General features: G+C 42.1%; 1 protein-coding gene across 3 annotated transcripts; it reads right to left on the reverse strand.

The window, feature by feature from the left end:
* Nucleotides 1-10,309: 10,309 nt before the first annotated feature.
* On the reverse strand, nt 10,310-91,861 carry E2F3 (E2F transcription factor 3). Of its 3 annotated transcripts, XM_023758089.1 has the most exons (8): nt 91,648-91,861; nt 23,353-23,464; nt 22,642-22,644; nt 21,929-22,130; nt 20,741-20,899; nt 17,246-17,360; nt 15,845-15,980; nt 10,310-13,871 (listed from the first exon to the last, which is right to left on the reverse strand). In XM_023758089.1, exons 1-8 carry the CDS (start codon nt 91,663-91,665, stop codon nt 13,609-13,611), a joined length of 1,008 nt encoding a protein of 335 aa, XP_023613857.1. In that variant the 5' UTR covers nt 91,666-91,861; the 3' UTR covers nt 10,310-13,608. The 3 variants fall into 3 exon arrangements, with proteins under 3 accessions (XP_023613857.1, XP_014315514.1, XP_014315513.1); XM_014460028.2 differs by lacking the exon at nt 22,642-22,644; XM_014460027.2 differs by lacking the exon at nt 22,642-22,644 and having other exon boundaries at nt 21,929-22,148.
* Between the last annotated feature and the right edge of the window lie 52,318 nt (nt 91,862-144,179).

The following is a 144,179-nucleotide window of genomic DNA, read 5'->3' on the forward strand; positions in this document are numbered from 1 at the left end:
TAGATATATTTTTTTAATCCTCACCCAAGGATATGCTTATTGATTTTAGAGAAAGGGGAAAAGAGGCAAGGAAGAAGAGAGAGAGAGAGAGAGAGAGAGAGAGAGAGAGAGAAAGAGAAGAGAGAAGAGAGAAGAGAGAAGAGAGAAGAGAGAAGAGAGAAGAGAGAAGAAGAGAGAAGAGAGAAGAGAGAAGAGAGAAGAGAGAAGAAGAGAGAAGAGAGAAGAGAGAAGAGAGAAGAGAGAAGAGAGAAGAGAGAAGAGAGAAGAGAGAAACATCGATTGGTTGCCTCCAGGATGAACATCAAATGGGGATTGAACCCACAACCTAGGTATGTGCCCTGACCAGGAATCAATCCCACAACCTTTCTGTGTATTGGGTTGACACTCTAACCAACTGAACCACACCGGCCAGGTCCCTAGGTGTAGCTGTTTTTATATTTATCCTTTTTGGTGTCCTGTGAGCTTCCTGGACCCGTTTGCCATTACTTTAGGAAAATTCTCAACCATCATTACTTAAAAATATATGTTTTTGGTTTCATGCTTTCTTTTCCTTCTGGTATTCACATTAAGCTCATGTTAAACCTTTTGTAATTTCCCTACTGTTCTAGGATACTCTGTTTCTTTTTTTTCTCTCTCTCTCTCTCTCTTTTCTGATTATTTTTCAGTTTGGGAAGTTTCTATTTATATATCTTCAAGCTCACTGATTCTTCCCTCATCCATGTCAAGTCTACTGGTGCATCCATTAAAGGCATCCTTCAATTCTGTTTCTATGTTTTTAATTTCTAGCATTTCCATTCAATCCTTTCTGAGAGTTTCATCTTTCTGCTTACATTGCCCATCTGTTTTTGCATGAAGTCCCCTTTACCCATAAGAGCCCTTAGCAGCTAATCACAGCTGAGATTCCCAGTCTCATCATTCTCAAACCCCTAAATTTGGTTCTGATGCTTGCTTTGTCTCTTCAAACTTTGCTTTTGTATTTTATCATGCTTGCAATTTGTTTTTTAGAAGAAGTCAGACATTATGCATAAGGTAAAAAAGAAATGAGGTAGACAGGCATTTAGTGTGAAGTTTTAGGTTTATCTGGCTAGGAGTTCATCTGTGTGTACTGACTCCTAGCAGTGTAGCTGTGGTATCCTTGGCTAAAATTTCTTATTGTGTGGCCCTGGCTGGTGTGCCTCAGTTGGTTGAGTGTCATCCCATACACCAGGAGTGGCGGGTATGACACCCATGTTTCAGGCTTGATCCCTGGCAAATGTTTCTCTCTCACACATCGATCTTTTTCTCTCTCCCTCTCCCTTCCTCTCTCTCCAAAAAAAATCAATAAAACTTATTTTTAAAATTTTCCTATAGTGTATTGCCTTTGGGTTTTCCTACCGACTCCCTTTTAAAGAAAGTCTGAGGCTTGCAGGTTTTCCCACTGTAGCCCCCTATTAGTATGCACAGCCTATTGATGTGGTGCTAAGATATGGGAGAAGGAAAGCATGTATAATCCTATGATTAGCACTCAGCCCTTTAGTGTTGCTGGGCTGTGAACTTCACACGCTTCTCGGTTTGGTTTGGTTGTCTTTTGCCCCTTAGGCAGGACAGGAAGGCTAGAAAGGGCTGGAACTGGGTATTTCCTTTTCCCCACAGCATTTAGGCTCTGACAAAATCCACTGTTGATTAGGCTCTGGTAAAACAGTTTTCCTTGAGGGCAGACATTTGTTAAAGAGAACAGAATGCTCTGGGTATATTTCAAAACAGTCATCTCTCCCATCCCCCTGCCCAAAGCATGAGGGAAATTTTCCCAGATCTTCACTCTGAGCACCTGGTGGGAATCCCGGAGGAAAAACTAGCGACAGTGTGAAGGCCTCTCCTGAGACTGGGGCCTCGGGAGATTTTCTCTCTCAAGCTCGTCCAGGTACAGACCCCAACAGTTAGTCAACTACCCTTGAGGTCTCCTACATGGTGCTGCTGCCACTTGCTGTTTCTGCTCTGGGTAAGCTCTGATTCCCTGTATTTGCCTTTCTCTCCAGTTTTCAGGGCAGTGTTTTGTCCTGGCCCTCAGTTCTCTGACGGATCTAAGGAGAGTTGTTGATTTCCACATTGTTCAGGGTTTTTCTTGCTGTGAGGACAGGAGTGACAACTTCCTCAGACCTTACACGTTGGTTCTAAAACCACCCACCACCTTTTCTTGTACAACTCTGAACTAAAAGCAATTTTTGCATTTTTAAAATGGTTGGAAAAAATCAAAAGAAGAATATTATTTTATGGCTAGTAAAAGTTACATGAATAACAAATTTTAAAATTCATATTTAAGTTTTATTGGAATACAGCCGTGCTCATTTATTTACATACTATTTACGGCGTTTATGGCTACTTTTGTGCTACAGAGGCAAGTTGGGAGGGTTTGGCAGATAATTTAAGGCCCACAATGCCTAAAATATTTACTGTCTGGCCCTTTGCATAAAACATTTACAATTCCTCTTCCTTTTCTCTTAATTTTTCTTTATATTTCCTTTTGCTTTTTCTCTCTGTGTTGAATTTTGGGTAATTTTGTCAGATTTACGTTCCAGTTTATTGTGATTCTTTTTTAGCTGTATCTAATCTGCTGATTTTCTGTCATTATGTTTTCTTCAGCAACTATGCTTTTAATTTTCAAAATTTTATTTTTTTAAATCTATGTGGCAGGTTTTGATCATCCCTGGTTGCTCATTTTTTGTGATACCACTTTTATTTTTTTTAAGCATTTCATACATATTTGTTATATACTGTATCTGATAATTCCATTATTTGAATCCTTTGCGATCTACATCTGATGTTTGCTGCTTCTGCTATTAATGCTGGTTTGTTTCCTTATGTATCTTATGATCGCGGGTTGTGAGCAGACCCAGTCTGTGGTCCTATACCAAGGATGCCTTGTTCAGAGAAGACTTTGCTCTTCTGAAAGCCAGGGAGATGACGACCACCTGGAGCACTAGAGCCTTCTTCCAATTTCTCTGACTTCATCTGGGACTTCAATCTTTCTCTATTGGCCCAAGACTATATTTTTTTCTCAGTTGCAGCTACAACTCTGGAAGTGAAATTGGTAGCTGTTCTTTGGTAGCCTGTCTTTTCCCATGTGCATGCTCTTCAGCTTTGGTTTCAGCTCAGTTTTCTTTTTTACTCTTCTGGCCCTTTGGAATTTTCTAAAATGTTAGCAACACAGTAAAATTATTTCTTTCTGATCAGTCTAGATGTTTTGTAAGGAGGGTCTCCTGGCTATCTAATCTGCCATACTGACAGAGCAGGAGTCTGAGCCAATCTTTCTTCTGCACTTGCAACTAATTTTGGCTGCTCCATTTGCTGTTTTAACTCCTTCCTGAGACCAGGTATGGGAATTATTTCTATACTTTCTACCTTCTCCTTTCCTTCATTACACTCCTTTTCCTGTTCTTGTCTGTAGCACCCACTTCATTCCCTTAATTACAGCGGTTCTCAACCTGTGGGTCGCGACCCCTTTGGGGGTCGAACGACCCTTTCACAGGGGTCACCTAAGACCATCGGAAAACACATATATAATTACATATTGTTTTTGTGATTAATCACTATGCTTTAATTATGTTCAATTTGTAACAATGAAATTGGGGGTCACCACAACATGAGGAACTGTATTAAAGGGTCGAGGCATTAGGAAGGTTGAGAACCACTGCCTTAATAGCTACCCAAACTGTGAGTCAATGGTGATGGCACCTTCTCTTTGGCGAAAGGAACACCCATTCTTTGGACTCATCAATGATAGAATTTGGCTTGTGGCTCTTTTGGAGTATCTTGGGTCTCCTGTCTCCTCCCATTTCTAAGTATACACAACCTCTATTCTTATGCCTAACCCATTTAAACAAGCTCTTTTTGTTGACATGATTTAATTTTTATTTACTGATTATATTATTTCAGGTCTCTTCTGTGGAATTGTTCCTTGGGTCTCCTGAGTATGGTTTAACACTAACTGCTTTTCTTCCTCTGTTTACATCACTGCCCCCATGCTGTTCTGTCATTTTTAGATTGATTAGTTACTTCTGCAGCTGTTGCATCAGTTACAAATGGCTTTAAATGGAGAAACAAGGGATATGAAAATACTTTGTCAACTGTAAAGCCCTATATAATGCCAAGGACTAGTCAAGGATGAGATACACAGGGTCTGAAAAGGCTTCTGAGGCTGAAGAGTGGTCTATACAGGAAGAGAACTCTGAGTCTTTTATAGGGGGAAATGGAACTTCCTATTTGGAAGCTGTTGCCAATTTGATTCTTCCCCTATTTAAATAGAGCAAATCTATTTTTAGCCAAGACTGAGAACAAAAGAATCACTGAGAAGTTCTCCAGACTTACATTTCCAACAGCTTCCATCTCTCCCAATTTGTTGTGTACAACACAGGCACAGAGGATGAGAGCATGCACCCATGAAACGTGGTATGGAAGAGTGGAAGGAATTACAGTGCTAGGAGACAATATGATCTTTCAGAAGATATGCCAATTCAAAATGATGAATTACCATAGCCAGGTTATGGTTCTTGGGCCATGACTGAGAAGAGGCAGGTTTCTGGTGTGCATATCTGAGCAGGGGAACTAAGAAACCTTACGGATACAGCAGAAAGAGTGTTGGGCTAGGATTCTGGAGACTGTTCTCTTGAAAAAAAAAATGATAACTGAATTGTCACCTGATGAAACCAGCTCCTTGTTGAATATGAGGTTGCCTTCCAACTCAAATTTAGTGACCCTGTGATCAGTACCAGGAAATGGCTTAGGCTGAGTTGAAAAACTAGGCTTTGATTAATGTTTTGGTTTGTCTACTAGTATTTTAATTCCGGGGTTTTAATCCTATATTTCTGTGTTCCTGACTTGTGTGTACTTAGCCACTGAAATTGATGTAGGTGAGAGAAGTACATACATCCTCCTTTTTCCTAGGAACTCGCTATCTATTGTGTTCTAGAGTATACACCCAAGTTCTAAAACATCCCAACAGAAGCACTGCCAGCATTTTGTGTTGTTTTTGAGGCACATCCCTGATAACACAGGACTTTGTCCCTCCAGTTTCCCAGCACTTCCCAGACACTGCAGCACAAGGAACTCTGCAACTTTTTCATAATATTCTTCACACACAGGAAAAGCATGATAGTAATTTCTAGTCTTATAAGCATTTCAGAATATTTTAATAAATTGTTCTGTTTGTCTTTCAGTCTTCAAGTCCCAGATTTAAGGGCACGACGAAAAGTTTGCTTTTGCATTCCACTTCCTGCTATGAATGTTACTTCTTTTAACTTCTGATTGATTCCTGGCTGATGAATTCTAAGTAGCCAGTGCAGGAATTCTCATTAACACCCCAATGGATGATCAGGGTGGTAGGCTAGACCTAGAGTGAGGCTCCCAGCTCCCTAGGTCCTAGAACATGCATTGTTGATTTACGCTGGAGTTGTGCCTACTCAGCAGGCTTCTGCAAGCACGCGTGCATCCAGCTGCACAGGTCCCCAGCTGCACCCCACCCCAGTCTCTCCTGCCTTCAAAGGCTTCATCCTCCCTTCACTTCCATGTCTGCCTCTAACTGTCCTTCCAAGTCCTAAACCCATGGCTTCAGGAAGAAAAGTCACTTATTCAATATCCGGCCCTCAGTATTTACTTCTCCTAGCTAAACTTGTTTCTCCCCACTAGACTGTAAGCTTCCTCTTGCTGACAGGAACTATGACTCTATTTAGACTGCAGCACTTACAACAGTCCCTAGTATATCGTAATCACTTCATGCTTGTTCAAAGAGTAACTGAATAAATAAGTAAACATGTTTCTCTCTCTCTCTCTCTCTCTCTCTCTCTCTCTCTCTCTCTCTCTCTCTCTGCTTTTACTTTTATTCATTTTTATTTCATGCTGAAGTTACTCTCAGGCCATAAGTTTTTGTTTCTTCAGTTTCTGCTGGGATATCCTTTTCTTCTGTGCAGCTTCCTCTTCTGGTTTAGGAACCACCTGCTCTTTCTCAGGAAGGATCCTCAGTGTGGCAGGGGGAGCTCCTGTAAGGGGTAACCCGCCCATGAGCTCTGTAAGTTCTGCGCTGCATCTTGGGAGCTTTGTTCACCTGGATGTGCTCAAGGACCAGAGAGTCTACATCTAAACCCTTAAGTTCAGCATTGCTCTCTGCATTTTTAAGCATGTGCAGCAAAAATTCAGCATGCTTTTTGGGCCACAATCCTGTGTCCAGCCCCACTGTTAGGCCTGGGCAAACCTACCGACTTCACCATTGTAACGACGGAATGGCACGCACTGCTGCTTTAAAGTGACATCTTTCAGGTGGTGGTGACTTTTCGAATCTGCATCCCCTTGATGGCCAGGGCAGTTTCACGAGTGTTCTTAAAGTGAACACGAAGATTTGAACCTCTTGATTTGCATGATTATGTGGGGTTTTCTGGGTCAAGTGAATAGCAAACCATTTTCAGAGGTCACCTCTGGCTGCTTTGGGGAAGAGCTCTCTCCTTTTTAAGGAGTTAAAGGGAACATTTATGGAGTGCTTACAGTGTACCATATTTTCTTTTTTTTTTGTTAAATTTATTATAGTGACATTAATTAATTGGATCATATAAGTTTCAGGTATAGATTTCTATGATGTAAGATCTGTATATTGCATTGTGGGCCCACCACCCAAAGTTAATTCTTATTCTGTCACCATATATTAGGTCCCCTCCACCCTTCACCCCCTTCCTCTGGCAAGCACCACACTGCTGTTTGTGTCCATGAGTTTCATTTTTTACTTCACATGAGTGAAATCATATGGTTCTTAGCTTTTTCTGACTGACTTATTTCACTTAGCATAATATTCTCAGGGTCCATCCATGTTGGTGCAAATGGCAGTATTTTGTCCTTTCTTATGGCTGAGCAGTATCCATTGTGTATATGTACCACATCTTCTTTATCCAGTCCTCTATCGTAGGACACCTTGGTTGTCTCCATGTCTTGGCCACCGTGAATAATGCTGCAATGAACATAGGGATGCATATGTTCATGCAAATTCATTGGGTTTTTCAGGTAGATATCCAGGAGAGGAATTGCTGGGTTATATGGTAACTTTATTCTTAATTTTTTCTTGATTTATGCTGGAGCTGTGCCTACTCAGCAGGCTTCTGCAAGCACGTGTGCATCCAGCTGCACAGGTCCCCCGCTGCACCCCACCCCAGTCTGTTTCGCCAGACTGTTTTCCATGGTGGCTGTACCAGTCTACATTCCCACCAGCAGCGAACGAGGTGAACATGTTTCCCTTAATGGACATTGTATGAGTGAATACAATTAACTTTTCTATAATGGTTTTCTTTTCTGTCTCAATAATATTATTTCCAGAATAGAATTCTTCCCAGAATAGAATGAGCCCATTTCTGAAATAATACTCAAGTAAGGTTCTGAATTATAAAATATTTACACAGCTTAGTCATATATTCACCTCTTTAAAGGATGCAGCCCTACATGATTCACGTTTATCTTGCCTGCATTTTTCAACTGCTTTTGTATATGGGCAATTCTTGTTTTATTTACTAGCTCCCACCATCCACTGCCTTCGGTAGTCTTAACTGGAAGAAGGAATACATCTTTGTATCATTTCGTTCAGATTTTATCACTGGCTTAACTATTGACTACCTGCTGACCAAAGGTACAGATCCCTGTGCAGATAGTAGTTATGTTTGATGACAGAATTCAGGTCCCCCAATTCTGGGAAAATGGGACTCCTAGGCAGAACTAAGGGTGAAAGCAAAAATGCAAAATAATAGTAATAAAAATTTCAGTACAAGGTACAAAATGAGGAAGGTGACAGTAAAGGTGAAAAAGCTTTGAGCTCATTATAGCACTGTTGCCTTTGGGCTTTAAAAAAAGATTCTTAAACCTCAGCCTCTTCGTCTGCAAAATAGGAATAATTCATTCAAATATGTATTAGGTATTAGGAGTATTCTAAGAACTGGGGATACAGTAGTGAACAATACAAAGCACCTCTCCTCACTGAGCTTACATTCTGGGAGAGGCGATAACATGTAGCTAGTGATGTATGCTTTGAAAAGTCAGAGCGCTCAACAAAGCACTTACACTAGTACCTGGCATTTCTATAGCCAAAAGGTGGAAACAACCCAACTGTCCATCCACTGATAAATGGATAAAAATGTAGTAGTACCATACAGTGGCTATTAGCTATATATATAAAAGGCTGATATGCAAAGTGTCCCCGAGGGAATTTGACTGGGAGACTGGGAGTTCTATCGCCCTCTATGACGTGCGCTGGCAGGGGGCGGGGCGGAACGAAGATAGGCCCTGGCCAGCAGCTGGAAGGCTCTGATTGGCCCTGATTGCCAGTCGGGCCTAGGGACCCTACCCATGCATGAATTTCATGCATTGGGCCCCTAGTTCAGGTATAAGAAGGAATGAAGTACAGACACATGCTATAACTTGGATGAACCTTGAGGACATTATGCTAAGTAAAACAGACACAAAAGTTCACATCTTGTCTGATTCTTTATAGTGAATATCCAGAACAGGCAAATCCATAGGGACAGAAAGCAGATTAGTGGTTGCCAGGGGCTGGGAATAGGAGATGGGGTGATGGCTCAATGGGTATGGGGTTTTCTTTTGGGATGAAAATGTCCTAAAATAGTAGTGATCTTACACAATACTGTGAATGTATTAAATGTCATCAATGGTTCATTTTATTATATATAATTTACCTGACATAATATCAATAGTACCTGGCACTCAATGTTATATTATTTCATAGCAAAACAAAATCACTCAAGCCCTGGCCAGTGTGGCTCAGTTGGGTGAGCATTGTCCTATACACCTAAAGATCACTGGTTAGGGACACAGACACTGGGGTGATGAAGGCCTGGAGCGGGTAATGAGGGTAAAAGGGGGACATATGTAATACTTTTAACAATAAAGAATTATTAAAAAAATAAAAACATTAAAAAAAAAGATCATGGGTTCGATTCCCAGTCAGGGCATGTACCCCCTAGGTTGCAGGTTAGATCCCCCGTTGTCATGCGTGTGGGAGGCAGTTGATCAATGTGTCACTCTTGAGTGGATGTTTCTCTCTCTCTCCCCCTATCCCTTCCTCTCTCTACATATCAATAAAAGCATGTCCTACGGTGAAGATTTTTTTAAAAAATCGCCCAAATAGGAAATTACCTATGTTAATAAATTATTAAATATATTTTTAATTATTGGAATGCTATGCAGCCTTTGAAGAGAATGAACATGATCTAGAAGTACAAATATGTAAAGATGTCCAAGATATAGTTGGTAAAAAAAATAAATAAGTAAAAGCTAAAGATCAGCATATACTTGGTATTTGTTAAAATACACATGCACAGCTCCACCGGTAGTGGTTGACTGGCGACCTATGAACCAGGAGGTCATGGTTCGATTCCTGGTCAGGGCACATGCCCGGGTTGCGGGCTCAATCCCGTGTGGGGCGTGCAGGAGGCAGCCAATCAGTGATTCTCTCTCATCATTGATGTTTCTGTATCTCTTCCTCATCCTTCCTCTGAGATCAATAAAAATATATTTTAAAAAATTCACAAGCACACACATGTTTATATATGCCTAGGAAACAACGGGATGTGAATATGAAAACAGTGGTTACTTCTGAGGTAAATAGACTGGTCGTGAGTGGGAATTTTTTTGGTACACATTTTGAAGTTTTTAGGTGAGCTTAGAGTTGAGTGTGACATAGCAGTCAAAAAAGCATTAATATGGCATTATAAGAAATACAGAATCTTGAAGGAGGGAGGTCATTACTAAAATTGAGAAAGAAAATGTATTGGCTTCATACACCTTATAGAACTCCACTTGTCACATTCTCAGTGTAAAAATCCTTCTTTAATACCCGAGAGCAGTCTCTGCAGGTGGTCAGAGACACGGCAAGTTCTTGTGCTTCCCAAAGTGGGGAGTCTACCACAAGTGCTCCACAGATATTTGCTCAGTGTTCCTGAGGTCCCAAATAGCCCAGCTGGTGTGGCTCAGTGGTTGAGTGTCGACCCATGAACCAGGAGGTCATGGTTCAATTCCCGGTCAGGGCACATGCCTGGGTTATAGGCTCGATCCCCAGTGTGGAATATGCAGGAGGCGGCCGATCAATGATTCTCTCTCATCACTGATGTTTCTATTTCTCCCTCTCCCAAACCAATAAAAAAAATTTTTTTTAAAGGGTAAGGCATATAGTATCTTAAGCTTTTGTGCAAACTTTCCCCTTAACTTGTTAAAGCATGTCTTTAAGAATGAGATCAATATACAAGCTTCAGACCACGGTAAGAAAATCCAGCCACAAATCTCAACTCTTAAAAAAAAAAAAATCATTTTATTGATCCGATACCATACAAAATTTATTCAAATTACACCCAGTTGAAGTGGTAAGATCACAGCTAGAGAACAGGTTACCCTGTAACAAATCTATTTACAAAATCCATCATAAAAGCTTTTTTTTTTTACACTATATTACACATTTTCTTTTTTAAACTAGCATACAACACAAAGCTAAACTGATTAGTAGTTTGCCTTCTCCCAATTTTGGGAGAAATATTTCCCTTTGACAAAATCGTGTACCCCATAGGAAAAGAAACTCCCACAATCTGACAAGTGCCGCCTGACTGACTCGACAAGGCCTCTTCCTTCAAACCTCTCACGCGCCCGAGTTGCCGTGCACACGCTGAGTCCTTACTTCTTTTTCCTGAAAGCTAAAGCTTTAAATACTGCAATTCTATTTACAGATCTACACTTGAAACAAAAATGAAAACAAGACCACAACAAAAAACAAAAACAAAATATAACACTCTTAAAAAATTACAAACCAGCTAGAAAATATTCTGGCAGTGTTTACAAATTAATTGCTATCTTTGTACAAAATTGCTAGATAATGAAAATGTGAGTAGACTACATATCAACTTAAATAAAACAATTGCTATGCACAAGTCTGTACATATAAACACACACCTTAACACTGTTTGACAGCTCATGTGTTGCCCTTTATACAGTTTATTTTCTAAGGCTCACGCAGTCATAATTCGCACACTTGTAACTTTTAGCCATTTCATGTGTGAGCTTTAATAGCAGCAACTCAATGGTACCAGGAAACCGGCATACTTTGAACTTAAAGTAACACAAATACTGGAGAACTAACCCACTTTGTGTGCCGGATACTATGTTAAAAAAAAAAAAAAAAAAGACGAATGCAAACAACAAAGTATGGACATTTCATTAATGGACCCCAGTTAAGCCCATTAACTGGAGAAATCTTATGCATGAAGGAACTTTTAAGACTTATTAGTATTCCTTTCATTTTAAAACAATAAATACGGCATAACATTACGAAAGGTTTAAGGAGAAATTCAACAAAACACACAACAACCTAGCCAGGTGAGCTCAGTCGTTAGACTTTGGAAAAAAAATTAGCTTTGTGCAGCTGGCAGAGAATTACACAAAGCTGGAAGCAGAGGCAGCTAACCAGATGAGATAAATATGGGACATGGGGAAAAGCTTGGCATAAATGGTTTCCTATCCAGGAAAACACCCCACAGTGCATTTCCAGTAGGCACTTGACACAAAGCGCTCCTCCCCTCCCCCACCCCAAAGCTTCATCTCGGACCACATATTTGTACCAAGTCCAGTGTGTGAGGGGAGGAGGCTGGGGATGGAGGCTGAAGAAAAAGGAGGGTAATCTGCACCTTTGTTTTTCTTCCCAAACACACATCCACGCATACCTACACAAATCGTTTAAAGTGCTGGTGTCATGGTTTTGACCCCCACCACCACTTTGCATATTGTGGAACTCTACCTAGAGTAAACTGGCTGGGGTGTTCGTAGTTGACCGTTTTGTATTTTTCCTAAGGGATATTTTCAATTCAATTACACACGTGAATAGAGTGCCTACTATGTGCCTACCAGTGAGCCAGGCACATAGCATTTCAGTTTCTCTGTTCCTGTTGAGGTTGTTTTTTTTGTTTTGTTTTGTTTTGAAATAAGACTCCCTCATCCCCGTGGTCTTTAGCATCCAAGGAATGGATTTGAGGTACTAAGTCACATTCCCGGTGGGAAATGGCCACCTCCCCTGGCCAATGGGAAAGCCACTCTTGGACATAACTGGTAGGATTTGCAACTGACACGAAGCCTCCCACCTGGGACACCATTCCTGAAGAGGAAAGTGGGAAAACACCCCGGCATTCTATCGCTTCATTTTCTACGCCCGCACTTCCCTGGGTCCAGCTTACTCCTTCATAGGGGAAGGGGGACAGGTTGTGGCCAGGGGCATTGCAGCCCTCCACAAAGCGGGAGCTCCCTGGGCTCACCAGCCTGAGTAAACGCCACTGGTAGAATGCCACTCACACAATGGGATGCCTTTCTCCCTGTAGGCCTCTCCATCTGACCGCATCCTGAGAAGTGGTCTCCCTGAGTGCAGTGTAAGAGAGCCCTTTCCCCGGTCACGGGGCCCCGGGAAGCCCAAGGACGGAGGGACCCACACCCGCTGTTCCTTGGGACGGCTGTATCACCTGACCTGGCCCTCCTTTCAAAGGGGCCACCAATGTCAGCGAGGACAGACTCGCTCCCAGCTCCCCTCCTGGGAAAGGAAGCCAAATGGGGCAATGCTTCTGCAGAGGCTGTTAAACCTTAGGTCACACTCGTTCAGATGCTCGGATCAGAGAGATTCTCTATCTCTGCTTAAATAATTTGAATGAGCAAAAACCGCTTCAAAGTAAACAGTTAAACTGTAATGGTGATGGGTGCCACAGGAATGCTTAAATGGCAGCTAAAAAAAAAATTAAAAAGTCTAAAACAATCCACAAAGAACTCCTCAGTAGGCATTTGCTACAAATCAACTTTAAACTCACAAACATGTTGGGGGCAGGGCAGTGGGAGTGGTTTATGGAGACAGGAAAATCCACAACAGCTTAACAGTGGCAGATCTCAACTATTCTTCTGTATCTGCAACAAGTCTTCTGTATCTGCAACAAGTATTCGAAAACAGGTTCTTCATCCGAAGGCTGTTGGAGGTTCTCTTGACCTCCAAGTTGGACCCATGGCCCATAGCTTACACTGAATCATGACAGTAATTTAAATATTCCTAAGAAGAGCTGAAGACATCCGTTTCATACTTTTGCATGACTTCAAGTTTACAGTTCCTGCAGTTCCATTCCATATTAGCAGACCCCAAAGACATGCATTCTGCAGAGAAGGCACGGCTTGAAATGCTATTAAGGAAGATTGCTGTATTCCAGTGGCCCAGGTGGCCAGACCCCATTCTACAGCCCATCCGTCAGGCACAGCAAGCCAATCCGGGAGGGAGGGAGGGAGGAAAGTATGGGTGAGAGACACCTGATTGCACATTTTCTCACTTGCTGACTCATCCAGGAGATTTTGGAGCCTGGGGCAAAGCAGGGTTTTCCCAAGGGAGCCTGCAACTGTGCGTTTAGACAATTTATATATATATAAAAAAATTCGTTAAAATGTCAGCTTTGTTCTGAAGTCTGTAGTTTACTTCATGATACTATCTTGGAGGAAGAAGGTAGGAAGGGACAACACTGCATGACAGATGTTCTGGTTCCATAATAAAAAAATATTGGTTTATAAGGAGTTCACAAAGCATAATCAACTACACATGAAGTCTTCCACCAGCGGGAGCTTTTCCAAATCATAAGCGTCAAAGAGATCGCTGATGCCTTCTTCCTCCCCGAGGCTTAGGAGATAGTCTTCTTGGAGCAGGGGAGGCAGTAAGTTCACAAACGGTCCTTCTAGGTTGGAAGGAATTTGGTCCTCAGTCTGCTGTAAAAGGTTGGCTGGGGAGGCCAAAGGAGAAAGGCTTGCCATAGAAACTGAGCAATCACTATGTCCTGAGTTGGTTGAAACCAAGTCTGAAAGGAAAAAAATTGGTGGAAACACAAAAGTAAGTTAGAATATACAAGTTGCTGTTCTGAAAGCTCTCACCCCCTGCTAATGACAATTAGACAGCATTGTGATACAGATCACCTGTCGGCAGTCTCTAGTCGCTCACTCATCTTTTAGGACCTACTATTAGCAAAAAGAATTTAATTAGCTCCAAAGATTAGAGGTTAACAAGTTAAAAAAAACTTCTCTCTGATTATCAACTGGTCATTATTTAAGGAAAAACAAAACAAAATATAAGGTAAAGACTATAAAGTTGGCTCCCTAGTAGAAATTCACTGATTTTTAACTTAGTCCAGCGGTTCTCACCTGTGGGTCGCGACCCCTTTGGGGGTCAAACAACCCTTTCACAGGGGTCGCCTAAGACCATCGGAAAACACATATATAATTACATATTGTTTTTGTGATTAATCACTATGCTTTAATTATGTTCAATTTGTAACAATGAAATTTGGGGTCACCACAACATGAGGAACTGTATTAAAGGGTTGCGGCATTAGGAAGGTTGAGAACCACCGCAGTAGTTCCACCTTATCTGTGGTTTTGCTTCCCCCGGCTTCAGAATTACCCAGAGACAACTGCGGTCTGAAAATTTCAGAAATAAACAATTCCTAAGTTTTAAATTGCCACAGTTCTGGTAGGGTGCTGTCCTGCTCCATGCTGCCTAGGATGTGAATCATCCCTTTGTCCAGCATCTCCTCACCTTAGACACTCCCTGCCTGTTAGCCACCTAGGAGCCTTATCAGTTACCAGATGGACTGCTGTGCTGCCGCAGTGTGACGCTACCTCCCAATGCCTATGTCATTCTCCTCACTTCATCTCATCATGTAGGCGTTGTATCATTTCACATCATCACAAGAAAGCTGAGCACAGTATTCAGTAAACGATAGTTTGAGAGAGACCACATTCACATAACTTTTATTACAGTATATTGTTATAATTGTTCTATTTTATTTGTTATTGTGGTGAATATCATACTGGGCCTAATTTATTAATTAAGCTTTTCTATAGATACCTATGTATAGGAAAATACAATCTATGCAGTTGAGCCTTGAACAACATGGGTCCACTCATACTCAGATTTTAAAAAAATACTCGTACTTTCTTCAATCCACAGCTGGGAGTCCATGAGGTCCTGCAACCAACCCTCCGCATACTGAGGGACAATTTAAGATTTGGGGGCATCAAAAGTTATAGGTGGATTTTCGACTTTGTGAGGGGGTCAGAGCCCCTGACCCTATCATTGTTCAAGGATCAACTGTATAGGGTTCAGTACTATCCCAGTTTCAGACATCTATATTTTTTTGCTCAGTATTAAGTCAGACCTGTTCACTTAAATCACTGCTATTCTTGCTGCTATATTGGGAGGTGGGGGAAAAATGAAACACACATACTGAAAAAAACCCCCACGAAGAGCTTCCTTTGCTCCAGCGACAGTGCAGGAAGAAGTCAGATTTGTTTGGTTGGGGGTTTCCTTCCATATCCTCACCACAATACACTGGGGGGGAGGAAGGGGAAATTAAGACAAAACTTCTTTGATAGAAGGCTTTTCTCTCCAAACACTTCTCTCTCTAAGGATCTCTGTAGCATCATGGAAAGGTGTGTGGCCAAGGATCGCTGATGATTCACTCAGCTTCACTCCCCACTTCGGTTGGGTTTCCAAACACGGTAAGGAAATGGTTTCTGCCAATAGCCAAATCCTGAGGGACTCCATTCGTGGGTGGAGGAGTCATTAACCCAAGGTCATTATTTGATTCTGCAAACTAGTGAGAATGCCTTTAAAAGAAAGTTCCCCTCATAACAATAATAACAGAAGATTTTGTGTCTTGCCTAGACTTGTAGTTCTGATACAGAATTCTTCTAGCCTGGCCGGCATAGCTCAGTGATATGGTCACCTTCATTTTTAACATAGTTTTCAAATGACAAATACAAGAATTGTTACCTTTGGAAGTGGGTTTAGAGATATTCCCATTGTGGTCTTGGTTGTTTGTTTTCATTGGACTGTGTGTTTCAGTCTCTTCTGGACACAAGTAAACCTCAATGGGCCCTTGGGTACTTGCCAAGTGTATTTGCAGGCTCTATGAACAGAAACGAGTGAGGAAGGTTCAAAATGAAAGTTCTTTTGGAAATGAAAACAATAGTAATTTTCATCTAAAAATGTGAAATAAGGGTAGTTTTCTTAGTTCATTTTGCTTTGTCACAGCTAGTCTACCTGTACCAATGACTGCCATCCCCTAGAGGACAGGTCAGCAAACTATAGCCCAAGGCCCAATCCAGTCCACAACTGATTTTGTGAAGAGTTTTATTGGCACAGAGTCACGCTTACTCCCATTATTGATGCATGGCCTCTGGCTAGGTGTTTTTTTTTTTCTCACGCAGAGTTGGGCAGTGAGCAGTCCCAACAGAGACTGTACGGCTCACAAAGCCAAAAATATTTACTGTCTGGCCCTTTAAAGAAAAATTTGCTGACCCCTGCCCCGGAGAAGGTGAATTATGCTCTCTAAATATATTAAAAAAACAAAAAAGCAACACACAAACTATTAAAGGGTGCTTTTAGTGTTCCAAATACAATATTTCCATGTTGTTATTCCTTTACGGTAGGGCTTTTTTAGTGTTGAACTTTAATAACCACTGGAACGGAGTTTAATAAGAGAATGCAGCACACTAATATTTAAAATTCCTCTTCATCTAGGTCATAGAGCTATTATTATCACTTAAGGTGAGAACTCTACCCTAGATGAGAGCTTGCAAATTTCATTCTCTTTTTACTTTCTATGCATATTCTTTTTACTACATTTCTTTAACTTAGAGTTATAGTCTGGGCCTCTTATTAAACTACATCTGAAACCAATCACAAAAATACGCACCCTACTTTCTTACAACATGCTAGCCTATGAAACAAACCAAAGTCCCATTTCATCTCTTAAAAGTAAACATGATATAAATGATAAATTCTGAAATGTGCTAAGTTAGGGAGATACTTTACAGCAATTCTGTCTCTTTTGTAGTGGGAATTATATTTAGAGTAATCAACATAAATTCTCCAAAATTTCAAATTGATTGGAACCAACAAATTATGAAAAAAAGAAAGTACAAGAGGAACAGGCCATTGCATACCACCTTGAGCTGAGTGCCCTGCTTTGTTAAAATTAGATCTTTTGGACACACAATATATATTGATCGGTTGAAATGTTTTTAAAGTTAGCATTAAGTAAAATAGAAAAAGAACTAAAAAGAACTTTCTAGTTTACAGGAGGATATGAACTTTAACCATGAATCAATGATTCTTCAACTTCAGGCATTCCAGAAAGATCTCTGCAGATGAACAAAGACATCTCCTTACCTCTATTGGGTCAGGCACTTCAAGTCTTGTTTCTGGAGGGGCTTTCACAACTATAACAGTTTGGTCTTTAAGGCCACTAATTTTTCGAATATCTTGATATGTAGCATAAGCTAACGTAACAAGTGTTAAGGAAATCTTCCAACTAATTGCCTCAGATAACCATTATGAGATTAACAAAATAGACGCATGGAAAAATTTTGAAGTATTTTATGATTTATAAGATTATATCTGTTTTGCCTTCTAGATCTTTAAATATATGGGATCTTCCACGAATCTTGTTTTCTGGGTGATATTCTAAACAACAAAAGAAATGCATACCTTTTTCCTGCCCGTTTTTAAAAAGTCCATAGCTTAAAATATTAAAATAAACACAGAAACAGCAAAGTTAATTTAACAAAAGAAAACCAAGGCCCGGCTGCGGTGGCTCAGTGGTTGAGCATCAAACTATGAAACCAGGAGGTCATGGTTCGATTCCCACTCAGAGCACATGCCCAGGCTACAGACTCAATCTCCAGTAGGAGGTGTGGAGGAGGCAGCTAATCAATGATTCTCTCTCATCATTGATGTTTCTATCTCTCTCTCCCTCTTCCTTCCTCACCGAAATCAATAAAAACATTTAAAAAAATAAAAATATTTTTAAAAAAATAAAAGAAAGAAAACCAAGACCCATTTGGTCCAGGATTTTCAAACCAGGTTCCTCTGGAATGCAGATATTCCCTGAGTTCCCATGAAGTATGCTATTCAAATCGAATGATGGCAGAACCCAATTTACAGGAAAATAATTTTAAGCTCTATTAAACATAGTTTTTGTAACTTCCAAAAACTTCTATCTTCTACTTGACTACTAGCAAGTGTCAGCAGTCACCCAAATGCATGAATGAATGAATTAGTAGCAAATAGATATATTAGTGGAAGAACTCAGAATACTGTGGAGGCAGGCAATATATTTTCTTAAGTGTACATGGGCTGGTTGTGATTATATATTAAGAGTGTCAGTCCTTCTTGGTTAGAAAAATTATCCTTTCTATGATATTATTAACTCTATCAATATTTCAGTGTTCACGAGGAAGAAAGTGGCTTCCAGATGGTCTGCAACCTGAATGAATATGAGAAACACTGATTTAGGAAAAGAGAGTAAAATAATATTCAGTACTCCTAGTTGTTACTTCTGAGCACTGAACAGTTCCTTTAAGGGCCTGGGCAGCCAAACCTACAAGGATGCCATGAAGAATATGGTACTTATTATATGATAAAAGTATCCATGCAAGCTTGCCTAGATAGACAAGCTTTTTACTTGGCACTAAGAGAGAACATGCCGCATGGCTTTCTTATAAGGGACATGGAGTAACATAATGTACAATGTCCTTACCCAGCAGTTAAAAAATGGTAATCCACCAAAAAAAATGCACATAACAAAACAGCACATCACAATTCAATGAAGGCATTGCTATGGGTAATATAATGTAGCTAACAGAGTCTATGATCTAACATGTTTAACACAGAAACAGGACTTAGTGAACCTAGAGAAAATAATATCCCTCAGAACAGTAGCTTTTTACTAGAAGTTGAAGGAAGCTATGAGCCCATTCATCGGGGGGAAAAGCACATCCACCCCAATCTGCACATACATTTATCACGACGACCTTCTTTAAATCTCAATAATTGAGACAACAGCCAATTAACTGGACAGCTCAAGCAGGATTCCAGGTTTTAGGTCACCATTTATCTCATCAAGAAAGACCACTGATACCGTTATAAAAGTGTTGACATGCCCTGGCTGGATGGCTCAGTTGATTGGAGCATTGTCCAGTATACCAAAAGGTTGCGGGTTTGATTCCTGGTCAGGGCGTGTGAGGGAGGCAACCGGTCCCTGTTTCTCACATCAATGTCTCTCTCTCTCTCTCTCTCTCAACAGAAACATATCCTCAGGAGAGGATTAAGAAAAAAGAAAAAGTCTTAGAACAGCTTTGAATTTTTACTGAGAACACTGGGAAAACGGATAACCAGGTACTTACACCATAGCCCACTGTCAAAAAACTATGTGACAAGAACTCAGTAAAATAAAAACTCATCTACAATTACTCAACATGCTGCAGGAAAGAAAATTTCAACACATTTGTGAACAAGCTGTACCAAATTTGGAACTGAATGGGAAATGGAAATAAATGGTGCAAACATATTCTCTAATCTTATAAACTTAAAAGTGCTTCCACGGTGGCTCCCTCCTGAATTTGCTTCTTGGGTTAGCAGCCCCCTGCAAGGTAGCTTTCATTCCCTGCAACAAAGGCTGCAGAGAAAGCTAATGTAGGTGACAATGCCATAAGCTACAAGCTGCTAGTCATTTGTAACTGCCACATCTCCTCGCTGGGGCTCCCAGCTAAACAATGAGTGAAAGAGCCCGACAGCCATTCTTGCTTCTTCCCCTGTCAGCCCACTCTGGCCACCATTAGGGGTTCATATCAGCACAACTCTTTCTCCATCTCACTAATCATCAGCTGACAAGGTTAATCTTTTGGTCAAAAAGAAATAAACAATTGCTGTTTCAAAAAAATTACCTGAATTGGAAAGTAAATGTCCCCGCACCCTCTAAGGGAAAGCCTATTGGAGAGGAGACACGAGAAGAAGGTGGGCAGGACACATTTTATTTCCTGTCTCACAAAGGTAAATGTGGAATAATCGAAGTCTGGAACTAAAATTAGAGATGGGGTAATTTAAAATATTGCATTTGTCTTCTACTAATAAGTGAGAACACTGAAAAATCTTCTTGCCGAAACAATGAAGCAATCTCCCTGATCTTTTGTCTGACGTGAGATGAACAGTAAGCTGTACTGAGATGGTCACCAGACTGTTAGCCTACAGAGAACAGGAATTGGCTTTCTGTATTTTTATTTCCAAGAACTACTGTTTGCAGATGAACAAATATATTGAGATTTCTTGGGCCTTGTGGTTCTTCTGAAATCAATTTCTGGTGTTGTGAATCAGCCTAATGCTCTCTAAAACTTATAGAATAATTTTTTATACTCAATTTCTTCAGCTATATAGCTCAATCAGACAGATTCAACAAATTCAATTGCTCCAATAGCTGATGAAAAGAAAGTAGAATGTGAGAACCCCAACAGTGACAGCTAACACCCACCCAAAATCTGGGAAGCCAAAGATGAATCTGTGGAATGTTGTCATTAATATTAATAATGGCACCATTCGTATCCTATAATAGTGTTGCCTTACGCAATGAGTGTACCATATGTATCAACCACACATGAATTTAAAAAGTTCCCTCCTTGCTGTAAAATAGACATAATAGATGATTATCTTTCCATAACTACTGACTTCTAATACAAAGTGGGTTCACACACACACACACACACACACACACCCCACGCATGTGCATAAAACCAAAGTAAAAGTCTACCTTGTGCATAAAAGTCAGATTGTTGACTCTGGAAATAGTCTAGAAAGCACTAACCCCCAATGACCAGGTGGCACAAAGGATATCTTTGATTCTCTGAATCCTCGGTTAACAGTTTGAGGTCCAGGGTGCAGCTTTGGATCAGTTCATCTAATTTCTTCTCTTCCTGACTGAGCTCGGTCACTTCCTTTGACAGGCCTTGACACTGGGCCAGCATGCCCCCATCCTCAGACAGACTGCAGCCCCTAGAAACCCAAACACAGACTCTTCATGGCTACTGGAGAGGCCAGCGGGAGGAGGGGAATGAACAAGCAAGGGCGGGCAGGGAGAAATGATCCTTTCGGGGAGTGTCCCTTTCTTGACATAGGAGGTCCCAGTGCTTGTTTGCCAAGTGTTAAAATTAGAACATTTATACATATATATTTTTTATACATATAGTCCTTCACTTTTCATACCATAGAAATTAAGTGAAAAAACACTACTATTTTAGCTTTCTTTCCTACAGAGGAGGCCCTGTGTCTGCAGAAGGCTCAAATTCATAGGGCAGAGAGGCAGCTCCTTCCTGCCACATGCCTCCCAGGGGTGGGGGTGGGGTGGGAGGTGGAAAGCAGGTAGGAAAACACAGAAAGATAGAACAATTTGCAAGAAAAGATAGAATGATTCAAAATTCAACAAAACATCATCCAACAAGCACGAAAGGCCTTGGTAATTTCTGCGGGTCTTATGCCAACATATGAAAAGGAAAAGCAGGTTAAGGAAACAGATACAGGAACTGAGACATTTGACACTTGCCTTAATTTATTCAGAAAGTGAGTTAATCTGCTGTGAGAACCATGGATAAAGATAGTTGGTGACTGTGTGTATACCGAGATATGTTAATACACAGCCATAGTTAATTTCCAAATTCCTGTTGGAGTTAGGACATGTGCAAGCATTTATGAGATTACACACATGGACTTCACCGTATCAAATGAACAGCATTCTACTTTACACCTACAGGACCCTAATTAATTCCAGGACCCCCCTGCTTGTAGCTAATGAAATAGAAACTCTTTTTTATCTCGGACAGTATCTAAATAGGTCTCTTCCTAAAGAGACTTTGAACTTGTGGCTAAGGAGTTGAGGAAGGAGAGAGAGGTGAGAGAAGAGAGTAGGAGAAGAAAAAAAATGAAGTGTGGGCATGAATGTGAAAGTTAGGATGGAGAGGAAGCTCAATGTTTGAATGGACCCCCATCAGAGCCAGGGAATGGGGTGGGGGTGCGACTCATACTCACATCCATTGCACGTTGTTTTTAGACTTCTTCTTAATGAGGTGGATGCCTTCCAGTACATTGGTGATATCATAAATCCTTCTCTTTTGCACTTTCAGCACCTCTGCTGCCTTGTTCAAATCCAAGACCCCATCAGGTGACTGGCTCAGGAGCTGAATGAACTTCTTGGTGAGCAGACCAAGTGATGTATCATACCGTGTTTTTTCTGAGGGAGATTTTGGAGCTTAAAGAAAAACAAAAACCGAGCGGGTGGGGGGGTAGGGGGAAAGGTAAAGAAATGAGGGGTTTCTTTGCAGTTGAGCAAGCCCCATCTCCCACTGCAGCCCAAGTATTAGTATCAGAAGCAAAGCCATTTCTGTCAAGTTACGTAGAAAGCTATGAAATTGCTTTATTAGAAAAGGAAGGGACAGTTAAAATTCCTGTTTGTGAATTTCTCAGTGGTTTCTACTTCGGTTCATCCTATTCCCTGGAGCTAGTAAAGTATCCCACACACAGTAGGTGCTCAAAAATGTCTGATGAACGAATGAGAAAGTGCTGTAGCCCCATGGGATCAGCACACGTGGAGTCTAACCCCATGGGGACAGGTGAGGAATCTCCCCAGCATTTCGTGCCGGGCTCAGACAGACCCACTTCAGCTGGCCTTTCAGGCTCCCGGGTTGTGTGTGTCTGTAACTTGTTCACCAGTGTATCCGATGATGCTTCATTTGGATGAAGACTTTCTGGACCCTGGAAGTGTCTTTCAATCGTCTCCCTATCCCACTTGAATAAAATTTCTTATTTAATATTGTGCCTATTCTCTTACAGGTCACAGGTCAAGGATTTAATGTAGCAGTACACACAATCTGTGGATTTTCTAATACGAAAACTACAGGAAAGGTGAGAACAAAGTCTAACGAGGCCAGAGACATAAAGGACTGGCTAGCCATCTCCGACCTACTTTCCTCTCTCCCAGAAGAAACAATGATCATATCAACGGAAAGGAAAACTAGCAGCAATTCATCGGGCTCAACCAATTCTTATGCTGCTTTATGTTGAGCTAGAGATTTAGACCGACACAGACATTTGCGACTCTGGCACAGTTCGTCTACACCCACTTAGCCTCAGTCTCTGAAATAATGTCCGTTAAAGAAGGTTAAAATTAAATGTGATTATAGAACGGAACAAGGAGCTTATATTCCGAGTTGAAAAATGAAACTGCACACATTTCAAGAGGCCTCCCCTTAGGTCAGTATTTAGGCACTGGAGTGACTCTGTGAACCTTTCACTGGGTGTCTGCAGACACTGTATTTACTTTTTGGATAGGCACAGAAAGAAATGACAAAGAACAAAACATGCCAAAGTTTCTCACACCTTGGCACCCTTCCAGCCGCAAGCTTTGAAAGTTGGGAGCCCACACCACAGAGAATCAGAGATGAAAGAATCCTTACTTTTGGGACTGTCTGGACTTCGCAGTGCAGCTCTCCCTTTGCCCTTTGGGGTTTTTAAACCATCTGAGAGGTACTGATGACCGCTTTCTCCTAGCTCCAGCCTTCGCTTGGCCTGGAATAAGAAAGTACAATCATTCGTCCCGGTCACATGGACAATCACAAGTGAGGCTGTGTGGGATCTGGCCCCTGCCCAGGGCTGCAGCCTCGTGCCTGCTCTCACACCTTGGCTCCGCTCGCTCAGGGTCTCGCCACTCCCCAAGCTCTCTCTTCATCTGCAAGGATCATCCGTACACACTCAGACGGACAAATCCGGCAGTCCTTTAGGATTAGATCCAGGCGCCATGCTGTTCATTTATTCACTGATCCAACACATGTGCCAGGCACGGGGCTAGATACTGAGAATCCAGCAGGCACCAAGGAACTGAAATAACTTTCCCCCAGTGAGCCTTTACTGCCTCTCCATCTCTGACCTGGGTTGGACCCCTTCGTTGTGCTTCCCCAAACACCCTGTGTTTATGTGCATCATAACACTTATGAGATATAAGAGTTATTTTACTAATCTGTTTCTCATTTCCTTTCAGGCAGGGACTGTTTCCCATTTATCTTTGTATATACCTAGTGCTCAGCACAGAGCCTGGGTTTCTATAGGTCTTCAATCTCTAAGTGATTGTGGTAACACAACTGGTCACAGACTACAGATGGTCATTCATCACAATAACAAATATTGCAAATACTCAATCTTGGGCTTCAAGTGGTATTATTTCCGCCATTTAGTCACTAAACCTGGCATTTAAATGAGAAGTCCTCATAAAAGTTTTAAATTTATATTCATTTCACTTTAAAATTCTCCACTTAGTGTCTTCTATGTACTGGGCACTGGATTTAGAGAACAGAGGTAAGGAAGATACTCTACCTAAGGCATAGAGTCCACAAGAGCAGAGAATTAAAGAAATCATTGTTGAGTATTAACTGTATGGGTGTGATGTGTGTTTCAGACAGATGGCCCCAACAAGACACTACACACAGCAATGTGTATTTAGGTTTATTTTAGGACAGGTTCTTCTAATGAGGGATTCACAATTTCAAAATAACTTCCCATGACACAGAAACGGAAGTAATAATTTATCGGCTGATGATAAATATTCAGCTTCTCTATGAATGTTGTCAGCAGTTTGTCTTGTTCACTACAGTAAGCAACTAGCCACACATGGCTCACTTGGTTGAGCGTTGTCCCATGCACCAAAAGGTCACTGGTTCAATTCCCAGTCAGGGTGCATGCCTGGATTGCAGGTTTGATCCCCAGTAGCAGGAAGTAGCTGATCAGTGTTTCTCCCTCTCCCTCTAAAAAAAAATCAATAAAAACATATCTTTAAAAAAAGATACGTCTTTGGAGAAATAAAATGCACATTGGATTTTGAAGACAGTACAAATAAAGGGTAAAATATCTTAATTTTAAAATTGATGACTTTAAATTGATAGTATTTTGGTTTTATAAAATAAGATAGAATTAAAGTTATTATTTCACCTCTTTCCTCTCTATTTACTGTGTGGCTTAGTTTAGTGGCACAGATTACCTTTCTATTGGCTAAACATTACTCTAAAGTCCTAAGAATGACAATTCACAAATTTGTTTTTTCAAACTGATTTCCCCCTCCCAAATACTGTCCAATCCTTGTGTGGGCCTGTTGTTATGTTTGGCCCAGGAAAATTCCCTCTTCACCAGGCAAATGCCCCCTGATTGTTCTTTGGGGAGTACCCCCCTACCCAGCCTAAGTGCACACAGGTCTGGTCAGTCACTGTGGTCCGTTCTCCCTTCCCTCTTCCCTTTACCCACAGTGGCTGGTTAGGGTGGCACATGACCAAAGCTGGGTGAGCCAAGGCCAACTCTAGGCCTTTTTCTGGAGCTGCTGGCAAGAAGGGGGGTATCTTCCCGGTAAAGCTGATAAGCTGGAAGCCAGAAGCTACCCGAGAATGGAGGCCCCGCAGGGGAGAGCAGTGGAGAGATGGAGGGAAAGGGGCCCCAGACTCTTCAGTTACATTAGTCAATAAAATTTCCTTTTTGCTTAAAGCACTTTGAGTTGAGAACCTGAAAGGGTGGTGTAAGCAACAGCCTGTGGGATTAGCTGAGTCTGGTGGGGCTGGCAAAACTGCTGGAGTGGCAGTTGTGTCGGTCACTTCACTCGAGGCTGGCTTACCTAAAAGTAGAGAAGAGCGTTGCCATGGAGGCCATTTTTCTCTGTAGAAACTAATCCAAGATAGAGAGCTATGTCCTCTGCCCATGCTAAAGTCCACAGAAGGAAGGCAAGTGGGAAAAGCATTTGGGGCCTGGAACTCGTGTGCCCCTAAGGCTGTATTCTCCCGAATCCACCACTGGCCAGCAGCCTGGGGAATATTACTTTTGCCAAAGGCCTATGGAAGCAGTAAACTGTGGGCTAGAAACTGAGATGGAACTTTATGAACCAGGACTACTCGTGATGTGTCCTGGTCACCAAGCACCGAATGTCAGAGTTCACCAAATCTAAATACTAGACAGAAAAATCTCCATTTTAAAGGCACTTGTATGGCCAGAGAATCTCTACATCTAGAAAGCAAAGGCCTATGAGGTCTCAGCCTCCAAGACAATCAACCACTGAAGCGTATAAATCTACACCAACAAGACCCAAGCTTTGTTTGAGAGGGTAGAAATCGAGGTGACCGTATTGACCCCACAAGCAAGCCACGTCTCCACCAAGTCTCCAAGTGCCAGCATTCCTGCTGAGGACATGATGTGCTACAGGAGGCAACCACTACGTATTCCTTTCCTTTTCCAAATGGATGTTTCTGTTGGGCTTCCCTGCTAGCCCTCCCCCACTGTTCAGTGAGCGGGAGTTGAACTGGACTTGCGAGGACACAGTACTTGCAGGTCCTAGATCAGAGGATGGGCGTAATAACTGGACTCTTTGGGGAAAGGCTAATAATTTCTACACATGCTGGAGTGGCATTACTTTAACTTATCAAACTCAAGCATACACGCTTGGTAAGACAAACAAAAAAACAAACCAAAAACTAGAAAGGAGGATTTAAACAGTCCAGGTAGTCTCTGCCTATACCCCCTGGCTCTGGGCTGAGCACCAGGGCAGATTAAAATCTATTCTCTTGGTCATCTTATTAAAAAAAAAAAAAAAAAAAAAAAAAGCTTATTGATTTTAGAGAGAGGGGGAGGGAGAGAGAAACATCGATGTGAGAGAATCATAGATTGGTTGCCTCCCCCAGACCAGGGGTCAAACCAACAACCTAGGTATGTGCCCTGACCGGGAATTGAATCAGCAACCTTTTGGTGCATGGGATGACACTCCAACCAACTGAGCTACACCAGCCAGGGCTCATCACAAGTTTTGGTTGCTCTTAGTGTGAACATCTTGCTGAAATGAGAGTTACCCTGTTTATAAACAGATTTTCATATTACATGCCCCCTACTAGTCAAGCAACTAATCTTTCTGGTGCTCAACAGAAGGCCCAGCCATTTGGTCTTAAGCAGGAGTCAAAGTTGGACATGAGAGATGCTGTGCAGACCACCCACATGGCACCTGCCTGGGATCTCAGCTCCAACTAAGATCACATTCCTCAGTAACGAACAGTGGCACCGTTAAGCCTTTCTGAAAACACATATATGAAAATAACAGGACTAATGGTCAGGCAGCCAAGCAGTGGGCTGTGGGGAACATCCAGTTTCTATCTGCCCCGCATTTATTGCCCCTATTGTTGTTGCTGGGGAAGGTTTCTATGTCTCCAAGCCTGAAAACAAAAGGTCTACTATTGCTCAACATCTTAAACTGACCCTTGCCATGCAGGTTACAAAGGTGAGGACTGTCATCTGGGCCTGCCAATCAGTGCATTCCATTCCCTTAACTAAGGTGACTAGTTTGGGGATGGGCCCATGAACAAAGAGGATGAATCAGTCAATCCTGGGATTTTTGTTGAAAAGTAGGGGGTTCTTTTCACTGGGAGTTATTAGGCAGTAGGGTGTAAGCCTGGAACTACTTGGCAACTGAGCCAACAGAGAAGAAAGCAGAGTTAAGACCTGGAAAGAGGCTGAGTCCCAACACCTTTGAGGGAGGTGCTAGATACAACCATGCTGAAAAGCAGTCCTACTGTAGGCTTTCACTTCTGTGAGCCAACAAACTCCCTTTTTTGTTAGAGGACAACTGAGTCAGATCACTACCACTGGCAACCAAGAGTCCACATAGACATGGCTCTTTAGTATTAACTATAACACAATTAACATTTGAGTGCTTATAGTATTTCATGCACTATGTTAATTGCTTTCCAAATGATTGTGTTATCTCATTTTCACACAACCTCATAAGGTAGTTTCTATTATCTCCTATTTTACAGGAGAAAAGTAAGGTTTAGAGTGTTTAAATAACTTTTCTAAGATCCCACAGCCAGTAAGTATGCCTACACCAAAGTCCATGCTTATAGCCACTTTATAAAAATGATTGTAAAAAATATTTGAGCCCAGCCTGTGTGGCTCAGTGGTTGAGAGTCAGCCCATGAACCAGGTCTCAGTTCAATTCCCAGTCAGGGCACATGCCCAGGGTTGTGTGCTTGATCCCCAGTAGGAGGCGTACATGAGGCAGCCAATCAATGATTCTCTCTCATCACTGAAGTTTCTAGTTCTCTCCCTCCCTTTAAAATCAATAAAAACATATTAAAAATATTTGAAGAATTTATTATATTGATACCATCTTACTTTATGATTGTATTTTAAAAAACTTTTCATTATTTAAAAAAACCCTCTCCTTTATTAATAAATGCACATTGTAACTCAAACAACACAACTGGGTATACACAGAAAGCATATTTAAAAATATATATATTTTATTGATTTTTTACAGAGAGGAAGGGAGAGGAATAGAGAGTTAGAAACATCGATGAGAGAGAAAAATCGATCAGCTGCCTCCTGCACACCTCCCACTGGGGAAGTGCCCACAACCAAGGTACATGCCCTTGACTGGAATCGAACCTGGGACCCTTGAGTCCCCAGGCTGATGCTCTATCCACTGAGCCAAACTGGTTAAGGCAGAAAGCATATTTTTCTCCTAATCTTAATCCCGAATTCCCTTCCTTAAAGACAAGCACTATTAAGTTACTTTGGCATTTGTTTAAGATAGTCTATGTAAATACACATACCACGCCTTAACAATTTTTTTTTAAATATACACAACCACACCTTTAGAAAATTTTTACACAAATGGTAGCAAACCACATACTATTCTTACAACGCATCTTAGGGTTTGATTCCTATCAGTATACTTAAAATGACCTTGTTTTTCATAGCTGCATAATATTGTATTACTATACAATGACTTGTTTACTTAATGAGAATCCTACTAATGGATGTTCAACACTCTTCTATAATTTTCCCAATTAATATTCATGTTGGCATAGTGGGGTAGTTACTACTAGTATATACCCATCTTGCACTGAGGCAGTTAAGTTAAAGATTACCGATAGCCTCCGTTAATAAGTCACACATACCAAGATTTGAATCCAGGTCTGTTCAAATAATTTGTTAGTGAGCACTTCCCTAGTCTGATTGAGATGCCCCTCCTCTGCTGTCATAGCAACTTCTGGGCTGCCAATCATAACACATGCTCCAATTTTTCTCCCTGGACCAAAAGCTCAGGACTTTAGCAGCTAAATTTCCCCAGAGCCTTGAATATGGCATGCACTCATTCAAATTAACTTATTTATTTTGAATGAACCAAGAAATAAATTCCCAAAGTCTCTTGGCAGGTAAATCACAAAACTCCAACGTTACCAACATGTAAAGGGAATACTAAAAAAAAAAAAAAAAAAAAAAAAAAAATTATACACACACACACTAAAGGCCTGGTGCCTGGCCTGCGCCCTCTTGCAATCCGGGACCCCTCAGGGGATGTCAGAAACCCCGTGCACAGATTTGGCCCGATCCCTGCAGGCCAGGCCAGGCTGAGGGATCCCACCAGTGCACAAATCAGTACACCAGGCCTCTAGTATGCATATAAGATCTTTGGTTAATCTCTTCCCACCCTCCCTCTGAGATTCATTAGTCTGTTCCATGTTTCCATGCCTGTGCGTTGAGTGTCTGCCCCCTGGTGGTCACTGCGTGTCATAGCTACCAGTCGAATGGTTGGACACAGCATATTAGCCTTTCATATATATAGATGTGTGTGTGTGTGTGTGTGTGTGTGTATGTATATATGGGTAGGTATATGTATTTATATATCCTGGAGATTAATTTCTATAGAGAGTGGGGTACAAGTAGGTTTACAATTGTATGTGAAACACAGTTTATTCTTGTATTATTATTTATTAATTATTGTATTATTTTCCATATGAACAACTGTAAACCTACTTTTGCCCCACCTTGTATTTGGAAATATTCTCAAAAACTATAAAGGGGAAAAGTTAAAATTGTATAAAGATATGTATAATATGATCTCACAGGGGTAAACAATTTTAAAACTATAGCTCTCCTGCCCTGGCTGGTTTGGCTCAGTGGATAGAGCATCAGTCTGTGGATTGAAAGGTCCCAGGTTCGATTCTGGTAGGGGGCACATGCCCGGGTTGCGGGCTCAATCCCCAGTGGGGGGTGTGCAGGAGGCAGCCGATCAATGATTCTCTCTCATCATTGATGTTTCTATCTCTCTCTCCCTCTCCCTTCCTCTCTGAAATCAATAAAAAGTATTTTTTAAAAATTAAAAACAAAAAAGTATAGACCTCACTACAAAATTTTCTGTATCTAGAAGAAAGGTCTGGAAAGATCCACATCAATTGTTAGAGGAGATAATCTCTAAGAACTAAAGTACGGGTGTTGATTTCATGTTTATAGTTCCGTAGTGTCTGTATTTTTAAAAGTAATGTGACTATACACATGTTACATTTATCCCTTGCATCCTGGCAATTCCACTTCTTGAAGTATATTCTGGGAACATTAATGTTGTTGCTAGCGTTTATCTATCAAAAAAACAACACAGCCAGTGTTTTGAATATTTACATTTTTCCACATGTGTCCAAAAATCTCAGAATAACAATTCAGTAAGTCATTGTACATTTATATAATAGAGTGTTATGCAATGAATACTGATGTAAAGCTATATGTAAGTTTTTTAAAAAGCAGGTATGAGTAGTAAAACTATATTTTTGTAGGGAAATTATATACATAGAAATAGGTATTAAGAATACATACCAAATAGTTTGAGTATTAATCTTTGGGTAGGATTATGGTTTTATTTTCTTCTTAGCTTTTTATATTTCTAAATTATTTTAAGGTGCACATGGGTTATTTGGCTTACGAAACAAAACAAAACAAAAAAACACAAAATCATTTCCATTTGAGGTTAAACAAAACAAGTCTGGTGATTTACTTTTAGACTTGAAAATCTTATGTACCATTTAATGTGTTCAACAGAAATGGGCTGTGCTCCAGAAAGAGCATCCCAGCCTCACAGAGGGAAGGCAAGTGGTGTTCTTACCTACCATTCAACGGAGCCACCGGAAAATTAAGTCAAGAAAAAGGCCCGGCCTGCTGTAGGTTAACAAACTGTGAACACTAAAATAAACTCCCTTCACCTCAGTTAATAGGAGATCTGGGCAAGGGAAAGAGCTAGATATATGATACCTTTCTGTCCCAAAGCCAAACATGAGACAGGCATTTTGAACACAGGAAAAAGGGAAATAGAAGAAAATGAAAATTAAATAAAAGGAATGAAGACCAGGTTAAGCACATTAGTGAAATAACCCAAAGAAATTTCCAGCAGGAGCCCAGGCCACAGCTGGATCTTTCTTGGATTCTGGCCATTGGCTCAGCAGGTTAGGGCACAAGCAGTTTTTAAAGAAAAGAATACCTGGCTTCCAGTTGTGACTATATACTACAAGAGGCACAGTGCATGGATTTGTGCACCGGTGGGGTCCTTCAGCCTGGCCTGCACCCTCTCGCAATCTGGGACCCCTCGGGGGGTGTCGGACTGTGGGTTTCCACCTGATACCCACAGGCTAGGCCGAGGGACCCCACCGATGCATGAATCCGTGCACTGGGCCTCTAGTCTATCTATATATATAAAAGCCTAAGCGACCCTTACGACCGGCCGACTGGTTGCTATGACACGCACTGAACACTGGGGGCAGACACTCAATGCAGGAGCTGCCCCCTTGTGGTCAGTGCACTCCCACAGCGGGAGCGCCGCTCAGCCAGAAGCCAGGCTTACAGTTGGCAAGCACAGCTGCAGCGGTGGGAGCCTCTCCCGCCTCCATGGCAGTGCTACCGAGCAGCGAGTGGCGGTGGCGGAGGCAGGCACAGTGGGGGCCGGGATGAGCAGGAGTGGCACAGCAACCGACCCCAGCCCCTCCCCCGCCGCCTGCTGCTTTACACACTGCTGCATCCCCCAAGAGGTCCCAGATTGCAAGAGGGTGCAGGCCAGGCTGAGGGACCCCACCAGTGCACGAATCTGTGCACCAGGCCTCTAGTATATATATAAAAGCCTAAGCAACCGTCTGCCCCCTGGTGGTCAGTGCGCATCATAGCTACTGGTCAAACAGTCACTTAGGCCTTTTATCTATATCTATATCTATATCTATATCTATATCTATATCTATATCTATACCTATATAACCGTATATCTATATCTAGATAGATAGATAGATAGATAGATATAGATATATTAACTCAATGTGGCTAACCATTTTTTTAAAATATATTTTTATTGATTTCAGAGACGAAGGGAGAGGGAGATGGAAATATCAATGAAGTGAGAGAATCATTGATGGGCTGCCTCCTGCACGCTCCGAGCTCACAACCTGGGCATGTGCCCTTGATGGGAATTGAACCTGGGACCTTTCCATCTGCAGGGCAATGCTCTATCCATTGAGCCAAACTGACTAGGGCACTAACCATTTTTAATCCATCCAATTATTTATTAAGTATCTGCTGTGTACCAGGCCCTGCAAAGGTGACGACTGCAAAGGCGATACAGTAGTCCCCGCTATATAAGAGGCAAACAAATAACAGGAAATGCATGACCAATACTGAACGAGCCCACAGTTGGGTACAGGAGGGCAGGAAGACAGACTGGGCAGAGAAGTGGGTGGGGATCTGGAGAGAGCAGTTAGAGGTGGCGGTGCTTGCACCAAGTCCTGGAAGGACAATGGGCTCTGTCCTGAGGAGAAGTGAGTGGAGTTGGGGGACTTGAGAGGCTGGCCAAGCACAAGCTGAGGCACTGAGACTTGGAGGAGCCCTGGTTCAGAAGTCTTGGCGGTAGGAGGGGCCTGCTGCACAGGATAAAGAATGGCCAGACCATGGTTCCTTACTCACCATACTAATAACCACACCCCAACGTCAATCTTTCTCCAAGATGGGTTACCTAAGATGAAGAGCTCTAAGGTCATATCCGGCTCTTTAGGCGAGAGGTCAATTCATAATCTAACATGAACGGTGTCTCTATGAGCTAGTAGGTGAGAAGCCTAATCAGAAACCCAATTTCAGAGAACTGGTGAAGTGAACAGACAAGCAGAAAGCTCCGACAGAGGCATGTGGCGACAGGAATAGCAAACATGCATTTTATCTTGGTAGAGATTTCCCTTAAATCTCACACCACACCCGCTGGTGAGCAGTCTCTCTTCTCTCTCCGATGTGTCCCTGCGCATGACCGGCTCACTGCCCCAGCTAAATTGCCCCATCGTTTCTCACTGGATTACTAGAATGGCCCCCAAACTTGGCCATCTTTCTTCTTTTGATTTTTAAACTACAGATCTAGGGTATTTTAACTTCAGTATAACCTGTATTTATTTTTAGAAATCTAACCACATATATATGAATGTTTCTAAAGGAAAAGGAATATCAAACTGCTTCACAACTTTGGAATAGAAGCCATTTACTGATGAACTGGTGACTGCCTTCCTTTCTATGTACATTTATTGTTTTCTAAAATAATTTCAGACAATTTAAAAATAAATATATGCACATGATTTTTTAAAACCCACTAGCATGGGGAGCTTATAATGATTACCTCCCCAGGGTCACACCTTGTAATAAGCATACACAGCTATTTCTTGGTTTAGCCATTTTCGTTATTTATGCAGACTTCCTTCTTGATACTTTTACCCAATAGTTGCATAGCAGTGCTGTGCATTTTGACTATACAAATAGCATTCACTGCAGCGTCAAATAGTATACTGAGATCATATTTTCTTTCTTGTAAAGCTCGTTTGTTAGGAGTTTCTGATTGTCTTTCCTGCTTTTTGGCACCATTTGCCTTCATATCAACTTTCCAATTCTCCTTCCTACTGGATATTCAATTTTTCCTCTGCCTGAAGCTCCTGGACCTCCTGCAGTCTGGACACTAGACTGACTGTTCTACAAGCCTGCTGCACGGTGGTCTTCTGCAGTTCTCTCAAAGCATGCAGTATTGAAGTCTGAGGTGGATACCTGACATTTTATTTGACTGCCCAGCCTCTAAACCTACCCCCCATCACTAGAAGTTTACATCACTAGAAGTTTACCAGTTTGTCTGTATTGGTGGGAGGCACAGCCACCTTTCTACCACAGAAGCTGAAGACCCAGTGCCCTTTCTCAGCTTCCCTGAACCTTAGGCCAGAGCTGTTACCTAGGCTGGCATAGGCAGGCACACCACCCTGGACTTGGAGTCTAGAGTCACTCCTGCAAGGAAGCAGACCGGTGGTGACAGCTGAGGAGCCTGGGAGGAGAGACTAGTGATGCTGGACTGGTTTCTGTGGTTTGTTGTTTTGACTGTGGTTCTAGTTATTGATCCTTCCTTGTTCCTGCCTATTCTCCAAGTTTGATTCTCTAATCGAATATCCTCTCAATAAATTCCTTTTTCTGTTCAAGTCAGCCAGAGTTGATTGCATTATCATCAACTGTTTTCCTGGAACACATCTGAACAGTAGTACAGAAGAGAAAACTCACATCCTTATACACCTGCAATGTGTATTGCACCCTCACACTGGATAGTTTGGCTAGGTAAAGAATTGAAGGCTGAACACCACTTGTCTCAGAACTGAAGGCACTGCTCCAGTGATGACAAACCTGCAGCTACTGCTTCTCACGCCTTAGAAGCTATTCAATTCTTAACCTCTCTGAAACTTTCCAGGCCTGCCTTACCTTACAGTAAAATCTCTTATGTATTCAGGTGTACATCTTTTCTCACTCACAGTGTGAGAAACTCGTGGGCTCCTAAACACTACATTTGGACTTCAGCTATAAGAAATACTTATGTTGTAAATCATTCCTTCACTGTCTGTCTAATCTTTCTAAAATTCCCATTCTTTTTGGATTGATACTCTAAAAGTTCTTAGCTTCTATTTTTTTGTTTGTTTGTTTTTTGGTTCTATTTACTTGTGTCCTTACATCAAATTTAGCTTCCACTTCACTATTTTTTTTTTTAATTTGGGCAACTCTATTTTTAGTTTCCAAGAACATTTGTTTTACCTTCTGCTGCATCTATTTTATTGCATCTTGCTCTTATTTTATGAATAGGACAGCCTCTCTGATACCCCTGATTATTTCCTTTAAAGTTTTCTTTTGTTTCCTGTTTAATCTGTTTTCTTTATAGTCATCTTTTCCTACCCATTAAACCAAAAAAATAAAAAATAAAAAAAATTCTTGATCCCACTGTAGAACGTTGTAGTCTTTTCTCAAACATCTAGTCAAGCTTTGTGTCTGTTCATATTTTAGAATAAAGCAAGACACTGACACGTGGGAGCTGCATGATTCTAGTTGAGGTGATACAATGCCAGAATGGTGCTAACTCAGCTATTCTGAGACTTCTCAAAAATTATTTGTCTCCCGGATTTTGGACATTTATCCTGTACATGAATCCTTCACATGAATCCCTCTTGTACTCCTGGTTTTGCCACACGAGCTTCTGTGGTTTTCCAGAACAGACTAACACTCTCTTTGGCCACAGCTTCTTCTGTTCTGCTAGACTGCTTGTCACTCCCCCATGCATTCTCTGTATTCCAGAAATCTATTGAATTACCTTGTCCACTAAAGTCCCCACTCTCATTTTTAATGACTGAAACAAAACAAAAGTGTTTACTGTTATTTTCATAGGGTTTCAAGGGGAAGGAGATAAATAAGCATGACAATCTGCCTTTCTGAACCAGAATTGGCCCCCTATGTATTTAATTCTCATTTTTCAGCAAGTGGTACTGACTACTAACTATGTGTAAGGCACTGTGCTAGGCACTTTATATTAGTAAATAAAGTAGGCAATGATTTCTTTTGCAAGTAGAAGCTGAAGCCCTAATATTTTTCCTTCCGAAATCTCTACCCCAATAATGGAATGTTGATCTTAAAAAGCAAAAACCTCTGAAAACCTTTTAATATATATATTTTTGACTTCAGAGAGGAAGGGAGAGAGAGAAAGAAACATCAATGATGAGAGAGAATCATTGATTGGCTGCCTCCTGCACGCCCCCCACTGGGGAATGAACCAGGGACCCTTCAGTACACAGGCTGATGCTCCATCCACTGAGCCAAACCAGCTAGGGCCCTCTGAAAACCTTTTATAAGTTAATTCTCTATCTATCTATCTATCTATCTATCTATCTAATCTTTACATATAATCTATACCAAATTAAGAGTGAAGAAGCATATGAGAAAGGCCTGATTAATAAATTAAATAGACCTATTGTTACTCAGGTCAAGTAAGAGAAAATGAGTGATATTTTTAATAAGAGAAATGCTATGATGACTTTATATCTGTGAGTCAGAGTGGTCTCTAAATCTAAGTGGGCAAAAGTTTTTATCACCCATACAATGTTTAAGCTTTATTATTCCCTTTGAACTTTAAATTTAATATTCTTTTACAGAAAAGTAAAGAGCAGGGAAAACTGCAATTAAACCACTATTTAAAAGAGGGTTTTTAATTTATTTATATTACCAAATTCATAATGTTTCTTTCATTTCAATTATTGCTAACCTTAAATATGTAGTTATTGACCATAAAATGGAATTTAAGAATTATTCCCTTGAGACATCTGAATTTCCAATTTGGAGGTTGGCAAAAGTATTTCAAATATATTTAGTGATGGGCGGTTATGAAGCTTAGGCTCTAATTCTGCTGCTCAGATGCCTCCCACAATAGTATGCTTGAATCTCCCAACAGATTACTGTTTAGTTTATCTCTACTTCCCTTTCCATTTCCTAGTTGTTGGTCTTAATATTGTCTTTTAAATCTGCACGTAAGGACATGCTTAGAGAGAGGAAGACAGTGGGGAGAGGAGAGATGGGGGTGGGGGGAGAGAGAGAGAGAAAGACACACACAAAGGGACATCTAAAAGTTGCCTTTTGTATGCCCCCAACCAGGGAAACCCGCATCTGCGACTCAGGCATGTGCCCTGATCAGGAATCAACCGGCAACCTTTTGGTGCACAGGATGACGCTCAACCAACTGAGCCACTGTGGCCGGGTTTGTTCTTAGGCTTTTACCTCACTTCAAAACCAATGGAATACGCAAGAGGTTGACAAACATTTTCTATAAAAGGCCACAGAGTAAATATTTTAGACCTTGTGGGACACACTTCTGTTGTAGTTACTCAACTCGTGCTATTGTAGCAAGAATACACCAGTGAATGGACTTTGCTGTATTCCAATAAAACTTTATTTACAAAATAGGCAGTGGACCAGATTTGACCAGCAGGTCATTTGTGGACTCATAGGATAAACCATTACCCTCTTGCAATTACTACTGTTTTAATTTAGGATATCTATATTGCTCATACCAAACACTAAAAATTGTATGAAGAAAGCCAGTCATCTTTTTGGATAATGGAATTACGTCTCTGACATACTTTGTGTTAAATGTAAGGACTAGAAACAAGCACTAAAAATAAAGCCACTTTTAAACTATCCATTTGAATAGGTGGACCTCATCCCAGACATAGAAAACAATGATAATTAAACACATGGAGATACTACTTTCTATGTCAATGATTCACAGCTAAAAAATAATTTATAGATGCAATGAAGGGCTATAAAGAAATTCTTACTATAGGTTCATCAATTTAGAGAGGAGTAATTAAATTGCTTCATTACTAGTACATCCCCCCCCCCCAAAAAATCTGCCAGTAAATGTTCTCCCATTGAGGTATTAGTGCATTTACTTTAGAACCCAGTTGCTAAAATGGCTTGCAGCACAGTGCTAGTACCTTAGGTCTCAGAAAAAGCATGTATGTAATTATTACTCTGGTTACAAGGGACAGGGCACTTGGTCCTGGTGGACGTAGTTTCACAAACTATCTGCTGGAGCAGGAGCATGATAAATGAAGTAAGAATACTCTTGACAGACATATGAACATAAGAACTAATATGTGAGATCCCCCCTTCCCTTACATTTAAATCTCTTTAAAAGATAATTGACTACCTAAACCAAAACAGTAAATTGTATTGTGGAGTTTATAACAAGAGTATAAAATACAAGACAGTAATAACATAATGTCCAGAGGTGAGAAATAAAAGCATATTATTGTAAGATAAGTGGTATAATTTAAGCATAAATAGGTTAAGTGCAAAGAGCCAAGAATAACCAAGACAATTTTGAAGAAAAAAAAAATGACATGTTAGAGAGACTTGCCCTACCAGATATCCAGACGTTAACTGTAAAACTGTATTAATTAGTGAAATGTGTACTGGCCAGGATTAGGCAAGTAGACCAAAAGACTAGAATAGAAAACCCAGAAACAAATCCACACATACATGTTTAATGTCAGATATTACAAATGGGACACTGCAGATCACTAGAAAGGATGAACTAGCTAATACTAGTAAATGGTGCTAGGACAATTGTTTATCTGAGAATAAAATATATAATTGTACCCCTACCTCAACCCACACAAAATTCAACTCCAGACCTATATAAAGTTTTGCTCCAAACTTTAAAACTAAAGTTATGAAACAAAGAAGAAAATACTCCACTTCATGGAAGAGAAGGTTTTCTTAAAACAGAAATGCACAAATCATACATGCAGAAAACTATTAAAATTAATTATGGTCATCAAAAGACCATAATAAAATAATGCAGTCAAGCCACATATTTGGAGAAAATATATACAATGCAGATAACTTCCCTGGATTTATTATCCAAAATAGATAAGGAATTAGTAGAAATCAACAAGAAAAGGGCATAGAACCCAAAAAGTAGGCAAAAGATGGGAATTAGGCAGTTCCCAGAAGATGGTACTAAAGAGGCAGAATATTAAGATATGTATTCTGGGAAATGTAAATTAAAATGAAATAACTTTTTCATACTCATCAGAATGGCAAAAATTGCAAAGTCTAAAAAGAACAAGTGTTGAAAACATGCAAAATTGCTACATCCTGCTAATGGGGTGGTGGTGGAGCCCCTTTGGAGAAACATTTCATCAATATTTAGTGAAACTATGTAGCAAAAGAACACATGCACAATACATATACAGAAAAAAGGGACCATACAATTGGGCAAGGAAACAGTCTTCAACTGTACTGTTAATGTCATTGCGCAGTGCTATTCTATGGAAATACATGATGATGGAATAGCCTCCATTTTTCTAATTACCAAAGAAGCATTCTGTTTCTGGAAAACAGATTTAAAAATGCACTACACACAAACACACACACAAGATTAACCCCGTTGTAATGAAGATTTTACCAAGAGGCCTACCTATTTTTGAGAAATCTTCTAGGGTTTAAAGGATAGAATGGAATCCTTAAAAAATGAGTCAAGTAATACTGATAAGACATGCACTGGTTCTCAGATGAGAAGTGAACACACAAATACCACATAGACACCCCCCCTGCCCCCCCCCCACACACATTTTAAATTGGCTTTAGAGAGAGAGAGAGCAAGGGAGAAGTAGAAACATCCATGTGAGAGAGAAACATTGATCAGTTGCCTTCTGTACAGGCCCTGACCTGGCACCGAACCTGCAACCCAGGTATGTGCTCTGGCCAGGAAATGAACCGGCAATCTTTTGTCATGCACAGTGTGACGGTCAACCAACGGAGCCACTCTGGTGGGCAGAACACTAGTGAGCTTCCTAAGTCTGAGGAAATGGATAAGTGGTCTAGAGAGCAGCCACACGGGGTGAGCAGGTGGCACTGACAGCCGGTTGTGTAGCTGCAGTGATTCCACTAGTAGGTTCTGCTTGACCCAGGATGTAAAGACCCCTCAATCTGAACAGCATGAAGTATGCATCCTCTCAATTTAGATCTTCAGGGCAAAACAATACAGCCACCGACATAGAAAAGGCACAACTCCTTGAAAGGAATCAAATTCCTCCACTCTCATTCTGCAGTTTTATGACTCCCCAGGTTCTGGCACACAAATTGGACTTGAACTCCCTGTTATACTCACGTGGGCCATTTTGATAGAGATCATGATTCAGAAGCCTCTCACCCACTAAAGATTCACAACAAGGTCTTAGCTTTTTTCTACTTCCTAATGAGCTACTGCCTCTGAGGCACACACATGCGCACGCATGTGTACACACACACACACACACACACACACACACACACTAAAACAGAAAGGCCTATGGCAGTGATTGCTAATGAATATGAAATTGTTTCATTTTCAAGTGCACATAAAAAGAACTTGGAAACATACTAGGAATAAATGCTATGAAGATGTGGAATGGAATAGTGGTGATACAATCACTCTGAAAATATACAAACTTGATGATACTGAACTCAATGAACAAAGAAAAACGTTCTTTACCTAAATGAGTTCTGGGAAAAAAAAAGCTAATATGTTGTATAGGAAAGGGATGATGATAATGCTAACTTTTATTAAGGATAAAAATCAATAACAAGCAATAAGGTTTATCAAGGACCTAGCTTGATTCAGCAGCTCAATAATTAGAGGAAGAGCGACAGTTGATTTGAACAGGACTTTCCCTCATGTGGAGCGAATGAGGCTCTCTTAAGGGGCAATGGTGAGTGGCAGTTACCGCTAAGTCGCTACACTGACAGCTTGTTTCCTTTTCTTACCACTGGGTTTTTTTTTCTAACCATTTATCTCTTCACTACCTCTAGCCTATATACCTTAAAACACTTCTAGGCACCAGCTGTTACCTCAATAGATATTTGTTAATGGGAGACTAAATACTCTAGTTCAGTGGTTCTCAACCTTGAATCACCTGGGAATCTTTTTTAAATCCTGATTTCTGGGCCTTATCCTCCGGGAATTCTGTTTCTTTGTTATGGGGTGAGGCCACAACATTAGTAACAAAGAAACAGAATTTCCGGAGGATGAGGCCCAGAAATCAGGATTTTAAAAAGATTCCCAGGTGATTCTAATGTGCAGCCAAGGTTGAGAACCACTGACCTAGAGGATCCCATTACCAGAGTCAAGGTTTTTGCAATTAATCATTACAAATGCAAAATAAGTACCTGGTAATTAAAAATAAAAAACAAATATTTATCTGTGTGATAAACAAAACATCATGATCTCTACAATTAGTTAAAATTTACAGATATGATAATGTAGTGCTTTATAAAATAATTAACCAATCCAAAATCCCTTTTGTTTTATTAAACAAATGATTAATGATTTTGGGAATTACTTTGGTACTTTTTTCAACTAATAGACTGACATTATCTTTTTACAAAATCTATTTCTATTTGTATTCATACACTGCATTGCTCACTAAAATATGTGTGTTTGCAGCTAATCCTATCTAATAAAGAGGGAATTTGCAAATTGACCATCACACTGTCACAAATATGGCAGCGCCCACAGCGGAGACGGAGTTTCTATAACACAAGATGGCTGCACCCACAGCGGAGGCCGAGTTCCCGTAATGAGCCTTAACGAGCAATCAGCAGGGACCTAAGGCTGCATGGCGCTGGGCCGGGGCAGGGTACCTGAGGCCATGCCCCCCGGCCCGGCTGGGCTTGACAGGGGACCTCAAGGTGTGCCCCCCCGCCCCCCACCTGGGTGCCAGGCCAGGGGACCTCAGGCTGCGCCACTCATACTGGCGACGGGCCAAAGGACCTGAGGGTACGCTGGGGGACTGGAGGCTGCGCCCCCAACCCGGCGGGCCTTGACAGGAGACCTGAGGCAGCACCCCCTGGCCCAGCGGGGCTTGACAAGGGTGGGGCCGGCTGGGTCTGGATCTTGCCCAATGGGGCTGGGGCTGGCTGGGTCTGGGTCTCACGCGATTTTCAGGTGGGTGGGGACTTGACTCTGGGTCCTGCGGCGCGCCCCAGACTCTGACAGGAGGAAGATTTTCATATACATTTTACTAATTTCTTTCATCTCTGACACTTCTATTATAGAGAAAGGGCAAATAGCAATATTAAAATATTTCCTCTAATTAATCCCCTTTTAATGTGCACGAATTTCGTGCACTGGGCCACTAGTTACTTCATAAAAAGCAAGGAGGAAAACAGACAGGGACCATTTGAACCACAATTTAGGAGAATTGTCTTTAAGATGTTCTCAGAGTGGTAATTCTTTTTCTCACTTCGCAAAATATATCTAAAATATATATATATATATTTTTAAACTGTGAGATTGTGGGGAATGGCAAGAAAAGTTGGGCAAGTTACAGAGCCTTCCTGGGTCTCGGTTTCCTCACTTGTACAAAGTGAACAGAACTAGGAAAATCCCCAGAATACTTTCTAGGACCCACACGCCTATGGGGGTCTCTGAAGCCTCACCTGCTAACCAAGTTTCCCACTTTTGTCCACTCACACAACCGTCTCTGAGCAACATTCCCTGCCTGACCAACACCTGACAAACACTGAATTCCCCAGAAAATTTTATTAGATTACAGTTAATAACACAGGTAAGGTAAATACACTTCAAAAACCATTATAGAACCTTAAGCAAAAGTTTAATACCAAAAGATTCTTGGCTTATGATTTTGCCAAACACATAAGCTCTGTCCCCAGCCCCTTTAATTGTTAAACTGGTTCTAGGGTTGCCTGGAGTTATAAAAGGGATAACAGAAATTCTTTCTGTCCCCACCCTATTACCACACTGTTTATGACCAACTGGCACCCCTGTCAAAGCATTTGGGACACCCTGCCCCAGGGCCAATGCAAAAGAATGTTCCCTTTATGATGAGCAGGGCCCTGTCTCCTTCAGAAAGGTTTGAACTCAATCCTCATCTCCCCTTTCAGCCAGCTGTGATTTGCTACAGGGAAAATTGTACAGCAGGGTCAACGAATAAAATGATGGACTTCGAAGGGGGGGTTGTCAACTACTGCTGTGGACAAAGCAATTATCTGATGGACCGGAAGGCGGGAAAGGGTCTTACACATGCTACAACATGGGTTCCCCACACGATGACAAAGTCATGCAAAAAGGAGGCAATCTAAGTTTCAAGCAAGCTGCTAGTTAATAAGTTTATTGTTCTGATTGTATTGGACATCTTCAGAACCACAATCTTGCATGTTGTAGTCCTCTTCTATAGTGCTTTTTGTTAGAACTAACATCACTCTCAAACAAAAATGCACACGTCCTGGTTCTCAAATGTAGATACACACTGCAATGGAGTGGCACACATCCTGGTTCTCAAATGTAGATACACACTGCAATGGAGTGGGAAATTTAGAAACTTCTGATGCCTGGGCCCTAGCCATGAGATATTTACTTAGTATAAGAGTGTGGTCTGGGTGGCAGGATTTAAAGAAGCTACTTGGCTGATTCAAAGACCCGGCAAAGTTTCAGAAGCACTACTCTAAGCTGGCTGGCAAATAGACTCAGAAGATACTACTATTTATGGGAAGTCTGCCGTATCCTGCCAAGCACACACGCAATTATGGTGTGGCTAGCAATCATCAGAGGTAAATATGATTCTGTTCTGATATCAAATTATTTTCAAAGGCAGAGGGGCAAGTGACAAGAAGGAACAATGACACTTTTGTAGGGTAAGAGAAGTTTTCAATGCTAAAAAACTTCCTAGCTTATCATAGAAACCAGTTTTGCTGGTTTTTTATTATATGATAAAGGGAAGCACTGACCCAATCGGCAGAATTTTGGAGGTATGATGTACTAGTCCAAAGCACCAGTGAGATATCTTTGTGACTCCTGGAAAAATCCAAAGGAGTTTTCTACTCTAAGAATACTGCCACCAAAGAACAGACATTGTCATTTCCTGAGAGTCGTTACATGTTTCCATATCAAGAAGATAGGACCAAACCTATCCAGCTAGAGGGCAGCACTCTAAAATTGTAATTTTCCATTAAGAGAATAAATATAACTTGCAACGTCATGACCTCAAGCTTCAGCATGCTCAGAATCACCTGCAGGGCCCGTTAAATGCAGGTTGTTGGACTCCACCACACATGGTCTGATTCTGTAGGTCAAGGATGGGAGTTTCTGCCACGTTCCCAGGTAATGCTGCTGCTGGTGTGGGGACCACCCTGAGAACTTCTAAGGCCTCACAAACGGCATTCTCTGAGTTACTAGAATGGTTTCTATCCTGCTTTAGGGTTTGTGATAAAGAGGCAAATTACTTTGAGTGAAATGAGACATTGTCTTAAGATAAATCTTAAGATTTATGTCACGAGGAAAAATTTTATCATTACTCTAGAGAGGAGCAGAAGGGTTCAGTTAACTTCATTCATTCACTCATGAGTAAACATTACCCCTGGAGGAGAAAGTGCAAGAGCTGTCTAAGTTAAAAAAGAAGGACCTAAACACCCCCCCCCCCCCAACCTTGACCTATGGTTTCTTGTTTCCCAAGGAAACAGTGGGTATTTTTCATTTATAAAATGTTTAAATGGGGGTAAAGTTGGACTGTATAGCTAAGTAGTTAGGTCAACTGAGTAACATCTGGAAAAAAATAAAGTTGAACCTGTACTTTACAGAAGAACAGTATATGTCTCAAATGCAGCAAAATTTAAATGTAAAATAATACAGAAATCCTACCCCCAAAAAGGGTTGTTTGTGTCAATTTCTGCATGTAAGGGGGATAGTGGAGGATGCTTTCTATGATTCAAAATCTAAAAGCCATAAAGAGAGAATGGAAAAAACATGCTCTGTAAAAATAAACTTCTGTATGGGGCAAACAAAAAAACTTCAAAGGTTGAAAAGAATGCTAACCTGCCCGGCTAGCATGGCTCAATGATTGAGTGCTGACCTATGAACCAGGAGGTTATGGTTTGACTCTGGTCAGGGAACATGCCCGAGTTGTGGGCTCACTTCCCAGTGGGGGTGTGTGTGCAGGAGGCAACCGATCAATGATTCTCTCGTATCATTGATATTTCTATCTCTCCTTCTCCCTTCCTCTCTGAAATCAAATATATTTAGGGGGGGGGGGGAGGAAGAAAGAATGCTAACCTGAGAAAAATATTTGGAGATCATACCATAGACTTAGTTAATCACACTATAAATAAAGAGCCCTACACATCAGTAAGAAAAAGACCAACAATCCAATAGAAAAGCAAGTTAAGTACAAGAACATAGTTTGAAGAAAAGAAAAGAAAGAAATACAAATGGCCTTAAAAGTATGAAATGTCTGACCTAACAATTTTTTTAAAAAGGCACGCAAATTTAAAACATATCGAGATATTATATTTTGCATATCAGATTGGCAAAAATCCAAAAAGTGTGATACCCACTCTGCTGAAGTTCTCATAACTTGTTGGTAGGAGTATAAAATGAAACAAGCCCTAATAAGACAATAGATAATATCACAAGTGCATATGGTCAAATTCGAATCCTCCCTGTAGGAAGCTACCCTGCAGATACACCTAGACATGTATGAAGTAATATATGCGCAATTTTGTTTGTAATAGCAGAAGACTGAAAGAATCTAAGGGCCTATTCATAAAAAATTGGCTTAATAAACATTGACCCACCCATATGATGGAATATTATACAGCTTGGAGATATACAAGGCAGTACTGTATGTTCTGACATACAAAGCTTATTAAAGTATATCATTAAATGTAAGAACAAGGTAAAGAATAGCACACATCTGTCATCTTTTCTAAGGAAAAGAAAAAGATTTAATTTTTGAATTTGCATAAAGTGAAAAAACTCAAAAGAAATTAATGGAAATAATGACGTATAAAAAGCATAGGAGGGTGGGGTGGATGGGAACTGGCCTGAGAGCAAGATTGTCAAGTATACCTTCTTATAAAACTTCCTTGGTAATTGTTATTGAGATCAAATTGCAGAACTATATAAAAATATGAAGACAGTGGCATAGGTAAACCTGGTGCTCACTGCCTCCCACAACCACATCAAATTACAACTAACGTACAGAACAACTATCATTCAGAACCACCTGAAATCTAGCTGAATGAAAGTCCTACACCTAGGGAATTAAAGAAAAAGCACATCGAGACTCATAGGAGGGGCAGAGATGCAGAACAGAATCGCTGAATCTGCTTGTCCCATACCCATGTGTGGCGGTTTAAAAGCAAGAGGGATATCTTGGCTGTGGAGGTTTCCCTGAGGAGTGAGGAGTCCCAGCCCCACCCCAGATCCCAAGGCCCAGGGTTCCAGTACTAGGAAGAGAAGTCTCCACAACTTTTGGCTGTAAAAGCCAGTTGGGATTGTGGCTGAGTGACACAGAGGCTGCTGGACCCAGGCAGTTCCTCTTAAAGGGCCCACATGAGCTTACTCGGACTCATTCTCTGTGAGCTCCAGTGCTGGGGCAGCAGCTTGAAAGGAACCAGGGACATTCGGGGAGGCACTAACTTGCCTGGAATCAGGGCAAGGGCTGGAGGGGCAACTTTCTGCCAGACAGAAGTGCTGGCAGAGGCCACTGTTCCTTTGCTGAGCCCTCCCTGCCACAGAGCCGGCAGGTGGAGCACCATGTCTCCATCAACTTGGCTCACACTTTTCGCCCTGCCCTGGTGATTCCGAGACCCGGCTTCTCCCTATTAGCAGGCTCATCCAAGCCATTTCCAATGGCTTTTCCTTACTACTAGCCTCTCTTGCCTCATACTTCGGACTTTCCTAAAATCTCTCAAACAGGCAGCAGCTGGCCTGAGCATGTCCTTTCAATAAGTGGCCGAGGTCTGGCACTACCAGCAGGCTGACTTGGTTCATAGCTTGGCCTCTCCTGGCAACCTCCAAGCCCAACACAAGTAGAGGCCATTTGCAGATTGCTTTGTAGCTCATGCTGGGTGGCCCCGGGCAGGGCACAGGCAGTGTGGTTAACTTTGTACCTCCAGGAAGGCTCCAGAGCCAGTGTACCGGTGGTCAGTTTCAACCACACCGGATTACAACCCTATCACCACCACCATGAGTGACACACTCAATGCGCAGACTCAGTGAGCACCAAAGCCCCACTGAAGTAAGCCCTACTCCATAGGATCTGTTCCGTTGTAGTTGCAGCTGATCCTCACAACTGATTGGCCCGGGGGGTCAATCCTTCTCTGTGACACCAACATCAACCAAGGCTCAACTACAATAGGACAGTGTACAGAGCTCACACAGGGGTGCATCTGAAGTGCCCAATTCAGGTGACTGGGGAGGCTGTGCCACTGGGCACTACAGAACACCTACTATACAAGGCCACTCTACCAAACCTGTGAGATATAGCAGACCTACCTAATACATAGAAACAAACACAGGAAAGCAGCCAAAATGTGGAGACAAAGAAACATGTCACAAATGAAAAAACAAGATAAATATCCAGAAAAAGAACTAAATGAAATGGAAGCAAGAAAAGTGCCAGATACAGAGTTCAAAACAACGGTTATAAGGATGCTTAAGGAACTTGTTGAGAACTTCATAAAAATTAGTGAGATCTTCAAGGAACTTACATCAACAACATAAAAAAGGACCAGTCAGAAATTAAGCGTACACTAACTGAAATAAAGGATAATTTATAGGAATCAACAGTAGAGGACACCAAGAATCAAGTCAAGAATTTGGAATATGAAGAAACAAAAAACATCCAACAGAACAACAAAAAGAAAAAAGAATCCAAAAATATGAAGATAGTGTAAGGAGCCTCTGGGACAACTTCAAGCGTACCAACATTCGCATCATGGGGAAGCTAGAAGAAGAGAGACAGCAAGAAATTGAAAACCTAGTTGAAGAAATAATGACAGAAAACTTCCCCAACCTGGTAAAAGACATAGACATATAAGTCCAGGAAGTACAGAGAATCCCAAACAAGGGGAACCCAAAAAGGCATATAATAATTAAAATGCCAAAGGTTAAAGACAAAGAGAATCTTAAAAGCAGCAAGAGAAAAGCATTTAGTTACCTATGAGGGAGCCCCCATACAACTGTCAGGTGATTTCTCAACAGAAACTTTGCAGGCCAAAGTGAGTGGCAAGAAATACACAACGTGATGAAAAGAAAGGACCTACAACCAAGATTACCCTACCCAGCAAAGCTATCATTTAGAATTCAAGATCAGATAACGAGCTTCACAGACAAGAAAAAGCTAAAGGAATTAATTACCACCAAAGCAGTATTACATGAAATGTTAAAGGGAAGAAGAAAGAAGGAGAAGCAGGAGAAGTAGAACAAGAAGAATAGGAACAATAAAATGGCAATAAATACATATCTATCAATACTTGAATCTAAAAATCAAAATTAACAAACAAGCAGAACAGAAATGGACTCATAGATACAGAGAACATTTTGATGTTGCCAGATGGGAGGGGATTGTGGAGATGGGTGAAAAAGGTGAAGGGATTTAGAAGTACAAATTAGTCATAGCCCATAGACCAGTGGTTCTCAACCTTCCTAATGCCGCGACCCTTTAATACAGTTCCTCATGTTGTGGTGACCCCCAATTTCATTGTTACAAATTGAACATAATTAAAGCACAGTGATTAATCACAAAAACAATATGTAATTATATATGTGTTTTCCGATGGTCTTAGGTGACCCCTGTGAAAGGGTTGTTCGACCCCCAAAGGGGTCGCAACCCACAGGTTGAGAACCGCTGCCACAGACAAAGACAACAGACAGGTGAAGGCCTAGGATGGGGTGGGAGATGGGTAGAGGAGGGTAAAGGGGGGAAATGGGGGACATCTGTAATACTCTCAACAAGAAAGTAAAATTTAAAAAAATAAGAAAAATGTGGTATGTATGAACATTTTTCCTTTGATTTTTTTTTTTAAAGCACAATTCAAAACCAAATTTTTAAAAAAGTACTTAGTAAACACGAGTCAAGTAGAGCGAGGCTAAAGGTATTGACCTCCAGGGGGCCAGACATCAGATGGCAAAGTCCACTTTGGAGGCCAGGGCTTTTCAGAACATTTACTACAGCCGGTCTCTGAAGATGAAAGAAGCCAGGCTTTAGTTTCACTGGATCATTCAATTTCTATAAATACCCTCTTCCAATTAAAGCCAATGAATTTACATTTCTTTGCAGCCCATGCTTTTAAGAGAAGCTCGCATGTTTGCCATAGAGCAGTGATGGCGAACCTTTTGAGCTCGGCGTGTCAGCATTTTGAAAAACCCTAACTTAACTCTGGTGCTGTGTCACATATAGAAATTTTTTGATATTTGCAACCATAGTAAAACAAAGACTTATATTTTTGATATTTATTTTATATATTTAAATGTCATTTAACAAAGAAAAATCAACCAAAAAAATGAGTTCGTGTGTCACTTCTGACATGCGTGTCATAGGTTCGCCATCACTGCCATAGAATGTGTTTCACTCTGTAGCAATCTCTCCCACCTTTAATAAATAAACTATAAACATAAGCACCTAAATATAGACTTCAGGAATATAAAATTTCCTGGACACAAGACATACAATCTGTCTTTCCCCCCACCGCTCAAACTTGGATTTTATCTAACTCAAAATGAGGAAACAACTTTAGGTGCTGCACAAAGTAGACCAATGGAGTATACAAAATAAGTCATAGTACCCATCGGGTTTTAGTACCTCTAAGTCTACCTGCAGAGATGCCAGTCTTTACATGTTTCCTGAAATATCATACTTTAAAATCATCGCTTGTGGTCAGACTGTTATATAAAATTTATGAAAACTTAATATAAACTTTATATAAATGTTATATACTTAAAAAAATAAAGAGGAGTGCATTTAACTTTCTCTGGGTACATGCCAAGGCCCCAGAGTTACATTTCTCTGATTGTCTATCAATTGTCAATGAAAGAAAACCAGTCTGCTGACCTCTCCTGTACCGACTCTCGTTGCCAGGAACTTAGAGAAGGCTATTTACCAGCAAGCACAGGGACATACCGGTCGGACTCACGCTCCTTGGAGAGCTGATTATCATTTCTCTGGAGATGTTTCTAAGCTATGCATGGAGAGCACTCATGACAACCAAACCAAAAAAAGCCCAGTGCACAAATGAGATTTTCAGCATCCCTGGCTCCGTTTCTGAAGTACCACCTGTAATCTACTTCGGAAAAAAGAATGGCTTGGGCAATTGAAACACCTTTCATATCAACCCTCAGGAATGAAACTTGAGTAAAAGCCCATCCATGGGTCACCAAGAAATGGAGTTGAAAGACCCAGGGGCAAGGGTATCAAGAATCACTGGTTTTCTAGTCCTCGTTATGCCCCTAACTCATTGTGTGGCCCTGGGCAAGTCACTTCCCTGCTCTGGGCCTCCATTTGCTCGTCTCCAAAATGTGGTGGTGGCACCTGAGGTCTCACAAAGATCTTTCCAAGCACTCATGAACGGAGCCTGGAACTTTAGCCTACTTAATTCCAGTAGCTTATTCTGTCTCTTGAAAACCCAATTTACTGGCAAAAATAAATTATGGCAATGACTGTGGGGTTCTTCTGAGGGTGAGTGCTTATAATGAATGAATGTGTTGTAACCCAACTCATGGACAAAATGACTTCACGGCCTAATGCTTTAGAGTTTCTGACTCTTGATTATATAGCAGTCTCTGTACAAGATGACATGACTTAAAAACAAATTATCTTATTTCATTTGCTCCCCTGTTCTTAGAGGCTGGATCAGTGCAATCACTGACATTCAGAAAAACAGAATTGCCAAAGACAGCCATGGGTCTCAGTCTGCTGCACTGGTGAACTGACTCCAAGTTCTGCTCTAGTTTAGGGGCCCAAGCAGAGAAAGCAGTGGTGTGGGTTTATGATAATGTTCCTGTGCTGAGGGCTGGCTATCGGACAGAAAGTAAAATAGCAAAACGTGTGTGTGTGTGTGTACCTGTTCCTCTCTGTCTTGCGTACACACACACACACACACACACGACTAATGATGCAGTATTGCGTAGCTCATTTGTCCTTTGGGTGAGAAACCTCAGGAGAGGCATGCGCTTCCCCTGTCTGTCAAAAGCTGCAGAAAACCAGGCCCTGGCGGGTCCTAGCCTTTTCAAAATGTCATTAAACAGGATAACCAAGTTCCTCGCTCCTCTGTGCTCTGAGGACCTATCTATTTTCCTGACAAGAAGACAAGCTAATACGTTAATCTAACTTATTATACTGCAGCCTGATATTACCCAAGAAATATGATTTAAAAAACTATCATCTTCTGGGTCCAAGGTGGCTGTATTTCTTTATAAAGATGCAGGATAACAGCGACATTTTATGAAACTGCTTTTGTTACTGAGATTTATTTTTTACTTTTCACTTCCTAGGTTCCCTCTAAATGTATGAGTTGTCTATCCTGTCAAAAGTAATACAGAGGGTGGATTACAAATCTCACTTTTCATATCCTAGTCCAGGAACAGATATTTTACATCAGGGGTCAGCAATGCTTCCCGCCAGGAGTGCCGCTGTGGCCGTTACACAGCACCTATATATGAAGTAGGGCCTCCTAATGCCTTCAAGCATAAAGTGCCTAACCTTGTGGTGAAATAATTATACTTAATAGGTATTAAGTCTCTACTGAAAGTCAAATTGCTGTGCTAAGCAATATCATTTCATCTTCCCTCAACTTCTGTGTTACAGATGAGGAAATTTGATGTCAACTAGAAAGTGGCAAAGTGGAGACTTGAAAATAATCTTTCTAATACCAATTTACCTCCAGGAGTGATGAGAAAAATTCCTTGGCTCTAACAAGGTACTGATTACAAGATGTAATAACAATGATGTGCCACCATTTTATAAATAAACTAGAGGTCCGGTGTATGAAATTCGTGCACTCTGGGGGAGGGGGGCCCTCAGCCTGGATTGCAAGAGGACACAGGCCAGGTCGAGGGACCCCCACCGGTGCAGGATCGGGGCAAAGGAGGGACGTGGGAGGTTGGCCAGCCAGGGAGGGACCACAGGAAGGCTCCAGGGCGTGTCCAGCCCATCTCGCTCAGTCCTAATCGCTCAGTCCCAATCGGCTGAACCCCAGCAGCAAGCTAACCTACTAGTCAAAGTATCTGCCCCCTGGTGGTCTGTGCATGTCATAGCGAACGGTTGAGTGGCCTTAGCATATCATTAGCATATTACACTTTCATTGGCTGAATGGCCAACCGGACACTTAACATATTAGGCTTTTATTATATAGGATGTAGAGGCAGATCAATGGTAAGATGCATATGAATGTATGAAAAAAAGCATGTCTTAGAATATGGAGAAATACATTCATTCTTACACAAAAGGAACAATTCATCATGACCTGCTCCCTGCTTCCCACCCTGACTGAGGAGGAACGTGAGGCCAAGTTGTAGAGGGGCCAAGGCAGTTCAGTTCAAAAGATGGCACTGAGCACCTGCCAGGTGACAGGAACAGTGCTGGGTCTGGGTCCTCAGAATAACCCCCACCCTAGGGAAACTCAGCATCAGAGCAGAAGCCTGGAGGCCCTAATGCTAGAGGCCTACGCCTCATCCTCCCACCCTGTCCATGACTCAGGGGGGACTTCCTAAGACCTTTGGGCTGACTTGCAACATGTCTCAATGCTTAGTAATAAAGCCTTGAATCGAATGGCTGAGAAAATGTGTTTTCTCTGTTTTTTTTATTGTTTTTTGATTTTGAAATAACATTTCATTTCCAAGGACAATGCTTTTGGATGAGAATGTGAACACTTGTGCAGAACGGCAAGGACAGCATTCACCCTGCTTCCCTGCGTTTTCTCCCAGGTATATTAGGTGTACCAGATTAATAATGGCAGATTTTATAATCAAAGGAAACAAAACACGATAATTTCAAGAGAAACATCAAAAGTGCTTTATTCAAAGTAATGTGATCGCTAGCTACACATTTCCCCCATCTTTTGAGTAATTTGTGGATACCGTCCCAATAGAACTTTTCTTGTTTTGAGGCAAACCATTCAGAGACTCAATTTTCCACTTCTTCGTATGTTTTGAAGTGCTGCTCAGAAAGTGCGTGTGCCATCGATTGGAACAAGTGGTAACCTGAAGGAGCAAGGTCTGGTGAATACAGTGGGTGGGTTAATACTTCCCAGGCAAGATCTTTCAACATGTCTTTAACTGGTTTTGAAGTGTGTGATGGTGCGTCATTATGAGGCAAAATTACTTTGCCGGGTCTTCTGGCCCATTCTGGTTGTTTCACAATCAAAGTGTGGTTCAAATTGATTATTTGTTGTTGGTAGCAATCAGTATTAACGGTTTCACCTGGTTTTAGAAGCTCATAATACAACACACCTTCCTGATCCCACCAAATGCAGAGCATTGTCTTCTTTCTGAAGTGATTTGGCCTTGCAGTCGATGTTGATGGTTGACCTGGATCAACCCATGATTTTGTGCATTTGGGATTTTCAAAATAAATCCACTTTTCATGACCAGTCACAAATCGATACAAAAAAGACTTTCTTTCATGCCGTTGAAGCAACATTTTACTGATGACTTTTTCAGTTTTCCATTTGTCTTTCGTTCAGTTGATGTGGCACCCATTTTCCTTCCTTTAAAATCTTTCCCATTGCTTGTAAACGATCAGAAATTGTTTGCTGAGCAACGTTTAATCTTTCTGCAAGTTGTTTTTGAGTTTGACACACATCTTCATCCAATAATGCTTGTAATTGTTGGTCTTCAACTTTTTCGGTTGACCTAGACGTTCTTTGTCTTTCACATCAAAATCATCACTTTTAAAGTGTTTAAAACAGCGTTCACAAGTATCTTGAGATGGAGCATGTTCACCATAAGCTTCCCGAAGTATTCAGCAGCACTTTTCTTCAAAATAAAGTAATGAATTAAAACTTCCCTCAAATGCTCTTTTTTTGGCACGAAATTCGACATTTTTAAGTGTAAAAATATCTATGATGTTAACACCTTCAACAAATTTGCATTATGAAGTTTTGAAGCTTACTGTCAATACAACAAAATAGCATACATATCAAATCGCATATATATCAACATATGTGTAACTCCATCTATTGAAAAAATCCGCATTATTTACTGGTCCACCTAGTAGCTATGATAGGGAACTCACAGACCCACAACTTGACTTGAGGTGGAAACTATTATTTTTTGAGAGTCTGCTAGGGATCGTACTAGATATTAGGTGCTATGAGAAGGAACGAACTCAGAAACAGACAAACTTTTAGTTTGTAAAAAGTGCCGACTAAATTGCTCTACTGAAAAATGGACATCTCCAGGATTTAAATAAAGTTTATTTCACGAATACTGAATTTGTTATGACTCACAAGTAGCTAGTAAAAAACCTCCTTAACTAAAAGCAATGTATCCAAATATACGGTGTGTATACCTACAGGGACACGAATACGTAACTTATTTCTCTGAAAATCTTACAATCTAGCTGCGAAGAGCATTCTATGACTAAAAGCTGACCAATAATAAAATACCTGATAGAAACGTAAAATAAAATAAATAAAAATAGAACAATTAATTTCAATTTGATGGAAGATATGCAGTATAAGTAAACACAATTAACTGTCAAATAATTTCTATAGGCAATAAAGCTACTGGAATCCACACAGGCCACAACAGAATATGAAGCATGGCAGTTTTCAAAAAATGTTATTTATAACTCTACATGTTATAACCCCACATGGGATATTGGATTAAGAAAGTGTGTATTTTAAAAAAAAATGGTATGGGGAAATTATGAGTTGGTACGCTGGATAGGTATATACACACCCAACACAATAACTTCATTAAGAGAAAAAGAATGAGGATCTGTGAAAGCACATTTATGGGGAGAATCACAGAAATGAAAGCAGACATCTCTGCCCTAACCCATGTCCCCCTATCGGGCAGCAGTGCACCCCCACACTGGCCACTGAGCCACTGTACCCAAAGGGGACTTTGTGGGCAGGCCCAGCTTTCCTTGTTGACACAGACATGTTCATTTCCTTATTTGACAAAAGAAGATAATGGTACTCATGAACCACCTACTTCACACAACTGTTAAAAGGTTTAAAAAAATGGATTTGAGCTTTTTATAAAAATGATTATTCAAGAAATCTAAATGTTCACTAAAGGTTGTCTACATTGGTCAATGAAAAGAATCATGTCCAGATATAAACACACACACACACACACACACACACACACAATTAAAGGTGTGAGAGCAATTCAAATACTAAACTTTGCTTAACTTTCTGTTACTATCTATATATATAAAAGGCTAATATGCTAAGTGTCCGTCCAACCGGTTGCTATGACATGCACTAACCACCAGGGGGGCAGACCCTCAACGCAGGAGCTGCTGTGATGCACACTGGCCATGTACAGAGAATGGCAACGTGGACCTGACACCCACAAATCAACACTCAGCTTTCCCCAAGTGGGACACAGGCCCCACCACCATCCTGGAGCGAAAGCCCACCAAATCGCAGCCAACTCTGCTGAGACCCCATGGTGCAAAATGCAGTCCACAGCCCAGGCCAGCCCAGAAACGGTCGCTGTGGGCGCCGGGTAATGATGCCAGGTAGCAACACCTGGCTCCCTCTCCCTAGTGACGACTAGCCTCCTTGCAGTTTCTTCAGCCCAGGAATACAACTTGCTTTAAAGGCAGGTGCAAACATTTCACACTTTAACCAAATGTCTATGAAGCGTTTTCCCATGCCTTATCTTATTTGATCCTCACAGAAGTCCTGGAGTAGGTAGGTAGGAGACTCAGTGGAACTCTATTTTCTTTTCATTAGCCGGAAAACAAAGATTTAGAAAGTTTAGAAAGTTGACCCTACTGAAAAGAAGAAATGGTGGACCTTGAAAATGACTTCAGGTTTTCTCACTGTGCAGAATATAGTCAAACACTGCTGTAGTTAAATATTTTACCCTTTATTCTCCCTGTATGATCTACAATAATAATCTGCTTCATGTTGATATTTACTTCTGTGTTGCTGACAATTACCTGAAAGAGGAGTTGGGGTGTTTCACTGGGATGGAAAAAGTTTAGCTACATCAGAAAGAGGGTCTAATTAAGCAAGTTTATTCTATATATATAAAAGGCTAAGTTGACTAGCCCATGCGTGATACATATAAAGCTCTCACTGGCACCAATCTCACACGTGTATTTCGATCTGTCATTGTCGATCGTGAATTTGGTTGACACTTCTATTATAGAGAAAGGGTGAATATTAAAATATTTCTTCTAATTAATTTCCTTTCAATGTGCACAAATTTGCGCACCAGGCCACTAGTATAATGATAAAAAGGGTTTTAAAAAGTTGGATGTAAAGAATTTACATTTTTTTAAAAAGTTGAATGTTATAGAAACTCAAATAATTCTAAACTCTGCTTTAAAAAAAACACGGAAGTTACCAAGATAATTGGTAAAACAATATCTGACATGTGAGTAGCTCTTCCTTTGGGTAGGCAACACAGATAAATTTTTCATTTAGATGAACCTGCAGCTATTAAGATGGTTACCAGGAGAATGAAAAGCCTCCAAGGCAGACTTGCTGGACGAGGCAGGGTGAGCACACTTCCCCATGTTGGCTCCCTTTACAGCGTGTAACACAAAGTGGCCCAGCGCTGAACACCACGGCCACAGGGAGCCTTCCTGTACCTCATAAAGAGGCTGGCACAGCCAACCAGTAACAACTAAAGAAAAAGGCTCCTTCCCCAACCAAAGTGAACTCACCAAGCAGCAAAAACAGTCACTCATGGAAGACCCAGTGATGAATGACGCCACGGTGAACAAATTAAGAGTTAGGTGACATTTGGAGGGGTCAACACCAGGGTTTCTGCCTTACGCACGGCTAGTTCGGGAATGTAAAATGGTGCAGCTGCTGTGGAAATGTTTGGCACTTCCTCAAAAAGTTAAACACACATTTAAAAAAAGTTAAACATGGAATTACCCTATGATCCAGTAATCCACTTCTGGGTATATACCCAAAGGAATTGAAAGCAGGAACTCAAACAATACCTCTACACCAATGTTCAGAACAGCATTATTCACAATTGTCCAAAGATGGAAACAACCCCAGAGTCCATCAACAGATAAATGAATAAATAACCTGGGGTATAAATACAAAGGAATGAAGTTTTGATATATGCAACAACATCGATGGACCACACAGATATGCTAAGTGAAAAAGGGACAGATTCTCCTTATACGAATCAACAAATTCATGGAGACAGTAAGTAAAATAGTGGTTACTAGGAACTGGCAGAGCAGAGGCATAGAGTTTCTGATAGGGATGGATGGTGACAAAATAAAGAGTGGTGATGGTTGCACAACATTATAAATGTACTTAATGTTGCTGATTACCTACCTAAAAATGCTAAATTTTGTTACATACATTTTATCACAATAAAACAAACAAAACAAGGATTCCCAAAGGATGCCTTCACACTGGATAGCAGGGTCTTCCCATTTCTACCTCTGACCCCTTTCCCTCTCCTTGACCGTCTGTATATTTCCCCCCTTAAGATGTCCACTGAAATTACTCCTGGCTGAAGTAGATTCAAGTAAATATGGGAACCAGAGTTAAAGCAAGGTTTATGAACCTTACTCTTGATGTTCTACTGTTAGCTCCCCATCCAAAGGAAAATAATTCTTAATGAGTTTTCACAGAGACAGTAACTAACATTTAAGAACATTATGAAAAGAAATCTTCAGTTTCTCCAGTGGGTTCCAGAGAGCAAACCAAATCTCAAGGAAAATGGGCTTTTTCTACTGACTTCCTACCAAGAAACCCAAGAGAGAGAAAAGAGACAGCACATAATCATATCAATAGATGCAGAAAAAACATGTGACAAAATCCAACACCCATTTCTGATAAAAACTCTCAGCAAAATGGGAATAGAGAGATCATACCTTAACATAATAAAAGCACATATGACAAACCTATAGCCAACATCATACTCAATGACAAAAACTAAAATCATTTCCCCTAAGAACAAGAACACAATAGGGATATCCACTGTCACCACTCTTAGTCAACACTAGGGGCCCAGTGTGCGAATTTGTGCACCTTGAAAGGAACTGTGGGCTGCGAGGCTGTGTTGGGCACGTGGGTAGGTCTCGGCCCATCCTCTGTGCCCCCAACCCCCATCTGCCATGGGCCCCGCTAGCGCCACCGCCTTTCCCACACGCTGACGGCGCCAGCCCCACTCGCACCCGCTGATGGCATGGAGCGATTGGGACTGGTGTCAGCAGAGGGTGCAAGCGGGGCTGGCATCGTCAGTGGGTGCGAGTGCCAGGTGGGACCATGGCCTCAATCACCCCTCAGGAACAGGGGGAGGTGGAGAAGTCCTGAGGGGTGATTGGGTCTGGCAGCTGCCGTTCACATCCTCTGATGGCACCGAGCAATAGGGGTCAGCACCGGCAGCAGTGCGAGTGCCTGGCAGGACCGAGGCACGCAGAAGCAAAGAATTTTCAGTAACCACCAGAGGCTCGCCCTGATGACAGCAACCAGTGCCCCGATGACAGCAACCAGCGCCCCGCCTTGGTCTGGCGCACCTGCTCACCTGCTCCACCATCCCACCGTGGCCAACGCCTGCCATGTTCCGTGTGCGCACTCCCTGATGGTCAGCGCATGTCATAGCGACCGGCTGTTCTGCTGTTCGGTCTATTTGCATATTAGGGTTTTATATATATAGATAGTACTGGAAGTCTAGCCACATTGGTAAGACAAGAACATCCAAATTGTAAAGAAGGAAGTAAAATTCTCATTATTCGCAACTGTAAGCAGAGAACCCTAAAGATTTTATAAAAAAAAAACTACTAGATTTAATAAATGAATTCGGCAATGTAGCAGGATACAAATTTACACCCAGGAATCGATGGCATTTTTACACACCAATAATGAATTCTCAGAAAGAGAAACTAAACAAACCCATTTACCATTGCCACAAAAATATTAAGATACTTAGGAATAAACTTAACCAAGGAGGTAAAAGACTTGTACTTGGAAAACTACAGGACATTGAAAAAAGAGATAGAGGAAGATATAAACAAGTGGAAGAATATACCGTGTTCATGGAATGGTAGAATCAGCATCATTAAAATGTCCAAACTACCCAAAGCAATCTATTGATTCAGTGCAATCCCTATTAAATTACCAATGGCATATTTCACAGATCTAGAACAACTACTCCAAAAATTTATATGGAACCAAAAAGACCCCGTATAGCCACAGCATTCTTGAGAAAGAAGAATAAAGTTGGAGGGATCACAATACTAGATAACAAGTTATACTACAAAGCCACTGTAATTAAAATAGCCTGGTACCGGCATAAGAATAGACATATAGATAAATGGAACAGAGAATCCATAAATCGACCCAAGCCATTAAGCTCAATTAATATTTGACAAAGGAGGCAAGAACATACAATGGATTCAAGACAGTCTCTTCAATAAATGGTGTTGGGAAAATTGGACAGACACATGCAAAAAAATGAAACTAATCGAAAAAATTACACCACACAAAAGAGTAAACTCAAAATGGGAAAATACTTACATGTAAGGCGTGAAACCATAAAAATCCTAGAAGAAACTATAGGCAGCAAAATCTCAGCCATATCTCGTAACAATATGTTTATGGATATATTTCCTAGGACAAAGGATACTAAAGAGAAAATAAACAAATGGGACTATCTATGATAATAAAAGCATAATATGCTAATTAGACCTGACGTCCTTCCAGACAACCTTTTGGACGAAGCTGGGGCTGTGAGGGAAGCCCGGGTCCCGGGTGCCAGAGGGAAGCTGGTGCCAGTAGCCAGGGGAGGGAAGGCCTACTCTTGCACAAATTTCATGCATCGGACCTCTAGTATCAAAATAAAAAGCTTCTGTACAGCAAAAGAAACAATCAACAAAAGGAAAAGAGAGCCCACTGTGTGGGAGAACATATTTGGCAATGATACATCTGATAAAGGGTTAACATCCGAAATATATAAGGAACTCATACAACTTAACAAAAGGAAGACAAGCAAATCCAATTAAAAAATGGGCAAAGGACCTAAATAGACCTTCTCCAAAGGGAACATACAGATGGCCAAGAGACATATGAAAAAAATGCTCAAAGTCACTGATCATCAGAGAGATGCAAATTAAAACGACAATGAGATATCACCTCACGCATGTCAGAATAGCTACCATCAACAAATCAACAAATGACAAGTGCTGGTGAGGATGTGGAAAAAAGGGAACCCTAGTACACTGCTGGTGGGAATACAGACTGATGCAGCCATTAGGGAAAGAGGATGAAGTTTCCTCAAAAAATTGAATGTGGAACTGCCATTTGAGCCAATGATCCCACTTCTAGGAATATACCCTCCTGAAGCACCAATCAGAAAGAATGTATGGACGGACTCCTATGTTCATAGCAGCACAATTTACAATAGCTAGATCTGGAAATAGCCCAAGTGCCCATCAGTAGATTGGGGGGGGGGGGGGGGGCGAGCAGTGGTACATATGCACCAAGGAATATGATGCAGCAGTAAAAAAGGTTTTGAGACAGCGTGGAGGGGCCTGGAGAGTATTATGCTAAGTGAAATAAGCCAGTCAGAGAAAGACATGTATCACATGTTCTCACTTATATGTGGAATCTAGTGAACAAAATAAAGTGATGAACAAAACAGATCCAGAGACAGAGAAGCATGGAACAGACTGTCCAATCTGAGAGGGAAGGAGGTGGTGGGTGGGAAGAGAACTTGTATGCATATATGCATAATCCATGGACACAGACAATAGGGTGGTGAAGGCCTGCGGTGGGGGGCAAGGGAGAGCTAGACGGATTCAATGGGGGAAAAGGGGGGACTTATGTAATACTTTTAACAATAAAGATAATGAATGAATGAAAAGAGACAAAAAATAAGGGCCAAGGCTCCATGTGCACATGGGTGAATCATTTGCGGTCAAATTTTCCTTTCTGTTCTTTGGGCTGATGGATACAATTCTCCAATTATAATTGCCTGGATAAGAAGCAGGCTGGGGCTCAGGTAAAAATCCACAGTAGCTTGCCCGGCAGGTGTTGCTCAGTGGTTGAGCGCCAGCCTATGAACCTGGAAGTCACTGTTTGATTCTGGTCAGGGCACATGCCAGTAGGGGGCGTGCAAGAAGCATCTGATCAATGATTCTATCATTGACATTTCTCTCTCGCCTTCCTTTCTCTTTGAAATCAATAAAAATGTATTTTAAAAAAATCCACAGCAGCTATTTGTTTCCAATGAGTAATTTTGGAAAATGTTCAATGTAAGATACTGTGAACACTATTAATCTAAGTTACAATTTTCCTGGATTACCAAGTTAAATTACTATGATTTCTTTGGTAGTAATGTGCCTGTCCCAAAATATGCATTAGCTAGGTATTCAGTGGCATGAGGAATGCAATAAAATCAATTCCCTCAAGCAAATGATGAGTTCAAAATATGTGATGAAGCTCAAAGTTCAATAGCACGAGTAAATCCTGATACATAGTAATGGGAGTTCGAGAAACTGTGACGGGCCAGATAGCATGTAACGTGTTGATAAGGAGAATTCATGACTGGCAATGAAGAAGCACTGGCTGGGCTGATGTGCTACTGCTTTCTCCATTACAGTTGATCAACAGAACACAAACATACAGAGAGAAAAGTATCAGTATTGGTCACAAAAATGTAAGTATTTTATTTATATTATATATGCTTAAGTAGGATGACATTTGTGAGGTAGTGAAATGTGAATTCACCTTTCTCTCTCTTTCTTTCTTTTTTTTTTTTTTTAAGAAAAAACAGGAGGAGCCCTGGCCGGAGTGGCTCAGTTGGTTGAATGTTGCCCTATGCACCAAACGTCACCCACCGGTTTGATCCCACCAGGGCTCGATCCCCAGTAGGGAGCATGCTGGAGGCAGTCTATAGATGTTTCTCCTACATCAATGTTTTTCCTCTCTCTAAAAAAAAATCAATAGAAACATATTTTTAAAAAATGAAAAAATAGGGCGGAAAAATTAGATGGTTGCAGAGGGACATGTCACTGCAGTTGAGAGTACATGGAAAAACTACAATATTAAAATTGGAGAAATGGGCAAATAAATTAAGTAGAATAAAGTCACAAACAAAAAGAAACATCCGAGTATGCTTCCTCCTCCTCCCCAAAGGGCAGCTTGCTTCATCAACCAGGCTAAAGGGTGGTCTCTACATTCTAGCACTCGGTTTAGAATTTGAGCAATTCTGCATTCTGCCTCATACCGACAAAGTAGTTCTTTGCTGCTACTTATTTATAATTTAATTCCCCTGATAGTTCTAAAAACAAGGGATGAAATATTTTCAAACAAAATCATTATTTATACAGCTGGCGTTTCCATTTAGTTAGGAAAATTAGTAGAGAAATGTTTGGTCAGAATTTAAGATAAGTTTTGAATGTTTCACAAAACCTCATACTATCCACTCCCAAATTTCTTTTACTATGTTTAAGTCTTTCCCAAAGCCAACAAGGGAAGCCCCCAAATCAACTAAATTAGTGGGTTCTGAACTAGGCAACTCCTTTAGCAAGAGGTGGAGGACCTTTGAATCAGCAGCAAAAATAGTTCAATTAAAATATCCTTCTAATATGTAGTTCGTTTTTGTTTGAAAATGGAAACCAGCAACTGGCTTGCATGAGTAAACAGAAGACAGTTATTCAGGCTGGGGTCTACAGAGCAAGAGCAAAGGAGACAGATGGCAATTATCTGGCTAACTTAACCCGATAATTCATGCCTAAGTATCCACTCTGGTGCCCAAATTGGCTATATTCATAGAAGAACTAAAGAGTGTAATTACCAAATCTCCTTCCAATCTGTGCTGCCAAGGCCGTGTGCCTAGGTGGGCTGTTTTGAGGTGATGATCGTATCACAAACTGTCCTCGATCCTCTACTGGCCCAGTGAAGAGTATGCTAGGATTTTCACAACATAAATTTGGATATTTGCTTAAGTGTCCTATGGCCCTAAAGGATGCAATTATCATATACTGAATAAAGTATCAAAAATTTCATGCTATCATTCCTAGCACAAAGAAATTCTAAAGGGAAAAAATAGCGTAAAAACAGAAAATTTTAAAGAATATGCAAATTGGAGAAACCAAAATTTAAATGTCTTTTTAGCCTATCATCAAAGATGTGAGATTAACACCCTGATGTTTATTCAGCACTTTATACTTTTACAAAATCCTTCACAATTTAGCCTCACAATTGTGTAAGATAAATTGAGTGAGATTATTATTCCCATGTTATGGATTAACAAAATAGGGCCCTCAGATTTGCTGAAGCCAAGCTAACCTCAAAGCTGCAACTTGAACCCAAGCCTTCTGGATCCAAGTCGAGTGCCCTTTCCATCGCACCATGCTAAAAGCTAAGGTTAACTAAAAGCTAATAGAAAGGATCACATTACGCAGTCAAATTTTGTGGTATTCACCATCACAAACAGTCTTAGTGTCAACACATGACATTAAATAAATCTGATAACCAAGCTTGGCCTGAGAATAGACTGCACGGGAAGGTGGTGCTGATGAAAAGGCTGCTTCCCCCTGGCTCTGTGTGAGCTTGGGCAAGGATTTCTCGTAGACTTGATTTCCTAATCAGTAAAGTGAAAGGACTAACTAGAGAACCTCTAAAGTCCCTTCAACACCAAGCTGATTAGGAAACTAAGTGGCTTCAGTTTTTTCTGTTCACGCCTACTCAGAATTCAAAGGGTCAACTTTCTTCCCCCTCCGATAGCAGATGCTTCCTCAAGTGTCTCCACTCTCCCCAACTGAATGAAGACAGGGTTCCAATATGCATTTTACCAATGTCTGCCCAGCTTAAGTAAAACAATATATAGACACTTTAGAACAAACATGTTTAGAATTATTTACTGTTTTCTGTAGGTTACAACACCGCTTAGTTCCATTTCCAAATGTGGTTTACATCAGCCAATCTTTCTACTCTCTAGATTGATCAAGGGTATTAGTAGACAGAAAAAGAAATAATCTTGCCCTAGAGACAAAAACGACTCCGCTGAAACTGATGATAAATTCATTTCAAGTGCTGATTAATTCTATTCAGAATTTTCAATCACCTATAGTTGGCAATTACCGATATTTTACTTTCCATATAAGCTAGGTCCAACCAAGAGACTTCTATTTCTCACTGGGAAATAGTGATTTTTGATGTGTTAGAAGGTATGAAAGACTTCCCCACTCCCTAACTGGCCTTAATTGTTACACTTTCATAGAAGTCTGTAAGTGGACACACCACTAAACTACTTCAAAGAGCTATTGCTGGGAAGAACAAATAAAAAAACACCCTGAAATATTCTGAAATAATCCAGCAGGACCTCACTCATGCGAAGCCACACCCATTTACACATGGGTGCTGTGCAGAGCACCTGGGGCAAGTGCCAACTATTCTGGCTCTGTCACCATATTGCTGTGCCCTCCTCTTCAAGCCTATGCCTGGAACTGGTCACTCCAGATTCCCACCCCCTCTCCATCTGTCAAGCTGATTATATATGCATGTGCCTGTGCTAATTTATTTTTTTTAAGAATAGTTTATTGATTTTTAGAAAGAAAGGGAGAGAAACATCGATGTGAGATATAGTGCAGGCCCCCTACCCAGGATCAAGCCCACAACCCTGGCATGTGCCCTGGTTGCACATTGGCAACCCTTTGGGGTAACCAACTGAGCCTCATCGGCCAGGGCTGCCTTTGCTAATTTTGAAAAGCAGAAGTCATTGGTCCTGCTCAGTGAGTGTTGCCCAAGGTGCAGTCCCCCACTCATACGAAGGGTGACCACAAGCATTATAAAGCTTGCAGCAGTGGGTGAGCTGTCTGGGCAAGGAAGGCATGTTCAGCTACCTGGTCCCCCTCTGGTCCTAAATGAAATAAAGACATGAACCTCCAAGGTGCAACAAACATAACAAAGGCATTGGAAGAAACCTGTGTTCCTCTATCCCAGTGGTTCACAACCTTCCTAATGCCGCGACCCTTTAATAGTTCCTCAATGTTGTGGTGACCCCCAACCATAAAATTATTTTCGTTGCTACTTCATAACTGTAATTTTGCTAGTTATGAATCGTAATGTAAATATCTGATATGCAGGAGGTATTTTCATTGTTACAAATTGAACATAATTAAAGCATAGTGATTAATCACAAAAACAATATGTAATTATACATATGTTTTCCGATGGTCTTAGGCGACCCCTGTGAAAGGGTCGTTCGACCCCCAAAGGGGTCGAGACCCACAGGTTGAGAACCACTGCACTAGAGTGTTCCTTTCTTTATATCACAACAGGGATTTGCTCATGATTTTTTAATAAATTCTTGCCATAAGTGAATTTAGGCTGTTTTTAATTAAGGTCTTAACCAGGATATCACTTGGAAAGCTCTGGCTCACCCACAAAGCAGGACACGCTTGTTTTGACCAGCTGTCCTAAGATTTTTCTGCTCAATCATCAGAGCTTGCAATATCTTCTTACAGTCCTGACAAGGTGAGTACCTCTTCCAACCAAACTGAAAAAAAGAATCTCTAGAAAAAGGTACATCCTGAAATTTACAAAAGATCCAGGGGCGCAGATTCAACAGAATCAATGAGGCCAGAGCAGGGGGGTGGGACCATTTTTTATAGGAATCTTTACTCATACAATTTAAGCTAAGGTGATAGGACCTCTCTTTTTACATAATTCTACCAGAGGTCTTAACCTTTTTTGTGCCACAACTCGGGGCCCCTGGTGAAGCCTATAGACCCCCTTCTCAGACTAATGTTTTTATATACCCGATGTTTGCACATACTAACGCTTTTATTGCTTTTGTAATGAAGGAAAGAAAGGAAACACTTTATTAAAATTTAGCTATTCAAAATGTTAAAAAATAAATCTATGAAACAGTAAGCACTCTATGTGTTTTAAATAAAAAGATCCAATGAAGAAAATAGATTCAGAGACATAGAACAGACTGCAGAACCTCAGAGGGAAGGCGGGGGAGGGTGGGTTGGTGGGGAGAGATCAAAGAACTTGTATGCATGACCCATGGACACAGACAATAGGGTGGTGGAAGCTGGAATGGGGGGTGGGGACAGGCTGAAGAGGGCCAATGGGGAAAAATGGGACATACGAAAATACTTTCAACAATAAAGATTTAATTTAAACAAAAAGATCTAGTAGTGGGTTAAAAAATTACTGTAATTTCAAAGTCGTGATGAACATACACAATATTTCAATATATCTGCAATGTGTAACGTGATATGAAAATATCTAGAATTTCTGTGGGTGACAAAGTTATAGGTACTGCAAACACTACTGTGGTTTATTGCCTATCCTCATAATGGGAGGAAGTTCTAAATTTCAGTTAGAGGGTGGTAAAAATAAAAAAGTAATATCTAGAACTCTAATCAGGGACCCAGGTTCAGAACCATATACTGATCTCCTTAAGGCCTTTAGTCATCTTCGATTCTCTGAGATCTAATCAGTATCAAGCAAGGCACAAAATAAGCACTCAATCAAGTGAATTGAGTCAATCAATAGAGATCTTGACTTACAAAGCCATCAGGAAGGAGCTGAAGAAGCCTACTGTGACATCCCAAGCTCCCAAATCTCAGCCAGTCCACTAGTACCAGCCTACTTGGAGCTCTTCATTCATTTAGCAAATATTCACAGAGTACCTAATAAGTGTCAGGTAACATTCTGGGTACTGGGTGAACACAGATCCTAACTTCAGATAGTAATAATGTTAAGAAAATAAAACATGAAAATAGGATAAAGAGTGACTGGTGGAGGATGGGGCATTTTAGACTGGATGGTGGTAAAGAACTTTCTGAAGTTTCAGCTGAGTCAGTGATGATAAGGAGCCAAGGGAAGCATGGGAAGGCCTGTGACTGGGCCATTCTAGACAGAAGGAACCACATGTGCAAAGGCTCAGAGGCAAGAAGAAGCTGGGCACAGGTCTCTCTTACCTCCGAACTTATCGTACTCTCAAGAGCTGCTGTCCTCCCTAGCCCTGTCTTCCCTCCAGCACAACACTGTCCAATAGATCTTCCTTAAACACTTTTGTATTGTGGGGCCCTTGCTGAGACATATAAAATGTTCCCTATTCCTCAGTACACCTGACCATACCACACCTTGTTCAACATTTCCTCCCAGTCCTTCACATAAGCCCTCTGTGAAGACTCTGGAAGTGCCAGGCCTATGTGGTTCAGTGGTTGAGCATCAACCTGTGAATCAAGTGGTCACTGGTTCAATTCCTGGTCAGGGCACATGCCTGGGTTGCAGGCTCAATCCCCAGTAGGGTATGTGTAGGAGCCAGCCAATCAATGTTTCTCTCTCATCAGTGCTTCTATTTCACTATCACTCTCCCTTCCTCTCTCTCTCTAAAAATAATAATAATAAATGAATAAAAACATGACTTAAAAAAAAAAAAAGACCCTGAAAGAGGTTCTATTCATTTCTCTTATACCATTCCCTTCTTTCCTCCATCTATCACATTTTCAAATACTTCAGACCACACTGATCTCTCAGTAAACTTCAGGGCAGAGATTCCATAAATTATCTAGTTTTTCCACACCCATAATAATCTGACCATTCTTTCAGTGATAAGCAACTCAACCCCACTGAAGCAGTATGTCTCCTCTAAACTTATGGTTTGTGCCATATAGCTTATCTCAAACAAACCTAAACTGTTCTCTGCTCATAAATGTCTAATGGTCTCGGCTTATTTAGACTTTAAGCTCCTTTGAGCTAGCAGTAACCTTGCCTTGTGTTATCTTCAGAACGTACAGAGCAGAAGTGGACAGAGGCTGCTCCATAAATTTATCCCCCTTTAAATTCACAGACCCATCTCCCCAAGGCCCTATAGTAGACAAGATGGAAATGTTTTGTAAAAACAGTTACAAACTTAAGACTAAATAATGATGTTGGGGTAGTTTGTATTCCAGATGAAGTTTTTCTTCTTCACAGGTATTGTCAGCTGAATTGTGTCCACCTCAACATTCCTATGTTGGAGCTCTAACCTCTACTTCCTCAGAATGTGACTGCATTTGGAGATGGGGGCCTTGAAAGAGTGATTAAGTTGAAATGAGGCTCTTAGGGCAGGTCCTAATCCAATTTGACTGGTGTCCTTACAAAAACAGGAGATTTGAACACACGGAGGCAGACACATGCACAGATACCATGTGAAGAGACAGCAAGAGGGTGGCCATCTGCAAGCCAAGGAGAGAGACCTCGGAGGAAACCACCTTGTTGGCCTTGATAGGACCCAACCTTAATCTGGGACTGCCCAGCCTTCAGAGCTGTGGAAAACACATTTCTGTTGTTGAAGGGCCCGTCAGTAGTATTTTGTTATGGCTGCCCCAGAAAACTAATACCACACGTGTTTAAATTTCAATATTTCCAAAAAAGGAGATGAAGATAAGGACTTGGGTGCAGGTAGTTTATTTGGAAGTGTCCCGAGCAAGCAAAGTGAGGGAGCAGGAAGAACGAGGCAGGTGAGTTATTTAAGGGCACGTGAACCAGGTCATGGCTATAGGTAACGGGTGCTTAATTCTGCTGGGGCCTCCCTGGAAGCACCGAGAATGTCCCTTAAGTTATTCTAAGACAGGGATATTTATCCCCTCACTGGCTTCTCCTATTCCCAAAGGGTGGTGGATGCCCCCAGGCGATAACTTCCTAGCCGGGCGGCTGCAGTGTGGGGGCAGTGGCACTAGAAGAGCTCCTGGGAGAAAGCAGGAAGGCAGTGCCGCCTGCACCTGGGGCAAGGTAATGCCAGCATGCGGCAAGTGGGGGCAGTCTGAGCTCCAAGGACACTGACTGACACAGCCAGGGAGGTGGGCCGCAAGGATTTGGTGTGGGCCAGAGGGATGTGTGGTTAGCTGCCCACAGTTGACAGAGCTGGTTCTTTCTCTGGAGGCAAAACATTGTTAAGGCAGCCAAAGGCAGCAAGATTCTCTGATAGACCATTTGATGGCACAAAGATGTATAGATGCTGGCGTCCTATGACATGCTTTCCTCCCAAAGGTAAATACGGGCGTCATGAGATAATGAAGAGGAATGTTGAAGAACACTCACTCAGGCATGCTCACTTTCAGCCGACTCTTGCAAATGCTGTATTTCAAATAAGACTTTTGGTTGAGCTTTTCTGCTATTTCCCCCAGGTAATTGAATTCTTTCACAATCAACCTGTTCCAGTTGTAACTGGCCTTTCAGCTGTAAAATGAATTCTACTGCTTATGAACAGCAGAAAGAGTTTAGATACTGTATAATCACCTAATTTAAGTTGTAGGTAATTCCTAAAAGCCCAACCATTGAAAACACTCTCCCCCCGCCATGCAAGTTTTAACTCTAGAATTGAGTTTTTAGGTTGAATATATGGTACTTCTGAACCTCAGGTAAGAGATTTCTAATTCCAGTTGATTCAAGCTATTCAAAGATCAATGAATGTGATTAGAGAACAAATTTTCTAAATTACCTTCAGAAAAATGATTTCCTTCTTTTAGGCAAACAAATGTTTGAGATTTATTATTTAACACTTTTTGTGAAACACAACATCCGAGATGAAGTTATGCAGGAAGATGTCAGACTGAGTGGTATTTCCTGGTATTTTCCAATTACCCAAGTCCTATCTTTAGGGTTGCCAGATTTAGCAAATTAAAACACAGAATACTCAGTGGAATTATAATTTCAAACAAACAATTTTTACTGTAAGTATATCCCAGATATTGTATGGGATATGCTTAACTAAATATCAATGTGTTATCTGAAATTCAAATTGAATCTGGCATCCTATTATCTTAATATTCCAGAATGGAAAATTAGCAAAATTAGAATTTAAAAGCATAATTTCTATTTAAAGTAGAAACTTCCTGTTTTTACTACAATAAACCACAGCAGAATGCTCAAAGCATGCTTAGTTAGAACAAGCTGCTATTCTGACAGGATTCATTTTAGAACTGATGGTTCATTCTAACAATTAGGATAGCTTAATTTGAAAGAAACAAGAGAGTTTAAAAACAAATATTAAATTTCCCCTAGAAATCAATGCATAAAAATAAAAGCCAAGTATTATTTGTATAAAAAGAGCAATTAACATGTAGCAAAAATACATTTTGTTTGCAAAGCTTGCTACTGTTTACTCAGTGCTTATAAAAACTAAAACAGCAATGTGGATTATGTGATACTGGGGGGGAAAAACCCACACACAAAAAAAGCTGTTATGAAAATTTCTGATTGGATCTGAAAGCTTTATATACCTCAAGCTATATGGAAAGAAATAGTCCTAGACTTTCAGGATTTTGAAGGTTTTTCATATGGAAACCCAATATACCTTAGAAAATGAATACACCTTGTTTGAAAAGACTTAACTGACTTTGCAATAATGGGAGAAAGCCTGCTAGCAATAGGAACAGAATTACCCGACAGCACAGCTTCTAAACCTCAGTACTATTGACATTTTGGGCCCAAAAATTCTTTGTTGTGAGGGGGACTCTGCCCAGTAGATGTCAGTAGCATTCCCCCCGCCCCCGCTCCCCCTTCCACCCCTCCCCCCAGTTATGACAACCAAAAATGTCCTGGGGGAGGGGTGGCAGGGGGGGGGGGGGGTAGAACTGTGCCCAGTTGAGAACCACTGGCTTAGGAAAACTTTAGTGTCTTGGCCCTCCCTGGCAATTACACTCTGGAGTTCCCAGCAATTTTTTTTTTTTTTAAATATTTGTATTGATTTCAGAGAGGAAGGGAGAGGAAGTGGGAGATAGAAACATCAATGGTGAAAGAGAATCGTCAATCGGCTGCTCCTGCACGCCCCCTATTGGGGATTGAGCCCACAACCTGGGCATGGGCCCTTGACTGGAACGGAACCTGGAACCCTTCAATCTGCAGGCCGACGCTCCATCCACTGAGCCAAACCAGCTAGGGCCCCAGCAATTTTTAAAAATATTATTACAGGGCAGCTTAGAATAACAAAAGAGGGGGGGGGAAGCTATAGCAAAGTCTCCATCAAACCTATGTTGATTGAAATTGTTCTAAATATATTTGAATACAATGAAAATAAATAGATCTATTTATCTAAAGATGCTTCCAAATCTCTTTATGGACAGGAAGTTGTGTGCTAATACAGGAATTACAGCAGAGAACTGGTTTTAGTCCCAGCTCTCCACTTGCTCAATATACATATATATAGGGTGGGCAAAAGTATGTTAAAAGTAAGTTTACAGTCACGAGTACACAGAACAGAGTTAATAAAGTTATTGTAATTAACATAACCTGTATGTCTTTTACCATAAAAACAACCCTAAACCTATTTTGCCCACCCTTGTAGACGATAACCTTTCTGAATACTTTCCATGTTCCATTTATTCTCATTCAGTGTATCCCTCCATCAACCCTGAGAGGTAGGTCATTGTCATTAATTGTCCCATGTCATGGATGAGGAAACTCAGGTCTAACAAAGTGAAATAACTTGCCCGAGATCCCACCGGGTGAGGCTGTAAACCCAAGTAATTTCAAAGTCTAACCCTTTAACCAGCTCTCTCATCATGGGGGCGGGAGGAAGGAGGGGACAGGAGATGGGGAGGAGAGGAGAAAGCCACTCAATGTCTCTGACTTCATTGTTTCCTCACCTGTAACCGGAAATAACGTTTCTCAGTATTTCTCAGATTCACTGCAAGAACTAAGGCAGTAAAGTGAGTTGCTGGAGGGTAAGAACCAAAGTCCTGGCAACCTGCAGGCAGTGATATTCAGATTCTGAAGGGCTGCAACATCCTCCAACAGCAGGAGAACCACTCCCAGACTCTGAGGTCTACTTAGACCTGAAAATGAACTGGTGCCAACTCCCTTTGAAAGAGCACTATCAGGAAGGCAAATGTAAACAGTAAACATCATAATTAACCCTTAGGACTTTGAAAAGAGAGGAGAGAGACATCAAGTCTGGATGGGAAGGGTATAGCAAGTAGCAGGAGGCCACTCCCAGTGACACTCCCTTCCTTGTACAAGTTCTGAGTCACCCCCAAAGACACTCCCTTTCCTGGTGCATGGCATGGCATGGCGGCAGAATGAGCAGCCATCGAGAGCTGCAAAACCTTCCCTGGGGCTTGGAGGGAGTCATGGAAGGCCTGAGTGGAAGGGGGGTCATAAAGATGACTCACATTTGACAGATAAGAAACTGGAGCTGAGAGGTGAAAGAATTGATCCACCTCATCCAGGCTGTGACCCGTGCCAGGTTCCATGTCCCCGAGTCTGACTTACACAGCAAACCCCACTGCTACCCAGGCCCCGCCAAGCCCTCTCCTAAGCAGCCTCCAGTTCCAGGTAAGTAATCCCCATATAGCCTGGCCTGCCTCCAGCAGGAAGAGAGTCACCTTTGCCATGTATCTATTTTGCAGGAGTAGTTTCAGGGCCCAATTATTGTTTTTCTATGAGCAAAAGGACCAAATACAAAGTGTGTGTGTAGCTCAGTCCAAGAAACATAAATGAAATGGTTAATCTTTGGGTTACAAAGTCTCATCGTTAAGGTAAGAAGTAGCTGTAGGAGTGAGCACAGGGAGGGTTCCTGATTTCTGTTACATGATAAGAAATGCAATTAGGTTGAAGTCTATTCAATCTGCTTGGGGAAGGCAGGCAGCAATGGTGGTGAACATCTCTACTTGATTATAGATGCAAAGAAACAGCCAACACCACCCCTCATACAGAACTTTTTCATTCTAAGTCACTTTCAGACACATATTACACACATCACCCATTTCCCCTCCCAACAGCACGTGAAGAAAAAAGGTACAGATAGGTGATTGGGGATGCCAGCACACCACAGACTATTTGAAGAGAAAAATGTCTCACCCATCGTTTCATGAAGCCACATTTAGATTCTAGGTCTAATTTCAACAGATATCAGCATAGCGGAGCTACAGTTACAGTGGACAGATCATTTGTCAAGAATGGAAAAAGCCAGAATGCCAGGGCAGTTGCATGGGGGGGGAGGGGGGGGGCAGGAAGAAGCGAAAGTCTGTTTTAAAGGAAATATGGAGAAAACTGCTAACAGAGCGGGCAGATGAAAGCTGAAGCCTGGGAGTGAGAGAAAGCCCAGGTCAGCTGAGGCAAAGCCATGGACAGCAGGGTTACCAGCACCCGCAGTCACCACCAGCACAGCCCTGCAGGCCCACCTGTGATCGTAATCCCCGAGCGACACTAGGTGGTGATCAGAGAGATACCAGGAACGGGAAGGCTGGGAATGAAGTAGATGTACCAGCCATAACTACAGACGTAAAAATCAAGGTCAGGCATCATGTGCTAAATAAATTAACAAAATAATTATACATTTACCTTTCAACCTGGAAGGAAACCTTGTCAGCTTTCACAAAATGAAGAGTGCAGTCATGCAGTAAAAAGGAGAATTCTTTGATGAGGTGCCTTCTATTTTATAATAATAGATGGGGCAATGTGGGCTGATTAAACAAATAAGTGAACAAAGCACAACTATATATTATAAAGGTCTATAAGATTTAATAGCCATTCCTCCATGCTTACACCAGTGATTCTTAAAGAAAAGGTAAATTAAAGGATTTAGGATATGAAAACAAATTTGACCTACTTATTGCCAATTTAATTACATGCATTCGAGAAATTCACTAAGCATCTAATCATTTATATTCTGGGGTTGTATTTCTGCACAGCTATTCTGTTAGATATTTTAAATTATAATTTCAAATACACTCATTGTCACAGGCCTCTGAGTCCATTTTCACACACAAAATCAATATACTACTACTAATAAATAGGATTACTTTTCCAAGGCTCCCAGTGGGAACTCAGCTGGACTTCTGTTTGAGAGGCAGTTTCAAAGTTCTCCAAAGAAAATGACTTTCACCCTTAAGAATCAACAGAAAGCACCTGAGAGAAACCGACTCTAAAGGCAATCCATCACCTGCGGGATGGGAAGGTTTAGGCTGGTAGGTGCATTGACGGAGACACAGAGGAAAGATGCTCCAAACCCACTGCAGAGCTGGGTTCCTCCACTAGGGAGCTAATACGTGTTGCCTTTTCTTTGAAAAGGCACAAACTCCTGGGTTGGGTATGGCTTTTGCCACCAGAATGCCTGGCCCTTTAATGTCCAGGGCTGTGTCTTCCTCACCTTTGTGTTCCGAACCACGGCCAGACCCAGGCTCTCCGAGCTGAGGGAGGGGCTAAACAAGTGTGGGGCCTAAGGAGAAGCATCTGCTAAATGACTTCCCTCCCCTCTCACTTATGCATATTTTATTCTGTGGTCCCACCCGGACCCATGTCCTAAGTTAGAACAAATTCCCTTGGCAAAGTTGACTCTTTCAACTCTTGCTGCCCCAATATGTGAGTCCTCAGGAGAAATTGTGTTAGGTCTTCTATCTCACACAATGAACACTGCAATTGCCAGTCACTGGCTGCCCACAGAACACAAAGACACCTAATCACCATCCTAGACAAAGGCCTATAAACAACTGGTGAGGAGTCGCCAAGTGTCCGGGTAGCATCAGAGTTAAAAGAGAGGTTTGAAATCGCTTGGTCTGGCTCTCTCATTGTCAAGAACAGAAGCTTGGAATACAGGGCTTACCTGCTGAGCCTCACTTTCCTCATCTACAGATGAGAAAGGGTTGCGGTATTAGATGAAATAATATATGCAAAAAACTCATTACCATTCCCAGTGCACACATCGCCAATGAGGTAGGCCATTATCCTCTTTCTTATTACTCTAAGTTCACAGTGGGTGGGAGAATCTGTAAATCTTCAATAAAGTATAAGAAAATAAAAGCATAATGATAAACACTATAATCCTAATGAAAAAAAAAAGTATAAGATGGCCGTAACCGGTTTGGCTCAGTGGATGGAGCGTCGGCCTGTGGACTGAAGGGTCCCAGGTTCCATTCCGGTCAAGAGCATGTACCTTGGTTGTGGGCACATCCCCAGTAGGGGGTGTGCAGGAGGCAGCTGATCGATGCTTCTCTCTCATTGATGTTTCTAACTCTCTATCCCTCTTCCTTCCTCTCTGTAAAAAAAATCAATAAAATATATTTTAAAAAAAGTATAAGATGAAAGGGGGCAGGATTTTCCCTATTTATAGCAAAACACACCACAAAGCTACTGTATTTAAAGCAGTGTGCTGTTTCCTTAGAAAGAGGCAAAGATATCAACGGAGTGGAGTAGAAGGTCCAGACACAGACCAACACAGATCCCTGCACACACATGCGTCCAAGTGCTTGCTTCAATATGATACAAGTGGCATTTCTGATTCTTGGGGAAAGGCTGACCCATTCAATAAACGGTACTAGTATAACTGGCTATCCATTTGGGAAAAATATAAAATCAGATCTTTAAAACACAAACACCTTTCTGCCTGACCACTGTGGCTCAGTGGTTGAGCACTGACCTATGAACTGGGAATCAAACCAGGAAGCCACGGTTTGATTCCTAGTCAGGGCACATGCCCAGGTTGCAGGCTCGATCCCTAGTAGGGTCCGTGCAGCAGGCAGCTGATCAATGATTCTCTCCCTCTTTCTTTGAAATCTATAAAAATATACAAAATAAAATTTAAAACACAAACACCCTTCCAAAGACATTAAGTCAAAATATTAAAATTATGAAGTCAAAAGAAAATATGGAATATTGTTATAATTTGGGGACTAGCAAAGGCTTTCCCAAAACAAGTCACCAAACCCAAAGTTTATAGTTTTATATTTTTTAAAAATGAGTAAAACTTCTATAGAGAGATATACATCTCACAGATAAAATGAAAAGAAAAATGACAAACAGGGGAAATACTTACTATACTACACATACACACATACACGCGAGAAAGTCCAATATCTGTAACTCATTAAAAGTTCCAATAATTCAATAAGAAAATTCTAAACAGCCTTGTAAAACCAATACAGGAATAAATGTACTAATCCATTTCTCATTCTGCAAAACGAGCACAATAATCATACCAAATTCACAGGATGTTGAAGTTTAAATTTCACACAACGCGCTTAAAACAATCCTGGCACATAAAAACTGTCAATAAATATTAGCCAGCAGCAGTAATAGTAGTACAAGGGGTGGTGGTAATAGTAGTAATTGTGAAAGAAGCACAAAATAAAAATAAGGAGGTACCATGCCATCATTAGCAAAAGTGCAGAGACTAATGTTATCCGGTACTGGAAAGAGGACGAGAAAGCAGACCTGTCTCCTGGTGATAGGAAGAATTGGTTCAGCCTTTTTGGAGGACAAGTTGGCCTACCAGCATTTTACTATATGTGCCCCATGGCAGAAATTCAATATGTAGAAATCCAGCCTACAGAAATACACACGTGCTCAAAAATATACGTACAAGGATATGCAATGTGGCACTGTGTGTGATATCGAGAGTTAAAGAGAAACAACAGTCAGACGGGAAGAGCTAACCACACTTGGGCACATCCATATCACGGGTGGGAGTGCAGCTATTACCAAGAAGAATGACATCCTATGAAAATATGTGTAACTCCTTGCTAAATACAAACTGCAAGCCACGATTTTTATATAAAATAGTATATTTGCGAATGGATATAAAAGGGAAAGGCCAAGCTGTTATTGTGGTTACCTCTAGGAAGGAAAGCAGGGGTATTTTAAATGTTACCCCATTGACATATATTCTTTGATTTCTTTAAATAGCAAGCATGAAAAAAAACCAAAACGTATTTTCTTTGAAAGAAAAAAAAAAGGTCAACAAAATCAGGGTTTCCTAAGTCAGCGCTGGACCTCTGACTAAATGCCAGTGTCCACTCCGTACCGTAAGCGGCCAGCAGGACCCCGCCTCCGCAGGTAGGATCCAGAGCAGCTGTCGCAGCTGGAGGACACTAACAGTCACTCAGCTCCTTTATTCTGACTCAGCTAATAATCTCCTGATCGGGAACACAAAGCAATACCAATTTCTGCAACTGTCCACTTGTCGGGTATTATTGCTCCAGGTGAATTAATAAGTTCGCATTCTAGTTCATCAGTCTTCAGAACTCTGATGAACACAAAGGAGCCCCCCCTGAGCAATACAGCGGAGTTCCTAATCATGCAAAGTTGGGGCCTATATCGATTCCTATTGAGATCTCTTCTCTAAGGTGCAAAAATAGCAGGAGACCTACCTTATCTAAAAGGGGTAGCCAACGAGCGGGCCATTTGAACAACATTATTCTTACATGTTGTTAAAGGAAAAGCAAGACTCAGAAGAGTCTCAACACTTGGCAAGTTGTTACCATCAAATGTGACAATCCATGTCTAGAGCCATCTTAACAAATATTTACATAACTCAACTATGTGGACAGCATGGCTCTATTCCAATTTCTTTGACTCCACAGGGCAGAGGGAAGGCTCACACTCTGGTCCACAAACCTTATTTTGAAAAGGATGGCGGTAGCTGAGTCACGCTGGAAAGTTCAGAGGTGATGCACATTTAAGGGCCACACCTTGGCCACCTTGCTATATAGAGCAGCAAACTTTGAAACTCAAGAGCTGAGAAGTGCTGATCCTCACCCTCTCAAGCAAGGCAGGAAGCAAGAAATGAGTACGCTGGCCTTACTTTCCCAACCTCTATATTATAAACAGCCACAGAGAGCAGACCTAAAACTGTCCCTGTGACCAGAAGTTGTTTTGGCTGAAAGTGGATGGAAAGGGAAATGAAATGCCCACCAGTGGACAGAGGGCCATTTTTAGAAGAGAACCACCAAGACAAACCTAGGTCATAAGCCTTATAATCCTTCACATGCATTTTCAAGAAACAGCTTTTTATCAAGGAACTAGCCATCCATCCCACACACCCCTTCGAACACGGCAGTAATTAATTAGCATTTGTAAACTGAAGATGGCCTTTACATCGACAAGTTACCTATTAGCAGACCCAGGTTTGGGCTGATGCAGAAGTAAAGAATCTCTGCCAATCTAATTAAAGTGTTTCCCCCCATCCATCTTTATGAAAACAAGTCAGGTGACATCTATTGAGTGTTTTAAGTTTATGTAATTACATATAAATTTAGTAAAAGTTTTAAATAATCAAAACTTGTGATTCCATGATTTTGGTTATAATTTATACGATGGTTATTCACACCCATTCAAACGGTGGGTAGTCAAGAACAGTAGTGTTTATTCTGCCCTTATTGGTTTTATTTTAAAAAAATATATTTTATTGATTTCTTACAGAGAGGAAGGGAGAGGGATAGAGAGTTAGAAACATCGATGAGAGAGAAACATTGATCAGCTGCCTCCTGCACACTCCCTACTGGGTATGTGCCCACAACCAAGGTACATGCCCTTGACCGGAATCGCACCTGGGGCCCTTGAGTCCGCAGGCCGACGCTCTATCCACTGAGCCAAACCGGTTAGGGCTGCCCTTCTTGGTTTTAATGAATTGGGGGTAGGGGCAGGAATTGCACCATGTCTGTCGAGTGGCCAGCCACTCCGTACGCAGCTCCAGGCTGGATGCTTTCCATGGTCTCTCATTTCATTTACTCCTTACCATATCTTCAAATGCCCAAGTTACCTAAAGAGATCGACCATTTCATTTGTACACATCTGGTTGGCGATTTGATTATAGGTATAAAGATTTTTTTTAATATATTTTATTGATTTTTTACAAAGAGGAAGGGAGAGAGATAGAGAGTTAGAAACATCGATGAGAGAGAAACATCGATCAGCTGCCTCCTGCACACCCCCCACTGGGGATGTGCCCGCAACCCAGGCACATGCCCCTGACTGGAATCGAACCCGGGACCCCTCAGTCCGCAGGCCGATGCTCTAGCCACCGAGCCAAACCAGCCCTGGCAGGTATAAAGATTTTTTATGGTGCTAGATAAGAGGATGACTAAGAGAGAAGAAATTAAAAGAAGGAAAATAATTGTCAAAGAAACATGTCAACGTCTCTAGAGAAAAGGGGGGAAGGAAGCTCCCTGTCCATTGGATGATGAAAGCCCAAGGGTGGCCAAGCCTTTCTGTTATGAGTTCTGTGCTGTGGCACGCAGGCCCTTCCACCTCATGGGAGGGGGTGAGGGGGTAGGGGACGAGGACTGCAGCCCCAGGGAGAGATCCCAGGGCACGGTGTAAAACTATCTTCACACGCCGAAGACTAGCTTTCCTAAGCTCCGCTGTTACTAGAATTGCACTATGTGAACAACACCGCCCACTGAAGGCCACGGGCTTCCCCAGTCCTTGTTGAAAAGTATCTTTCCCCAGATAGTGGCCCTCAAACTTGGTGCATCAGAATGGCCTGGGGCGCCTGTTAAACCCTACACTGCTGGCTCCACCTCAGAGTTCCTGACTGAGTAGGTCTGGGGAATAACCTGAAATTTTGCATTTCTAACAAGCTCCCAAGTGCTGCGGGTCCAAGCCCACCATGTAATAACCACTGTTCTAAACACACAGACCAGAATAACTTATATGCATATATGCATAACCCATGGACACAGACAAGTTTGGTAGGCGGGGGGTGGGGGGTACGGGGTGGAAAAGCTCAATGGGCGGGGGGAGGGGGGACATCTGTAATATTTTCAACAATAAAGACAAATTAATCTATAACAATAAAAGTGTAATATGCTAATTAGACCGGACGTCCTTCCGGATGACCTTCCGGACAAAAGCCAGGGCTGCGAGGGAAGCCCGGATCCTGGGTGCCTTGTGCCAGAGGGAAGCCGGTGCCAGCAGCCGGAGGAAGGAAGGCCTACTCTAACACGAATTTCGTGCAACAGGCCTCTAGTAAGTAAATAACACAACCAGAAGCCAAAGACAGGAACAGGGTACTTACTATGTGGCAAAATCTTCATCAATTATGACACAAGCCACCACACAAAGGCAGGGGATTTTCTGTGCCGACCCTGTTTCCCCAGCACCTACAACAGGGGCTGGCACACACTAGGTGCCTCACACACACATGCTAAATCAGCAAACGTCAAGTGAGTCAGGATGCCCCGCGGCAGTGGCAGAGACTGGCCAGCATGGGGCGGGATGAGCAAGGGAAAAAGTGGTTGCAGGGGCATCAGCAACAAAGGAAATGGCTGCTAACAGTTGCAACAACAGCAGCAATAATACAACGACAACAAGCATTTGGATGTGTCTAGCACTGACCAGCCCTGCAGCCAACATGTCACAGGCACTGTGGCATTCCATTTTCACAACAACCCTATGAGATGGGAACCCTAATTACCCTCATTTAACAGGTCAGAAAACAGGTTAGAGGGGCAGTGATGTGCCCACACCATCAACTAGCCATGGTGAAGCTGGGATCAACAGCCATGCCGAGATGTTAGTCCTGAGCAGAACGTCTCCCTTAATTACCCAGCTGAGTAAATGATAAATGCGAAACTTCCTTGGCCTGCCCTGAACTGCAGACTTTGATCCTTGCTTCCCCAACTTACAGAAAAGCTCCCAGTGGCCTATTTGTAGAACGCATGACCATGAAACAGACATGGAGGGCTTCGGCTGGCTACCCAGAGCAGCCGTACCAGGTAGGAAGAGTGGGATCAGTGAGGCACAGCTGTGGGGTTCCATGGTTAGGCATGCCAGAGGAAAAGGTCTGGGTCAGTAGGTCTGAGAACCAATGGGAGGAGGGTTGATTTTGCCTCCAGGGGACACTTGGCAATGTCCACAGACAATTCTGATTGTCATACGTGGGGTGCTACTGGCATCTAATGAGTGGAGGCCAGGAATGCTGCTCAACATCCCACAAGGCACAGGACAGCCCCCACCACAAAGAAGTATCTGGTCAAAATGTCAAAGGTGCCAAAACCCTTCACTAGCTTTCTCTGTCTCCCTCCCCGGCTTGGATGCCTAAGACTTCATCAATATTTTCTTATGACCATCACTGTCTTTCATCTTAAGTTCCTGAAGAACCCGTTTCATCTCTCATCTGCTGATAAACTCCTTGCGGGCCAGAGCATCCTAGTCCCCTTGGTAACCCCTGGAATTCTGGGAGCTGCATTCTGCACGAAGCAGGTGTTCAATAAGCGTTTGTCCAAATTTGTTTTCCCTGAAGCGGGTAAAAATGCTGAGAATTTAGATTCAACCAACACTTCAGAGTTCTTACCATGGTAGGTGGCACATGCTAGTTAGGAACAGAGTACATTTCCTATAAACACTATCTCACTTAATCCTTGCAACCATTGGAGGAAACAGGGACACTATTTTAGGTAACTACAGCTCATAAGATATATAATTTGTAAAAGGTCACAGGCTGGGCTGGTTAAGTGACAGCATGTTTCTGGAGCCAGATATTCCAGTCCTAAGCTCCTTCCATACCCACCACCACATCCCGGGGCTGAAAACCTCCTCCTCAAGTCTAGTCCCAGAGTGAGGGTGTCTGAGATGCAAACAAGGAAAACAGCAACAGGAAAGGTTGGAAACTTCACCACCTTAGGGTGATCGTCACAAGTGTTGCTAGCAACAAAAATTAGTCAATTCAAGGTGTGCTGCAAGCAGGGTTAGACACAAGTTAAATGTCCAAAAATCAATTACAAAGATACTTAGAACTTCCATAGTTCTTTCCTCGGGGACAGTACTCAAAGACTCTCATTTTTAAACTTTAATACGCTAACAACTCAAGATTTTCTTTAATCAGCAAAGTCAGAGAGCGTAGGACATAATGGTTGAAAGAGCCATCTTCGTTCAAGACAACTGTGACCTTTCTTTACACACAGCACTCTGCAGCTGGCTCTCTACTTTGAGAGGCTGCAAACTGTGGGCTTTCTCAGAGCACACAGGAGCCAGCCCAGACCTGCTAACGCACCTAATCAATAACATCCCATGGCTCATCTCTGGGAGTCCTGACAATATTGATCCCCCAAAATCAACCTGATGAATCTGTCTCGTTTTCATATCATAGAGGGAGAAGTGAAGATGATGAGAGGTTTTTGTGGCACCTCAATTTTTTTTCTTAAGCTAGGGAGACCAGTTCTTGGCTTGTGATTGCTTTCAGACTTCCACTGAAACCTGTATGCCAAAGCCCCATCTGCAGTGCTCAGCCCTAGCCTCTGAGAAAGCCCGATGGCCTCTGAGGTCACTCACAACCAACTCAGACCGAACTAACCATTCCCTCCACACAGCGTACACCCTGGCATCAGAAAAGCTCAACCTCATCCATTCTTTCAGCCCCAGGAATTAAAAGGCGTCAAAGGTTTTCTTTCTTTTCTCCCTCAGCCTGTCCCTCACTTCCATCCTGCTTTTTCCCACGGTCACTATAGCTGTTCTGCTTTCAGACCTGTCCAATCCATACCTCCCATACTCTAATGGGATGCCCTGGTTCTCTTCCCAGGGAAATTCCTGGCCTTTTGATCACTTGGTAACCTGTTTCAGGCAGGCCCAGACCTGACAGAATGAAAAGCCTTCCTACAATAGGGTCAGGTACACCCTTTGAGAGCAGGTGTCCAGAATTTTTCGCCCAGGTTCGCAGCTGGTGTTGGCACCTGTTCGTAGCAATAGTGCTCACTCGAACCTCCTGAGCTAAGACTCTCAACCCTTGGGGAACCCCTTCTTGTTTTATCTCCTTTGGGTTTGGGGTGACCCATCTCTGGATGGCTTGCTCAGCAAGGACCTGGAAATCCAGACACTGGTACCACAAGGGTGGGTGTGGAGTACCCAGGCACCCACCCAGGTCCCTGGGATCTGCAGAGCTGTTCTCTCCACTGAGGAAGCAGTTGAGATGAACAAACTGTGCGCTGATTCTGGCAGGCGGTTCCAGCATCACCTGGTCATTCCAGCTTCAAGAAACCTTTGCTTGAGCTCAACTACCGACAGCGGTGTTTCCCAAGCGCTCCCTGAAGAAGACCTTGGTGCTGCTCTGATGGAGGGTAGAGGTGGGTGGAGCCTGGAAATGGGCTACAGGCAATTGATATTATCAGGTAGGCTTGGAAAAGCATTGGATTATTTTCTGGGGACAGGCATCCTGGGTCCCTACTATGTAATTAATACAATACCAGAGAACAGAGGATAAAAACCAGGAATAAGCTGCAACTTTGGAGCCAGCCCCTCAGCCCCCCAGGGCCTGTTTCCTCCTGTGCAGAACAAGCGTGGTCATAATGCCCACTTCACAGGTTGTTACGTGGCTAATGTGCTAATGTGTGTAAAGTGCTCAGTTCAGTGCCCTCCATACACACAGGCACTTGATAAACATTAGCTATTATTATCCGAGAGACCAGGGACTGCTGAGTGGCAGCCCTGAAGCCAAATCTGGCCTACAGACCTATTTTGTTTGGCTTTCCCTTTTTCCTTTTCAATGGAGCCAACATTTTTAAATTTCTGGCACTTTAAGGTTGCAATGGAGCCAACATTTTAAAATTTCTGGCACTTTAAGGTTGAAGATCTGGCAACAAATGAGGTCTGCTTTTCCCTCTGGCCGCACCCATCCCCCAGGCCCTTGCAGGAAGGCAGTCTATATTCTAGACCAGCACAGCCAACGTTAGGGCCTAAGATTTCCCCAGACCAGCAAAGCCAACGTTAGGTACTAAGATTTCCCCAGATTGCCTCCAGTCCAACTGGTCTCTGCTTGTGCGAACCTACTTTCTGCCTCCCGACCTTTGCCTGATGATGTTCCCCCAGCCATGAACAACCTCCCCAGTTTTCACTCTCCGCCTAGGCTCAGTGATTCCAATTGAGTGAATGCATTAAAATGACCCGGGACACTAAAGAAAATACCCATGTCCAGACCCCGCCCCCAGCGGTTCTAATTAGTCTGGATGGGGCCGAGTATTGGTAATTTTTTAAATAAGCCAGGTGATTCACATGTGTAATCTAATGCACAGGGAGCCATGGCCTCCCCATTCTTAAGGCCCAGCTGGCACCTCCTGCTGAAGCTGTCCAGCTGAGGACTAGATGAGTCTTGCTTTCCTCCTGACTCCTGTTTAGTCTTGCTTTCGAATCAACTGTGTTTAAAGCCTGTCTCCCCAAACAGCCTGCAAACTTACTCCAGCTACTTTTATTCTTTTTCTCCCCTCCCATTCCAAGAGTGGGCGGATCACACCTCCTACTTCTTTGCATCCTCAACAGGACAACTGGGGCCCCAAGCACACGGTAGGCATCTAATGAAAACGCCTCTACTGCAATTTTTGAGAGTCTACAACGCAGAAGGCGCTGCAAGGACTAAATGATGAGAAAACCCGGCTGATTTCTTGCAGCTTGCAGATACGAAGAAGTCAAGAACGCCGATGGTGAGGCTACGAGGCAGACTGAGATGTGCTACAGGGAAGCAGTTAATGTGAGGGAATCCGGGAAGGCTCTGTGCAGGTGTCCTTGATGGGCCAGTGGGAAGGATGGCAGCCAGAGCCAGGTAGAGAGCGAGGAGAAAGAACCCATGAGCAAATGAATGCACCAGAAGGAAACCTTGGCCAGCTGACCCGCTGAGCCATGCCAGCATCCGAGTTGGGAAGAATGGGAAGCAACGTGGGAAAGACAAGATTTCACCTTGCGCCGAACACCAGGGAAAAGGCTGTAATTAATTTGGTAAGTCACGGAAGCAGCCAGTGAAGGCTGAAATTCTGGCATCCTTCTAAAAGCCAGGCAGAGGGACGGGTGAGGGGTAAGGGGAAGAACAGTCATAACACAAAAAGTGAGGGATGAGAGAGGTGACAATGGGGAGGAAGGCCCAGGGGCAGGTTCCCTGACCCAGGAGAGCAAGACTGCCACCTCATCCCCCCCACCCACAATGGAACCCCCAAGGGCCCAGAGATGACAAACACCCTGATTTCTGCCACTCAGTCTTAAGCCGGGTTACTGTGCAGAAGTGAAATCATGTTAACAGTGCAATTAATGTTAACAGTGCAACTGTATTAACATATTTAATCATAGAAATAAAGACTTTAGTCACAACACTGTTACCACTGAAAGTGCTGTTATAAAAAGTTTAATGGACAGCAGCTTATAAAGACATACAAAGATCCTAAAGAATAAGTTAGGAGAAAGCCACCCCGTGGCGTACACTCCGCCCATCACCGTCATTTTCAGCAAGGTGTTTTGGGTTTCGATGAACACTAGGGCTAGTTCAGAAAATAAACCTCAATGCCCCGACCAGTGTGGCTCAGGTCACTGGGCATCATCGTCCTGTGCACCCAAAGGTTACTGGTTCAATTCCCGGTCAGGACACATGCCCAGATCCCCGGTAGCAGGGCATGCAGGAGGCAGCAGATCGATGCTCTGCTCTCACATTAATGTTTGTCTTTCTCCCTCACCCTTCCTCTCTCACTAACAATAAAAGATATTTTTAAGAAAAGACAAAGAAAATAAAGCACAAGAGGACGGCCCGATAAAAGGCTGTGGAAGGGAAGGGCAGTGCACCAATAGTCTACTGAACACTCGCTCATCCTCCCACGTGGCAGCACCCGACAAATGTGAACTCAAATCCTAAGCCCAGGGAGGTAGCTGCAATGATTCCCCCACTTTACAGGTGAGGGAATTCAGATGCAGAGGGTGATTTGCCTAAAGACACAAAGCTAAGTAGTAAGCAGAGCTGGTATAAGAACCAGGCACTCAGGCTCCAGGTGCCATTGTCTCGCTCTTACACTCAGCTGCCCTTCACGTCACCTGTTTGGTGGAGGGTGTGGGTCATGAGCCTGCTCTTCTTCTAAGGCAGTGGTTCTCAACCTTGGCTGCACATTAGAATCACCTGGGAATCTTTTTAAAATTCTGATTTCTGGGCCTCATCCTTTGTTATGGGGTGGGGTCACAACATCAGTACCAAAGAAACAGAATTTCCGGAAGATGAGGCCCAGAAATCAGGATTTTAAAAAGATTCCCAGGTGATTCTAATGTGCAGCCAAGGTTGAGAACCACTGTTAAGGGCTGCCAGACCCAGAAAGACTAGAAGTATGGGGCCACAGGACTGCTGCTCTGGTTTAATACTTCTAAAGCCTTAAAGACATCAGAAACAGAAAAGGGCAGAGCAGGGGTGAAACTATAGGGGCTCACTTTCCATGACCCCCCAGTGTACAGAGCCACAACCTTCAGGATCCTGAAAACGAGTGAGGCGAAGCCCTTCTTAGCAGTCAGAGGAGCCAAAAGGATCTCCGGGGTAGCCAGGCATGAGCTGGCTGGGAGGACCAAGGGCATTCAGTTCCTCCACTCCCTGAAAGATGGACTCTGTCCACTAAAAAGCCTTCCAGGGGAAACCAGCTTCACTGGTAAATACAGCTCTCATCATTAATTGCTACTTCCCGCTCACTGGCTGCGAGGCCGTCTCTACACGTGGCTCCTTTCTGATTCGTGGATCAGAGACAAGCCACATATCCCTGCCCCTAATGAGTCGGTGAACTACAGCCACCTTGGATTATGTTTCACTTTTAGGCTTCAGGACTTGAAGTGATTCTATTTTTAAGCTTTCTCGGTTCTACAAGTAAAAGAAGACATTTTAAGAAAATTAGTTCTGGCTTTTAGTGGATGGTGGCTTCCTCTGAAAGAGTCAACGGACCAGCCACTTGTTTAAATCAGAAACCTCCTGGGGGAAGGGACCCAGTACCATGTTGGTGGGCAAAGGCGCAGGGTCCTCTGAAAACCACAACACTCAGGACATGGATGGCCCGGACAAACCCGCTAATTCCAGAGCTACACCGCGCCTCTCTCCTGAAAAACTGTCAAAGGCCTTTTAGGTTCTATTCTGTAAAGTACGTTTCACCTTTGAGCACCAGAAATGTGGTTTCCACAGAAAACAATCATATTTGCATACAACGAAGCTTTAAAAAAATACAGCTATGTATTTATAAGAGTCATTCCTTCCATTTGAAAAAAAAATTACCTTGCATTTAACAACTAAAATAGCTTCGCTTATTTTGTGTCTTTGAGAATGAGTTGTTACTCGAAAACTGTTGGAAGGACACTTCTGTGTGTGTGCATTTTTAGAAAAATGTAACCACTCCTGAAGACCATCTAAAATGTACTCTACACATCCCAATTTTCACCTATAGGGCACATGAGATGCAGTTAACCTTCTCTTGAAGAATGAGGCTGCTTCCAACAATTCGCGTCTCCAGTTTCAGTTCTGACTTGGGCACTAGCTAGCTAGCCTGTGACCTTGGGCTAGTAACTTAACTGCATTGGGCCTTAATTTCCTCTCCTACAAAATGAAAGGGATTGGGTCAAAGGAGATGACTCTTGCTTTACAGCTCTCAAATGTTATGATTTGAAGACCATTGGGAACATCGATTATTGCCTACGCTAACCTCAAGTATTGTTCTTAGGGACTGTCAAGTTATCAGAACATTGCCTGGACACTACAAATGGCCCCAGACGGTGGGGATACAGTAATGGAAAGGAAGCTAAAATTCATTACTTTTATTCTTTTTATTCCCTCCCATTCCATTAGCTGTCAATTCTCACTGCTATCCACCTCCCAATGACATGAGCCTCTGCCTTAGTTTTCAAAGCTAAGCAGTGGCCTGCTTCACTCAGGTTCTCTCATAAAGCAAAGTGCATGGGGGTTTGTGATACAATCTGGCAACCAGTGGGCGTTATCTCTTATCGTTCAAAGTTAAATTGCCCACTGTTGTGGCCACAAGACTAACCCCCAGTTAAGGTTGGGAGGAGAATGAGAACGCATTCCTGTAACCTGCATATTCTTTGAGTTCTAAAAGCACACTGCTTTGGGGGGAAGAGTGTTTGAAGCAAAAGTGAGAGCAGAAAATGAACCAAATTCCTTCTTACTAAAGCAAAAGCTATAGGCCTTATCCCTCTACATCAACCCCTCCACCTACTCCCTCCAAGTTTCCTGTCCCCATCTCAATTGTTGCTTTTTTGTACCTTCTGCTGTGTAACTTTTCCTTGTGTAAGATACATTTTCAAAGTCACTCTTTGAAGCCAAAGAGAGGATCAGAGTAGGAGGAAGGAGATACCATTAGTGGTTTCCTATGTTTACCGCTTTCCCAGTTATCTTACCTTCTTAGTTCCATGAAAAATGATTAGGAGAACACAAAGAATGCTTCTTAGCAATTGTAAATATAGTCCCTGAAACACTATTTTTAAGCTGCTACCAAGCACGAAAATATGTATTAAACCACATGCTTAGTACTTCAAAGAATTCAAGGAAGTTCTTTTCTTTAAAAACTAAAATGAAAAAGATAATCTGTTAAGAAGTGAAATCTACCTTCTTTGCCTGGCACTATCTCGGGTTGTTTCATGGGAATCTATGAGGGACTTGATTTGATGAGCATAGGCAACTAATTTTCACATATCCTAATTTAAGATGTTAATAGTGGTTGAAAAGCAAAGGGAGCCTGGCCAGTTAAAGGTGTGGATGGCCCTAGCCCGTTTGGCTCAGTGAATAGAGCGCCCGCCTTCGGACTGAAGGGTTCCAGGTTCGATTCCTGTCAAGGGCACATGCCTGGGTTAGAGGCCCGATCCCCAGAATGGGGCATGAAGGAGGCAGCCAGTCAATGATTCTTTCTCATCATTCATGTTTCTATCTATCTCTCACCCTTTTCCTTCCTCTCTGAAATCAATAAAAATATTTAGGGGAAAAAAACAACACAGGAAAAGAACAATAAAGATTAAAAGAAAAATAAAGGTGTGGATGGTTTGTCTATGGAGATGGCAATAAAGACTGAGCGTTGACTTATGCCCCAGGAGGTCACAGTTGATTCCTGGTCAGGGCATATGCCCGGGTTGCAGGCTCAATCCCGTGTGGGGCGTGCAAGAGGCAGCCGATGGATGGTTCTCTCTGATCATTGATGTTTCTATCTTTCCCTCTCTCTTTTCCTCTCTGAAATCAGTCAAAATATATATATTTTTTAAAGGAAGGGGAATTGGTCTGCCTGGAAAATAGATGTAAACTGGGCAAATGAAATATGTATAAATCCATTAGAAAACCAGCCAGAAAATTAACTGAATATTTGAAGCTTTGCCTTCAAAGGGAGTTAAAGGTGTGGATGGTATGTCTATGGGGATGGCAATAAAGACTGAAGAGTTGAAAGAAAAGTACTGCATTGTATCTCTGAGAAATGAGAAAAAAAGCAACTTTTCCTCAGTCTTTCAATCTCCAGGTGCTGTTAGCCGTGCCTAAGCTGAGTATTATTTTCTGTTTTCAAGTTAGTTTTACACAGCACAACTTAATCTCAGCATCTACTCTTCCAAGTATTACACAAGGTGAGGATTTATAGAAAAACAAAAAAAATCCTTTCCTGTTCACAAGCTTGGGTTCCTTAGCTCCTGGTGCCACATTTAAGTAAGGGTGCTTTGTTTCAGAGGGTGATTAGAGTGGCGCCCTTGGTACTGATTATGGCACTGAGCTATTTGTACTGCCCAAGTCTGAGCACTGTTTTATACTAAAACTTCGATTATGGGGTAGGTAGTGACTAAAAATTATCTCCTATCTTAAACTAAGCATCAATCATATATCTCAGCAGAAGCAAGACTACTGAGTGCTGAACCACAGGAACCTGGCATTTTTCTTCTTTTATACTTGCACAGGAAAAAAGAGACCCAGCTAAAGCACCCATGGTTCCTCCATGCTTACATGGAAATTTCAAGCACTGTGGGCTCTTTACCAAGTATAATCAGTGGGTTGCTATGACTGCACTACATTAAATCAGATGTAACCGGCCATTGTCTCTTGCATTAATAGAGCCTAAGTTTTCTAGAAGTAGAATGAAATCATTTCAGTTTCTTTTTAGGAGGCAGAAAATGAAGAAGCCCTTTCTGTTCCAGAAAATAGCACCTCTGACTGTTTCTCTAGAGCTTTTCCATTTCCAAGGGTTCACCATCTAAAATTGAGTGTTCAGTTATCTAAAAGCCACTAAGCATAGATGTTCTCAAAAGTTGGCATGTCCATGAGTTATGGGTGGAGTGGAACTCAGCAGAAAAGTGAGAATGAGTTGCCTAAATTTGTCACAAACAAGGTACAAGCTCATACTTGGGCAGTTGAACACCACCACCTCTACATAGGCCTGTCATACTGACATGTCCCTGTTTTACCCAGTGCTAGGATAGCTATATTTTATAGGTTTAAAAAAACAGATTAACTAGGTAGAAAAATTTAATTACGTTTAATTACTTTAGAAAACTTTTAACCATTTTCCTCATATATGTAAACAAAGGGGCAGTTGTACACATGGTCTTACACTATTTCTCTAAGTTATAAAAAATACTAGAGGCCTGATGCACAAAATTCATGCAAGGGGGCTCAGCCGCCCACCCTCCTCCCACCCCCACCACTGAGGCTTTGTCCCAAAGCGTCCAGTCTAATTAGCACATTACACTTTTATTATTATAGATTATTCCTGCACACTCATTTTATTGGGTGTCTACTATTTGTCAGGCACTGTTCTAAGTATTTTACATGCATTATTATATTTAAACCTAAAAAAAAAAAACCCTTCAGGTTTGTATCGTTACTGTCCCTATTTAAGTTTTTTGCCTAGGATCATACAACTTATAAATGAAAGGCAATAGTTAATAAGAGCGTACTCATATATATTTTTTCTCATTTAAAAAAGATGAAGAATTTGCTCCTGGTTAAGCTCTCAGATGTTCCTGAGACAGAACATGGATGGAATAAGATCCAGGTAGGTCTGCAATTCTGGTCATCTGAGCACAAGTTCCCAACCACTTCTTGGACACAAAGTGTTTAAAGGGTCTCTTTGCTCTGCCAATCACTTAGCTATCCCCATGTTGTTGTTCCTGCTTAGGGAATAAATATCAGTAAACTTCAAGAATTAAATAGAAGTCTAATGCAGTTTTGATAAGAAAAAAGCAAATCAAACTTTGTACTCAAGGCTCATGACTTTAGAATTATATATGTTCTCATGGCAAGGAAGACAAAGTTTTGAAATAACTTGGAAGGTGGTGAGGGTAATTTTTTATACTTTAAACACTTAAATACAATGAACTACATATAAGTTTGGCTAGACAGTTTTGCAGACCTGGCCCAACAAGCAGGCTAAGGGGGAAAAAAAAAGCAATCTGGTGGTCTCAAATTCCTATTATCAAAACTACCCTCTCATAAATCTGAATCCAATCCAAGAAGTATGTCAATAGCTGGTTGTTTAAGATTAGGTTTGCGATGTAGTAACAGAACTGTGTAGGGGGCAAATATGCTTAAAATATGTCCAAGCAAGTTTAGGTCAAGTCAATAATAGTACTTAATGCTAATAAAAGCATGGAATATTCCTGGAATATTCCTGTAACTGAGAATCCAGCAGAGGGATCTGTATGTGTAAGCAGGTACTTGTACTGTTTGCAGACCCTAGTCACTAAAAAAAAAAAAAAAAAAAAAAAAAAGCACCTTCTTTGACTAAGACTGTATCACACTGTATCACACATCCCCAGCAAGTATCTCTGGGGCTGTAAAACAGTTAAGATCCAACAAGGGGAGAAATTGGGAAGCGTAAGGAAATAAAAATTTTCATTATTCCAAAAACCCATCTCATTTCCCAAAATACTGCTTATGTGCTGACTTTCTTACAGACCCCTGCAAAATCTTGATCCTCCAAAAAATAAACCCATTTGGAGCTGAGACAAGATGAGGTCAACGATTGGTTCTATCAACCATCCATTTGTTTAACTGAGTCTGGTTCGTCTCTAGCCTCGTGGGGGCCAAGCCTGACCACGAGGGTGAAGACAGGAGGCATGGAGGAAGGGAATGAAGAAAAGGAGAAGGGTGGGGGTGGGGGTGGACGGACCTCCGGGCCACACTTCTTTCTAGTACCGACAAAAAGAGGAGCCGAATCCTGACCTAAATCATCTCTCAAAGGCGCTTTATAAATTACAGGGACAAAGGGTGGGGGTGGCGGGTGGCCTGGGAAACCTACGGACACCCAACCCTCTGACCCGCCCCCTCCCCCTCCAGCACAAGGGAAGGAAGACGGAAAGCAGAGCTCAACTCGGCCATTGGCGTGGAGCCCCCTCCGGTTCTCAATCGCCCATCTACAGGCCCCCCTAGAAAAAAAAACACACGTAAACACCAAACCAACCCCCCGGGGCGGACACTCGCGCCCAGAGGTCCCTAAAACCGGAGGCCGGGGCATTCACTTAGTTAGATTTTTCTTGCTTACTCATTTCCCTCCAGCACCCAACCCCCCGTTCCCACTCCAAAACCCCGCTCAACCGCCTACCCTCTCGGCTCCAGCCCCCCCAACAGAACCCGGTGCCCCAGTGGCGGCGGCAGCCCCCGCGCGGTCCCGGTCACTAACCTGCTGCTGTAAGGGCATTTCCGAAACCAGCCTGGCTCCGGGAGAGGTGGGGGGCCGGCTGGAGAGGGGCCCGGAGGGCCGAGCAGACCGGCGGCGCCGGGCGAGGGCGGGCGCCCGTGGGGGGGTAGGGAGAGGAGAGGGAGGGTGGCCGTGCCGGGGGCGGGTGCGAGGGCGCCGGGACCGTCCCGAGCCAGGGAGCCGGCGAGCAGGAGGAAGTGGGTGCCCCCTCTCCCCTCCAGCGCCCCCTCCCGCCGCCGCCTCCTCCCCAGTCACAGGCGCGTCCTCCGCGCACGTGTGCGAAACGTCACCGGCGGGTCCCGGCGAGAGGGACAGAACCGGGCGGCGGGACGGGAACACGGCTGCACCCGCCCTCCGTCGCCGGGGGGCGGGGAGGGGGACAGGGCGGGGAAGGAAGGGGTAAGGGGAGAGGCGGGTCAAGGGCAGGCCCGGGGCCCGGCGGGGAAGGCCCGGGCGCTCGGGCCACGCGGGCGCCGCCGCTGCCACCGCCAGGATGCGCCCAGGCCGGGGCGCCCCCTGGCTAGCCCCTCACCCCCAGACAGCTCACGCCCCGGCCCGCACCCGACTGCCAGCTCCACCGCCTCCCCTGCCAGATCCCCCCCGACTGCCCCCAGCCCCTTTGTTGCCGGGAGTTACAGATCCCCAAATGTGACAAGCGCAGCCCAGCATAACCTCTGCGCTCCAAGCACGCCTGAGGGATCCCCCGGCCGCCCACGGGCCTCGGAGGCCGGCGAGGGGCGATCAGCCCAATGGTCCCCCGCTTTCCACTCCCCCAGAGTCCCCCACTCCCCAGTTCACTACTCCCTCCCCCACCCCCTTCTCCATCCGGGGCGTGACCCCATCCTACGCCCGAGAAAGAGGAAGCTTCGAGTTGGAGGGGAGGGGAGAGTGGGGGTAGGGAAAAGTGCAGGAAAAGAAGGGGGGGGCCACGAAAAGTTTCAGAGTGTCTGATGTTCTTCGCGCCGAGGCGATCCCCACGGCCCCGCGCGTCCCCCAGCCCCACCGGCGCGGAGGGGAGCGCACAAGTCTAACAATAAACCCTCGCTGGAGGGGCAGCCCAGAGGCCCACGGGACTCGGCCTGCATTCTCCCGGGGCAGCCCGCAGCGCGCCCACCAACCCGCGCGGTGCGAACCCACCCCCCGCCTGGGCTGGGGACAGTGGGGACGGGAGGGCATTACCGGAGGGCCGCCGCCGCCGCTGCTGCCGCGTCCCAGCGCTGGTGGCTGCTGCAGCAGCCCGGCTCTGCCGGAGGGTCCGTGCGGCGTGGTGTAGAGGAGGCTGCCGGCGGTCAGCTCCGCGGCCGGGGGCACAGGGGAGGATAGGGCCGGCGGCGACGGCGCCGCTTTGGGAGGGAGGAGGGAACAGGAGGTGGTGGAAGTGTTCGTGGTGAGGGATCTGGTTTGTACGCCGCCCGGGAGCGGCGGCGGCAGCGGGCGGGCGGCCGGCGGGGGAAGCCGGGGCTGGCTAGCAGTGCCCTTTTGTCTATGGAGGCTGCAACGGCGGCGGCCACGACAGTCGCCCCCTCCCCACCCCCGGCGGTCACCAGGTACTGCTCCAGGGCGGGCTGGATCCCCTTTTTCATCTCTCGCTCCTGCTCTTTTTATTGCTATGGTATATTAATGTATTTTTTTCAATTTCTTTATTATTTGCAGTCGGAGTTTCCAAGTCTCTCCTCCTTCTCTCCTCCCCGCCCGGCGCTTCCGAGCCCCTTCTCTCTCTTTTCTTTTTATTTTTCGGCACCGCACGGGCCCCGGGGGCCAAAAATAATCGGGGCTCTGGAGAGAGGAGGGTCCCGGCCGCACGGATATCGGGCCCCGAGGGAGGATGGAGGCGTCGGGGGCGGCCGATGCAACGGATTGCGAGGCGGCGGCGGCAGCCCGGGCGCTGCGGCCGGCAGCTGAAAAATGGCTCCAGGAAGCTGCTGCTGACAATGAATGAAGGGATACGGTTTACGCGCCAAGGTCCTCCCGCGAAACTCAGATTTCCCGCCGGCTTTTCAAACCATATTTGCATATCCCCGCCCCTCAACCCGCCGAGGACCGTTCCCACAGCCCATTGGGCCTCTATCTCCTTACTTCAGTCCCAATCGTAGAGCCGGAACACGAGTTGATGGTTTCCATTGGCTACCGTGCATCATGGTTACCCGGGCGACAAGGGTTTATTTGCATAGGCCGCCTTGATTGGCTGGGAGAGAGCAGAGTTTTTGGTTTTTTTTTAGAAGGTGGGGCAAAGCTTAGCCCTCTCTCCCACGGAAGACCACGCCTGGTGCAGGCTCCGCCCCTTCCCCGCCCACCAGCCGGATGGGCGCTGCTGACCTGGGCAGGGACTCCGCGCCCCGCAGACTCAGTGGAGCTAATCGAGAGCGCAAGTTTCGCTTTTGGAAATTGTCAAGGTGACTAAGGGGACACCTTCGGAAACTCCCTTTCCTTTTACCAGTCATTGTAATAGATGTAGAACAACCGAAGATTTCCCCAAATATGTGCCAAAGGCAAGTTAGACCATGCGGACGATGCAGGTGGAAAGTGAGCCCTTTAAATCATGGGTTTCACTCTTCCTGAATCCAACCAATGCCGGGACGAGAGCTGATCCGGAGGCCGAGGCTGATAGACAGAAGCATGTGGGCAGACAAAATCATGGGGGCAGAAGACTAGACTAACCTGAGAGCGGGCAACATTTAGTTAACATTCTTAATCATTCTTGGTAGCTTCATTATTAGCCTAGATTGGATTTAAGTAAAAATTAACTCAATGTTCTGTCGAGTGAAATATCACCACCAGTATTGGTCTGAATCTAGCAAACACCTCACACTGGCCCAGAAGCACCCAGGGCAGTTAATCAGGGCTAACCTCGGACTGACTGATCTGCGGGTTTCTAATCCGCCAAGCAGTAATCCGAAGAAGTACACGTTTCCCACGATGACGTCTTGCTCCCAATCAACCCTGCTGCACGTCCGGGCACCAGCACTTTACAATCTTGGTTTCCTAGCAAGTGCTCTGACTAAAAGCAAACTAGTCTACCCAAATCTATTTCAAAATATTAAAGCAAAAATTTTTTTTTAGTAAACTAGAAATTGTCACCAAAAAATAATTAAATTATTGTCAGGTGACATCTGTATTGGTGCAAGTACTCATTGCACCTAAAATTGAAGAACGCTCTGTGAGACTGAGCAGGAAAAGGAACCCCTGCAGGAATGTGGGGAATGGTGTATGCCCTAAGTCATATACACTGAGAACTGGACAAAGTAGTTGGTGAGCTGGTGTTCACTGGTGATGAGGATTCAATACCTCAAGCCCTTTCCCAAGACTTTATTATTATTATTATTAATTTCAAAAAACTCATATACTCAGTCTTAATGAAAGGCCTGAAAAGATGTGTCAGTTCAGGCTCAAACTCCTTAATATTCCAGTCCTATTACCTTGTCTGAAACAGAATAAGCTAAATGTACTGTTAAATTTTGCACCAGATGTAATATTTTGGTCTTGCATTCAAGCTAGTTGAGGATCCATGGCCTAGTACCCAAACATTTATTGACCCAAATATTTATAAATAAAACTGACATTATCTTTAGGACAGATTAAGTGGTATATCAATTCCTGGTTGAGGTAGAGGCCAATGTGTTATCAACTTCCTTGATATTCATCAATGTTGCTTTCCACTGTAGGTCACTATGGGGAAAACTAGTAAAGTAATTACTTAGATATGACCACCTGCAAAACATCACTAGTAGCATGCAGTCGGTGATGGTGAGGGTTGTGGGTGGAGGGTGCTACAACGTACAAACCTAGGAATTGGGACTGTGTATAAGATCCCTGCTAGAGCTTCCACAAGGGACACAACCACAGGGGAGCAAGTGTTCACAATCCAAATCCACACCTGTGATTCTGGTTTAGAAAGCTTTGAAATAATTACCATTCTACCTTACCCAAGCTATATTCTTTAATGTAGAGTATTTGGCAGAGAAACACATGTTTTGACCTTTTATGTCCAATGAACCCTAGGATGAGAAGGTGGAGGGAAGAGTTCAAAGAGAGAAGAGGAGGTGTTGGAAGACAGGATGCTAAAATTTGATGTAGGCTATTAATTTGTGGAGAGGTAGCATGCTTTATTAGAAAGATAATGGGCTTTGGAGCCAGAATAATCTGGGTTTAAATTCTGGCTCTGACACTTACTAGCTGTATCACTTTAATCTTTAAAATCCTGTTTTCTCATGTGAAATGGGAACCCATTTTGCAGTACCCATAGGAAAGGTTATGATGAAAAGAAGCAAAAGTAAATGCAAAGTGCCAGGCATATAACACATGCTCATTAGGTGGCAGCTAGTTATGATTCTACTTATTTGTGTGGTTGTGCTTTGCATCTCTTTGTAGTCCAATCTGACCTTGGATATCCACTTGCTGTGACAGCTTGGCTTTGTCCAAGAGTAGGAGCACAGCCATGTCCTGGTTAGTAGGGATTATAGAATCCTGACTCAGAAGTTTAGGGTAATAAAATAAAGTCAGCTCTGCTGCTCTCCTCTCTAACCTGCTCCTCTGTTAGTGGCCAGCTTCTGGATGGCTCGTAAGTCTGAGCCCTCTTGACCTTCCCTTAAAGGTTAGACTGTTCCAGCACTAGAGCCAGACTGCTCTTGCCAATCACTACTCCCCTTTCCCTTGCTCTGACAGTGGCCCAAGGCAGTTGTCCCAGAATTGGCCTGTGTAGTTGATTGAATGGTGGTCCCACCCCTTCAAAATACATTTAAGTCTTAATCTCCAGAACCTATAATTATGACCTTATTTGGAAAAAGCATCTTTGCAGATATAACTAAGTTAAGACTCTCTAGATAAAAATCATTTCAGATTATCTATATCCAACGAAAAGGTAAAATATACTGGATGGAAAAGAAAGGTGTTTCGAAGGTGTGCATTTCCTTGCCTTTTTTTGAAACAGATCTTTATGGTAAAATAAATTAAAGATCCAGAAAACCAAACAAAACAAATGTTTGGATGAATGAATTATTATAAAGTGAACACTCTTGTAACCACCCTGGTCAAGAAATGGAACTTGATCTGCACCCATTTCATATGCCCCATACTCATTACACCCCTTCTGAAGTTTCATCACCCAAATATACATCTCCAAGCTTGCCCATTTAAAACATGTTGATACTTTTTTAATTCTCTTAACCTATGGTTCCTCATCCATCCTTTTTACTTACCTTAGAACTTATCTTGGAGAATGTAGTGAGTTGAATGGCATCCCTCCCAAAAGGTATGTCCACTGGAAACTGAATGTGACCTTATTTAGAAAAAGGGTCTTTGCAGAATAATTAATGTAAGAATCTCAAAATGAGATTATTCTGGACTAGAGTGGGCCCTAAGTTCGATGTCATTTTTTTTTATATATATAAGAGAAGAGCAGAGAAGAAACACGGAGGAGATCATGTGAAACATTTTTTAAAAATTTATTTCAGAGAGAGAGGGAGAGAGAGAAACATCAATTTGTTTTTCCACTTACTTATGCGTTTATTGATTGATTCTTGTACATGCCCTGACCTGGGATCGATCGATCGAACCCACAACCTTAGAGTATTGGGATGATGCTCTAACCAACTGAGGGACCCGGCTAGGGCCCCTGCTAACATCTTGATTTTGGCCTTTCGGCCTCCAGAACTGTGAGAATAAATTTCTGTTGTTTTAAGCCACCAAGTTTGCAGTCATTTGTTATAGTAGCTCCAGGGAACTCAATTAAAGGAATTTGGCAGATTGCACACTCATGGTATAGTTGATCATTTTCTTCTGTCCTCTATTTCCTGAAGATTTGCAGCTGGATCCACAGTCTGGATCAGACTCTGGTTTTATTCCTCTGGTAAATCTGAGGCACATAATGTTTGCTTGTCACTTTTCTGTGATGTTAGCAGTCATTCATACTCCTTACTTTCTTATAATAGTTTTATGTGATATTTGTCCTCAATACTCTTCTGTTGCTCATTTGCATGTGAAATTAGAATTCCTGGACTCTTGGAGTAAGAGGGTTCATATGAACTTGTCTACCTTAACAGAGGCCCATGTTCTAATGAATATGGAAGCTCTTGAATATGGAAGCTCACTCTCTGATATTTCCTTATTGTGCCCTCTGCACTCCCTACTTCAGTCTAGTCTAGACCTTTCCTTTCCTTCATCTCTCTTGTCCCTGTCCTGATCAATTTGGGTTCTTTTGCCAACCGTTTCTTGATGGTGCCTTCCTGTCTTAAAAGGGAGCTCTGAGGGTCAGTTTTGAGAGGGGCATGTGGAGACTGCTGCAGTCCCTTCAGACTTCCTTCCTCATCCCTTGCTCTTGCCTGCTCTAGAAGGCCAAACGCCTCTCAGTTTCAGCTGCCCTTCCCACATCAGTCCACTCACACTACAGTGAAGATCTGCTGGCTCTTTTAAAAAATATATATATTTTATTGATTTTTTTCAGAGAGGAAGGGAGAGGGATAGAGAGTTAGAAACATCGATGAGAGAGAAACATCGATCAGCTGCCTCCTGCACACCCCCTACTGGGGATGTGCCCGCAACCAAGGTATATGCCCTTGACCGGAATCGAACCTGGGACCCTTCAGTCCGCAGGCTGATGCTCTATCCACTGAGCCAAACCGGTTAGGGCTCTGCTGGCTCTTTTATATAGATATATAATTTAATAATTTTATTCTTCTTTTGTTTTTACTAATTCTTTATTATTGAAAGTACTAGTGACCCGGTGCATGAAATTTGTGCACATAAAAAGGTAATTAATTAGAGAAAATATTTTAATATTGCTATTTGCCCTTTCTCTATAATAGAAGTGTCAGAGATGAAAGAAAATTAGTAAAATGTATATGAAAATCTTCCTCCTGTCAGAGTCTAGGGCGCTCCACGGGAACCAGAGCCAAGTCCCTGCCCACCCACATGCACCTCGAAATCATGCGATACCCAGACCCAGCCGGCCCCACCCCCATTGGGCTAGATCCAGACCTGGCTGGCACCACCCCTGTCAAGCCTCGCCGGGCGGGGGGTACAGACTGAGGTCCCCCGTCAAGCCCCGTTAGGCAGGGGGCGCAGCCTCAGGTCCCCCAGCCCGGGGCGAGGGGTGTGTTCTCAGGTCCCCTGGCCTGGGGCAGGGGGCGCCGCCTCAGGTCCTCTGGTCCGGCGCCAGGGCGTGGGGCATGGCCTGAGGTCTCCCGTCAAGCCCTGCCAGGTGGGAGGTGCAGCCTCAGGTCCCCTGCCCCAGCCCAGCACCATGCAGCCTCAGGTCCCTCCTGATTGCTCATTAAGGCTCGTTACGGGAACTCGGCCTCTGCTGTGGGTGCAGCCATCTTGACCGTTACAGCATGATGGTCAATTTGCATATTCCCTCTTTATTAGATAAGATTACATATTCCCCCTTTTTTTCCATTGACCCTCTCCAGCCCGCCTCCCCCCCTTCCCCCGCCCTGCTCCAGCCCCAGGCCCTCATTGCCCCATTGTCTATGTCCATGGGCCATGCTTATGCACATACAAGGTCCTTGGTTGATTACCTCCCACCCATCTACCCTCCTCCACCTTCCCTCTGAGATTCCTTACTCTGTTCCATGTTTCCATGTCTCTGGACCCACTCCATTCATCAGATTATTTTGTTACTTAGATTCCACATATGAGTGAGATCATGTGATACTTGTCTTTCTCTGACTGACTTATTTCACTTAGCTCTACTCTCCAGGTCCCTTCATGCTTTTTTACTGCTGCATAGTATTCCATGGTATAAATGTACCACAGCTTTTTATCCACTCATCTACTGATGGGCACTTGGGCTGTTTCCAGATCTTAGCTGGTATAAATTGTGCTGCTATGAACATAGGGGTGCATACATTCTTTCTGATTGGTGTTTCAGGTGTCTTAGGCTATATTCCTAGATGGGATCACTGGGTCAAATGGCAGTTCCATATTTAATTTTTTGAGGAAACTCCATACTGTTTTCCATAGTGGCTGCACTAGTCTGCATTCTCACCATCATCTGGCTCTCTGGATTTCTTAAGTCCAACAGGCACCACTCAGTTCTTTCTTCCTTCCTCATACCACACAATTGGTGGTTTGCCCCAATTAATATTTTGGGATTTATGAGGCTACTCTGTTACCAATCTGTATAGCAAATCTTGTCCGGGAATTTTTGGTTTTGTAGATGCCCTTGTTTCCACGTGAGGGTAAGGAGAGATGGAAGAATGATGCTGCCTCACCACTGGCTTCAGATTTACTTTCCCTTTCCTTTTCATTAGTTTTGAACCTAACACATTGGATTGGCATTGAAACAATGCCATATAGGAAAACATTTCCACAAGCGAAAGGAAAGTTATGAGCTACATTCTTTCGTTTCTCAGAAAAAAAAAGCAACAACTTGAAAATGCGAGCTGAAGAAGAGAAGTGGGGTCAAGATACTCGGTTCACATAGGCAATGATTGGAATGAGATCTGGAATAGGAGGACACAGCGGAACACAAGCTGCCTTTGCATAGTTGGTAATCTGGTTATACCTCTTTCTTGTGGGTTTTAAATAGGGAACATTGTTGGCAACTTACTATAAATGGGCCTGTGGGTAGAAAATTACTTTTTCTTCTCCACCTTGGTTTCCTTGACAGCACTACCTCTTGTTTACCGTTCTTCCCCCGACTTTCTGGATCTCCTTGATGGCTTCATTTTCTTCTTTATTCTCTTAAAAATCTCTTCTTGATCTTTTTTTTATTATTATTAAAGCAAAATACACATACCACAATATTTATCATTTTAACCACTTGTAAGTAAATATTCACAATATTGTGTAACCGCCACCACTATCCCCAAACCTTTTTTATTATCCCCTCCCCAACAGAAACCCTGTACCCACTGAACAATAACCGCCCCCCCCCCTAGTCCTTGGTAATCACTCTTCTACTTTCTGTCTCTATGAATTTCACTACTCTAGGTATCTCATATAATGGAATTATACAATATTTGTTCTTCTGTGTCTGGTTTATTTCACTTAGCATAATGTTTGCAAAGTCCAACTATGTTGTGAGATATATCAAAATTTCATTTATGTTCATGACTGGAATAGTCCATTGTATGTATATACCACATTTTGTTTATTCATCTGTTGATGGACTCTTGGGTTACTTTCACCTTTTGGCTTTTGTCAATAATGTTGTCATGACCTTAGTATACAAATATTTGTTCAAGTCCCTGCTTTCAATTCTTTTGGATATATACCTAGCAGTGGAATATCTGGGTCATACGGTAGCGCTATGTTTAACTTTTTGAGTAACTCCCTGGACAATCTTGACCTTAGCTAAACTTCAGCTACTGTCAATGCAGTGTTTTCTAATAGAACTTTCTACAACAATGAAAATGTTCTATAATTCTGCACTATCAAATACAGTATGGCCACATGTGGTTGATGATCACATGAACTGTAGGTAGTGTGACCAATGAATTGAACTTTTTGTTCTATTTACTTATTTTTTGCAATACAGAATTGTTAACTATAGTCACCATGCTGTACATTACATCTCCACAACTTACTCATTTCAAAACTGGAAATTTGTAGTTTTGATCCCCTTTACCCATTTAATTAATTTAAATTGAAATTTAAATAGCCATATGTGATAGCCATATGTGACTAGTGAATCAGACAACATATTATCTATAGGGTGTGACTTCTTCTAATTCTGTATTTCGAGTTTCAAATATACACTTCCACTATGTTTTCACTAACATTTTATTTTCTTTTTAAAAAAATCTTACCCCAAGTACAGGTTGTTGTTTTTTTAATCCTCACCCAAGGATATTTTTTCCATTGATTTTTAGAGTGGAAGGGAGAGGGGGAGACACAGAAAAACACTGATGTGAAACACATCGATTGGTTGCCTCCTGCACGCCTCTGACCAGGGCTGGGAGCCTGCAACCGAGGTATGTGCCCTTGACCAGAATTGAACCCAGGACCTTTCAGTCCGCAGGCTGATGCTCTATCCACTGAGCCAAACTGGCTAGGGCCCGAGCATATGTTTTCATTAATTTTAGAGAAAGAGAAAGAGACATCAATTGGTTGCTCCTCATACGCACAGGGATGGAACCCACAACCTAGCTATGTGCCCTGAACAGGAATCGAACCCACAACCTTTGGTATAAGAGATGATGCTCCAACCTACTGAGCCACTGGGCCAGGGCTCACTAACATTTTCTTAATTCGCGTGGTCTTTATTTTTTATATGAACTGTTGCTGCAGACTCCAAATTTATTTCCTAATGTGAAATTGGCATCAAATTCCAGTCAACTCTACTGCCAAAAATGATCTAGTCTATTTTATTCCAGAAACTTTAATTTAATTCTAGACTATCTACATGGGCAATGAGATCTCTGTGAGCTTTCTAAAATGTAAACTCAACAATTGTTGTCTTTCTAAAATTTCCCGTTACCTGAAGAGTTAAAGCTGAATTCCTTATCTTAGCCTGTAAGTTCTCAGTTATCTCTGTAGTCTCATTTCACATCAAGCTTGAAGATATAGGCTAGCAAATAAGGAATTACAATAACGGTATAACCTGCTTGGCCAACATGGCTCAGTTGTTGAGCATCAACCTATGAACCAGGAGGTCACAGTTCTGTTCCCAGTCAGTGCACATGCCTGGGTTGTGGGCTCAATCCCCAGTGTGGGGTATGTAGGAGGCAGCCAATCAATGATTCTTTCTCATCATCGATATTTCATCTCCCTCTCCCTCTCCCTTCCTCTCTGAAATAAATATAAAATATGAAAAATAATAGCATAACTATGTGTTAATAATTATAGTATGATAAGTGCTGCAATGTGAAGCAATACACAGTGCTATCAAAACACTGGAAGGACACCAAACCCAGGCTTGGGGCAGAGTTTAGGGAAGGTTTCCTGAAGGAGAGAATTGGGAGAGGAAATTATTTAGGCAACATCAAATGGGAGCAGGGAACATGCATGCATGGCTCATTGAAGAAAATGAAAATGATTCAGCAGGGGATTGTGAAGAATCTTTTTTTTATAAAATATGTTTTTATTGATTTTAGAGAGAGAGGAAGGAGAGGAATAGATAGAAATATTGATGAGAGAGAAACATCGACCAGCTGCCTCCTGCACGCCCCTTACTGGGGACCGAACCCATAGCCTGGGCATGTGCCCTGACCAAAATTGAACTGGGGACCTCTTGGTTCATGGATCAACACTCAACCACTGGGCCACACTGGCCGGGCAAGAATCTTATAAATAGTCAACAAGACATTTAGAATTTAACCTGAAGGCAATGAAAAGCCATTGCGACAGAGTTGTAACATGATAAGATTTGGTCTTAGCAGGACTCCTGGCTGAGGTATGGGGAATGTATTGGAGGGGCCAGGACTGTGACAATAATCTAGGTGAGGGATGGGCAAACTGGACCCTGGGCCAAATCTGATCCACAGTCTGTTTTTGTACAGCCTGCCATCAAAAATGATTTTTATACATTTGACATTTTGGAATGGTTGAAAAAAAAAGAAGAATATATCCCACGACACATGAAAAATTAAATGAAAATTCAAAGTTTGGTTTCCATTAATAACATTCTATTAGATCACTAGAGGCCCAGTGCATGAAATTTGTGCACTGGTAGGGTCCCTAGGCCTGGCCAGTGATCAGGGCCAATCTCCAGGGCAACCAGGTGGGCCCCCGCTGGCACCCGCCTTGGCTGCCCTGGCGCCGCCCACTTACCAGGCCCACCCTCTGCAGCCGCCGCCGCCACAGCTGCCAGTTGGGGCCTGCAGGCTGGGGGCAGCTCCTGCATTGAGCATCTGCCCCCTGGTGGTCAGTGTGCATCATAGTGACCAGTCGTTCTGCCGTTTGGTCGATTTGCATATTAGGCTTTTATTATATAGGATAGCCAAGTATGTTTGTTTTCATATGTCTATGGTTGTTTTCAGGCTAGTAGGGCAGAGTTGAATAGTGGTGACAAAGACAGTTAACTTGTAAAGCTGAAAATACTATCTGGCCCTTTGCAGAAATAGTATACCCACCTCTGCTCTATCTGAGTGAGACATCATAGTGAATTAGACCAGACAGCCCAGATAGACTTAGATGTCTCCTTCTCTCCTTTTCCAAAATATGTGAAGTAAAATGAAACTCTACTAATTTCTTATTGTTTTCTATTTCTTATTGTTTTCTATTTTTCTGTCTTCCATGAAAATGTGAACATCTTGAGAGTAGATTTTTTTCTTCGGTCGACTTTGGTTTTTTGGTGCTTAGCACATAGTACATGCTTAGTAAGTGTTTGTTGGGTAAATAGATGTATGTGGGTGTGATAATCATATGCAGATATACATATAATAAAGCATTCACTGCTCTTGCTTGCTGGTCCCTCTTCCCCACAGCCACGAACTATGTGATTTAGTTAAAGCTGACCCCTTTTATCCCTACTCTAAGGTTAGGACTGTGATCCAGGCCTGGCTAGTAAGTCTGTAAGTTTTAAACACTTGGAAGCTCACGGGGCCATCTTCCCCTGTAGTTTCATTTAGCCTAGAGTTGACCTTACTTTCATCCTGCCCAAAGCTGGAGAGATATTCATAAGGAGAAGTGAGAGTATATATCCCTTTAGGTGCTCAGTGGTCCATGTGCACACGCGGGAGCGTGGGCGTGCATACACACACACACACACACACACACACACACACACACACACAAGATAAAACCTTTAGTCAAGGATAGGCATGTAAATTAGAGCATCCTGTGTGTTTTCAGGAATGCCCTTGAGTGGAGAAGAAGCCCTAAGAGAAAAAAAAAAACATAAAAACAAATGTAAAAAGTGAACAATTGCCTCCAATGCTTTATTCGCACAAGTGAAATATAAGGTGGTTGGTAGGCACTTTAGAAGGAATAGTAGTATTTTTAAGTCATTGGGTATGCTTTATTAAATATAACGGCATCATAAAAAATAAATATAATGGCATCTTAATTTATGAGTACTTTGCAGATTATAAAGCCTTATGCTTTATAAATTAAAATATTTTAATTTTACAATATATATTCTTCTTTTTAAAAATTCTAAAAATCATTTACAGTGAACAACTGGGCTAGGAGCTTTTACCCTCCGTAATATATAGATGTTTCTAATGTTCTGAAAAACTTGACACAGTGAGTTATAGATAAGCTCAAAGTGTCACACCTGCTAGGTGGCTGAGCTGAATTTCTAACTCAAATGTTCATACTCTGGATTCAATTATCCTTCTACAGTGCATGCTACTCTAAATGGGAGCCCAGTGGCCTATGGATCACTGGTTTCAACTGAGCAGCCAACTTCTCCAGACAGCAAGATCTAGTTTCCAAGTCATTCTCAAATAAAATTGTAGATCCCAAATGTTATGGGTTGAATTGTGTCCCTCTCACCCCCCAAAAAAGATATCTCAATGTCCTAACCACTAGTACCTCAGAATGTGACCTTTTTGGAAATAGGATCATTGCTGATATAGTTAATTAAATTAAATTGTATCATACTGAAATAGAGTGGGCCCTTAATACCATATGACTGGTAGCCTCATAAGAAGCTGGTCATGCAAAGACACAAAGACACAAGGAGAATGTCAAGGCAGAGATCGGAACATGTAGCTACAAGCCTAGAAATGCTAAAGATTGACAACTACCAGAAGCTAGAAGAGGCAAGAAAGAATTTCCCTAAAGGTTTAAGAGGGAGCATGGTTCTGACAACAAGTTGATTTCAACTTCTAGCCTCCAGAACTCTGAGACAATAAAGTCCTCTTATTTTAAGCCACCAAGTTACAGCAGCTCTAGAATACTAATATACCAGGTAAATTCTACATAAGAAAAGTAACCACCTTTGCTAACAAGTTATTCATAAACTAGAGGCCCAGTGCACAAAATTCATGCATGGGTAGGGTCCCTAGCTGCTGCCAGCTGCTGGCCAGGGCCTTCTTTCCCCGGTTGCCAGCTGGGGCCTTCCTTCAACGCCGCCCCCTGGTTGTCAGTGCACATCATAGCAAGTGATCAAACTCCTGGTGGGTCGAACTCCCAAGGGGACACTTTGCATATTAGGCTTTTATATATATAGATAATGACCACATTCTTTTGGTCAGGGCAAAATTTTCTGTTTATATCTTAAGTTGCTCAAAACAAAACTAAAGCTCTTATGAAAAGCCAGAAATACTATGATTTTTATCTTTCAGTTACTCAATGATCTTTTAAGGGCTCAAAGAAAAATAGTATGCCCTTGGTTTAAGGGCAAATAATTGATATTTAATCCCTAATGTTATTTTTCCCAACATTTTATTAGAAAAAAATTTTAAACTCCAAGTTTATTTTATTGGAAACGTATAGAGAAATATTTACACATCATAGTAGTGTGAAAACCTTTTCAACTTAAACTATTGTAGAAAGTTTATAAAGCATGGATACTACTTGGAGTATATATTAATATTTTTCTTTTCTGCAGAAGAAGGCTTGGAAGGTCACTAAATTTTTTTACTGAACTAGTTTGGGGTTGGGGATGGCCTATAGTGGGGAGTTTGGTCACAGTGGGCTGTTGTGCTCTGAAAGAACTTGGTTTGGAATTTGTGGGGTGATCTCAGAGGGTGGTTCCAAGAAGCAGATCAGTATTTAAGTTACCTACCCTACAGCTAACCTCGTACTCATGAGTTTTAGGAGCTGCTCTTTGCCTGCATCTATATTCTATATTTGCTATTTTGACAAAACATTATTATGATTATTTGACTTTCTTTTTACTTCACCCTCAACTATGAACGAGTAATATTAACATTCCTTTGTATTCTGGCTAAAAATTCCTTCTCTTAAGAGTCATTTCTTTGGGCTAGAGAACAAAGGTTGGGACATGGTCTTTAGAGGGTGTAATAATTCACAGATGACACCTGAGAGGGGGAGAGCATTAGTGTCTTGATTTTCCATGGCTCTTTTCCCATTGGCTGATTAGTATGAAACCATTTACTTGATCTGCTAAAATTTATCAGCAATGTCAAGGACTCTGAATTGGAGAGGCTAAATTTGGTGGTGGCAAAATCACAAGAAGATCTGGCAGGGTTGTTGGAGATACTGGTAGACTCCTTACATGGACAGTGATCATTCTCCATCAGGGAAAGGCATCTTCTCTCTTTGACCAGCTACATTCTGGAGCAGCTGGATCCACCCTGTTAATGAATGGAAGTTGTAGGTGAGTATGAATGCTGAATCCTCATACTCTAGTACAAGCATGTCAAACTCAAAGGCTAACATGGCCAAATAAACAAGGTTTAAGTTTATGTGGGCTGCAACAAAACAAAAGCTTCAATTTTCATAAAAACATAGGTTTATTTTGATAGAGACATGCTGAATACAAAGGGCTGAAATAAATGAGTAATCGTTAACATAAAATAATAGAACATTTTAATAAAAATTAATATTTTTCTTGAACATTAACTTACCAGACACTGAATAACTGCACAAATTAATAAATGTAATGCAAATAAACCTATTTTTCTTGTTCTCCGAGAGCGAAATATTTTCTTTTTAAAAAAATTTTTTTAATATATTTTATTGATTTTTTACAGAGAGGAAGAGAGAGGGACAGAGAGTTAGAAACATCGATGAGAGAGCAGCATCCATCAACCGCCTCAAGCACTCTCCCCACCAGGATGTGCCCGAAACCAAGGTACATGCCCTTGACCGGAATCGAACCCGGGACCCTTCAGTCCGACGCTCCATCCACTGAGCCAAACCAGTCAGGGCGCGAAATATCTCTTGTTGCTCACACCAAACAAGTCAGCCCAAGACTAATGATGTGGCAATCAGCTGCTAAAATATTCGCTGTTAGTATTAGTGGAGAGAAATGAGCGCCTGCGTGTAAGGCACGTAAGGGAAAGGAATGCAACACGATTATAGTAATCAGTCATTTAGCGAACATTGTAGTTTGTTATTAATAATTATGTATAACAGGATATTATAAAAATTAAGTCATGAAATTTTTATTAAAACGTTTCTTACATACGGTTATATTGGCCGGGCCTCAAAAATATTTGCTGTGGGCCGCACGCGGCCCGTGGGCCGAGGGTTTGACATGCTTGCCCTATTAAGAAGGCAGGACACACAGCCAGGTCTTGGGGAACAGTTTTCTAGGAACAGAAGAAAGATGGGTGTTGGGGCTGATGAGGCCACAAGAAAGCCCACCTGAGGGGGAGCAGAAGAAACAGAGGACAAAGAGACCTCAGAGGGCCACCCTCCCTTTGGGTGGTTTTATCTAGAGTTAACCTTATTTTCATCCTGCCCAAAGCTGGTGCAATATCCACCGGGAAGAGTGAAAAGTTTATGCCTCTAAGTGTCCACTAGTCGTGTTCTTGCCATCACACATGGAACCTAATGTGAAATCGTTCAAGCTGAGGCAGTCCTTTCTGCTTTGGAGTCCAAGAAGAAATAATTTGCCTGTAACCTTTAAACTCTTCCTTCTCCTCTTTTTAAATTACTGAACAGAGAGAGTAGGTCACGGGCACCTTTACTGAGTTGTCCCTCACAAGAGACTTGATATGTTTCCTGAGAATGAAGACATTGTTTTCTCTGTTCAGGACTGTCTCCATATGTATTTGTTGATTGATTGCTTATGTCTATGTTGCCCATCAAATCATATCTACCCAAGGTACGGACATGTAAACATCCTGCTCTAAAACGTATTTCCCACATGTCATATTGAATATAAAACAGAAGAAAATGAAACAAGGGAACAAGCACATGTTACACAGACATACTTGTTTGACTGTACCGCCTGGTTCAAAACCAATGGCAGAAATATGAAGGGACTAATATACTTCAGATGAGCAAATGTTAAAATCTGTGTTTGTGCCTAAGTAGAAATGACTTTCTGAAAGGATGAGAGGGTGGCAGGAGGGGGTGGGGTAATAAGGAATGTGTGGAATTATGGGAAGAACATCTGGTTCAGTTAAAGAGTAAAACCTAAAAAAACACCAAAAGCTGGAGGCCTGGATGGCCAGTGTATGTTAGTGATAGCTTCATAAGAGCTGGGACTTCGCCGTTTTCACTGCTGAGACCTAGGGCCACAATAGGCATACAATAAATACGTGTTGAATGAATAGGTGAATAAATTAATAAGAGAAAGTCTAGAAATAATTTCCTGACTATGATAAAGCCATGGTTTTTCAAAGTCAAAGGTTTATGTCATTTTAGATGTTCAATTCTCTGTTCAAAAAAAAAATCTTGCTGAACATAAATCAGGGCACATCGACACTGATGCAAGTTCAATGGGAAGTCCAGTGACATCATCAGATCACCTCTACCAGGCTACCCTCTTCATTCCATATGTTCCAGTTCACTGGGTCTGGGAGAGACACCCTGAGATTGTGTTCTTTTTAAAAAATATATATTTTATTGATTTTTTACAGAGAGGAAGGGAGAGGGATAGAGAGTTAGAAACATCGATGAGAGAGGAACATCATCGATTAGCTGCCTCCTGCACACCCCCTACTGGGAATGTGCCCGCAACCAAGGTACATACCCTTGACGGGAGTCAAACCTGGGACCTTTCAGTCCGCAGGCTGAAACTCTATCCACTGGGCCAAACCAGTTAGGGCCTGAGATTGTGTTCTTAGGGGGCTTCCTAGACGATTCTGATGCAGAGCCAGGCTTGGACACTGCAGCGCCAGGGCTCTCCGGGACACTAGACGGGATGCTCCATTAGAGCAGGGCTCTACAGTGCATCCCTCATGACTAGATGGCCACATTCACCCTGGACCCCGGCACTATTTTCTATTGCATTTGCATTTTGTGGTCTATAAACTACCCTCAGAGCTGATTTGGGAGTTATAACAGACACACGGTGCATATCTGTTGATTTTGTCTAGCTTTCTCAGACAGTTTGGGGATAGGAGAGAGATTTTTTTTCCTTCTTGTCATCTGAGACAGGGCTTTCCCCCTTTGAAATGTCATTCTCTGACATTTTTCTTCATGGCATTTCAGTGGGTGGGGAAAGACAGGCATTTTTACTCTTATTTTGTAGATGGGGAAATCGAGGTCTAGGAGTATTTATTTATTTTCTCCTTGCCAAAAAGACAATTCAAAGCAGAGCTGGAACTAGCTTCCATGAACACACTAACAGTGATTGGCTCTTCTGAAGCAACAAAAAGGAAGATTTTTTCTCAAGAGAGGAAATTAGAACAAGCCCTTAGATAAATGTCTTCTGCTTAGCAGAAAACTGGTAATGTATGGTTACAATACAGTCTCGGGATTTTGTTGAGCAACAAACACAATCTTATATTTTATTTCAAAGATTATAAACTTCACAATTTTTATACACTTTGGGTCCTTCAGCTCCTTTCAAAGAACTACTTAGAATCTTCCTCATTAGCAGTATTTCTGCACTGCATTTCCCATTTATTTTCATCAAGCCCATTCTCTCCAAGATTCTAATAAGCTTCTTTTGCAACTGAATTCCTTTATTTCCTTCCCAGTACCTACTACAGAACAGACCTTCTCTGAAAGGCACAACATTTAATGTATTAGCTTACACTTTGATTCTCAGACTTTGCGAGATAACCTTGAAAGAGTATCATCAGCTCTATGGCATTCCCTAATGAATATCATGGGAACATGCGCGTTTTGACCCAAACCATGAGAAGCGTTCCTTTGGAAGTTATCCCAGATTTGGGTCTGCAGATCATAAGAATGAGTTTATTTATGGACAATGATTATGTGAAATCTTCTGTAAAAATACAGAAAATTCTAATCATTGCCTTACTCTTGAGCATCTCTCTTCAATCTGAGCATAATTTCTTTCAGTTTTGATCAGGACGTGTGATGCATAACTAATGGGCATCCCACTGCCATCTGGCAGACTGTGTTCACAGCTCACATCATGGCAGAGGCAAGATCACAAGCCAAATTTAAAGTAAAAGTGGGCTACAGGACAGTTGGACACATACGAATGAATTTTTGTTTAGCTCTATAAATTTTTTTTGGTGGTTTGATTTTGTAAATTTCTATAGGCTTTCTTACAGGACCCTTTACCTGCTCTGACAAAGAGAGGTTATTCTGAGTTTCCAAATGTTTTGTTACCAAAGAAAAGTTTGCTTATTTATAGAGTTTCCAAGTTTTCTTTAGTTTGAATCATTCTCTCATCACTGATTGTTAGAATACAATTTAATTATATTAGAAGGATGGATTCTGAGGACTGGCTAATTCTTGAAAATTTGTTCATGTATATTAATCAGTATTCAAAATTATGTTTGAAAATTATCTTAATTTCACTTAGAAAATATCTTAATTCACTTGCTTGAAACCGTTGTTACTGTCATCAATTCTTCACCTCAAAATGGGTCACTAGAGTGCTTCCAAGTAATACTGGAGCAAATGGGGACACTGACAATTACTTCAAGTAATTTATGCTCTTTATAATCCTTGCATGAAATAATTTCTCCCTGAAGAAATAGTTACTGCTATGTCTTTTTCACAATATTCTATTCCCAGGCCAGAAGTTATCTTTGCATCATATTCACATATGTAAGTCTATACTATATTAGCTATTCTTGTGATTGTAAGTCAAGCAAGCCAACTTGAATTTGCTTAGATGCCAAGGAGGAGTTGAATAACAACTCTATTTCATTAATTCTAAAAATTTGCATTACAATTTTATGGCGAGGATGTGAAGAAACAAGAATCTTCATCACTGTTTGTGGGATTATAAATTAGTGCTAGAGAAAACAGTATGGAGATTCTTTTAAAAATAGAATTGTCATATAATTCAGCAATTCCTCTTCTAGGTATTTATCTGAAGAAAACAAAAACACTAATTCAAAAAGATATATACACCCCTATGTACATTGAAGCATTACATGTAATAGTCAAGATATGGAAGCAACCTAGATGTCCATTAATACATGAATAGATAAATAAGATGTGGTATATATTCAATGGACTACTATGTGGGAGGGGGGGGCTGGCCAGCATCCTGCAGCCCCGCCCCGCTGGCCCCGCCCCGATCTGCCCCCATCAATGAGGGCCAGCTGGACTCCACTGGTGCATGATTTCATGCACCAGGCCTCCAGTCTCTGAAATAAAATGAGTAACCATTCATAGCACATTATACTTTAATTGCAAGTGATTTATATAAAATACATGTATAACATAATGGTACATATAAAAAAATTTTCTTTTTAGTTTTAGAGAGAGTAAAGGAGAGAAAGAGAAAAACACTGGTTTGTTATTCCACTTATTTATGCATTCATGGGTTGATTCTTGTATGTTCCCTGACCGGGAATGGAACCCAGAACCTTGGTGTATAGGGACAATGCTCTAACCAACTGAGCTACCCAGTCAGGACCCATAGTGGTACATCTTTTAACTGATGGTGTCTTAAACTTGATCAGATATGGGACGTCACAAGAGGTTGTCACGCAACTGAGACTCAGAGACTCTTGAACCAGAAGCTTGAACACTACTAGAACTTTCTCTCCTTGCATGCTTCCCTCAGTTGGGTTGGCTTAATTTCTTTCACTGCAGACTGGCTTCCTCGACATGCAAGAGATGAGGATACCAATAGCTCTTTAGTTTCATATCTTATGGGTTCCACCAGTGAGTCACAAATTCAAAACTACTAGTAAAGGCACTCATTGTCTTAGCTTGGGCCAGGTGCCTTCCCCCAGGTTGGTCACATTTGGCTGGGGAGCTGTAGTGGTGCAAAAACTATAAAGAGCATAAATAAATAAGGAAGGTCCCATAGTAGCCATCCATAGATGGGAGTGAAGGCGGGAGTGCACTTCTCAGGACCGGAGAAGTCCGTGCCGGGGGGACAATGCCACTGATACCCACCACTGTTACATCTGTATTAACGGGTGGTCAGTTACCTTGGAAATGTTCAATCTTTACCGGTTTCCAGTTCCATGCTTTGTTCTCACAGCTGGAGCCACTGGTTCTCACTCATAGCTTTGCCCTCATTTGTACGACAAATTGCAAGAAGGCCAATTCAGCAAAAATAAAGGCGTATTAGACCACATGGTTTTTATCATTCAGAGGACAAAACTTTATTGAATCCTTAGGGAGAAAAAGTCTGTTTACTGGTATATTAGTCCTCCCTTATTTACACTTTTGCTTTCTGTGGTTTCAGTTACCAATGGTCAACCATGATCCAAAAATATAAAATGGAAAATTCCAGAAATAATCAATTCCTTAGTTTTGAATTGTGTGCCATCACAATTGTGTGATGATATCTTGCGAGATCCCCCGGGGACTCGAGTCATCCGTTTGCCCAGTGTCTCCATGCTGTGTCCACTCTCCTTAGTCACTCCGGAGCTGGCTAGGTTATCAGAAGGACTGCCCCCGTATCGCAGTGCTGGTGTTCAAGTCACCCCTTATTTTATTTAATAATGGTCCCAAAGCACAAGAGTAGTGATGTTGGTAAACACAGTAGTGATGCTGTAAAGTGCTTCCTTTGAGTGAAAAGGTGAAAGTTTTCAATAAGGAAAGGGAAAGACCGTATGCTGAGGTCGCTAAAATCTATTGTAAGAGCAAATACAAATCTTTGTGAAATTATGAAGGAAAAAGAAATTTGGGCTAGTTTGGTTGTCATACCTCAAACTGCAAAACTTATGGCTACAGTGATGTGCTCAGCTAAGATGGAAAAGGCATTAACTTTGTGGGTGAAAGGCATGAACACAAAATGTGTTCTGAGCAACAGGCAATATGTTGCTCCAGAAAACACTGAGGCTATACAAAGACTTCAGGAAGGGATTCCCTGAAATGAGTGACCACATCCACATAACGTTAATCACAGTATATTGTTATAATTGATCTATTTTATTAATTATTTTCATTAATATTTTACTGTGCCTATTTTATAAATTTAACTTTATCATAGGTATGTATGTATAGAAAAAAACATAGTATATACAGGATTCAGTACTATCCACAATTTCAGGCATCCTCTAAGGGGGATAAGGTGAGACTAATGTACTTGTAGCAGAATCTGTCAGTTGTAGAGAAGCTACTCTGAACCCTTCTCAATTGTACCTCAGAGGCTAGAAAGTAAAAAATCTATTTCTCAGACTCCATTGCAAGTAGCATCCATGAGAAACTTTGAACGTGAACAGAACAATATGAGCTGGCAGCCCATGGGGAGATAGGATCCTGTGATGGAGACTGATCCTTCCAGGGCAACTGGATGGTGGCACAACTGTCCCATGGCCAGTGGTATCTGCAGCAGCGGAGAGGGTTCCTGGTGTTGGACAGGCTCCTGGTGTGGTTGGGTGTTTTTCTTGGCAGCATTGTTCCTGGCTGTGTGGACACCACACTTGGTTCTGGCCCTCTTGGAAATTCCGTAAACTCAGATAGCAATGATAAATCCATTTCTATTGAAACTAGTTATAGTGGATTCTACTGTCTGCAATTCAGATCCCCAACTGATACTCTCACATGGTCAGCAAGAATGTTAGAACTTTTTGTTTAGTCACAAAAATATTAAAATCTGCATCTATTAGAGAAGTAGCCACATGGAGTCAGCTTTCTAATCTTTAATCCTTTACATCCACTTGGAGCTGCCAGCTCATATATTATGTTCACCCACATTATTGACAAAATGTATAAATCCCTAATATTCCTGAAGGTGTGGGGAAATAGATACCCTTCCTTGAAGAGGCACATGGTTAAGGACATATGTTCTGGTATCCAATTTACTAACCCATGATTTTGGTCAAGTTATTTGACTTGACTATGCTTCAGTTTCTAAATACTATGTAAAATGAAGATAAAAATACCCATATTAAAGGGCTTTTTTTTTTTAAAGGAATAAGCTAATCAATCCATGCTGAATATTTGGGAAGTTGCCTTGGGTACAATAAACTCCCAATCAACATTGGCTATTATATCATTTACCTTTGGTAGGAATATAAATTGGTATATCCTATTTGGAGGACAATTTGGCTATATCTATCAAACTGTCTATATACTTTGGCTCAGCAATTGCATCTAATCTACAGAAATACACTTGCTGAAATGTTTATTATTAGGGAAATAATTAAATAGATTATACCATACTATGCAGCCAATTAAAAGAACAAAGGAAATCTGTATGTTCTGTGTGGAAAGATTACCCATATGTTGTTCACTTATTAAACAAATATTTGTTTAGGACTTACTTTGTCCTTCCTGCTCCAGGTGCTGAAAGTTACAACTATTAAATTATGGTTTAGTCTATGTAGTATGATCAATGAGTGCTAAACAATATTCTGCATCTGTGTACAAATGTATATTGGGCTGTGGTCCCCTCTGTCCAGGCAGTAGAGAGGTCTCAAGCTGATTCTCCTCCGAGTACCTCCTATGGATGCTGGGGTTTGCTTTACCACATCAACTCTTCTTATGTAGCCTGGCTCCACTCTTCATCTTAGAAGCCTACAAATACCCTGGGCAAAGCTGTGGGGCATGAACAGATATCATATCTGCTGGACAACTGGTGGCTGTCCAGGGTTGCTGTTTTTAGGGCAACCAGAAGAACAGCTAAAGTGTTTCTTGGTTCTGCTTCTTCAAATGGCTGCTGCACCCTCTGCAGACACTGCCTGGCCTCTTGCTGGCTCTCTGCTGCTCACAGAATGGGAGGTGGAGTCTCCTCTTCTATAGGTGTGGTTGCTTCCTCCTGTCTGTCATCCTAAGCCACATAGATACCCCCGCCCCCACCTCCTCTTCCTTCTATCACTTGACTTCCTATCTAGTCTCTGATGGCAGGAAGTTGGACTCTTCATTCTGTTTCTGAACTGCTGGTCATGCCATGAGCTTTAAGCACCAAATATTTCAGGGCTTTGATTTTTATCCATAACATCAACATTTTGGAACTGAAAATACCTTTCTTTCAGATCTTTGGAATCAAAAACTTTGGTCATGAGTAGCCTTAATCCTTAGGGTCCTTTAGTCTATGTAGGACTAAAAGAGTGAACAGATAAATAAGAATTACCCCCCAAATTATCAATGGTTTGTCTTTGACATGTATTGAAGACAAACCATTCTGATTAATATACCACAATATTATTCCACCACACATAGAAGAAAATCTGGGAAACCTACTTAGCTGTTAGCAGGCTTTATCTCTGAGGAATGGAGGGGGATTGATAATGAAGTGAAAACAGATTTTCTATTTTTATTCCAAAAACCTCTTTTGGTTTCTTTGAATTATTTACAGCCATGTTTTAATGGTATCCGTTGTAATTAAAACTAATGATAAAAACAAGTGTTTTCTAAGCAGGTCATGGTATTTGGAAATTGGGCCAGGTGTTGGGTGAAGGGGTCCTATGCTTTTATCCTCTTTGACCTTATTTCTTTTCACTGTACTTCAACTCTAGGCTGCCCTTCTTCAACTGACTGCCTCTTAGGATATCTCAGAGAGCTTACCTCCTCAGGAAGTCTTTCTGGACTTCTTTCCCATTCTCTTCCCAAGGCTGGGTTAGAAAACACTTCCTGTTGGCATTCCCCCTCAGACCATAATACTTAACAGGTAGCTTTGAAATGCTCTGTTTATGTGTTGGTCTTCCTCTAACCAATGTGAACTTTTGAAGGATAGAAATTGTGTCCATTCATTCCTGTGTCTCCAGATCCTACCACATGCCTGGCATGTGGAAGCGTTCAATACAATGTTTATTTTAATTTTGTTCCTGCATCCAAGTGAGAGAATTGCTGCCCTGACATATTATAAAAATATGCAAATGTAAAAAATACTAACATCAACTCAGCTTTTCCTACTGACAGTTTTTTTTTCTATATCTTCCATCTTTCACATTAATTGTTCCAACCTTCTTACACATTCCAAAGGTGAACTTATAAAACTAACAGGAAGATCTAGACCATCCCCTCTTTTTCTAATCCTAATCAATTCTGAGTCCCCCTGTGGAGACTAATCCCCTACCTCTGCATCTCCTTCTATCTCCTCTTGAACCTAAATTTAATTAGTTCATTAATTACTACCACTTTCTATTATCTCAGACATGGCTAACTTCAGCAGGATGATACCTTTTTTTTTCATTACTTATTCAACTATTATTGAGTAACTACTATATGCCAAGCACTGTGCTAGATGTGAGGCTCCAGAGATGAGTAGGAAACCATCTTTGTCCTTGTATCAGTTAAGATCCCAGCAGGAAACAGATGGCACCTCAAATTGGGTCATTTGAGGATAATATAGACAGAGTTAGGGAAATCACATGGGAGAGTGTAAGGCTAGGAATAGTGGAGATTACCATCCTTAGGCCTGAAATGGGGGTTGGTGAGGAGTGGTGGTGGTGGGGGGGCATAGCTCCTGGAACATGGGAAGTAAAGGAGGAGTACCAGCAAGCTATGTAGAGATGCTTTCTGAAAGAGAGTGGCTTTTAGTCAAAAGCACAGTTAACAGATGGCAACCTTGCAAGGAGGGAGCTCGAGAATAAATACCTGGACCTCATTCTTGTTACCCCGTCCAAATAAATTGCAAGTCAGTTGGGGAGGAAGCCATTTGATGCAATCTATACATCAACTTCCTGGAGCAGAAGTGAAGGAGAAGGATAGAGTGGATCTGGTATCCTGCAAGTCCTCAGGATATCAGGATCTAATAGAAAGATAAACAGGCTCTTATAATACACTAGAGGCCCAGTGCATGAAAATTCATGCACTGGAGGGGGGGTCCCTCAGCCCCCTCTCACAGTCCAGGAGCTCTCAGGGGCGGGACGCGACCTGGCAATCAGGGGAAGGTGACACCCCATCACACCTCTGCTGCTGCCACTGCTGGCAGTGAAAGCCTTGGCCGGCCCTGGTTATCTGAGCCTCAGGCGGCCCTCGGTGGATGGGCAGCTGACATCTGAGGCTTGCCTGTACCTTGAGCTGGCACTGGGCACCTGGGGGGCTGAGGGGACTGGGGGACTCTGGAGGCAGGCTCACGGAGCGGGCCCTGGGCACCTGGGGGCGGGCCCAGCCTTGCCGCACGCCTGCCACCCCGGTGGGGCTGAGGGGACTGGGCGCTGCCATCTTCTGGCTGTGGGCACTGCCATCTTTGAGGGCAGGGCAGTCAATTAGCATATTCCGTCCTTATTGGCTGTGGGTGCCACCATCTTTGAGGTTGTGACAGTCAATTAGCATATTCCCTCCTTATTGGCTGTGGGCGCTGCCATCTTTGAGGGCGAGGCAGTCAATTAGCATATTCCCTTCTTATTGGCTGTGGGTGCCACCATCTTTATGATGGCGTGAGGGTCAATTAGCATATTCCCTCTTTATTCGATAGGATTATGGGATATAATGAAGTAGCTATATAAAGTACACTGAAGTAATTGTTCTGAGTATTTTATCTGCATAACCTAAAAAAATTCTATAATGTATAAGGTATTGGGGAGAAAACTAGCCTGGAAGGATCAGATAAGCTTTTTTTTTTTAAAATATATATTTTATTGATTTTTTTACAGAGAGGAAAGGAGAGGGATAGAGAGTTAGAAACATCGATGAGAGAGAAACATCGATCAGCTGCCTCCTGCACACCCCTTACTGGGGATGTGCCCACAACCAAGGTACTTGCCCTTGACTGGAATCGAACCCGGGACCCTTCAGTCTGCAGGCTGATGCTCTATTCACTGAGCCAAATCGGTCAGGGCCAGATAAGCTTTTGATTTCTTTCCTTTTTTATGGCTGGCTAATATTCCATTGTGTATACATACATTTTCTTTATCCATTCTTCCATTAATGGAGACTTAGGTTGTTTCCACAGTGTCCATGGATGATAGGCAGCAAATGACAGTTTTAAACAGGAGAGTGAAGTGGTGAGGTCTGCAATCAGATGACTGATAATGTAGAAAGGATAGATTTGAGGGAGGTAGGACCAAAGATGAGGAGACCAATAATAGAAGACCACAGTGGTGTTAGAGAAGAGAAATGATGTGGCTAAAACTCAGGCTGGGAAAGGGGTGATGAATTTGAAAAATGTTTAGGAGCCAAAAGTGGCAAGTCTCAGGATTAGAAATGAGGGTTGAAAGAGAAATTATCAAAGATAACCCACAGGTTTCCAGCTTGGGTAACTGTTGCAAGCATGTCAAACTCTCGGCCCATGGGCTGCATTTGACCCACAACCAATATTTTTGCGGCCCAGCCAATATAACGGTATGTAAGAAATATTTTAATAAAAATTTCATAACTTAATTTTTACAATATCCTGTTATACATAATTATTAAAATGAACTACAATGTTCGCTAATGACTGATTACTATAATTGTGTTGCATTCATTTCCCTTATGCGCCTTATGCGCCTTACGCGTAGGCGCACCATTTCTCTCCAGCATCGAGTATTTTAGCAGCTGATTGCCACGTCATGAGTCTTGGACTAACTTGTTTGGTGTGTGCAACAGGAAATATTTTGCTTTTGGAGAACAAGAAAACTAGGTTTTTTGTGTTATGCTTATTAATTTGTGCAGTTATTAAGCATTAATGTTCAAGAAAAAATATTAATTTTTATTAAAATGTTCTATTATTTTATGTTAGTGATTACTCATTTATTCAGCATGTCTCTATCGAAATAAACTTACGCTTCTATGAAAATTAAAGCTTTTTTTTCATAAACTTAAACCTTGTTTATTTGGCCCATGCTAGCCTTTGAGTTTGACATGCTTGTGTTAGAGAATGGTGACTCCAGCTGAGAGTTGCAGACTAAAGAGAAGAATGAAGGATTCGGTTGGATCTGTGGGACATCCAAGTGAAGATGCTTAGCAACAATAAAAATTTTTTTAAAAAGAAAAGAAAATGCTTAGCAAGTATGGGCTTACCTTGTTTTATTGCGCTTCACTTTATTGTGCTCCATGGATGTTGCATTTTTTACAAATTGAAGGCAAGACCCTCCACAGCAAAATGGTTGTGACTTGCTTCATTGGGAGCCTCCCTTTATTGTGGTGGTCTAGAAATGAACCTGAAATGTTTCTAATGTACATGCTTGTAGTTGGAAAAAATGAGCCTAAACTATAGTGGGAGGGACAGGCAGAAGGAATAGACTTGGGACTGAAACAATGAAAGTAGACTGGATTATTCAGTAATGGGTTGGAGAGTGAGAAGGTCTGAGGATTTCTTTTTGTTGTTGTTGTTAATCCTCACCCGAGGATATTTTTCCATTAATTTTTAGAGAGAGTGGAAGGGAGCGAGAGGGAGAGCAAGACATTGATGTAAGAGAGACACATTGGTTGCCTCCTGCACACAGGGCTGGGAATTGAGCCTGCACCCGGAGGTACATGCCCTTGACAGGTATGTGCCCTTGATAGGAATTGAACCTGCAACACTTCAGTCCACTGAGCCAAAGCAGCTGGGCTGAGAATTTCTTTTAAGGAAGAGAGTGTGTGGTTTGACTGTAGTTGGGGAGAGATTCTGAAGAGACTATGAAGAATCCAGAAAAATACTATTTTTAAGGAGTGAAAATTTTCAAGAAGCCTAATATTTGGGCACCTTTACCTCTCTTCTTCCTTTTTGAAACTCTCTACTCTCTTGGCTTCTGTGAAATTGTTTTTTTCCTGGTCTTTCTCCTTCTGCCCTCCTATTCTCACAAGTTTTCCACCCATACATACATCAAAAAATTTAGAGAAGGACCCAGGAACAATTAAGATAGAGAGGAACTAAATAGGGAGGCAAGTATGACATTTGGGCCAAATGCTTTTGCTGCCCTGTTGTAGGCATTTCATGTTCCCTCAAGCTTCTGAGCCGAGGCTCCTGACTTTCTACTGATGTATTTCCTCCTTCTGTCCCCTAAACATGCGTCCACTCAAAGTACTTATATACCCAAGATGTTTCTAAGAAATAGTAGTTCTTACTAACTCATTCCATATTGAATCTACAGTTGCCTCAGGGGTGGCCCCAGACTTTTGCAAGATGTGAGATCATTTTCTGCATTAACCTTACATCCCTTGGGGAGTTTTAACTGTGCCAATACAGCTCTCAGCCACTATTCTCCATATTAGGTCAATTGTACTCTCCACCGCTTACCTTCACAATTAACACCTTCACATGTGCCAACAGGCAGGTGTATAATAGAGAAAGTAATAATAATAATTTTGATAAATAGTTATAAAGACTAGATCATTGGAGGTAGGGCCATAATCAACTTCTTCTGCCCTTCCTATTCTCATACATTTTCCACCCACACATACATCAAAGATTTTAGAGAAGGACCAAGGAACAATTAAGATAGAGAGGAACTAAATAGGGAGGCAAGTATGACATTTGGGCCAAATGCTTTTGCTGCCCTGTTGTAGGCATTTTATGTTCCCTCAAGCTCCTGAGCTGAGGCTCCTGACTTTCTCACTCTTCCCTATTCTTGATCTGAGGAGTTTGAAACAATTTAGGCACTTTCTTGAGGTTATCAAAATTTATCATCATTCACATGTGGGAGTTACTTAAGGCGAATAACTCTAGAACACAAGATATTGAGTCCACAGGGAAAGCGTCTAGAGCAGGGGTGGGCAAACTTTTTGACTCGAGGGCCACAATGGGTTTTTAAACTGGACCGGAGGGCCGGAACAAAAGCATGGATGGAGTGTTTGTGTGAACTAATATAAATTCAAAGTAAACATCATTACATAAAAGGGTACGGTCTTTTTTTTTTTTTTAGTTTTATTCATTTCAAACGGGCCGGATCCGGCCCGAGGCCCGTAGTTTGCCCACGGCTGGTCTAGAGTCACTGGTTTGCAGGCCAAATGCCTCTCTGGAATTAACATTTGGACTTACTAGTATCATTGAGCTTATTGTTAATTGGTGGAATGTTACACTACCTACAGTGAACTAGCACGTATAAGACAGATCCCTCACTTCAGGAATTCATTACAATAAATGGCCAATTCTGCCTTCTGTTAATTTAATCTCCAATCCATTATGTGTTATGTTAGCACTGCTCTAGTGAAAATGGATGTCATCCATGCTTATGTAACTCCTGCTTGAGCGCTTTATGCTCCAGCCATGCTTATTTGTGAGTCATAATTATGTCTGTGTTAAAACACTGCTGCAAGCTGTGTGTACCTGTGTGGGTGTTTTATGTAGGGGTGTAGTCTACAGCCTGGGAAGCCAAACCTGTTGGTGAAGGGATTTTCATTTACCTAAGAGAAAGATCTGAACACTTAATAAAGATCAGATTAATTTCAACTGGTTCTTTACATGTAAAATAGGTCTTGTTAGCAAAAGAAAGTGCCTTCCTCCTTCCCAGCTACTCTCTGAGGATAGGAGTCGGGAGGAGAATCAAAGAACTCCTAATTTCTCCCAGGCTAGGTAGTCGAGTTAGCCCTCTTATCTGTCTACCTGGTACCCCACAGGCGCCTCCAGCTCTGGAGGGAGGTTGAACCTGTTTTGAGTAAAGGGGAGCTGTGGGGATATTATCATGGATAAGAGGATAGATTCTGGATCCAGACCACCTTCCTAGCTGTGTGGCCTAGGGCTAATGTTTCCTTATCTGTAAAATCGGGTGATAATAGTATCTATCTCTCCCGTTGCTGTAAGGCAGTGGTTCTCAACCTTCCTAATGCCTCGACCCTTTAATACAGTTCCTCAGGTTGTGGATGTATTTAGGCGACCCCTGTGAAAGGGTCGTTCGACCCCCAAAGGGGTCGCGACCCACAGGTTGAGAACCGCTGCTGTAAGGGTTAAATGAGCTAATACATGGGGATGGGTGGAGGCGGAAGAGGGCATAGAGGGGATAAACGGTGGTAGGGGAAAAAAGAAGAGTTTGGTACCTACCACACCGTGGTGCTCAAATAGCTGTCATCTTTCTAAAGGGTTCAGTGAGGGTCCTAAAGCTGGAGCTGGTTCACTCTGTGGATGTAAGAAAAGTCCAAACTTGTAGATAATTTTTATAGGCATGTAATTGAGACAATACTTATGACAATTGCCGGGAAGCAATATTTCAAGAGCTGCTTTTATGCATTTGGAATTAAGGAGGGAACGTAGGGAAGATTACAATGAAGGTGGGAGAAAGCAAGACAGGGATTGGATAGATAACAAGATTATGTGTTGTCTTCAGGGTGGTTTCACTTATTTCAAAGGTAGTTAACCGAGCTGCACAAAAACAATGGACAGGGCTTGCTTAAGGCGAAGAGAAACCTTTTAGTGGAAAAGCTATATGCCTGGGGACTGGCTATCCCCAAAGACCTGCCCAGATACACAGTTTTGGTCAGACAACCCTGTGAGGCTACTTTTTGTTCACAATTCCTGAGTCAAGCAAAGGAATCCAGAACTCCCGGGCTGGGCCTTAAGAGGGTGTCACACTCGTGGGAATTCTCTTGCTGGCCTGCTTCTTCCTTTAACCCTTCCTCTTTATGGTAGTCTCCTGAAGGTCCTGATCACCAGGCACTTCTGCCTCATCCTTGAAACTCTGGTAAGGACAGTTCTTTCCCTAGAGTGAAATTTCATGCAGGCTGTGGTGTGTTTGTCTTTTGTAGACTCTGTTCCGCCCACCCCCACTCCACCTCCAGCCCCGCAGGCACTGGTGCCTCCTTGCCAGGGCTGATTCTTTTCATCTTGCTCAAGTTCCCTGTTTGCTCTGATGGTGTGGGTGACTTTGTGACTGCCTTCCCTCCTTATCTGAGGCCAGTTTGTTTTCCCCAAAGTGGTATAATTGGCAGGCTTGATGTTTTCTGTTTTTTTGCACCCTGTTTGGTGGAGGGCCTGCTGAGGTTGTGTGCACTCATCACTAAAAACTCCAAGCCAGTGGTTCTCAACCTGTGGGTGGCGACCCCTTTGGGGGCTGAACAGCCCTTTCACAGGGGGTCGCCTAAGACCATCCTGCATATCAGATATTTACATTACGATTCATAACAGTAGCAACATTACAGTTATGAAGTAGCAACGAAAATAATTTTATGGTTGGGTCACAACATGAGGAACTGTATTTAAAGGGCCAGAAGGTTGAGAACCACTGCAAGCTCTGTGCTTATTTCTGAGAATTTATTTCACCTGGTGCACTCCATTCCCACAGGCTTGGATCCCTCTCCTGTTAAGAGGGTAGCCCGCAGCTCTCCCAGCCCTGTGTCTCCAGTTGTCTTGTTTCACCCAGTTTTGCAGCCATCTGCATTCACAGCAATCAGAAAGCAGAAAAGATAAGGATAACCTCATAGATTGGCTCTTTGGAGATTTCACTATTGATGGGAATGCTTAGGATTTTATGACTTACGACAGGACGAGTTGGGACTGGCAGTCCTACCAAGATGCTGCGTGCTTGGCTCCCGATATCTTGTGTCCTTCCTGGACTACCTTTTTGAGGTTTATGTTGTAGCATGTGTACTTTTCGCATCTGATTGCTGCTGGTGAATTTTGAAAGGACTTGCTTTTTCCCCCCCATTATTTCCTTAGGAATTAGCTATGAGGCAGCTCCATTCCTCCATATTAATCCAAGTTGGATTTTTTTTTCCCCTTTAATATGAGTAAGCCCCTACTCCATATATAGTAGGGTCTTATTAGCCTGACCTTAGTAGGCTATAACACATTTTCCTCTTTTCTGGCCTGGCTTTCATTCATATATATATAATTGATTTCAGAGAGGAAGGGAGAAGGAGAGAATCACTGATGGGCTGCCTCCTGCACACTCCCTACTGGGGGTCGAGTCTGCAACCTGGGTATGTGCCTTGATCAGAATCAAACTGTGACCTTTTGGTGCACAGATGACACCCAACCAACTGTGCCACACTGGCCAAGGCATGATAGAGTTTTTTAATATGAAGGCAAATGTTCATATTTTAATTTTAAAAGGTAAATGTAGAATTCTTATTGTATATAACATATAATCTAAAATACTTTAAAAAATCTAATTTGTTAAAAATTGCATAGCCCTGTCTGGTGTGGCTCAGTTGGTTGGAGCATCACATACTCTGAAAGGCAGCAGATTCAATTCCTGGTCAGGGCACATACCTGGGTTTGGGGTTTGATCCCCAGTCAGGGTGCATATGTGAGGTAACTGATTGATGCTTTTCTCTCTTTCTAAAATCAATTTAAAAATTGCATATACAAAGGCAAGAAGAAAATATATCAAATATTAACAGTAGCCATCTCTAGGTAATTAGATTATCAGCACTAAAACTTTTTTCTTTACATGCTGCTATTACAAAAATTCCTACAATTTGCATGTACTACTTATGTAATTAGAAAAATAAAAAAAAATAGTGCAATATATTTGAGGTATTGGAAAATAAGAATGGCTCTTAACCATTTTGCTTGTTATATTGAACTGAGTAAATACTTGCTGACTTGATTAAAACTTGTATTTATATCACCAAACCCTCTGGACTCCAAAAGGAGGGTAGACTAACTGAGCAATAGCAGATTTGACTGCATTTTTCTGAATCCAGTTGGCCTCGTTCATGCCACTTTCCTCAGCCTGTCCCTCTATTTTTAGGGTTGGGAGATCTTCTCCTCTCCCCTCAGAGTAGTTGAGGTCTGTGCTTGATACGGGACATTTTCACCCTTCCTATCTGGTCAGTGAATAGAAGACAGGACCAGGAAGCTAAACCCCAGCCTCTTACGCCCAGCTAAGAGTTTTCCTCTGCAGTGAACTTTCATCTTCAGTATACATCCTTCTCTGCTACCGCATGCACAGAAGTCCTTCCCTGCCCAGATCCCAGGATGCCTTTCCCTGGGCCTCAGAACTTCCTCTACTGCGCCCTCCACTGGCTCCTCCTTCCGAGAGCTGCAAACCTGTTACTGGAGTCCCATCAATTTGTCCCTTTTCTCTCTTCCCATGCCAGATGCACATTTACCACTGAGTTGATGAGGTTGGAAATAAATAAGCATATGTGTTTAGGCTCATCAGAGGTCATCTCTGGAGACTGTCTGCCTGAAATCTGTAACTTCCAATAGGACTTAGTTGGCTCCCTTTGCTTCTCTCTCAGCTTCCACCTAGGACATGTGGTTGTATAATTTGGTTCCAGTGGTACCCAACTTGTTCTCGACTCAGGTGCCCTTTGATGATGACCTATTCCATCTTTCTCTTCCCCAAGGTCTCTCAGGACCTGTCAATAAATTAACAGATTGATGTACCTTAGACATACCATATAGTGGCTACAGATGTAGTTTCCTTATATTCTGTAAAATATATTACTTTTTTAAAAAGACCTCTAACATTTAATCAGTTAATATATTCAGTAGGCACCACTTGAAATAAACTGGTTCCAATGCTACTAGTACATGCTATTATTGGTATTATTTTCATAATAGTTTCATGGTCAGACTCACTGATGATCGTGCTCTAATAACATTCAGTTCCTTGGGGGTAATTTTTAAAACAGTTTAAATAATCAAAACTATTCATATTTGGTTTTAGGTCATGTAGAATGAATAACACTGGCTTTTTAGGTTAGCACAAAATTGTCTTCTGTGTGAGTTGCCAGCACCAGTTTACTTCCTGGTTTGTGTGATATTATATGAACAGAGGATGGACAAAATATAGTTTAAGATAGAAATGGCAATGGTTTATAATGCAAACCCTAACTAATATGGTTAAATCATTTGATCCTCTTAAAGGATTTGCAAATTGAGAAAGATTTTATTCTCCATCCCAGTCCAATTTCTACTACTAAATTGTTTGTAAACTCAAACAAACAAAGTGTCATCTTTGCCACTTGCCACTCACAAATATTGTAATTCTTCTGTGGACACGGTAGGGTCACATGGCAGGATTGCTGCTTTGGAGTCAGCTTGGCCATGGGACTTGCTTTGGCCTATGAACTGTGTGTGGAAATAAGAAGGGGAATCACTTCTGGGCCAACGCTTTGAGAACCAGAGTGTGCTTTGTCATGTTCTGTGCTCCTGCTGGGTTGAAATGAAGCTTTGATTTCCCTAGTTCCAAGCTCCTAAATGAGAAGAGTCTCCCCAAACTACACTGGATGTTCGAGAAATGCAGTTATTCAGCCATGGAAATTTCAGGGTTGTTTGTTACTAGAGCATAAATTAGCCCATCATGACTGGTAATGTAGGTAGCTAGGAGGATGATGGGTAGGTGTGCATGTAGGTAGACAGATATGCAAGAGAGATAGAAATTCAGATGTACCGTAGTAGTTGTTCATGGATAGAACTATAGGTCTAGTAATCATGACTCCAAAATTCTTATTCTAATATTGATTAGTCTACTGGTCACTATCTTTGATTATAATTCATTTGAGTTTCCTTATCCCAAATTAAATATTATATTTTAATCTTGTTGCTATTTATAAAGTTTTCAAAAGGCACTTTAAGTGAAAAGGAGCAAATTACAATGTGAAATATACAATATGATTCAATTTTTACAAGGAAAATTTGAGAAATGTTTGGAAGGCTATATACCAAAATATGAACTGTGGTGGGAATATAGGGGATTTTATTTATTTTTCTGTATAATTATTTTCTACTTCAAAAAATTAAAAGTATACATCATAAACATCTATTTCTCTTGTTCTAATCAGTGTCCATTCCTTTGGGCAACTGCCCTGCCTTCAGTCCTGTAATTCTGTTATGTCCTGCATGTCTCTTCTCTCATCTGCCTTCCCCCAACATGAAAGTGGATACATATCATCTGAACTTGGTCAATCAGATACTCTTTGAACCTGATCTTGATATAAACACATAGAAATGCATAGTTTTTAGAGTTAAATCTTCTTTTGGCATTGTCAAAAGAAATCCCTGGGACTTTCCTTGATTTCTGTCTTTCTTGAGGTTTTAGGAGTTATTTTGATTTTTAGGGTTATTTAGTTTCTTCTATTTGTTTTGTCTTTGTTTTCAGTGGTTCTCAACCTTCTGGCCCTTTAAATACAGTTCCTCATGTTGTGACCCCCAACCATAAAATTATTTTCGTTGCTACTTCATAACTGTAATTTTGCTACTGTTATGAATCATAATGTAAATATCTCATATGTAGGATGGTCTTAGGTGACCCCTGTGAAAGGGTCATTCGACCCCCAAAGGGGTCGCGACCTACAGGTTGAGAACCGCTGGTTTAAGTTAACCTAAATTGATATGAAGATTTGCAACAACAACATCTTTACTGACACAACACATGTTTAAGATTAACACAGAGAATGGATTTATTTTGTCCTCTTGCCTATGAAGAGTTAAATGGAAAATTTTCAGTATTTTTACTCTTGCTTTTTTCAAGTTGGTGGTGATTATTACCAAGCTTCTTTAGAGAATGCAAAAGACATTTGTAACCAGCCTGTGCTGAATGAATGTGTGTGCATGTTTATGAGTACACATAGTGTTCATTGGAACTTAAGCTGGTACATATGTGAACTCAGACACACTGGGTCAAAGTTGTATGGGTTTGAGTGTATGATAATGAGAATGGTGGGACAATATCCTTTCTAGCCAGCCACCCAGCATTTCACTCACACCTTCTAGTTATAGTATATGGTCTTGTTATTTCTGGCTTCTTTCATGTGGTGACTTGGAGTGCCCAAGCAGGTAGGCACCCTTCTTAGCATTTTGGTCCTATGTTCTCCAGTCTGTAGTACTTTTTATATAATAGCCAGTTCAGGGATGGTATTCCATGTTTCATTCCCCAATTAATAAATATTTGCAGAGCAATTGCCATGTGCCAAGAGATATGCCAGGTACTAGGGATCCAACGTAAGTAAGAGAGGATTTTGTCTTTAAGGAGCCTGTAGGCTCATAAGGACCGTGGAAAACATGCATAGCCCCTTTAGGAAACTAACCAAGATGACTCTGAAGACTGTTGAAATCTGAAGTCCACTCCCCACCCTCCACTTTCATAGTAGTCATTAGTGCTATTCTCCAATATTTCTGGTTCTCTTCCTTCAGGGCACATGGTGGAATTGCACTTTCATCCTCTTTGAAGTTAAGTGGAGCCATAGGACTTGTTTTAGCCAATGGGATGTGAGTGGAAGTAGCATATGCCACTTCTGAGTGAAAGCCTTTATGAGTGAGTGCATGATTTGCCATGGTAGTGACTGGCCATGTTTTGGAGGGTGAGATTCTATTAGCCTGGGACCCATGATAAGGGTCAGTTGGAGAAGAGCCACCTATACTGAGCCTAGATAGACAATGATGTAGGCATGAAAAAGAATTGTTGTTTTAAGTCACTGAAATTTGGGAGTGTTTGTTACCTCAGCATAACTTAGCCTTTCCTGAGAGATACAATGGACATCTCCCAGATTTGGCAAGAGGTTTTGTGGCCCTGGATCACGTTCTAACTGTTGGTTCTGGATGACCTATAACACTAAATGAATTAAGATAACATTAAGAAAAGTCACAGAGCTCACATACCCACACTTCACACCACATTCACACTCAGCCTCCACCCATGCACCTCACACACCCCACACTCACCTCCCTAACCACAGACACACATCAAATTAAATTAAACACACACACCACCCAGACATAGAGACACACTCTGTATAGATAATGTGCCCCCAACAACAACAACAACAAAAAAACCCAACAAAGATAACATTGAACTTTGTCTAGCTGGAATTCCCAGAAGAAACAGTCCTTCACATCTGAGCAATTTTCTCTTAGCCTCAAAGTGGCTGCTCACCATGCCATAAAAGTCTTTGAAATAGTAAAACCCAAGGGAAGACCTACTTTGACAATAGTAGGTTCATACTTGGTGAAAGAAAAGGGACCACCCCTGAGAACCAGGACTATAATTGTCTTTAAAAAAAGTTTATAAGAGTTTATTTGAGCCAAACTGACGACACCATCCAGCAGCAGCTACAGAGAGATCTGCAGATTCCTCCTCTTTGTATCAGGTTTGGAAGTGCCCAGATGAGGCCTAGCTATGAAGCAAGGCAGGCTGGTGCTAGTGCCAGGTCTTGGGCTTTTTATTGATAGGTTTGGAGCTCCCTGACCCAGCTGTAGCTTGTTTGAGAGATTTTAGCCTGAGCAAGGACTGGCCATTCATATGCAAAAGCTGCAGCATACAGCTTGGGTTGTAAATTGGACGAGATGGGGTCTTAGGGAATCTCCAGGACAGAACAAACAGAAATGGCTGCCAGTCAGCCCTGCGACCTGGGAGGCCCCAGCATAGGAACAATGATCCCTGTGAGCACCTCTGTCTGGGAGAAAGCTGCCCCTGAGTTCCTACCCCAATTCCAGACAATCCAGTTCCTCCTCATATATGTCTGTGTTCCCCAGAGCATCACCCTGGTGCTGGAGCTCAGAGGAAGCAGGACCTTGTAAGTTCAGTTCATGGTTCTGGGTTTTTAAGAGGAACAGCTGGGTTTTCAGCAGCCTCTGTGTCACTGAGCCCTAATCCGCACTGGTTTTTACAGCCCGTAGTCCTTACTGCTCATAGGGACTTCTTTTCCCAGCTCTGGGACCCTGGTCTGGGGGTCTGGTGTGGGGTGTGTCCCCTTGCTCCTCCAGGCAGCCTCCGCAGATATGATCTCTCTCCCAATTAAAAAAGTCAGACCAGCCCAATCTGCACCTCCACACCTCCTACCAGTCTCAGTGTGCTTTCTTTTTTACTTCTCTAGTTGTAGGACTTCCGTTCAGCCAGCTACACTAATAAAAGAGAAACATGCAAATTGGTGTCACTCCGCTACTCCCACCAGCCAATCGGATGAGTATGCAAATTAACCCAACAAAGATGGCGGTTAATTTGCATACGTAGGCGCCCAGTGGCCTGAAAACATCATCGGCACCCAGGTCACTCCGAGGTAGCCCCCGTGTGGGCCCTGAGCAGCCTAGGAAGGGTCTGAGCCAGGGGGCTCCTGGGCAGGGCCTAGCCTGCCATCGGAGCCGCAGGGAGCCCCTGCCCAGGCCTAAAGCCTCGGCCAGATGCTTTAGGCCTGGGAAGGGGCAGAGCCGGCGATGGGAGGGAGCTGGGGGGCCCCTGCCCAGGGCCCGAGGCTTTAGGCCTGGGTGGGCGGGGGCGGAGCTGGTGATCGGAGGAAACTGGAGGGCCCCTGCCCAGGCCTAAAGCCTCGCCCAGAGGAAACACCTTTTCTGAGTGCTCATTGGCTAAGCTCCCTGAATGCCACTGGTAATATTCTTAGTAACTTGGGTAATAAGAATCCAAAAAGGTGATCTAGGGTTTTTCCACCACACTCCTGGAATAAAAAATGAAGGTCCACTGCTGGAGGGCTAAGAAATGTCATATCCTGCCCTAGCCAGTTTGGCTCAGTGGATAATGCTTTGGCCTGCCGATCGCAGGGTCTGGGTTCAATTCTGACCAAGGGCATGTACCTAGGTTGCAGGCTACTCCCTGGCCAGGGCCCAAATCAGGGCTCATGCAGGAGGCAACCAATCAAAGTGTTCCTCTCACTTTGATGTTTCTTTCTGTCTTTCCCTTTCTCTTCCACATTCTCTAAAAATCAATGGAAACATATCCTCAGGTGAGGATAGAATAATAAAAAAAAAAGAAATGTCATAGCCTATGAAAGACACATCTTGAAAATGCCTAAAGAAAGTTGTCATTTTTTCATGGTGAAGGGACTGGAGTCCGTGTTGATGAAAACACCTTGGTGGCTGTGGTGACTGGCAGCAGTGGGGTGATGGGGCTGGTGCCTTCCCCTTATCAGCCCAGTCGCCTCTCACAAAGGGAGGCCAGACTGTGGCTAAGGCCCGCTCCCCAAGGGGAGCAGGGAGCGGGCCTAAGCCATCAGTAAGACATCCCCTGAGGGCTCCCAGTATGTGAGATGGGGCAGGCTGGGCTGAGGGTCCCCCTCCCTCTAGTGCACGAATTTAGTGCACTGGGCCCCTAGTGTGTATGTATATATAGATGTAGATATAGATATAGATATAGATATAGATATAGATATAGATATAGATATAGATATAGATATAGATATAGATAGTATTATTTAAGCCACTGCATGTCACACATGGCCAAAAATATCCTAACTAATGCACCAGAATCCCTACTTTGGGGGATTTATCCTAAGTCAATAATTGAGGACATGTGCAAAAACTTAGGTAAAAATGAACATTACTTTTATGTGAAAGTTAAAAATAAACTAAATAATGGTTTGGTTAAAGAAATTATAATTCATCTATACAAGTAAATAATATGAAGCCATTCAAAAATATTACTAAGAAGAATATTTATTAATGTAGAAAAGCATTCATTTTTTTTTTTTAAAAAAAAAAAAAGAATGTATAAGACAAGAAAATGGCCCCACTGATTGAGCGGCAACCTAGGAACAAGGAGGTTATGGTTCAATTCCCAGTCAGGGCACATATTCAGGTTATGGGCTTGATCCCCAGTGTGAGGTGTGCAGGAGGCAGCCAATCAATGATTCTCTCTCATCATTGATGTTTCTATCTTGTTTTCTCTCTCTCTTTTCTCTTTCTCTGAAATCAATATAAATATATATATTTTAAAAAGACAAGAAAATGATTGCTAGTATATGCTATCTCAGCTTTCCTCTCTTTCCTCCTGAAAAGGAGAATTTGACCTCTGCCCAGTAGGTTTCTTTCTTTTTCTCATTCTCTGTGGAAGGCCTGCCTTGTCATATGAAATCCTTTGAGCTGTTCTGATGAGAATTGAAAAGAAAGAAAAAGGGGGAGAAGTAGGGGAGGCACATTGTCTAGAGCTAGGAGCATATTTTCTGAAGGGTTTGAGAAGTGAAAGGTGAGCTGTTGTGTGTAGGACAGTGGGTAGGAGATGAAGAGGTTTTTTTTTTTTGTTTGTTTTTAGTATGCCTGTGGACCATATGCCTCTTCAAGATATCTGGGCTGAAATTATTTCAGGCTGCTACTATATGCAGGCATTGAACCATATGGTCTCCCTATCTTGGACATAGAAATGGTTTCTTATGATACATATAAAATACCCAGGATTCTTACTGGCTTTTTCTCTGGCTGGATAGAATTCCATTATTTGCTTTTTGTTTTTTGCTAGTCTCTCTCCATTTATAATTAAAAGAAACACTAAAATTTATTTTATCAATGGTTCCTGAGCCCAGTTCATTAAAGTGGAGGCATAAATTCATGCTAGCTTTGACACACATAGAGGGAAGGCCATGTGAAGACACAGTGACAAGGTGATCATCTACAAGCCAGCAGAAAGTCCTCAGAAGGAACCAACCCTGCTGATACTTTGATCTTGACTTTCAGCCTCCAGGACTGTGAGAAAATAAATTTCTGCTGTTTAAGCCACTCAGATTGAGAATTGCAGTTAAAAAGAGATGGCACACCCAAAAGGAGTTAGTGAAGAGTGTAGGCAAGGATAAAACCTACAGGAGACGGTGAAGCAGCCTGGGCTAAGAAAGAGCAAGATGTTTCTACTTCTAATAAGACAAAAAAGTTACTCACAATGATATAATCAACACAAATGAAGGAGTAAATCTAACAAAGACATGATACAGGAAGTAAGAAATCAAGGAATCCCAGGATGATGGTGAAAGGGAATTCTAGTATGACAGCTATGTACCAGCCACAGAAGGCAAGCAGTCCAAACAGGACAAAACAGTTAACAATTTCTTCAAGAAGATGGATGAAAATGATGAACAATTGATTCATCTGAACATATGAAGAAAGTATTCATACATCTAGTAGAGTTTGGGGTTGAATTAACAATACATACACGAAAACCTATGCAAACAAAGTCAATTATTAACTCAAGGAAATAAAAATGCAGTATAAGGGGGCTGCGTGAGAAAGGTGAAGGAATCAAGTAAAACAACCAACCAACCAACCTCGTAGACACAGTCAACAGTATGGTGATTACCAGAGGGAAAGGGAGGTGAGATGGGGGGAGGTAGGAGTGGGTAAAGGGGGGATAAATAGTGATGGAAGGAGACTTGACTTTGGTTGGTGAATACGCAATATGATATACAGATGATGTATTATAGAATTGTACACCTGAAACCTATATAATTTTATTAACTAGTCACACCAATAATTTCAATAAAAATTCAAAAAAAAATTAATGCTAGCCTTTTCCTTAGCACTGGGAGAGGTGAAGAAAGAGGAGGTTGCCAAACTGGTTTGGTTCAGTGGAAAGAGCGTCGGCCTGCGGACTGAAGGGTCCCAGGTTCGATTCCGGTCAAGGGCATGTACCTTGGTTGCGGGCACATCCCCAGTAGGAGGTGTGCAGGAGGCAGTTGGTTGATGTTTCTCTCTCATCGATGTTTCTAACTCTCTATCCCTCTCCTTTCCTCTGTAAAAAATCAATAAAATATATTTAAAAAAAAAAAAGAAAGAGGAGGTAAGTTCATGCCTTCACTGTTCTTAACTCACAGCAACACACCCCTGTCTGCAAGAAATAACCATCTGCCTCTCCCCAGGCCCTGAGCCAGTTAGAGTCTGGTCAGGTGGTGCATGTCAGCAGCTCCTCGCTGACTTGGGGAGAGGATGAGGGAGCTTGGTAACAGTCTGCTGCTTTATTTCTGGGGAGACAGGGCCATAGACATCCTATGGACATCTATTGCATCTGTCTCTATCTAAAGGAACCCTCATTGTAGGTGGCCCATGCACCAAACAGATCTATTGTTCCCATTCCTAGTGTTTATTTTTGATAGGACTGAAACTCAGCCCAGCTGGTTGGAGACCTGATCATCTCCATGCCTATATCTAGAAAGGGAATGAACTCTGGCTCAGGAATTCCTGATCTATATTATGGCACCTTCCTGATGGTTTGAGCATTCTGTTGACCCTTTGCCCCACCCCAAGGAGAATCTATGGGGAACAATGGGTGAAGTCCCAGGTTCTGGTAATCTCGACACAGAAAGGAAAAAGAGAATGGTGGTTTGTCCACATCAGTGAGAGTTGATGAGATCACTCACTTGATCATTTTTAGCTATCCATGTCTTCAGAGAGGCATCCTGAGGTTTTTCTGGACAGCTGTTTTCTGACATCTAGAGTATGGCAACCAAAGTCATTTAATCTATAGAGGATCCCCTTTAATTTGCTGTAGTTTTAAAGAGACTTCATACAAAGCCTTTGCCCCATTAAGTGTGTCCCAGAGACTGAGCTGGAGTTTTTGCTATAGGCACAATTGTAGTTCTGGGGTAAATGAGATAGATGGATGAGAGAATTCATAATTACTATGGAAGGAATATTTCAGCTGGTCATATGGAAAGTATTAGTCAGCTGTGGGCCACTGAACTGCCCCATTATCTGGGTGATATGTGGTATAATTCTTGAGGAATTGATTCACAGGAATCTAGTCCATTTAATCATTGCATTGTAGGTGCTGGGCAAACGATGCATGGGCTTGAGTGGTAGGTTTTAATAAGATGCTCCCAGGTGTCTAACTAGATTTATGATCATCTGGCCCAGGACCCTATGGGGCTAGAATATTTCCCAGCTGAAAAAAGACCACTGTCCTGATGGCCAATGGAGGACATGTCTACTGGTATATGGTAATATATGCCATTTTTTAAAAATCAGGAATATAGTGTCCTTAAGACAAAAATCTGTTGGTAATAAAAGTCTCTCATGTTCTTCCCAAAATTCTCAGAAGACGAGGCTAAAATGCCATTTCTAATTTTATTCTGATTAGTCTTGGACATTAAAATCAAATTTTATTTCTACCAAATCTTACCAGTAGGGTTAGTTGTATGAGTAAAGAATGCTTCTAACTGTAAATAACAGATAATTTGGTATACAGTGGCATAAACGAACAAGAGCTTATTTTTTTTTCCTCACATCCCAAGAGGCCTGGAGATGGACAATTGTGGATGTTGGCTCAGCAAATCAAGAATGTCAAGGTCAACATCATGCTTTCACCACATGGTCTTAAGATTTCCCTCCACTTCTACTCTGCTCAGTTCCTAGAATCAAGGCTGGAAGAAGAGAGAAAGGGTAATGCCAGTCATATCCACATCTGGGATGCAAAATAAATCTTTCCAAAGCTAAACAGCATGAAAACAACCATTTTATTATGCTCACAGATTTTGTGGCATGGGGATTTGTATAGAGTGCAGTGGGGAAAAGGTTGTCTCTGCTCCACAATGTCTGGGGTATCAGATAGGAAGACCTGATGGCTGGGCATGATTCAGTGATGGGAGCTGCAATATGTCCTTACTCAGATGTCTTGTGGTTGATGCTGACTGTTGACTGGGACCTCCACTGTGCTATCCTGACCAGGATTAAACCTGAAACCTTGGTGCATTGGGACAACGCTCTAATCAACTGAGTTACCCTGCCAGGGCCATGTGGTCTCTTGACATAGGCTAATTTGGGCTTCCTCACAGCATGGGTGCAGGCTTCCAGAAGTAAGTATTTCAAAAAACAAAGTTGAAATGCATGGCAATTTTATGATCTAGCCTCAGATATCACGGTATCACTTCCACTCTACTCTGTTGGCTAAGACAATCACAAAACTCACTCTAGGATCAAGGGAGAGAGGATATTGACCCTTTCTCTTAATGGGAGGAGATTTAAGATCACATTGTAGGAGGAGCACATGGGGCAGGAGATATTGTTGTGGCCATCTTTGAAAAACACAATCTGTCATGACCCCTAGAAACCACCCAGCAAATTCACACATATCTTCTTCTTCTTTTTTTTTTTTTTTGAGAGAGAGAGAGAGAGAGAGAGGGAGAGAGAGAGAGAGAGAGAGAAAGGGAGAGAAGAAGAGAAACATCAATTTGTTGTTTCACGTATGTGTGCAATCATTGGTTGATTCTTGTATGTGCTCTGACTGGGGATCGAACCTACAACTTGGCATACCGGGATGTCACTCTAACCAACTGAGCTACCGGCCACGCTACACATATCTCATTGAACACATTTATGTCATATGGATGCTTAGTTGCTAGGGAGGGTGAGAAAGGGAGTTTTTGACTTTCAAATCTACTTAGTGGGAGGTGATTTGGGGGAAGGGGGAAGGATGATTGTTAGGCAGGCAATCAGCAAAGTTTGTCACACTCCTCGCCCACACTAGTCTCAACCACTCCCTCTTCTGTGCTGTTTCTTCTCCATATATGCTTCTCTATGGCACCTATAACATTTTATCACATGTATTTATTTGTTTCTTTTGGCTATATTCCAAGCCTTTTATAGGCAGGGACTCTGAATCATTTGTCTTAGCATCTCCAAGCTCTCCAAGATGCCTGGCATAGAGGAACATTTAATAAAACACTTGGTGAATAGATGACTAGACTTTTCTGAGTAGAATAACTTCGGTTTTACATGTTTTGCATCCAAGATTATAAGTAATTTTAATGAAAAGACAAAAAAGACCACCACCTTCAATACCCACAATAGCTAGATTGCCTGATGGTCTATAGATAGCAAAGCACCCAAAGGTCTCTTTTGAATAGAGTCATGCCCACATGAAGACATTTCGGTTAGTGACCACATATATGACGGCAGTCCCCTAAGATTATAATGGAGCTGAAAATTATCATCATCTAGTGACATTGTAGCCAGTGTAACATCATAGTGCAACACATTTCTCACGTGTTTGTAGTGATGCTGGTGCAAACAAACCTGCGCTACCAGTTGTATATGAGTATTGCACATTCAGTTATGCACATTACATACTACTTGATAATGATGATAAAAAGCTAATACTGGTTTATGTATTTACTATACTATACTTTCATCATTATTTTAGAGTGTGTTCTTTATATTGATAAAAAGTAGTTTGCTGTAAAACAGTTTGCTATGTTACACCGACAGCAGCCTCAAACATCTAGTGTTTACTATGTCTCTTGATCTCAATATTTTCTCTTGTACTTGATTTAACCTCTATTTTATAGTAACATGCTGTATACTATTTGTACAGTAACACACTGTGCAGGCTTGTAGCCTAGGAGCAATAGACTCTACCTATCGCCTAAGTATGTAGTGGGCTGTAATGTCTGGGTTTGTGTAAGTGCACTCTATGATGTTCCCCCAATGACAAAATCACCTAATGACACCTTTCTCAGAATGTATCCTGTTGTATTCCCATTGTTAAGTGGTGCATGATGTAATAATAATCACAGCTCCCTTGTTTTATATAAGGTGGTTTTATCAATATAATCCTACTTGTTCCTCATAATCACTTTGAAAGTTCAGAAGAGCAGTTTTTATCACTCCCATTTTGTAAAAGTAACTAAGATTTAGGTTAAGTGACTTGCTTAAGCTAATATGTGGAGGAAAAGCATGGTAATCTCTTTCTAAATTAACCACACACACAGTTTAAATCTGGAAGTCTGTGTGACAATCAAAGCACTGCCTCATTGCAGTCTGCTCCAATTGTGGTGCAGTCTCTGAAAATAACCATGAAGTTAGAAGTTACAAGTTTCCACACACACCATATATATGCATCAGGATACACACACACACACACACACACACACCCCTGAATAACGCTGTTTTGTTCAATGTTGTTTCATTATAACAATGTAGGACCCTAACTTGTTTATATCAATTAGCCTGTGGTAAAATTGGTTTCGTTATGTCATTTCACTTAAAGTCACAGAACCTATTGACAATGTTAAGTGAGGACTTACACTGTGTGCATTAGGAAACACACATACAATCAAGTACCATTTACCTTGAAGTTATATGACAGGACTATGTAAGATGATATCTTAGAGAAATAGCTAGGATTTCCTTGAACATAATTTTCTCTCAAAAGTTGGGGTGGAGTGTTATCTATTTGGAATTTGGTTTCATCCAGTTCTTGGATGCCTGGCTTAGAGCTTGGCAGCGGTGGAGACATGTAAGAATACTAGTCTCTCTCAAGAGGAAAGAGTGGGAAAGACTGGGAAGGATGTTAGCTCAGCACCACAAGGTCTTTGTTAAGATCCCAGGGATAGTCCTCTGGAGAGGAGAGTCACGCATGTGAACGCTGAAACTTAACAGTTGAAAGCTTGTGGTTAATGCGATGCTGAACTACTGGAAATCAAGTCATAAGAACGTGAAAAAGGAATTCTGCAACTAAAGAAACAAAAGCTACCCAAGGTCATCCTAAAAACATGCCTGCGTTTCCTTAGGAGATATACCACAGTCTTTTTGTGTAAGTTCAAACATGGGCCCCAGAAGTGGAGGAACAAGAATGATGGTGACCAGAAGAATGTGTTTGGGTTCATTATGAAGGAAGTGACCAACGGTACAGAATACCCAGTGAGTCAGTATTCCTCCTCCTCTGTTTAAAGAACAAGTGCTTGCCATTTTGTAGATAGAGTCATTACTATTTCAAACAAGTAACTTAGATCTTTATAATTTCAACCTAATAATTAATGGCAAACTTTGTGATCAAGTTGGTAGCTCTTTACATTTCTTTTATAGTATTTACCTTGGGTTTCTTGTGTAAGAGTATATGTACATAAACCCTACCTTCCAAGACTGTGGCTTGCTGGATGACAGGGACTATGTCTTCTCTTTGTGTCTAGCAAAGGCCCAGCACGGGGCTTTGTACTTATTAGTAGCTTAGTAAGCGTTGTTTGAATTGAATAGCTCTGTATAGAGGCTGCTAAGGCAGATAACAGAGAGCAAATCCCTGACTTAATTAGGTTCAATCAATATATCATAAAATTCCCAGGGAAATTCAATTATAGGTCCAGGCTAGGAAGGTAAGAACAGTGTCTAAAACAGCTAGGATTATTATCTATCTCTTTTGGCATTCAGAACAAGTTGACCTCCATATCCTGATGACTTCAAGGGTATAAAAAGGATCTGGCTGGGATGGGAATATAAGGGAGAACATTTTGCAGTACAGCCTGAAATGCATTTTCAAGAATGCTCCATTCCTTCGGCAGCTTTGTAGGCACAGCAATATCCAACAAAAAATATATTTCTTATAGAGCTTTTAACCTGACCAGATCTTTGAGATGGCATAAAATAGAATTACCAGTACCCAGAAGTTAGATGCGTCACATGCAGAATACCTTCATGCCTCTGACTGGCGCTTATTATAATGTTGTGTGACAACAGGGATAAGAGTGCATGAACTTTGAACTGCTGGCAAATGAAAAATTGCTTTCAGTTTCCTGAAATCTCTGGACAGATGACAATGTCTCAGACTTCTGTCTTCTTCCTTATTTGATTATTATGATCCTTGGCACCTGAATATTAGGTCAAAGTTCAAAAACCTAGTTAACTAGCACTACTGCCTAATATTGTGGAACCAGCTGATGACAGATCAAGCTGCCATCCTTTCAGTAGTCCTGTTTGTCATGGCTTCAGCTGCCACCTATGCAAGTGGGCTATGAACTCCATCTCCAGTATGAACCTTTTGGGTGAGATCAATCTCAATTATTAATTCATTTCGAATTTATTTATTAAGAATCTAGTTAGTATAATTGGTGCTGGAGACATAATAAGACACAATGTCTTTCCTTAAAAAGTTCACAGACTGTTAGGGTGACAGAAAGCCAGTAATCATGATATAGGGTTATCAGGGCTTGGATAATGGCATAACCAGAGCATTCTGGGAGCACCAGAGTTGGGGAAGGGACTTTCTATAGTAGTGATCTTTCAAATGGTCATTTCCACTTACCTAAGACTCAACATCTTATATAATAATATGCAAATCGACCGAACTGTGGAATGACTGGTCGCTATGACGCCCACTGACCACCTAGGGGCAGACGCTCAATGCAGGAGCTGCCCCCTGGTGGTCAGTGTGCTCCCACAGAGGGAGCGCCACTCAGCCAGAAGCCAGGCTCACAGCTGGCTAGTGTAGCTGCGGTGGCAGGAGCCTCTCCTGACTCTGCAGCAGCGCTAAGGATGTCCAACTGCCAACGTAGGATGTCTGATGCCAACTAAGCTGTCAGTGGGACATCCACTGAAGACTTCTGGACTGTGAGAGGGTGCAGGCCGGGCTGAGTGACTCCCCCCCGCCCCCCCCCCCCCGCCAGTGCACAAACCTCATGCACCCCTCCTCTAGTTTCAAATAACAAATCAATAATTTCCTCTCCCAAACTCTCATTGCTTCCTAATGTGTCCATTTCTGTAAATAGAATTACTATTTATTTCCCCCAGTGATTCAGATTTAAAACTTGGTGCTTCTATTTTCTTCATTCCCTAGAACTAATCAGCCATTAAGTTTTTTCAGTTTTCCCTTATATTTTAGGTCCCCAAATCCCTGGGTACAATAACGCCCAGAGCCTTTGTTTTCTGCCTCCAGTCATCAGTTCCTAGTATTGTGAGGACTGGAGGCAGAAAACAAAGGCACCTAGTATTGTCGAAGTTAATAAAAAGGCAAAACAACCCCTTTAACTCAAACCACCTTCTAGTCACCTCACTTATGGAGTACTGAACTAGCCTCCTAGCTAGCTAGCCAGGCCTGCTGAGCACCATCACTCCTGCCTACTGCTACCGAGAAGATATTTGCCTGGAGTCTCGCTGACTTGAGCACGTGGCTTTAAGATGAAGAGAGCGAGAGGAAGAAAATGCTCACACAAACTTGTGAAACTGGTATACAATAAATCTGAGTGGGTATAACATCAAGAAGGGTAAGAGAACAGGAAATATCTAGCAAGTCATTAAGAAAGCCAACAGGGAAGCAACGATGACCTGAAGGGACGAGATGTCAAGGTCAAGAGCAAGGTAATTGCATTCATTTCCTGTGGCTGTTGTAACAAATTGCCAGAAATTTGGAGGGTTAAAGCAACAGAAATGTATTCTCATACTGTTCTGGAGACCGAGACATCCTAAATGAGTACCACTGGGCCCAAATCGAGGTGTCTGTCACCAGGGTCACACTCTGCAGAGGCTTTAGTGGAGAATCTGTTTTTTGCCTCTTCCAGTTTTGGGTGGCTGCTGGTGTTCCTTGGCCTGCAGCTGCATCACTCTAATCCAGTGATGGCGAACCTATGACACGCGAACTCATTTTTTTGGTTGATTTTTCTTTGTTAAATGGCATTTAAATATATAAAATAAATATCAAAAATATAAGTCTTTGTTTTACTATGGTTGCAAATATCAAAAAATTTCTATATGTGACATGGCACCAGAGTTAAGTTAGGGTTTTTCAAAATGCTGACACACCGAGCTCAAAAGGTTCACCATCACTGCTCTAATCTCTGCCTTTCCCTTCCTTGCTCTTCCCCGATCTTCCCCTCGCTTCTGTGTTTCTCTCTTACAAAGACACTTGTGATTACATTTAGGGTCCATCCAAATAATCCAGGATAACTCCCCATATCAAGATCCTTAATTTAGTCATATCTACAAAGTCCCTTTTTGCATAAAGTAACACCCCCAGATTCTAGAGAAAAGGATGTGGGTATCTTATGCGGGGAGGGGTGTGTGTGTGCTATTCAGCTTGCGACGGTAATAAACAAAGTACATTTGAAATTACGATCCAGGCTTATAAATCTGGTCTCATGGTCAACTTATAACTAGAGCTGGGTTTTAGGTGTGGATGAGGCACAGGGCATGTCTTTCCGAGGAAACAGCATGAGCAAAGGCCAAAGGGCAACTGTGAGAACACAAGGTAGAGAACAGGGACTAGGCCAATTGGACTGAAATGTCATATGTGATATTTTGTTGTAGTGTGAGATCAGCCTGGCTGCAGAATTAAAGAGGGACCAAATGACAGAGGAGCTGGAACAAATGGGCTGCTCCTGACAGAGGGAGAATTCCTGTATAGCCGGGGTGGGGAACATCCGGCCCTCGGGCTGTATAAGGCCCAGAAATCATTTGGTCTGGCCCTGCCCAGGCATTAGGGGTGAGTTAATTAAATGTTTGAGCAAGTATAGCAGGCTAATTTTTAAGTTGATAATTTTGCATGGCCTGGGAATGATGTTATAAATATCCTAATGGCCCGTGGACGAAAGGGGCCACATGCTAACCTGACAAGCTCAGGAAAGGCCTGCATGGCGGTCTTGCAGACTCAGAGACCTAAAGTAACCACAAAGGATATCTGAAATTAGACTTTAACTAAAAGCAGTTATGGTGGGTATTTATGTCCTAGGCTGGTATCTTCACTGACAAGGTCAAACTTTACCTTAACTGAGCCTATCAGTCTTTTTGTATCTATAATAGCATACCCTTGAAATGTGTAACTTGTAACTTCCCTTTTTCTGGACCCCTTGGGGCACAGCATAATGTGCCTGGGCGCCAGGACAGATACCACAAATTCCTTCATTGTTATCATGTTATGTGTCTATCATTTTACTTTTTATCCAATCCCAGGGGTTTCCTCACTTTGCTTTCTCCCGCCTCCCTAGTCTATCACCAATGGATTTCATGTAACCCACCTATGTCCCTTCCTTTGATTGCAATGTATTAATATAAATGTAACCTGCCATTCTCCGGAGCATTATCTCAATTCGTTGAGGTTCTGCTTCCCGGCAATTGCTGACAGATTGGCTCAAATACACTCACAAAAATTATTTACAGGTTTGAATGTTTTTATGTTAACAGGCCCTTGGCAGAAAAAAGGTTCCCCACCCCTACTGTATAGGAAACAGCATCTTGGAGGCCCTGCCATAGGAAGATCAATCTACTCTCTCCTTGAATAGCCACTCCGTTCCTAACTAAGAAGCTTTATGCAGAAGCTTAAGTCAATGGTCTAGAAACCCAAATTCCATCTCTGGACACCTGCTCAGATATTCCTCTCAATCTGCTACTAATATGTCTAGCCTCAGACAAAATTGTGAATACTAGCTAAATTCCACCATTCTCTACTGGTCCTTTATGATTTGTTCTCTGGATATCTCTTGAACATCATCTCTTGTCATTTTTCTCATTACCTCTGGTCCCTCTTTCAATTCTTTGAAGATGTCAAACTCATTCCTGCTTCAGAATCTTTGAATATGTTATTATTTTTTTCCTCCAAGAATAGTCTTTTCCCACCATTTGCAGGACTGGTCCCATCTCTTTGAATCCCAAACTAAATGTCATTTCTTTCAGAAGATCCCCTTTGACCACCCTATTTAAAGTAGGTTCTCTCTGCCCTTGCCGGTTGCTCAGTGGTTAGGGTGTCAGCCTGCACATATCTGGGTTGGGTTCAATCCTCAGCCCCTGTTGGGGTGCGTTCAGGAGGCAACCAATTAATGTGTCTCTCTCACATTGATGTCTCTCTCTCTCTCTCTCTCTCTCTCTCTCTCTCTCTCTCTCCCCTCCCTTCCTGCCTTCCACTCTCTCTGAAAATACAATGGAAAAAATATCCTCGGGTGAGGGTTAAAAAACAAACAAATAAATAAAGTAGGTTTCCCCCCACTGCACCTGTTAGCTTCCTCACAGCACTCATTACATTTGTAATTATAAGTATTTATTTTTTTGCTTGTTTATTGTCTGCCTCTTATAATGATAATCTTCATGAAGGAAAACCATTTCTTTGCCTTCATATATTCAACAAATATTTATTGAGCACTTACAATGTGCCAAGGGCAGCACCAGATACGGGGAGACAGCAATGAACAAAAAGATGTACTCCCTGTTGTCAGAGAACTCACATTCTAATGTGAGGCAGGCAATCAGCAGGCAAGTGAATGAATATGCAACCTATCAGGTGATGATGAATGTCAGGAAGCAAAATTAAGCAGGATAAGAGGATAGAAAGGCATGGTGCAGAGTACTACTTTGTAAGAAGTGGTCAGGGAAGGCCTCCTGGAGAAGGGGCCATCTGAGCAGAGACCTGAAGGAAGTAAGAAAGAAAGACATGCAGATATAGGGGAGAAGAATTTTCTAGGCAGAGGCAACAGTAAATTAATCCAACACCTCTGAAATGGGAGCTGGTTTG

Source organism: Myotis lucifugus, unplaced genomic scaffold, assembly GCF_000147115.1.
Source record: "Myotis lucifugus unplaced genomic scaffold, Myoluc2.0 scaffold_122, whole genome shotgun sequence".
NCBI lineage: Eukaryota > Metazoa > Chordata > Mammalia > Chiroptera > Vespertilionidae > Myotis > Myotis lucifugus.

Bases quoted from the DNA above. Each gene is read 5' to 3' on its own strand.
- E2F3 (XM_014460027.2), bottom strand. The intron at 20,900-21,928 runs GTGAGTATGAGT...TTGGGTTTCTAG, and splicing joins AAAAACAACGTGCAATGGAT to GGGCTGCAGTCTGTCTGAGG. The intron at 13,872-15,844 runs GTAACAATTCTT...TTTTCCTTTCAG, and splicing joins CTCTAAACCCACTTCCAAAG to ACTTGGTTTCAACCAACTCA.